The 141184-nt window shown below is 42.0% G+C and overlaps 3 protein-coding genes and 2 pseudogenes across 7 annotated transcripts; 1 reads left to right on the plus strand and 4 right to left on the minus strand.

Annotated features, from left to right (window-relative positions):
• Nucleotides 1–287: 287 nt before the first annotated feature.
• Nucleotides 288–17047, minus strand: LOC139405946 (carboxypeptidase A1-like; annotated as a pseudogene).
• A 2240-nt stretch (nt 17048–19287) lies between these two features.
• On the minus strand, nt 19288–49754 carry LOC139416493 (alpha-1,3-mannosyl-glycoprotein 4-beta-N-acetylglucosaminyltransferase C-like). The gene is made up of 4 exons (XM_071165152.1): nt 49679–49754; nt 20765–20905; nt 20539–20674; nt 19288–20429 (listed from the first exon to the last, which is right to left on the minus strand). The coding sequence occupies exons 2-4, from the start codon at nt 20891–20893 to the stop codon at nt 19288–19290; spliced, it is 1407 nt and encodes a 468-aa protein (XP_071021253.1). The 5' UTR covers nt 20894–20905; nt 49679–49754.
• A 15563-nt stretch (nt 49755–65317) lies between these two features.
• Nucleotides 65318–69178, minus strand: LOC139408370 (BLOC-1-related complex subunit 5-like; annotated as a pseudogene).
• Nucleotides 69179–81729: 12551 nt separating this feature from the next.
• On the plus strand, nt 81730–89677 carry LOC139408355 (aurora kinase B-like). Of its 3 annotated transcripts, XM_071152132.1 has the most exons (9): nt 81730–81819; nt 81985–82023; nt 82275–82359; nt 82485–82533; nt 82660–82848; nt 83421–83559; nt 83837–83985; nt 85720–85894; nt 88960–89677. In XM_071152132.1, exons 1-9 carry the CDS (start codon nt 81796–81798, stop codon nt 89131–89133), a joined length of 1023 nt encoding a protein of 340 aa, XP_071008233.1. In that variant the 5' UTR covers nt 81730–81795; the 3' UTR covers nt 89134–89677. The 3 variants fall into 3 exon arrangements, with proteins under 3 accessions (XP_071008233.1, XP_071008240.1, XP_071008251.1); XM_071152139.1 differs by lacking the exon at nt 81730–81819 and having other exon boundaries at nt 81986–82023; nt 82657–82848; nt 88960–89360; XM_071152150.1 differs by lacking the exon at nt 81730–81819 and having other exon boundaries at nt 81987–82023; nt 82308–82359; nt 82657–82848; nt 88960–89360.
• Nucleotides 89678–97783: 8106 nt separating this feature from the next.
• On the minus strand, nt 97784–138507 carry LOC139408377 (cytoskeleton-associated protein 5-A-like). Of its 3 annotated transcripts, none has more exons than XM_071152184.1 (44): nt 138406–138507; nt 136239–136326; nt 134066–134259; nt 132656–132862; nt 132362–132533; nt 131948–132080; nt 131050–131150; nt 130739–130852; nt 130514–130618; nt 130231–130320; nt 129868–130032; nt 129483–129611; nt 129026–129181; nt 128736–128834; nt 128484–128594; nt 128208–128300; nt 127766–127951; nt 127525–127619; nt 127156–127339; nt 126746–126888; nt 126321–126495; nt 125966–126079; nt 125606–125734; nt 124974–125168; nt 124600–124732; nt 123041–123159; nt 120039–120167; nt 119316–119468; nt 118737–118940; nt 115453–115588; nt 110684–110877; nt 110189–110385; nt 109579–109602; nt 109061–109234; nt 108638–108758; nt 108173–108352; nt 107803–107990; nt 107486–107561; nt 107046–107234; nt 106782–106910; nt 106533–106616; nt 106200–106362; nt 99215–99339; nt 98467–98951 (listed from the first exon to the last, which is right to left on the minus strand). In XM_071152184.1, exons 2-44 carry the CDS (start codon nt 136293–136295, stop codon nt 98700–98702), a joined length of 6117 nt encoding a protein of 2038 aa, XP_071008285.1. In that variant the 5' UTR covers nt 136296–136326; nt 138406–138507; the 3' UTR covers nt 98467–98699. The 3 variants fall into 3 exon arrangements, with proteins under 3 accessions (XP_071008292.1, XP_071008285.1, XP_071008276.1); XM_071152175.1 differs by having other exon boundaries at nt 98467–98954; XM_071152191.1 differs by lacking the exon at nt 109579–109602 and having other exon boundaries at nt 97784–98954.
• Nucleotides 138508–141184: the final 2677 nt, after the last annotated feature.

Consider the following 141184-nt stretch of genomic DNA (forward strand, 5'->3'; position numbering starts at 1 on the left):
ATGCCGTAGCATGAATGTAAATAATATCCCCATAATCTATAACAGACATAAAAGTAGCTTGCACAATTTGTCTTCTATTTGTAGAGGACAAACATGTCCTGTTTCTATAGAGGAAGCCTAGCTTGAATTTTAGCCGTTCACAAAGTTCGTCAATATGCATTTTAAAAGACAATTTATCATCCATATTTGTCAAGTTTCAATGTTTTTTTGCAGCTCATTCCAGTCACTGACTGCAGCAAACTGAAAAAATATGAGCGACCCAAGGATGTGAGAGATTTTAGGAATCTTTAAATGAACAGCTGGGAATAGACGTGGATGGAGATGAAGGACTGGAAGTTGCTATGGTTCTTCACCAGGTTCACCACATTCCTCACCTCCATCTCAGAGTGGGGAGATGGATGTGGTAGAAGTCAGAGTAGGGGTTAGTATTGGTCGCGGGGGGGGTAGGGGGGGGGGGGACGATTCTCCTTCACTGCAGTCGACGTGAGTAAAACATTTAAACGTGTTAACCCTCGCAGGGCTGCAGGCCCAGACGGCATCCCCAGCCGCGCCCTCAGAGCATGCGCAGACCAGCTGGCTGGTGTGTTTACGGACATATTCAATCAATCCTTATCCCAGTCTGCTGTTCCCACATGCTTCAAGAGGGCCACCATTGTTCCTGTTCCCAAGAAAGCTAAGGTAACTGAGCTAAATGACTACCGCCCCGTAGCACTCACTTCCGTCATCATGAAGTGCTTTGAGAGACTAGTCAAGGACCATATCACCTCCACCCGACATGACACCCTAGACCCACTCCAATTTGCTTACCGCCCAAATAGGTCCACAGACGATGCAATCTCAACCACACTGCACACTGCCCTAACCCATCTGGATAAGAGGAATACCTATGTGAGAATGCTGTTCATCGACTACAGCTCAGCATTTAACACCATAGTACCCTCCAAACTCGTCATCAAGCTCGAGACCCTGGGTCTCGACCCCGCCCTGTGCAACTGGGTACTGGACTTCCTGACGGGCCGCCCCCAGGTGGTGAGGGTAGGTAACAACATCTCCACCCCGCTGATCCTCAACACTGGGGCCCCACAAGGGTGCGTTCTGAGCCCTCTCCTGTATTCCCTGTTCACCCACGACTGCGTGGCCACTCACGCCTCCAACTCAATCATCAAGTTTGTGGACGACACTACAGTGGTAGGCTTGATTACCAACAACGACGAGACTGCCTACAGGGAGGAGGTGAGGGCTCTCGGAGTGTGGTGTCAGGAAAATAACCTCACACTCAACGTCAACAAAACTAAGGAGATGATTGTGGACTTCAGGAAACAGCAGAGGGAGCACCCCCATATCCACATCGATGAGCCTCCACATCGAGAGCCTCCTGTCGGGCTGTATCACCGCCTGGTACGGCAACTGCTCCGCCCACAACCGTAAGGCTCTCCAGAGGATAGTGAGGTCTGCACAACGCATCACTGGGGGCAAACTACCTGCCCTCCAGGACACCTACACCACCCGATGTCACAGGAAGGCCATAAAGATCATCAAGGACAACAACCACCCGAGCCACTGCCTGGTCATCCCGCTATCATCCAGAAGGCGAGGTCAGTACAGGTGCATCAAAGCTGGGACCGAGAGACTGAAAAACAGCTTCTATCTCAAGGCCATCAGACTGTTAAACAGCCACCACTAACATTGAGTGGCTGCTGCCAACACACTGACTCAACTCCAGCCACTTTAATAATGGGAATTGGTGGAAATTGATGTAAAATATATCACTAGCCACTTTACAAGTGCTACAACAATGCTACTTAATATAATGTTTACATACCCTACATTATTAATCTCATATGTATATGTATATACTGTACTCTATCATCTACTGCATCTTTATGTAATACATGTATCACTAGCCACTTTAAACTATGCCACTTTGTTTACATACCCTACATTACTCATCTCATATGTATATACTGTACTCGATACCATTTACTGCATCTTGCCTATGCCGTTCTTTACCATCACTCATTCATATATCTTTATGTACATATTCTTTATCCCTTTACACTTGTGTGTATAAGGTAATAGTTTTGGAATTGTTAGGTTAGATTACTCGTTGGTTATTACTGCATTGTCGGAACTAGAAGCACAAGCATTTCACTACAATCGCATTAACATCTGCTAACCATGTGTATGTGACAAGTAAATTTGATTTGATTTATTATGTGTACAACAAGGTATGTCATGCCTAGGAAAGAAAGCATTGTCTCATAAGACTATGCACTTGACTAATGTCATCGTTGGGACAGGAAACTATGAGCTGTGAAATAAATCTATTCCATAGTTAACCTGTAACACCCACCACCAATGCTGGTATGGAACTGTAGCCTTACATGGTTTACAGGTACTGGTGATCAAAATCTCCAAACTGGCATCCCAGTCCCTGTTGGGTTGACACCACGGCACATGGAGCCTGGGTTGAGTCTTACGTCACATACAGTCCTGTGAACCATGAGGGCCAAGGGACAAACTCAACCTTTTACTGGTATGCTAGGTAGCACAATCAGGATTGTCCTCATATCACTCTACAACGAGACACACTGAGGTGACACAGATTAAAGGTCACTCTTTACACTTAATTCTGTAACTCCCACCACAATATACAGTAACTGCGTTATAATGCTTAATGGTATATCTATAGTGGGTACCTACACTGGTGTGGGAGTGGACGTAGCCATCAGGGTTGGTCAGAATCAGCAGGTAGATGTCCGTGGCATTCAGGAGAGAGGTCAGGGAGGCACCAGTGCCACATTTATTTTGTAGAATGTATTAGATAGTATGTTCAATGTTATTTTTTCAATTAGAATACAATAGAAGTCTGAAGTGTTCTCTCACCTTGTTGGCTGTCCACACTCCAGTGGCCTGAGACACCCACTCTCTGGAGTGGATCCCAGAGTCAACCCAGATGGCGGGACGTTTGTTTCCACCAGTGCAGAACGAGAACAGAGAGAGGACAAGTGTTATTATCACAAATGTATCTAACACTACCCATAATATAATAACACTTGTCTTTTCTTTGTTGTAGTTCAGCACTGGTGGAAACAAACTGATAAATAGAAAACGTATGCACACAAACTAATCCGTATGTAGACACCAAACCCATATATTGACAAAAAACACACATGTACTGTACGTGCACTAACAGGTACAATTGTTGTAATTGGTCTAATGTTTCTGTATCTTGAGCGCATACCTGTATATGGGCCTGCCCTCATAGGAAGTTCCAATCTGTACCTTGGTGACAAGATTAGGGTAAGCAGCCACCAGGTCGTCCATCCAGCTGTAGATCTTGAGACACACAGTCAGAACGACAACATCAGATAGTGCAAACATTGTACACTGCTCAAAAAAATAAAGGGAACACTTAAACAACACAATGTAACTCCAAGTCAATCACACTTCTGTGAAATCAAACTGTCCACTTAGGAAGCAACACTGATTGACAATAAATTTCACATGCTGTTGTGCAAATGGAATAGACAACAGGTGGAAATTATAGGCAATTACAAGACACCTCCAATAAAGGAGTGGTTCTGCAGGTGGTGACCACAGACCACTTCTCAGTTCCAATGCTTCCTGGCTGATGTTTTGGTCACTTTTGAATGCTGGCGGTGCTTTCACTCTAGTGGTAGCATGAGACGGAGTCTACAACCCACACAAGTGGCTCAGGTAGTGCAGCTCATCCAGGATGGCACATCACTGCGAGCTGTGACAAGAAGGTTTGCTGTGGCTGTCAGCGTAGTGTCCAGAGCATGGAGGCGCTACCAGGAGACAGGCCAGTACATCAGGAGACGTGGAGGAGGCCGTAGGAGGGCAATAACCCAGCAGCAGGACCGCTACCTCCGCCTTTGTGCAAGGAGGAGCAGGAGGAGCACTGCCAGAGCCCTGCAAAATGACCTCCAGCAGGCCACAAATGTGCATGTGTCTGCTCAAATGGTCAGAAACAGACTCCATGAGGGTGGTATGAGGGCCCGACGTCCACAGGTGGGGGTTGTGCTTACAGCCCAACACCGTGCAGGACGTTTGGCATTTGCCAGAGAACACCAAGATTGGCAAATTCGCCACTGGCGCCCTGTGCTCTTCACAGATGAAAGCAGGTTCACACTGAGCACATGTGACAGAGTCTGGAGACGCCGTGGAGAACGTTCTGCTGCATGCAACATCCTCCAGCATGACCGGTTTGGCGGTGGGTCAGTCATGGTGTGGGGTGGCATTTCTTTGGGGGGCCGCACAGCCCTCCATGTGCTCGCCAGTGGTAGCCTGACTGCCATTAGGTACCGAGATGAGATCCCCAGACCCCTTGTGAGACCATATGCTGGTGCGGTTGGCCCTGGGTTCCTCCTAATGCAAGACAATGCTAGTTGTGGCTGGAGTGTGTCAGCAGTTCCTGCAAGCGGAAGGCATTGATGCTATTGACTGGCCTGCCCGTTTCCCAGTCCTGAATCCAATTGAGCACATCTGGGACATCATGTCTCGCTCCATCCACCAACGCCGCGTTGCACCACAGACTGTCCAGGAGTTGGTGGATGCTTTAGTCCAGGTCTGGGAGGAGTTCCTCAGGAGACCATCTGTCACCTCATCAGGAGCATGCCCAGGCATTGTAGGGAGGTCATACAGGCACGTGGAGGCCACACACACTACTGAGCATCAATTTGACTTGTTTTAAGGACATTACATCAAAGTTGGATCAGCCTGTAGTGTGGTTTTCCACTTTAATTTTGAGTGTGACTCCAAATCCAGACCTCCATGGGTTGATAAATTTGATTTCCATTGATAATTTTTTTGTGATTTTGTTTTCAGCACATTCAGCTATGTAAAGAAAAAAGTATTTAATAAGAATATTTCTTTCATTCAGATCTAGGATGTATTATTTTAGTGTTCCCTTTTTTTTGAGCAGTGTATATGTTATGCAACATACATAAGTATTATATATGATGAACACGGAGTATACGAAACATTTGGAACACCAGCTCTTTCAATGACCTAGACTGACCAGGTGAATCCATGTGAAAGCTATGATCCCTTATTGAGGTCACTTGTTAAATCTACTTCAATCAATGTAGAAAAAGGGGAGGAGACATGGATTTTTAAGTCTTGAGACAAATGAGACATGGATTGTGTATGGGTGCCATTCAAAGGGTGAATTTCCTTTGGACAGGGTAAGGTAGTAGGTGCCAGGAGCTCTGGTTTGAGTGTGTCAAGAACTGCAATGCTGTTGGGTTGTTCATGCTGTTTGATTCAACATGTTGGACATTGAGATATTAAAGACATGATTGATCAGTCGCATAGTATATTAAGGAGTGAAAAAGACGGGGTCTCTGTAGAAAGACAGATAGCTGTGGAATGTGTTGGGTGACAAGAGGAGAGCAACGTGTTGATACAGGGGAGACAGATGGACCTCTGTGGATTAGATGAAGGAGGGGTTGAGGTCAGGAGGTGAGGGCAGATTCTCTTAAGAGGGTAATAAAGGTTTGGTATCCCGTTACCCTCGTTACTCTCTTCCCGTAGAACCATAAAATATAAGGATTGGAGAGAAGGAGGAGTATTTTAAGTAGGATGTATATAACTGTGATGGTGACAAATGTTTTGCTGTCTGAATACAGCTGTACAGAACCTTTTGGGAAGAGTTAAACTTGGTTAAAGCTTCTCTAGTGTCTGTGAGTTATTTACTTAGACAACTAAGAACTGAACAGTGCTCAACAGTTTCCAACTTGACACAACTGTGGGAAGCATTGGAGTCAACATGGGCCAGCATCCCTGTGGGATGCCTTCAACACCTTGCAGAGTCCAAAGCCCCGATGAATTGAGACTGTTCTGAGGGCAAAAGAGGGTGCAACTCAATATTAGGAAGGTGTTCCTATATGTTGTACACTCAGTGTATAACGATAACATGATCCAGTTACTTAACAATATGAAAGCAGATCTAATTAAGTGAAACAATCCTCCATACATCTTACATGCAGCATAAACCTCTTCAGAATGGCATGGCTGCCAATGTTTTTATATTTATTCTCTATAATACCAATTCTCCAAACCGAAGACATTATTTAAAAATGTGGGCTCGGTCGTAAGACTTTACATGGGCAAATACAACTCAGGAAATGAAAAGGAAGTTTTTACATCTTCCTTAAGTCCGAGGGTGGTTTTAACCTTCCCGGACTTGGAATTGTATCAACTCGCAACACAAGGCTCTTACTTGTGACATACACTGAGTGTACTTCATTATGAACACCAGCTCTTTCCGTGACATAGACTGACCAGGTGAATCCAGGTGAGTCCTATGATCTCTTATTGAGGTCACTTGTTAAATCCACTTCAATCAGTGTAGATGAAGGGGAGGAGATGGGTTAAAGAAGGATTTTTAAGCTTTGCAACTCAATATAGAGAATGTGTTCTAAATGTTTTGTACACTGTGTATGGTTAAATGCACTAAGCGTACGTATTGAAGATGTGCATGCTCATCCCCAGAATATTTTCAAGTGATCTATTTTCAAAAGATTAAGCTAAGAACATTAACCTGTCTAGGACTGGGGTTCCGCTCCCAGTCCTAGATAAACATAAATAAACATAGATAAACAAACAGACTATTATACATGGAACTTTAGATAACCTTGGCCATTTGCGGTTATACACGAGTGCTGCCAAATTCAAAACAACAAAAATCTCATAATTAAAATTCCTAAAGCATTTTAAAGATACATTTCTCGTTAATCCAGCCACAGTGTCTGATTTCAAAAAGGATTTACAGCGAAAGCACCACAAACGATTATGTTAGGTCACCACCAAGCCACAGAAAAACATAGCCATTTTTCCAGCCAAAGAGAGGAGTCACAAAAAGCAGAAATAGAGATAAAATTAATCACTAACCTTTGATGATCTTCATCACATGACAGTCATAGGACTTCATGTTACACAATACATGTATGTTTTGTTTGATAAAGTTCATATTTATATAAAAAAGATCTGACTTTACATTGGCGCGTTACATTCAGTAGTTCTAAAACATGCGGTGATTGTGCAGAGAGCCACATCAAATTACAGAAATACTCATAATAAACATTGATAAAGATTATTATACATGGAACTTTAGATAACCTTCTCTTTAATGCAACCGCTGTGTAAGATTTCAAAAAAACTTTACGGAGAGAGCAAACCATGCAATATTCTGAGTACAGCCTTTAGACAACAAAGCAGCCAAAAAGATACCCGCCATATTGGGTAGTCAACATTACTCAGAAGTAGCATTTTAAATATTCACTTACCTTTGATGATCTTCATCAGAATGCACTCCCAGGAATCCCAGTTCCACCATAAATGTTTGATTTGTTCGATAATGTCCATCAGTTATGTCCAAATATCTTCTTTTGTTAGGGCGTTTGGTAAACAAATCCAAAAGCGCGTTCAGGTTGCGCCGAACGTTGGGGCGAAAAGTTCAAAAAGTTCTGTTACAGCCCATAGAAACATGCCAAACTAAGTATGGAATCAATCTTTAGGATGTTTTTAACATAAAACTTAATTTATTGTTCCAACCGGACAATTCCTTTGTCTGTACAAATGAAGTGGAACATTTCACGTGAGCGCCACAGACCGAGGCAGTGGCATTCTGCCAGACCACTCACTCAAAGATCCCTTATGAGCCCCTCCTTTAGAGTATAATCCTCAAAACAGGTTCTAAATACTGTTGACATCTAGTGGGAGCCTTGGGAGGTGAAACATAACTAATATCACCCTGTATTTTCAATGGGGGCTGAATTGAAAAACTACAAATCTCAGATTTCCCGCTTCCTGGTTGGATTTTTTCTCAGGTTTTTGCCTGCCATATGAGTTATGTTATACTCACAGACATCATTCAAACAGTTTTAGACACTTCAGAGTGTTTTCTATCCAAATGTACCAATTATATTAATATTCTACCTTTTACGGCTGAGTAGCAGGCAGCTTCATTTGGGCATGTTTTTCATCCAAGCTACCCAATACTGCCCCCTACCCCAAAGAAGTTAAAGTAAAAATCAACCAATCCTCCAGCATTAACACAACAATCGAAAGGTAAAATGCTTTATCATAAAGAGGGTGGGTCGAGCCCTGAATGTTTATTTCATTATTATTACCTTTATTTAACTAGGCAAGTCAGTTAAGAAGAAATTCTTATTTTCAATGACGGCCAAGGAGCAGTGGGTTAACTGCCTTGTTCAGGGGCAGAACGACAGATTTGAACCTTATCAGATCGGGGATTCCATCTTGCAACCTTTCGGTTACTAGTCCGATGCTCTAACCACTAGGCTACCTTCCGCCCCATTATTGACAGGCTGCTGTGGTATACCAGACCATATACCACGGGTATGACAAAACTTTTATTTTTACTGCACTAATTTTGTTGGTAATCAGTTTATAATAGCAATAAGGCACCTCGGAGGTTTGTGGTATATGGCCAATATACCACAGCTAAGGGGTGTATCCAGGCACTCCACGTTGTGTAGTTCATAAGAACAGCCCATTGCCATGGTATATTGGCCATACCCCACACCCCCTCGGGCCTTATTGCTAAAACTTCTACATGTTGAAAGTGCATGGGCGATGGAGAGAAACAAAATGGTGCAGTTTGAGGCCAATGGGGTGTGAGTATGTGAGTTTGGGCAGATGAGAGTCGTTGTTTGTGTGCTTCTTTCTGTAAGTTGATGTTCGTATGTGTATGTTAAAAAAAAAAAGATTGTTTAAAAAATATATTTTAATGAAAATGTTTAGTGAGGAGATCTTGACAGCATTGTCAATTAGGCTATTCAATTATTTTTTTTATTTTTTTTTACTTTGTCAGAATTACATGGCCAGCATTGAATAGAGGATAATCCTAGCCAATTTTGAACGCTTGAAAGATGGTTTTACAACCGTAGTATGCAGCAGTGGTTTCATCAACTATGCACCCATATCAACTGCGTGTTGGCCATTTGCGGTTATACACAAGTGCTGTTGCGAAGTTTTTTAAGAGAAAAAATAAGAAACCCGCACACTGCTCTTGATAGTATCATTGCTCTTTAATCAGCTTTACAGTAAGAATCGGCCTCAAGGCCTGAAGCTCTGAGGAAAACCTTGAGGCCGGTACGTAAGGCTGATTAAAGAGCAGTGATACTATCAAAAGCAGTGTGCGGGTTTCTTCTTTTATCTCATTTTATTTAACTGTTATCATGCACCTGCAAAAAAAGATATCTCAGATGTGCGAGTGCCTTTTCAAGCTATTTAAGGACATCGGACATGACCATTGACATTAATGCATGCTAATAGCTACTGTAATTGGTCAGTCCAAAATTGTTTTTAATTCTGTCATGGAAATAAATGTACAGTGCATTCGGGAAAGTATTCAGACCCCTTGACTTTCCACATTTTGTTACATTACAGCCCCCCTCATCAATCTACACACAATACCTCACAATTTCCACAAAAACATATATTTTTTTTGCAATTTAATTTTTTTTAAACGGATCACGTTGACATAAGTATTCAGACCCTTTACGCAGTACTTTGTTGAAGGACCTTTGGCAGCGATAACGGCATAGAGTTTTCTTGGGTATGATGCTACATGCTTGTCACACCTGTATTTGGGGAGTATCTCCTATTCTAGTCTCCAGATCCTCTCAATATATGCACTGCTGCATAGATATTTTCATATCTCTCCAGAGATTTTAAATCTGGTTCAAGTCCAGGCTCTTTGCTAGGCCACTCAAGGACATTCAGAGACTTGTCCCAAAGCCACTCCTGCTTTGTCTTGGCTGTGTGCTTATGGTCGCTGTCCTTTAGGAATGTGAACTTTCACCCCAGTCTGAGGTCACAAGCGCAGGTTTCCATCAAGAATCTCTGTACTTTGCTTCGTTCCTCTTTGCCTCGAACCTGACTAGTCTCCCAGTCCCTGCCGCTGAAAAACATCCCCACAGCATGATGCTGCCACCACCATGCTTCACCGTGAGGATGGTGCCAGGTTTTCTCCAGACGTGACATTCAGGCCAAAGAGTTCAATCTTGGTTTCATCAGACCAGAGAATCTTGTTTCTCCATGGTCTGAGAGTCTTAAGGTGCCTTTTGTCAAACTCCAAGCGAGCTGTCATGTGCCTTTTACTGAGGAGTGGCTTCCGTCTGGCCACCCTACCATAGAGGCCTGATTGGTGGAGATCTGCAGAGATGGTTGTCCTTCTGGAAGTTTCTCCCATCTCCACAGGGGAGAGCTCTGTCAGTGTGACCATGGGGTTCTTGGTCACCTCCCAGATGAAGGCCCTTCTCCCCCGATTGCTCAGTTTGGCCGGGCGGCCAGCACTATGAAGTCTTGGTGGTTCCAAACTTCTTCCATTTAAGAATGATGGAGGCCACTGTGTTCTTGGGGACATTCAATGCTGCAGAAATGTGTTTGGTACCCTTCCCCAGATCTGTGCCACGACACAATCCTGTCTCGGATTTCTACGGACAATTCCTTTTGACCTCATGGCTTGGTATTTTGCTCTGACGTGCTCTGTCATCTGTGGGACCTTATATAGACAGGTGTGTGCCTTTTCCAAATCGTGTCCAATCACTTGAATTGACCACCAGGTGGACTCCAATCAAGTTGTAGAAACATCTCAAGGGTGATCATTGGAAACAGGATGCGCCCGAGCTCAATTTGAGTCTCACAGCAAAGGGTCTGAATACTTATGTAAATATGTTTTTTCATTTTTTTTATTTTGAATACATTCGCTAAAACATATACAGACCTGTTTTTGCTTCCTCGTCATGGGGTGTTGTGCGTAGATTGCTGAGGATGTTTTTTATTCAATCAATATTTTTTAAATTAGGCTGTAACGTAACCAAATGTGGAAAAGGGGAAGGGGTCTGAATACTTTCCGAAGGCACTGCATACCGTGTAGTTAAATATCATGGAAAAGAAATGGTGCTTGAATACATACATTCTTTTCCAGTGTAAATCCCCTTGGGACTTGTATGCTTACATATTTACTGATAGGGTAACTTGGGGTCACATTTTACTGGTCCTTCCCTTTCTGTCTTCCCCCCCAGGCAATGTAGCAGAGGCAGTAAAGGCTGCCATCGCTGCTGGCTACAGACCCATCGACAGGGCTTTCTTCAAAACAATATTTTCAGTTCGCGTTTGGTAAAATGGGACAGCAGGTTAGATAAACTAGGACAGCATTGTTATAGGCTTAATTATACCTCAATGACAATTCAATTCACACTTTGTTGTTATGTTGTCATCTTGAGGATGTCAGAATTGTATCATGTGTTGGGCTTATATGGTTATATAGACGGAAATGCAAAAAAGCGGGACATCATATTAACTGGGACAGCTTAATGCTGACATGTTTCTATTTCTCTGATAAGTGAAAATCCTAACTACTGTTACTAAGCCCTTGCAGAGAAACCACATGATCAAAATCACATCACTTCATTGGTGTTCTATCAGAGAGCTGGGCAAATCAAGCTTCAAAGAGGAAGCTCGCCGAGTGAAGCACACGGTATCTATGACATAGCTTTTCTTTTCTGTTTTGATGTTAAGGTTATAAAACTCATGAATAACAACTGTGCCAAACTGTGGTGTAAATGTGAATACTATGTACTGGTGCATCAAAATAAATACAAATGTTTCTAATATGAAGTTTACATTTTGTAAATCACTCATTTTTTGTTGCTGTCTTGCTTTACCAACCATAGCTAGCTGAAGTAGGACAGCATGGAGTAGCTAATGTGGGACAGTCTTTTAGGCTTTTCCAATAGAGGAAAGAAATCCAGTGTACATTAAGGACCCCCTGTACCTAGGTTAGGCAGGGCTCTGGTTCTTATAGTACTATTATCCTATTGTGGTACTAGGTACTATGGTACGATATCATGGTACTATGAGTACAATGGCACCAAACAGAACTATAGTAGGCATACTGTGTGTGTATGCATCTGGGAATTGATAGTGTTTGTCAAATGGTGAATACTGTTATTCCATGGAACCTTTCCGGTGATCTGTAGTCTACATGTGTGTCTCAGATTACATCCCAAATGGCACCCTATTCCATATAGCCTAGGGTGTACTACTGCCTGAGCTGGCCATAAGTAGTGCCTTATAGGGTGCCTGTGCCATTTAGGACACAGCCCCAATCCATGCAGATTGCCTTTCCTGTTTTTCTCTTTCTACCAGCTGTGATGTACCTTCCATGAGAAGTCCCCGGTGAAAGCAGATTGTCAGAAGACCGTGAGCACCTCCAACTGGACCATCTGGACCTCTGCCTCATCCACGGCCCCATGGGTACGAAGGTGCACTCTCTCCCTATAGTCCTCTTGACATGCGCACTGTTCTCAACATGTCTTTGAAGAATCCTTGCCACTTGTATCTTGTAATACTCTTGTAATAAAACACTTGAGCTGAAGATTTGAAATGATGGTGTTTTAGGTTGTTTTGATGAAATAGTTCCATTTAACGCTTACAGTGCCTGCACTGCCTGACTTGCCCGTACAAATGTCTTTGCTCCCATTTATTAAATGACTCACACATTTTGTCAGGCCTCATTTAGAAAAACAATTCCACCCTTTGATGATTAACTGGGGGGGGGGGTGATATGCGCTGATCATCATCACTCAATGATTTATTGTTATGTTGTAGATTAGGGATGAGCTGTTTCCTGTGGACAGTGAGGGGTATCACCCTTTGAACATATCCATGTGGGTGTTCTGCTCACCATATATCTCAGGGTATGGAAGAACTTGTGGATGCAGGGATGGTCAAAGCCATAGGAATCTCTCATTTCAACCGGATCAAACCGAAGCTATTCTGAACAAGCCAGGCCTCAAGCACCAACAACCAGGTGTTCTTTGCCCTCTCTCCCAGCCCAAAATTACCCCTCTGCATATAGAGATCTTTTAGAGCATAATGTAATTGTGTTGAAATGATCTGATGTCCTAGGTTATGGGCAACATTTTCCTCTCGCAAACACACCTGTGTTGTGAGCAAATGCCTGGTAACTTATGGATGAGTGAAGTTGTAATGTGCAGTGTGATTTATTCTATTATTCGGAGTGGCTGTGGATCTGACTTTTCCCTGACCTTTTATTTTGAGCATTTTCCCTCTCATGTGGCCAGAATTCAACAGTGCGCGCCACTAGGCAAAACACACAGGTAGGCTATGCTTCAGTTTGTTAGCACCATCTGCTCTACAATTCGCTCGCTGTACATCATTCAAAACAGCACTGTAGGCTACTTCCAAACAACACTGTATAACTCAAGAAGATCTAATGCATATCCCCATGAAACTGATAAGATTGAGATTAACTTGTTGGTATGCAGAGGCTGCATGAACGTTTCACCAATAAAACTTGAAGAATTATCAGTCACGATTGACATTGAGAAATGTGAAGGGAAGGAGAACACAAAAATGTGTGCTTAGAGTAGAGGTAAAGAAACATATGCTCAGAAGCATTTAGCACTCGGAAAAAAAAGGACCGGGAAATGTCAGATGCACAGCTGCAGCCTATTTTATTTGACTAATGTGGTTGAGTGTTCTTATGACATCATCGGATGTCCCTGTCTGCTCCAGCTTGAGTACAGACACATGGAGGGAAATGTCCTATTGACACACACACCCAGTTATTTGTCACAAATAATTATATTCTTCTAGTAACCTGCTATTATCCCAATAAGTTACTATGGTAACTGTCTGATCCGATGTTCTTGTATTAGGGCCAAACCAGATGAACCCTGTTTATTTGAAGACACAAACATCAAGCCCAGAGGACCATATCTCAGGTAAAGTGGGAGCCATAGTAACAGTTATGGCTTTTAGGTAAATAGAGAGATTTGGTATAGAGTCTATGGACCTTGCTTTGTGTTGTCCCTTAAATTTCCACACTATTAGGTTGGAATAGTACAGTGAAATCATGAAACGTATGATAATGCACTTTTAGTGTAAAAACAATGTTTGGCTGGGTGGGGTTTTTGGGCCACCTGGTGATAAGTTTATTAGGCCAATAAATAACAAAGAGAGTTTGACCTCCTCTCTGCTGATAACAGGTTGTTTTCAGGTTACACATTCCTCACAGTAGGCTCATCCAATTAGGCCCTTCTCTCAGACCACTAAGAAATTATTTGATATTGAGATTAAAAAAAAACATTTCTTACTGGGATCTTACTGTGATTTATATTGAACCTTTATTTAACTAGGCAAACCAGTTAAGGACAAATTCTTATTTACAATGACAGCCTACCGGGGAACAGTGGGTTTATTGCCTTGTTCAGGGGCAGAACAACAGATTTTTACCTTGTTAGCTGCTCTGGGATTCAATCCAGCAACCTTTCGGTTACTGGCCCAACGCTCTAACCAGTAGGCTACCTGCCGCTCCAAAATATGTGTTATTTATATTTACTATTCCCTTATCCAAGCAAATTACTCATTTACTACAGTACCAGTCAAAAGGAGTGTGCAAAGCTGTCATCAAGGCAAAGGGTAAGGCTACTTTGAAGAATCTCAAATATAACATATATTTAGATTTGTTTAACACTTTTTTGGTTACTACATTGTTATTTCATAGTTTAGATGTCTTCACTATTATTCTACAACATAGAAAATAGTAAAAGAAAAACCTTGGTATGTGTAGGTGTGTCCAAACTTTTGACTGGTACTGTAGCTCTTATCAACTTGTAAATTCCAGTGTATGGAAAATTGTGTTATTTCGATTGAACAAAATTAAGTAGATGCTTTTTCCATTTGGAACTGGTAGGTTTGCTAGACCTCAACTCGGGTCAGAATCGGGCCCAAAATGACTACTCACTTGAGGATAATACAGTACTTAAACATTGAATGTTGTGATCCAGGTGGTCAAGTCTTGAGGGGGTAAAGCTGCCATCTAACCCCTTTTCCCCACAATGAAACAACCTTTCTCTGCTAATGAGAAACATAATGTTTGTTATTAATGATTTCAAGTGTTATGTAAATCAATTCATAGAAAATCTATTTGGATAATAATATTTTCTGCTTTGTGTTCAGTACACCCGTCTACTGATAGATTTGTTTTTCCTGGTCATGACTCATCTTCAAATCAAATTTTATTGGTCACATACACATATTTAGCAGATGTTATTGCGGGTGTAGCAAAATCTTGCTGTGGGCCTGAAGCACAGAGACCTGACCAATCGCTTCGGGGATTGCCAATCCACCATGAGCCAGATCATCACTTCCTGTACTGCCTGCATGGCACCGCCTCTATCTGGATGTAACCAGAGTGTCTAAGCCCACCTGCCCTTGGATTTCAAGGACTTCGCAGATACCCAGGTTCTGGTTGACTTCATAGAATTCCTCTGCAACACACCATCTTCCTCTACGCAGACGACACCATTCTGTATACTTCTGGCCCTTCTTTGTACACTGTGTTAACTTCTTTGGGATAGGGGTCAGTATTCGGAATGAGGTCCCCAAAGTTAACTGCCTGTTGCTCAGGCCCAGAAGCTAGGATATGCATATAATTGGTAGCATTGGATAGATACTCTGAACTCTGAAGTTTCTAAAACTGTTAAACTATTGTCTGTGGGTATAACAGAACTGATTTGGCAGACGAAACCCCAAGGACAATCCATCCAGAAAAAGAAAATTCCGCTCACCTCTGATTACAATGGCTGGGAATGGGAATATAAAAGGAAGTTCTCCCAGATTGCAGTTCCTAGGGCTTCCACTAGATGTCAACAGTCTTTAGAAAGCATTTCAGGCTTGTTTTTTTTAAATGGCTCCCATTTTGGCTGTAGTGTTTGTAGTGGGTTCAAGTGAGTACGCGTACTTCATTATTTGTCTCCGGTAATGGTCTATGGTATTCTCCGTCTTAAATTGTATAGTTTATTTACATAATAGGGTACCTGAGGATTGATTAGGAACGTTGTTTGACTTGTTTAGAATAAATTTATAAGTAACTTACGGGATTCATTTTGTATGTATTTTGAGCAAGGGAAACCGGTGGATTACTGAGTCGAGCGCGCCATTGACACGTACTTTTTTGGGATGTAAAAGAAGGACTTTATCGAACAAAAGGACCATTTGTTATGTAGCTGGGACCCTTGGGATTGCAAAAAGATGAAGATCTTCAACGGTAAGTGATTTATTTTATCGCTATTTCTGACTTTCGTGATGCATCTGCTTGGTTGGAAAATGTTTGTGGCGAGCTCTGGCGAGGGCGCGCATTTGGTTATTTTTCTCCGGTATTGAATATACTATTCATCGTCTTAACTTTTAGCGTTTATTAACATATTATGGTACCTGAGGATTGATTAGGAACGTTGTTTGACATGTTTGGACCAAGTTTATTGGTAACGTTTGGGATTCATTTTGTATGCATTTTGAACAAGGGGAAACAGGTGGATTATTGAATGAAGCACGCCAAATAAACTTACTTTTTGGGATATAAAGAAGGATTTTATCGAACAAAAGGACCATTTGTTATGTAACTGGGACCCTTATTTTTGGCCAGGTCGCAAGATCTGAATGAATGAAATGTTCTTATTAAATAATTGTTTCTTTACATAGTTGAATGTGCTGACAACAAAATCACACAAAAATTATCAGTGGAAATCAAATTTATCAACCCATGGAGGTCTGGATTTGGAGTCACACTCAAAATTAAAGTGGAAAACCACACTACAGGCTGATCCAACTTTGATGTAATGTCCTTAAAACAAGTCAAAATGAGGCTCAGCAGTGTGTGTGTGGCCTCCACGTGCCTGTATGACCTCCCTACAACGCCTGGGCATGCTCCTGATGAGGTGGCGGATGGTCTCCTGAGGGATCTCCTCCCAGACCTGGACTAAAGCATCCACCAACTCCTGGACAGTCTGTGGTGCAACGTGGCGTTGGTGGATGGAGCGAGACATGATGTCCCAGATGTGCTCAATTGGATTCAGGTCTGGGGAACGGGCGGGCCAGTCCTTACCTTAGCATCAATCTCTTCCTCTTGCAGGAACTGCTGACACACTCCAGCCACATGAGGTCTAGCATTGTCTTGCATTAGGAGGAACCCAGGGCCAACCACACCAGCATATGGCCTCACAAGGGGTCTGAGGATCTCATCTCGGTACCTAATGGCAGTCAGGCTACCTCTGGCGAACACATGGAGGTCTGTGCGGCCCCCCCAAAGAAATGCCACCCCACACCATGACTGACCCACCGCCAAACCGGTCATGCTGGAGGATGTTGCAGGCAGCCGAACGTTCTCCACGGCGTCTCCAGACTGTCACGTTTGTCACATGTGCTCAGTGTGAACCTGCTTTCATCTGTGAAGAGCACAGGGCGCCAGTGGTGAATTTGCCAATCTTGGTGTTCTCTGGCAAATGCCAAACGTCCTGCACAGTGTTGGGCTGTAAGAACAACCCCCACCTGTGGACGTCGGGCCCTCATACCACCCTCATGGAGTCTGTTTCTGACCGTTTGAGCAGACACATGCACATTTGTGGCCTGCTGAAGGTCATTTTGCAGGGCTCTGGTAGTGCTCCTCCTGCTCCTCCTTGCACAAAGGCGGAGGTAGCGGTCCTGCTGCTGGGTTGTTGCCCTCCTACGGCCTCCTCCACGTCTCCTGATGTACTGGCCTGTCTCCTGGTAGCGCCTCCATGCTCTGGACACTACGCTGACAGACACAGCAAACCTTCTTGCCACATCTCGCATTGATGTGCCATCCTGGATGAGCTGCACTACCTGAGCCACTTGTGTGGGTTGTAGACTCCGTCTCATGCTACCACTAGAGTGAAAGCACCGCCAGCATTCAAAAGTGACCAAAACATCAGCCAGGAAGCATAGGAACTGAGAAGTGGTCTGTGGTCCCCACCTGCAGAACCACTCCTTTATTGGGGGTGTCTTGCTAAATGCCTATAATTTCCACCTGTTGTCTATTCCATTTGCACAGGAGCATGTGAAAATTATTGTCAATCAGTGTTGCTTCCTAAGTGGACAGTTTGATTTCACAGAAGTGTGATTGACTTGGAGTTAAATTGTGTTGTTTAAGTGTTCCCTTTATTTTTTTGAGCAGTGTATATATTTTTTAAATTAGCGGTACAGTGAAGAGTCTTCCTCCACCTTCAATGCAATGGTGGGGATGGCACCTCATGGCGCAGTCATGTTTGTATCTGTACTTTATCCTGGATCTGTAAAGTGACAAGGAGATATTCCAGCAGTGTGGAATTGTTCCCTTACTCACCTCAGACACAGCCATTGCAACGGCCACTGGCCAACTTCCTGGTAAAAGGGCACCTAGATGCCAGCAGGGTGCAAAGGTGATGGAGGGTGAGACATGGATCATTGCAAAGCTGAGGGGAATGGTAGAGTGGACCATGCGGAGAGTCAAAGACCACAAGCTTGTTTGAGACAGTGCTCCCCCTGTACCTCTCAGATACCATGAATCAACTGTTCACTGTGGCATGCCTGCTGGTCAACAACCAACATGAACAACTATCAGCATGGTTCAGGCGGAAATGGTACAGGCGGAAAGGAAGTGAGGGGGGAGTTGGGCATCTTGTTCCGTCTACTCCTCTCTGACCAGATACTGTACTGCTGGAAGTGATTTTGAAAATCCAGCAGGGGGCACTTCTCTCCTCTCACTGCGTAAGCAGAAACCAATGCTGCAGAAATTATGCAGATGTTCGACCAATGTTCAAGTGCTTCGCAAAGTTGTTGCACATTCTGTAGAACTATGTGTCTAAACTCACCTTTCCTGAGAAGATTTCATTTTGTTGGAGGGTCATTCATAGAGAAAAAGTTTAATGTAATTCCAGGAGAACCAAACATCATCCAATTCACTGAAGTAAATACTGTATGTGTAGAGAAGAAAATATCTACCTCATTCCTTTGAGTGTAATGCACTCTATGACAGCTCCTCGGAAGATGGGAAAAAGCAAGTGTTACGTTCTCCACTTGAAAAGTATCACAGTCATCCTTTAACACTTGTCTCTATAGAATTGTTGCTATTTAAGGAAATACATGAGTGTATTTTCTGTAAACCTGTGAAAAACACATATTTGATAACTTATCTTTTAGAAACCCTTTTAGAAACCCAAACACAATTGTCTGCATTTTATTTTATGAAAAACATACAATGCTGACAACCCAATAGTCTAATTGTTTCAGATTCAAAAAAAAAATGTAGGCTACTGTATGCAAAGTATAAAGGAATATAAACCATAAAGCATCCAATATAATCAATATATATAAATGAATACAACACTTTAGTCCAGATAGTATGGGGCCTGTGTGTGCCGACTATGTCGTCCACAGACTTATTTTCCTAATAATCAGCCATTCATTCTGACTGGCAGTCACCACAATACGAACACACTGGATGTCAAAGGCAATCTTGTGGTCCACGTCTTGAACGTCAATGTTGCCATTTTTAAACTCCCCTAACGTGATGTAGGAAGAACACTGCCTTCCTCTCTTTGTCCCCACCAGCTTCTCTCCTACTTCCAGAGCTCCATGGTGCAGGATATCATTCTGACGATCGTCCGTTCCTGTCAAGATTTTGATTTTGCTTATTTTAGTTGATTTGTTAAATACTATGACAAAGAAGTCTCCGGTAGAGGGGGGTTTCCCCCAAAAGTATTCGTCCACACTGCTATAAGCCTTGGTGGCGTCATAGTTTTCAAATACATTAATGTTTGTGTACAGGCTGGCAGGAGGGTTGTCAGGGATATCAATAGAGTCCTCTTCAAAGTCATCATCCTTCAACTTGTTCTCTGCTCCCTTATATGAGGAGTAGTAGCCCATGTGCTGGAACAGAGAGGGCTTGAAGCGGATCACATTTTTCTGGGCCAACAGGCCCCGGAAGTGAATAAGGAGCCAGTCGCAAGGCATCTCCTGGTAGAACATGAGCAGGAAGTGGACCAGGCGCGGCAGGTCTCTTGATTGGTAGAGCTTCCCTATGTAGCCAAGCTTGGAGAATTCCAGCATCACCCAGTAGGAGCCTTCCTTGGAGGTGACCACCTTCTTCAGGGATGTCAGGAAGTTCCTTGAGCAGAGCACATCGTCTTCCAGCATCATGTAAAAATCTGAGAGGTTGGTGCAGAAGTTGAGGAGGAAGGCGTAGTCCACGTTCTGCTTGGAGCGGAAGCGTACCCTGTCCTCTGGGTCGTCATAGTTCCTTTTCAGCCCATCGAGTGATGGGTAGTACTCTTCAGGGGCATGGATCACTAGGAGACGCCCAGCGATGATGTGGTGCGCAAACTTCCTGGAGATGTCCTGCACCAGCTTTTCACACCAGGCCAGGTCAAAGTCTGCCAGGTGAACCACCACCACAATCTCTTTCAGTTCCTCATAACTGGACTGGTCAAAAATGGATTTGATCGTCTCCATGAGGTAATTCCCTTTTTTTCTTTTCACAGATGACAACCCAATGGTTAGATATTCTGTAAACACAAACATTGATATGATTCCAAATGAAATTATTTTTGAACAAATCATTGAGGTTCAGGATAATATGTGTATCTCTACATATCTAAAATAAAAGGTATTTACTTTTCCGGGGCAGTGGATTCCCAGCGAGGTAACGGTATGTGACGTTTATGGTTCCAGAGAAATTTGTGAGGTCTCTAAAGTTGTGAACATATCTCTCAGAGTTTGAAGGATGCATCAGCTGTCTTTTACCCGCCTCCTAAAAAAATGACTATATTGTTACTCAAATGTAAAATACAAATATGATGTCATAGGAAAGAAGATCCAGAGACAGCCAATAATAACCTACCAAGACGTATCCATCCTCCATATACAGGTTGAAGAACAGAAGACATGTGATCAGGACCCCCAGGAAGGGGATGGTGGAGCGTTTACGGAAACACCTCATCTTGTCCAGGGACTTCCACACCAGCCTCATGATGGAGACACACTTCAGGTAGGACAGAAAAGAAAAAGGTTTGAACAAATTATTATCATCATTATCATTCTCTGCTTACGGTGTAGGTAGGCGATATTGATATCAATTCAGTATTGTCGAATGTACATTGTCTGTGTGAGTGCACACATTGTGCAGAACTGCCTGTGCCATGGGTTTGTTGATGTGCTTGTTTGAAGTCAGCAATATGCATATGAAATGTGTATATATATATATAAACTGCACAAGTATGCATACTGTGTGTGTGTGTATGTGTGTGTATGTGTGCGCGCACCTGCATGGCTGTGTGTGATGGGCAGTGAACCATACACATACTTATACGGTGTGTTGCAGAATACGGCCCTCCATCTCCAGCCCTCCCCAGTGAGCCTCTGGTGGAGCGCTAACCTGGGTCAAAGTGCTGAATGCTGAGAAAGGCCTGGGAGAGGCTCGCTCACACAATCACACAACCTCCCGTCTTCATTATTCTCACCACTGATGGAACAGCAAAGCCTTTCATGTTTCTCTCTGACCTTAAAAAGTAAATACCAGATAACAGTCTGGAAACAGTCTGGATCAAAAGCCTTATTGAATAGGAACATATATTTTCCATATATATATATATATATATATATATATAGAGAGAGAGAGAGAGAGAGAGAGAGAGAGAGAGAGAGAGAGAGAGAGAGAGAGAGAGAGAGAGAGAGAGAGAGAGAGAGAGAGAGAGAGAGAGAGAGAGAGAGAGAGAGAGAGAGAGAGAGAGAGAGAGAGAGAGAGATCAGAGAGAGAGAGAGATCAGAGAGAGAGAGAGATCAGAGAGAGAGAGGGATTCTGTAATGTATAAACAGCTCTCTGAGATGAATTTATGCTGACAGGAAGAAATTGATCGTACTCTGCCTATGAAAAACATAATATTGAAGAGGTGAATATATTCCTTACAGACAACTAACTGGCCTCTCTTGCCTCGGAGCGGAAGCTCGTGTTTAGAATTCAGCGTGTGCATGCACACCAGCCGAGCTCCACCTTAGGCTCATTTCCTAACCATTTCCAAGCTTCCTGTAAAAGTACACTGTTGCAGTGAATCCATTTGCAACACAGAATGATAAAAAGCAATTTAATCGTATGTGAAACGGCAGCTCAATGTGGCTAATGAGACGCCAGTTTAATAAGCGGGTATGTTGTACAACAAAGCCATTTGGTAAACAATATTGTTCATTTGTTTGATGATATGCAGACAACATACTGTATGTAGCAGCTGAAGATGCCTGTCTGTTTCTGCATCTGCCAAGTTGTTGTTGCCTTGTCAGACAAATTGTCATGGGTGTCGTTGGAAGTAGACCAAAGTGCAGCGTTGTGAGCGTACATTTTCTTTATTTTTAAAATGTCACCAACAAAACAACTGTGAAGCTTACAGGGCTAAGTGCCACAAACAAAGTTATCTACCCACACTGAAAGGAGGGGAAAAGGGCTACCTAAGTATGATTCCCAATCAGAGACAATGATAGACAGCTGTCCCTGATTGAGAACCATACCCGGCCAACACATAGAAACACAAATCAGAGAAATAAAGGACATAGAATGCCCACCCAAATCACACCCTGACCAAACCAAAAAGAGACATAAAAAAGGCTCTCTAAGGACAGGGCGTGACACAAATTACATGGGATACAGGCAACAGAGCTGAGACTATAAAAAGATTAAGACACAATATTGCATTCAATATGCTCGAAACAAAGAATTAATGTATTCTGTAAACATCATCGATGTTGTTAGATAAGTGGCTATATTTCAGCTACTGTAGGTTATGGTAGTTATTTTTTTATTTTTTTATTTCACCTTTTATCGAAGATGCCAAGACAAGTGTAAAACTCTTAAGTGCTGAGGTCAAGGAGTTGGGTTATCATCAACTTAAACAGCATTGCTTTCAGAAGAAAACAATTCTGCTGTGACTGGACGTTTTCCGACTGTTTACTTATTAATCAAGGAAGAAGGCTGCTAGTTCTCCGAGATATTAATCAAGGAAGAAGGCTGCTAGTTCTCCGAGATATTAATAAAGGAAGAAGGCTGCTAGTTCTCCGAGATATTAATCAAGGAAGAAGGCTGCTAGTTCTCCGAGATATTAATCAAGGAAGAAGGCTGCTAGTTCTCCGACATATTAATCAAGGAAGAAGGCTGCTAGTTCTCCGAGATATTAATCAAGGAAGAAGGCTGCTAGTTCTCCGAGATATTAATCAAGGAAGAAGGCTGCTAGTTCTCCGACATATTAATCAAGGAAGAAGGCTGCTAGTTCTCCGACATATTAATCAAGGAAGAAGGCTGCTAGTTCTCCGACATATTAATCAAGGAAGAAGGCTGCTAGTTCTCCGACATATTAATCAAGGAAGAAGGCTGCTAGTTCTCCGACATATTAATCAAGGAAGAAGGCTGCTAGTTCTCCGAGATATTAATCAAGGAAGAAGGCTGCTAGTTCTCCGACATATTAATCAAGGAAGAAGGCTGCTAGTTCTCCGAGATATTAATCAAGGAAGAAGGCTGCTAGTTCTCCGACATATTAATCAAGGAAGAAGGCTGCTAGTTCTCCGACATATTAATCAAGGAAGAAGGCTGCTAGTTCTCCGACATATAAATCAAGGAAGAAGGCTGCTAGTTCTCCGACATATTAATCAAGGAAGAAGGCTGCTAGTTCTCCGACATATTAATCAAGGAAGAAGGCTGCTAGTTCTCCGACATATTAATCAAGGAAGAAGGCTGCTAGTTCTCCGACATATTAATCAAGGAAGAAGGCTGCTAGTTCTCCGACATATTAATCAAGGAAGAAGGCTGCTAGTTCTCCGACATATTAATCAAGGAAGAAGGCTGCTAGTTCTCCGACATATTAATCAAGGAAGAAGGCTGCTAGTTTTCCGACATATTATCAAGGAAGAAGGCTGCTAGTTCTCCGACATATTAATCAAGGGAGAAGGCTGCTAGTTCTCCGACATACAGTGCCTTGCGAAAGTATTCGGCCCCCTTGAACTTTGCGACCTTTTGCCACATTTCAGGCTTCAAACATAAAGATATAAAACTGTATTTTTTTTGTGAAGAATCAACAACAAGTGGGACACAATCATGAAGTGGAACGACATTTATTGGATATTTCAAACTTTTTTTAACAAATCAAAAACGGAAAAATTGGGCGTGCAAAATTATTCAGCCCCTTTACTTTCAGTGCAGCAAACTCTCTCCAGAAGTTCAGTGAGGATCTCTGAATGATCCAATGTTGACCTAAATGACTAATGATGATAAATACAATCCACCTGTGTGTAATCAAGTCTCCGTATAAATGCACCTGCACTGTGATAGTCTCAGAGGTCCGTTAAAAGCGCAGAGAGCATCATGAAGAACAAGGAACACACCAGGCAGGTCCGAGATATTGTTGTGAAGAAGTTTAAAGCCGGATTAGGATACAAAAAGATTTCCCAAGCTTTAAACATCCCAAGGAGCACTGTGCAAGCGATAATATTGAAATGGAAGGAGTATCAGACCACTGCAAATCTACCAAGACCTGGCCGTCCCTCTAAACTTTCAGCTCATACAAGAAGAAGACTGATCAGAGATGCAGCCAAGAGGCCCATGATCACTCTGGATGAACTGCAGAGATCTACAGCCGAGGTGGGAGACTCTGTCCATAGGACAACAATCAGTCGTATATTGCACAAATCTGGCCTTTATGGAAGTGGCAAGAAGAAAGCCATTTCTTAAAGATATCCATAAAAAGTGTTGTTTAAAGTTTGCCACAAGCCACCTGAGAGACACACCAAACATGTGGAAGAAGGTGCTCTGGTCAGATGAAACCAAAATTGAACTTTTTGGCAACAATGCAAAACGTTATGTTTGGCGTAAAAGCAACACAGCTGAACACACCATCCCCACTGTCAAACATAGTGGTGGCAGCATCATGGTTTGGGCCTGCTTTTCTTCAGCAGGGACAGGGAAGATTGTTAAAATTGATGGGAAGATGGATGGAGCCAAATACAGGACCATTCTGGAAGAAAACCTGATGGAGTCTGCAAAAGACCTGAGACTGGGACGGAGATTTGTCTTCCAACAAGACAATGATCCAAAACATAAAGCAAAATCTACAATGGAATGGTTCAAAAATAAACATATCCAGGTGTTAGAATGGCCAAGTCAAAGTCCAGACCTGAATCCAATCGAGAATCTGTGGAAAGAACTGAAAACTGCTGTTCACAAATGCTCTCCATCCAACCTCACTGAGCTCGAGCTGTTTTGCAAGGAGGAATGGGAAAAAATGTCAGTCTCTCGATGTGCAAAACTGATAGAGACATACCCCAAGCGACTTACAGCTGTAATCGCAGCAAAAGGTGGCGCTACAAAGTATTAACTTAAGGGGGCTCCCAATTTTTCAGTTTTTGATTTGTTAAAAAAGTTTGAAATATCCAATAAATGTCGTTCCACTTCATGAATGTGTCCCACTTGTTGTTGATTCTTCACAAAAAAATACAGTTTTATATCTTTATGTTTGAAGCCTGAAATGTGGCAAAAGGTCGCAAAGTTCAAGGGGGCCAAATACTTTCGCAAGGCACTGTATTAATCAAGGAAGAAGGCTGCTAGTTCTCCGACATATTAATCAAGGAAGAAGGCTGCTAGTTCTCCGACATATTAATCAAGGAAGAAAGCTGCTAGTTCTCCGACATATTAGTCAAGGAAGAAGGCTGCTAGTTCTCCAACAATGGACCCCAGCAGTTATCCCCTTCCTGCTTCTGGACAAGAGGGGCAGACCCCATTAAAGATGCATGGGGACCTGTGAGTTGAGTTTAACGTTCTCAAAGCTCTCTTCAAATATTCATGCCCAACGCTATGTATGCGGTCTTCAGCACATGGAGGTTGAAACACTGAAGACAATGCCAACCCAAGGAGAGAAGAGCTTCACTGCTGTGTTGAACCTCCAGTTTGATCACTAAATCCATCATTTAAAAAAACAAGATATGACAAGTGACAGTTACATTATCTCTGTAGCAATGACAAGTAGCCAATACACAACCCCTCTCTTCAACCAACCCACTCAGCTCCTTGATATAAGAGGGCTTTTATTGGAAGGACGATGACATATACTATCCATAGCCTGTGATATTCGACGTACTGTATGATCATGAAATAGGATCCTACTGTCCACAAGTCACTTATTCACTTAGCTGTGGTTCATCAAAATGTCCACATCTCTCCCCTTTCATCTCACCACATTCTAATGGCAGTGATGCTGAAAGTGGTTACGGTGTCATTGAGTGTCCTCGGTGCTGCTGGCCTGTGACTGTGGTAGCGTCCATTTTGTCACTTTGTTTTATTACCGTCTCAGATTGGAAATGCATGGGCGATTATTTCCTTGTGTTCAGGATGAGTGATGATGGGCACTGAGCCTGGCCTGCTCTTTCTCTACTCTCGTTTGTGTGGGCTGTCAAAGCTCAGCTGGCTGAAGGAGAAATCGATGGTCTGGGTTAGGGGTGTTAGGGGACATGTCATTTTGTGTTATTGTGTCTCGGGGAAAGCTTCCATATGTCACGAATAATAATAGGAATGACTATTGAGATAACAAAGATGATGAAATGCATACTGGTATGAGGAACTGGAAATGAAGCTGAGATTGGCTGGCCAATATGTACAGTACCAGTCAAAAGTTTGGACACACCTATTCATTCCAGGATTTTGCTTTATTTCTACTATTTTCTACATTGTAGAATAATAGTGAAGACATCAAAACTATGAAATAACACATATTGAAACATGTAGTAACCAAAAAAGTGTTAATCAAATAAAAATAGATTTTACATTTGAGATTCTTCAAAGTAGCCACTCTTTGCCTTGTTGACAGCTTTGCACACTCTTGGCATTCTTTCAACCAGCTTCATGAGGTAGTCACCTGAAATGCATTTCAATTAACAGGTGTGCCTTGTTAAATGTTAATTTGTGGAATTTCTTTCCTTAATGCGTTTGAGCCAATCATTTGTGTTGTGACAAGGTAGGGGTGGTATACAGAAGATAGCCCTGTTTGGTAAAAGACCAAGTCCATAATTATGGCGAGAACGGCTCAAATAATCAAAGAGAAATGACAGTCCATCATCACTTTAGACATGAAGGTCAGTCAATCCGGAAAAACCATCAAGCGCGATGATGAAACTGGCTCTCATGAGGACCGCCACAGGAAAGGAAGACCCAGAGTTACCTCGGGTGCAGAGGATAAGTTTATTAGAGTTAACTGCACCTCAGATTGCAGCCCAAATAAATGGTTCCAACTGCTATGTCTTTTTGTTAGACGCAGGGTAGGTGAACGGATTATCTCCGCATGTGTGTTTCCCACCATGAAGCATGGAGAAGGAGGTGTGATGGTGCTTTGCTGGTAACACTGTCTGTGATTTATTTAGAATTGTAGGCACACTTAACCAGCATGGCTACCACAACATTCTGCAGCGATATGCCATCTCATCTGGTTTGCGCATAGTGGGACTATCATTTGTTTTTCAACAGGACAATGACCCAACACACCTCCAGGCTGTGTAAGGGCTATTTGACCAAGAAGGAGAGTAATGGAGTGTTGCATCAGATGACCTGACCAATTGAGATGGTTTGGGATGAGTTTGACCACAGAGTGAAGGAAATGCAGCTAACCAGTGCTCAGCATATGTGGGAACTCCTTCAAGACTGTTGGAAAAGCCTTCCAAGTGAAGCTGGTTGAGATAATGCCAAGAGTGTGCAAAGCTGTGATCAAGGTAAAAATGTAAGAAAAACCCTTGAATTTGTAGGTGTATCTAAACTTTTGACTGGTACTGTATGTATGTTCTGATAATGTTATTCCACCTGAATGTTTCCAGTGCAGCTGTTGATATTTGACAATAGATCAACTGTCAGTTCCTAGGGCTGATCCCTTGACACTTGACATTTTTCTTGACATTATTCTGTAATTTAGATGCTGGTTCTACAACTAGTGGACCAGTGGGAGGGGGGCAGTACACTACACACAACGTATTTGACTGAGGTCACTGTTCAGTCTGGTCCCCAGCGCAGATATAATCAATTCCCTTATTATTGCATTATTATTCCAGTTGCTTGAGACCCTGGGCCATCAGGCTGTGGAATGTGATGATACTTACCCAGCATGTGATGACTTTCAAATCAGCGGCGCTGATGTGTGATTTGGGTGGGCATTCTATGTTCTTTATTTCTATGATTTATATTTCTATGTTTTGGAAGGGTATGGTTCTCAATCAGGGACGGCTGTCTATCATTGTCTCTGATTGGGAATCATACTTAGGCAGCCCTTTTTCCCACCTGTCATTGTGGGAAGTTGACTTGTGTTAGTGGCACTTAGCCCTCGTAAGCTTCACGGTTGTTTATCTTGTTTCTTGTTTTGTTGGCGTCATTCCACAATGAAGGAAAATGTACGCTGCACTTTGGTCCACTTCTTTTGACGGCTGTGACAGGCGCACCAGGGCAGTATTGGGAACTTTCCAACTATTCTGAGTTACATTTCCAATAACGAATGGCCCTTTGTGACAAGTCAACAATGCCCTGAGGGACCACACTTGCCATAGATCGTTCTGGAGACATGACAATGTGGTGTGTTGTTGCACAAATGCCAAGAAGAGAATAGTGATGATATCAGACTGTCAGAAGAAGCAGTTATTTTGATTTCGAATTTATATTACATGTGAGAGAATGGTTGTAGACACACAACGGGAAAGCACGTTAGTAGGTAGGATAGTATTGCGGATTATTACAGACGAATATGGTATTTTGCTAACTCCAGCAGATTTACATTGATGTGAACCCTGACATGTTGAGCAATTTGCCCTGTCCATGTCAAATCTGTATTCACAAGCCTAGCATCACTTCCCTCCCTTACACAATCCAGTAGTCAAATTGTGTTTACAACCCAAAGAGCACCAATACAAAACACTACAGTCTTTCAGGAGTCTTTCAGGAGATAATAGGAGAAGATTGAAAGATGCAATATACAGGCCTCGATTAGATGTTGGTCTCCATAGTGACCGCCGGTGTAACGGTGTGGTAACATCAGAGGGTCCTGCAGGTCTGATCTCAGTGAGGCAAAGGAAAACAATTATAATGACTGATTAGCACAGTTGTATTAACAACTGTTCGCAACAGACAGTGTTGATTAATGACACAGGGGGCTTCGTGACACCAGACACCAACCCTCTAATGGAGCTGTAGTTAGAGGCTGCAGGGCAGCGTTGTAATCTAAACCAACGTGACACTTAGTGGCTCAACTGACATGAGGAGTGAAAATGTCATCTTTCCAGGAAACCTAGGAACAGTCAGAATGACAGGCTGAGGGATGTGAAGGAATGTAATAGCAGACGTGTCTGAGTTGGGTTCAGGATCAGGAGCAGAGTACGTCAGGCAGCTTACATGATCCAGCAGCAGTTATCGGTGACACTCTGTCATCAAAGACGAACACTGATGAAGGTGTGTTATTCCCCCTGGTACTTGTCCTATATCCACATAACTAACAATGTCACAAACACAGCTTGGGTAGAAATAAGTGTGGAAATCCAATCACTGTTCATTCCACAAGGATTACATGCAGGAAGTTCTGCAGTGAATGATGAGGCAAGCTTAAACTTTGCCACAACGACACCGCCAACAACGAACTAAAATGCCACTAAACAGCCGGACTCAACTAACCCGAGTCATTATATTATGGTCGGTGTCACATACCCAGACGAAATTCTCACTAAACAAGAATCCCTCTCTCTTCAACCCAACTGTCTGTTGGGGGCATTGAGGAGGGGCAGAACCTTAATGCAGCCTGATGTCTGTCTAGTTTCCAATCTGCTCCTCTGCAGGCCTGTCTGTCTGGCAGAGTAATGAGAGGCCGGTTCTGCCACCGACATTTCCTCAAAGACTGCTGGATTACAAATTCACTGCAGGCGGTTGGAAGGTCTCTTCCCTGTTCTCACCAAATCCATTCTAATTGTGTTCTTCCGTTCGATAACTTGCACACTGCTCTGCAATTTCAGCTCTTTTGCATTCGTCAACAGGTTACGTGATTAAATACTGTATAAATCTTCTCAAAGATTCACGCACAGTTTCACCCTGTTTAAAACAACAGCACTCGGATGAATAAAAGCATCACCGAAGGTTCAGCTCTGGCACACCTGAGGCCAGACCACAGAAAATGGACCGGGGATGGGGGTCCATTCCCCCGGAAGTAACAACATGTAGACTGTCTAGAACCTGTTTTCTTTTCCCATTTAGAAATCACATCTGAACTGTCTGTGATTCACTAAAGCTGGCACGTAGGAGTTACAGCCCGTGTAGCATTTCCTCCCACATATCTCAGTCGGTAATGACTCCAGAGAATGTGTGCATGAATGCTATGAGTCAGTCGTACATAATTCCAGCTAAGCCAAAGGTGCGATGCTGGAGAGAGGCCAGACAATAAAGCTCAGTCAGGATCAGTAGAGTTGGTCTCCACTGACTCTCTCTGCATTGTCGGATGCTTCGCTCCCTCTTGCCTATGTTAGCAGTGATCATCAAAGGCACTGTCAAGATAATGTGAAACTGGGGCTTCTAGAGACTGCCTGCAACGCTTGACACATTCAAATCAGACAGGCTTATTAATTCTTCAAAAGCCACACGGCTTCCTAAAAAAGTGTAGAAGCTCGGTTGTGTATTCTGACAGGTAAACCTGGGAGCTTGTGTTATGCTTATGGGGTGTGACATCTACATCTTGGGCTCTATTGTAGCAAACCTAACGATGGCGGTAATGGCATATATTGAATTTTAGTCCGTTATATCGTAGTTTGTTAAATTAAATAGCCCAAAATAAACCAAATAAAATGTATGTAGGCCTATCCAATCTTTGCTAAATATGTTGAACATGTTTGCAGTCCACATTGTAAGAAGTCCAATTGCATGGCTTCAATATGGAAATATATTGTTAAACATGGCATTCACACTGATATAGGGGCTAGACCTACTGTAAATTGCATTATGTTAATAAGCAAGATTTAATTCACTATTGACAAGGCTTAAAAAGAGTGAATAATTATATTCAAATTCCAATCAAAACTAAACAACACCTTGTCTCAAATAGGTTATGTCTAAATATAGTTACAGGCACCATAATTGGTCCCAGTGGGCATATAATATTATGGTAGAATATGGAGGTTTTATGCACATCCAAACTTTTCACAGGAGCTGGACAAAGATCTAATGCTGCTTCCTAACTTGATTTTTGAATAAAGCTTTGGTGATTTGTAATATTTATTGCAAAGCAGTCTCACAGGTCAAACCTTTCATTGATATTCTGCATTTGGCAGGACAAAAACAAACAGCCCTTATTGAGAGGTGTGGAGGCTATGCTTGGTTTTTGATTGGTTTTTAATTTGAATAAAAACAAAAAACATATTTTTTTAAGTATAAATAGCTGTGCCGTTCAGAATTGTTATGGTATTTCCTCATAATTTGCATTGATGGAATTTGGAGACCAAAGCTACAGGCTTCTGTAGTGCCGGACCTACCGAGATGATTTATGCGCTCTAGAATGTTTTAATTACGTGTATGCCCAGGCTTTTCTTCTTTTTTCCCCTTTTTTTAACATTTGGATCATGTTAAATATTAGCCACTATCGGTAGCCACCGTCAGTAATTCCCACATACATTTATAATTGTCACTTTAGTGAGTTTTCTCCAATTCGTAGCCTACATTTTGCATCATTCAATTACACTCCGTTTACCTTCCTTTCCTCTGTTACATCCTTGTAGTTGCTCCTGAGGGTTGCTAGCAATAGTAGACCATATTAGGCTAACATTGAGCAATAATTTGGGACATGTAGCCTATTTGAATCATTATGGAACTCAGACCAGACATACAGTGGGGCAAAAAAGTATTTAGTCAGCCACCAATTGTGCAAGTTCTCCCACTTAAAAAGACGAGAGAAGCCTGTAATTTCTTCTTTTGACTCCACCACATGGCGGGTATGGCTTGTTTTGGTGCCTGAGCGCTGTACTCAGATTATTGCATGATGTGCTTTTTCCGTAAAGCTTTTTTGAAATCTGACACAGCGGTTGAATTAAGGAGTCTATCTTTAATTCCATGTATAACACTTGTATTTTCATCAACATTTATGATGAGTATTTCTGTAAATTGATGTGGCTCTCTGCAAAATCACCAGATGTTTTGAAAGCAAAACATTACTTAACATAACGCGCCAATGTAAACTGAGATGTTTAGATATAAATATGAACTTTATTGAACAAAACATACATGTATTGTGTAACATGAAGTCCTATGAGTGTCATCTGATGAAGATCATCAAAGGTTGGTAATTATATCTCTTTCTGCTTTTTGTGACTCCGCTCTTTGGCTGGAAAAATGGCTGTGTTTTTCTGTGATTAGGTGCTGACACTGTGGTGGGATTAACAACAAGTTTATCTTTAAAATGGTGTATAATACTTGTATGTTTAAGGAATTTTAATTATGAGATTTCTGTTGTTTGAATTTGGCGCCCTGCACTTTCACTGGCTGTTGTCAAATCGATCCCGTTAACGGGATTTCAGCTGTAAGAAGTTAATGGTTTGAACAATTGAATATGGCAACTTTTAGAATGAATCAAACTGTATCAAACTTTTTTTATTCAGCAATATATTTTGTGTGTAAGGCTCTCCAAACCTGTTTCTTTATGATTCATAACTACTTTGCTAACCCTAAATGATCTACAAGATGAGAGTATTTTTTACATCTACCAATTGGTACTGAAACAAAAATGAATATACAAATATTTAGATGGTTTTCTTTCATTGATCCCTAATATTCGGAACCTGTTCTCTCTATATATTATATTGAGTCTGTTGGGAAAATTTTAATTAAGCTACACAGTATTTAAAGGAATGGCTTTAGATAAATGTTCTGAAAGCACCCATAAGAAAGGCATACATTTCCTATGTCTGAATCGGGCCCCAAAAGCATAGATGGAAACTAAATGTGTTCTGATGACTGAAGAAGCATCTTCAATGCTCTTAAACAATAACTTCATAATATAATATTCGGAATCCTGTACACTGTTGCGGGTAATACATTACATACAAAAGCTAAGGCTAAGTAGTCAGATCACTCTTATGAGTAACAGAGTAAATTAACTCGTTACTTTTCCAAATTGGGTAATAATATTACCCCTCGATCACACCTACAAATATTATTGCGTTTTGGTACACCAGAAATACATTAATTTCCAATGGAACTCTTGCGTTTACCTTGCAGCATTGCGTGGCAGAGGCAGTTGCAGTGTGTTCTGTGTGGTGCATTCTTGGATTTATGGAACACATGCATCAAATTGCATTCGTAGGCGGTTTGACAGAAATGGTAGCAGAAGGGGAATTTTGAGCTTTTGTTGCACACATATCCAGGTGATGCTGCGTACTATTTTGTGCAATGACACTGTACAGCAGGTGTGTTCGAGGCATTACAGTTTTTATCAATCAACGCGTGGGTTTCTTTCAGAATCATATCTCTACCGGGTGCGTGTTTCCATGATCTGATCTCAACTTGTTTCCTCATTAGCGGAGAAAGGCTAGAAATGTCATGACCGCTTCTGTCCATATACAATGTATAGTGGGCACACCTCTGATCTTTTCCATTGATCACTTCTGTGATAGTAAAGCCCATGGAGCGATTTTCCGTCTAGTGGCAAGTGTGCCCTCTATACATCTCTCGGGGTCCGTGTACGTGTAGTCTATCACCAGAACTGCCGGCTCGAGAGAAAGATTTTGAATGAAAAGATAGGAAATCTGTACATATGTTTGGCTTACAGTACATATGGCTAATTAAGCAGCCCATATGATAGCGCAGCACTTGTAGACGAGCACAGAAGAGCACCGCTACAGATGGAAGGAGAGACTTGTTATCAAACCTTTATCTTCTGCATATTTGAACTATAAGGTGCATTACCACCATCAACTGGACTTGAGTGTGGACGTGAGACAGGGAAGGTCTAAATCCTACCCATTATTTTTGTCTCCCTAAGGAAACAAAATACATAATTAAATCCTGAAGAATTTTTTTTGCAGTTCTCTTGAGCTTGGCTCTTCAAAACCATCACTCATTAAATCTAATAACAATCTCTCACGTTCTCTCCCATATTGCCGGCACTGAAATAGAACGTGTTCCACAGTCTCAATCTCCTCCTGACTGGTACAGTCAGTATCTGGATAACATGTGTGAAATGCTTGATAATGTATGGGATATCAACAGAGAGGTATATTTTCTGGGTGATTTAAATATTGACTGTCTTTCATCAAGCTGCCCACTCAAAAAAAGCTTCAAACTGTAACCAGTGCCTGCAACCAGCTTCAGATTATCAGTCAACCTACCAGGGTAGTTACAAACATCGCAGGAATTAAATCATCAACATGTATTGATCACATCTTTACTAATGCTGCATAAATTAGCTTGAAAGCAGTATCCAGCTCCATTGTATGACATGGTGAGGTTGGACCCAGGCGCAGAGAAGAGACCAGACAAGGAATCAGTGGTTAAGGATAAACTTTGTCTTTGACATTTAGTCTGGCAGTCTTTACCCCAGTCTAGAAGGTGTCCCATGGACCAGGAGAATTGTGGGTTATGTAGTGCTAGCCAGGGGTACCCTAGGATAAGGGAGTTCTCCCCGGGAGCAGTGATCAAAAGAAAACTAATATTCTGAGTGGTTCAGCCCAACCTGCAGTAGAATGGGTTTGGTCTGATATTCCACCCGACCGAAGCCAATGGGCCATCCATTGAGGCCTTGAATCTGCAGAGGAATGGGACATTTCACGCAGTGATCTGAAATTCTCTGGCTAAGTCCTGATCAATTAAATGTTCTGCTGCCCCGGAGTCCACCGAAGGCTTGAATTTTGTGCTGACGTTTGTCCCAGTGGAGGGTTGCAGGTAGTGACAGACGGTGACTGGGTTGCCGGGAGGTAACTGCACAGCTCGTCAGGGTCTCCCCTTGTCCTGGCGAGCCCTGGCGTTTCCCGTCAGCTCTGGGCATGTAACACGGAGATGGCCGAGACTTCCGCAGTAGAGGCAGCAGCCTTCGCTCATGCTCCTGTCATGCTCCTGTGGGCTCAGATGTGTGCATCCCATCTGCTTGGGCTTCGGGGGGCTTTACGTGCTCAGGCAACAGGGATACTGGGGTGGTGTCAAAAAGGCCATGTCTCACGCGTTCTCGGAGGCGATTGTCAATCCTGATTGCCAGCGTTATCAAGGACTCAAGGTCCTCTCCCAGTTCCTGAGAGGCCAGTTCATCCTTGATGGAGTTAGACAAACCCTGGTGGAAAGCGGTGACCAGGGCCTGCATATTCCACCCACTCTCGACGGAAAGGGTGTGGAACTCAATGGAGAAGTCAGCCACTGGTCCGTTTCCTTGGCTGGTGTTGAACAGTCGGTTGGCCGCTTCTCGTCCACCAACTGGGGGGTTGAAGACTCGTCGCAGCTCGGCAGTGAAGGCTAATATGGAGCTGCAGGATGGTGGCTGTTGTCAAAACCCTTGATTGTAAAATGTCATGGTCAAAATATATTGATACAACAGTAGCAAAGATGGGGAGAAGTCTGTCCATAATAAATGGCTAGTCTACCTTCTTAACAGCACTATCAAAAAGGCAGGTCCTACAGGCAGGTCCTAGTTTTGTCGCCCCTGGACTACTGTTCAGTCATGTGGAGAAGTGTCACAAAAAGGGACTTTTTTGATTGCAATTGTCTCAGAACAGGGCAGTACGGCTGGCCCTTGGATGTACACAGAGAGCTAACGTTAATAATTTGTCTCGCCATTTGTCTCTCCTGGCTCAAAGTGGAGGAGAGATTGACTTAATCACTACTTGTGAAGACTCATTTACATAAAGAACTGCCCTAAATGAACATTTATGGTCACAAACCTTCTCTTTAAAGCTGCAAGAAATGTCCCAAATTTCTGTCCGCCAACATGGAGAAATCATGGAAGACAAAGAAAAAAAAACATTTCGGACGCAGAAATAGAACTTTTGCAAAACAAGCCCTACTTTTTGGAGCCCTCAGCAATGGCTTGACAAATAAGAGAAATAAATATTGCTTGGGAGCAGGTTAGAGCTGTGGTAAATTCTTCCTCATCTGCAGAACAGCCTGCTATGCGCAATGGCAGCATAATTGGAGAGACCTCTCTCCCAGACCCTGAAGGAATACCAGACACACCAACTGATGGTAAGTCAAGCTTTATTTTCGCAACCATATTCAGACATGGGGGTGTGTGTGTGTGCGTGTGTGTGTGACAAAATGAATATAACAAAACATGAAATCTTCACAGATGTCGGTGATTTGCCTGACCCCTCAGCCATCCCCAGGCCTACCAGAAGGATGTCCCTCTTTGGCGAAGCGCTTCAGCTGCGCCACATGTTTTGACTGACGCAGTCCTGAAACAACAAGAAGAGATCAACACATCAATTCTTGGACTCAAACAGCAGCCGGGGGATGTATGCAATGGTCTGAGAGAGAGAGAGAGAAATCAATCATTGAAAGAACTTGTTGATTGTGTCAACATGTGAGACAATAAATTCTGGTGCAATGTAAATGTGTTTTCCTTGTCGATTTGATTGCAATATTTGGAAGAAGAGATACCTAAAACAGTAGTATGATATTGACTCTTGTCCTCAGTGCCAGAGCCATAGGTGGTGGGAAACACACCCTGTCAGACATGGGCTCATCGGGTCTGGGTGGATCATTCGGTGGAATGCCATTTTTGATTGCAATGTTGTGGAGCACATTGCAAGCCTTGACAATGTAGCAAACCTAAAAAGGAATTTGCACATTGTGTTACATTCACGTAACGGCATTTGAAGTAATGTCATTTCAGAGGCAAACCTTGCTAGGCTGATATTGCAGTGTCCCAGACAAGCACAGCCAAAGGGATCTTGTGCTTGCTTGTACCAAGTGGAGGGTTTTGTGAGTGGAGTCATCAGCCATGTTTTTAATGGGTAGCCCCGGTCTCCTGCAGTTATGAACACAATTCAGATATTGTTTCCCAGTAGAGGTCTAACATGGCAAATAAAACCTTGCAAATAAAACAAGTCACTTACCAATAAGCCATCCATCCTCAACAGCTCCTTCCTGGAGGTTAAGGCCGACTGAACGGATCTGCACAATGAATGAATCGTGTGTCCCACCTGGCCGTTTGGCCGCTACATTCAACAAAGCCAAATGTGAATCACAGATGACCTGCACATTGCCAGAATGGAAACGTTTTCTGTTGACGAAGTTGAATTTGTTCAATGATGGTGTTTTTATTGTGATGTGGGTGCAGTCACTTGCTCCTGCGACATTGTGAAATCAAGCTATGGTATGGAAATCTCTTTTCACTCTGGCCTGTTGCACAGCAGTGTACGGACACTGTATGTATTGTGGGGGTCAATGAAATAATGCCATGAAGGACTGCAGGTAATATTCGGCTCATGGTTGGTTGTGAAATGCCAGACCGATCCGCAATCTCGCATGGAATGTTCCAGTGGCCAAAAATCCCAGGGTGGAAATGACTTGGGTATGCACTGGGATGGCATTGCTGCATTTCGTCTCCCTTACTCATACTGGAGAGAGTTGGTTGCAGAGATACAATAAAATATGCCTTGGAAAATGAAATATACTAATAAGCCCAGCGTTGCTCTCAGCAAAAAAAATCTGCACGCTCATTGAAAACACGCTCCCTGCAAGATGCAGCAAGTGCCAGAATGCTCCAGCAATGCAAGATTTGCCATTTTGGACAAGTCACAATGCCTCAGTGTTGCCTTTTAATATTATTCAACTGGTTTAACTAAATTGCCTCCAAACGTACATTCCGCTCTCTTTCAGATTTGACTTTATTATTCAATTAGGCTTAAATGGTTTCACGTTTATAAATTCAATAGCACCCTGAGAAAACTTTAAGTAGCTTAAGTGTCTATAAAAGAAACACATGAATAGACTGTGAATGTATTATCTTTTTTCTTTCATGGTTTATGATTTTGTCTAGTATGTCAATCCTTTCTCCATTTGGTGGATGGTATTTCACTAGCAGTTTGACTTTTCTACAGGTGCTGTGCGTAAGCAGGGTCAGAGGTGTGCTAAATTTACACACATTCTCAAGTATCAGTACAAATGAATAAATCCCACACTTTGCTTAGAAATGATCGCACGTATGGTTTACGAACATTTCTGTTCATACGCAACATTGAGAAATGAGGGCCCTGAGTTATATATGCCACACAGCACTTTAACTGTACCCTGTCTCCACATTCCCCATATTCATCTTCTCACCCACATCACGCTGCCACATGCGCAAACCTTTGACAGTTATAGCCACGCAATGGTTTCGGAAACATACATTGCACATAGTAACTCATATACCCAATCCTAACTTTTTCTGGCAGTACCAGATCCTCAAAGTTTAGTAGCACTGACAGGCTATCCACCTTCTTACCATCTCGTGTCATCTGGAGGCGCTTCGCCTCAATAAGAAAGCCTCCCTTCAAGTGGTCCTTTATTTACTTCACGTTGAGAAGTAATACTCCCGTAATAAATCCCTTTACCCAATTCCATCCGGTTTGATCTGGCATGCTACTATCAACCACACGTTTACATACCTGCTTGAGTTTGAGAGCCTATTCATGTTGTTTAGCATCGATACGCAACACTACCAAACTTCCATCACAAAGACTTTAGCAGACACAACATTTTGATGAAAGTAACGCAAAGTGATCTCACTAGTAATATAACGCATTTATTTTGTTCAATGCAATGAGTAGTATGTAATATATTACTTTTCCAAGTAACTCATCCCAACACTGATCTTCTAACTCGTGACATATGGCTAGTGGCTTGTGTGGATATTTTTGTATATGGTGGTTAGACTACCTGTGTTGCTGCTGGCCTGACATATGTGCACCTCCCAACTGAAGAACGAATGGAGTTCGGTAGAGGATGGAGCCCCTCCTCTCTCTTTCTGCCTCTCTCATCAGCCAATCAGACTGAATATTGATGATGATGTAAATGATGCAAGTCTTGTCAAGTGTTAATAAAATGTTATGCTGCTGTGGCAGTACTGTTGATACAGTGAGCTCCAAAAGTATTGGGGACAGGGACAAATTTCTTGTTGTTTTGGCTCTATACTCAAGCACTTTGGATTTGAAATGATACAATGACTACGAGGTTAAAGTGCAGACTGTCAGCATTAATTTGACTGTGTTTTCATCCATATTCATAGCACCCAATGATTACATCAAGCGTGTGACTCTTCAACCTTGTTGGGTACATTTATTCTGTGCCCAATAGAAATTAATGGTGAACAATGTATTGTGTCATTTTGAAGTCACTTTTATTGTAAATAAGAATAGAATATGTTTCTAAACAATTCTACATTAATGTGAATGCTAACATGATTACGGATATAACTGAATGAATCGTGAATAATGATGAGTGAGAAAGTTACAGACGCACAAATGTCATACCCCCAAGACAACCTTTCACCATTACAAAAAATGTTTCACTCATCATTATTCACGATTCATTCAGGATTATCTGTAATCATTATAGCATCCACATTAACGTATAAGTGTTTAGAAAAGTATTATATTCTGCATGACCAAAGATTTTATATAATGGACTTTGGCCAAAACAAAGAGGGAAATGTGGACTAAATTAGATATAAACTGGTTAATGACTTGGCAGAGACTCTTTATCCACATTATCTTTTAAACTCAGCAAAAAAGAAACATCCTCTCTCTGTCAACTGCGTTTATTTTCAGCAAATATTTGTGTGAACATAACAAGATTCAACAACTGAGACATAAACTGAACAAGTTCCACAGACATGAGACTAACAGAAATTGAATACTGTGTCCCTGAACAAAGGGTGGGTTGAAATCAAAAGTAACAGTCAGTATCTGGTGTGGCCACCAGCTGCATTAAGTACTGCAGTGCATCTCCTCATGGACTGCACCAGATTTTCCAGTTCTTGCTGTGAGATGTTACCCCACTCTTCCACCAAGGCACCTGCAAGTTCCTTAACATTTCTCGGGGGAATGGCCCTAGCCCTCACCCTCCGATCCAACAGGTCCCAGACGTGCTCAATGGGATTGAGATCCGGGCTCTTCACTGGCCATGGTAGAACACTGACATTCCTGTCTTGCAGGAGATCACGCAGAGAATGGGCAGTATGGCTGGTGGCATTATCATGCTGGAGGGTCATGTCAGGATGAGCCTGCAGGAAGGGTACCACATGAGGGAGGAGGATGTCTTCCCTGTAACGCACAACGCTGAGATTGCCTGCAATGACATCAAGCTCAGTCTGATGATGCTGTGACACACCGCCATGACGGACTCTCCACCTCAAAATCGATCCCGCTCCAGAGTACAGGCTTTGTTGTAACGCTCATTCCTTCGATGAGAAACGCGAATCCGACCATCACCCCTGGTGAGACAAAACCCGACTCGTCAGTGAAGAGCACTTTTTGCCAGTTCTGTCTGGTCCAGCGACCGTGGGTTTGTGCCCGTTGTTGCCCGTGATGTCTGGTGAGGACCTGCCTTACAACAGGCCTACAAGCCCTCAGTTCAGTCTCTCTCAACCTATTGCGGACAGTCTGCGCACTGTTGGAGAGATTGTGCATTCCTGGTGTAACTCGGGCAGTTGCTGTTGCCATCCTGTACCTGTCCCACAGGTGTGATGTTCGGATGTACCGATCCTGTGCAGGTGTTGTTACACGTGGTCTGCCACTGCGAGGATGATCAGCTGTCCGTCCTGTCACCTTGTAGTGCTGTCTTAGGCATCTCACAGTACGGACATTGCAATTTAATGCCCTGGCAACATCTACAGTCCTCATGCCTCCTTGCAGCATGCCTAAGGCATGTTCATGCAGATGAGCAGGGACCCTGGGCATGTTTCTTTTGGTGTTTTTCAGAGTCAGTAGAAAGGCCTCTTTAGTGTCCTAAGTTTTCATAACTGTGACCTTAATTGCCTACCGTCTGTAAGCTGTTAGTGTTGCCTACCGTCTGTACGCTGTTAGTGTCTTAATAACGACCGTTCCACAGGTGCATGTTCATTACTTGTTTATGTTTCATTGAACAGGCATGGTGTTCATTGTAGTGTTTAAACCCTTCACAACGAAGGTCTGTGAAGTTAATTTGATTTTTACGAATTATCTTTGAAAGACAGGGTCCTGAAAAAGGGACGTTTCTTTTTTTGCTGAGTTTACATACACATCTGGTACATACAGTAGAACATTTCGAACACACACGTCTTACGGTAATAGGCCTATACTTTAGGCTGAAAACACAGTAGGTGCTCAGCCCTATTCTTGAGTTGTTGTTAGTTTCCACAAAGTGATAGGCTACTTCAGATTCCTTGAACAAATTACAGTCTCTGCCACCCATTAGTGAACAGGATTGGCTTGTAACTCTGGATGTCTCTTCTCTACATTTCTATACCTCACAAAGGAATCCTTTTAAAATCTTAATAGGATCTGTGTGTCTTCAAAGCTTACTGAGTGAAACACATGATTGATCAGAGGAGATTGTATTGAAATAAGAGGATTGAAAAATACATCAAGAAGCTCTTACTTTGACAGCTTAACCTTTGTGCCAATATGTTTAACCGGCTAGCCACTCTTTCACAGATGAAAAAGGCATAGATCTGAAAATTGAAATAAAACTAACATTCACGTTAGCCTAAAAGCCACATATACAATATTGTCTGGGATCTATGTACAATGAGTGTACAAAACATTAGGAACACCTTCCTAATGTTGAGTTGCACCCCCTTTGGCCCTCAGAACAGCCTCAGTTCGACTGGCCATGGACTCTACAAGGTGTCGAAAGCGTCCCACAGGGATGCTGGCCCATGTTGATTCCAATGCTTCCAACAGTTGTGTCAAGTTGGCTGGATGTTCTTTGGTTGGTGGACCATTCTTTATACACACAGGAACATTTTGAACATGACAAACCCAGCAGCGTTGCAGTTCTTGACACATTCCAACCGGTGCGCCTTGCAGGTACTACCATACCCCATTCAAAAGCACTTAAATCTTTTGTCTTGCCAATTAAACCTTCTGAATGGTAAGCATACACAATCCATGTCTTAAATGTCTCAATGCTTAAAAATCATTATTTAACCTGTCTCAATCTCTTCATCTATACTGATAACAGCTTCTTGTCACACCTGCTTCCTCTCCCCCTCTCTAGTGCTCGAGAGCAACAGGCTGCCCTTCATTACGCACACCTGTCACCATCATTACACACATCCGCGCTCATTGGACTCACCTGGACCCCTCTATATCTGTCAGTTTCTCAGTTTTGTTTCCCGGGTCAGCATTATTGTCATGATGTTGTTTGGTTCCCTCTGTCCAGACGCTGTTCTTGTTTTGTTTGATGTTCAATCCCTGTACTTGCTTCTCGTCTCCAGCATCGGCCCTTACACTTCTACCCCCAAACTATAAGAATGCTGAACAATTGATCAACCCCCCCCCCCCCATTGTTTTTACACTGCTGCTACTCGCTTTCCCAGTGTGTGAACCCGTGAATCTATCACAGCTCAACCGAGCTGAGTTTTTTTTCATTCCATGGCCATGTGATGACCATTACTCCCATGAAGCCCCCTCATGGTCCTGTCAGTCAATATATCTACAGTGACAGACACTGATTCTGTCTTCTCCCCAATTGAAATAGATATGTCGTTGTCTGCATATTTTTTGCAGAACGCAGACGTTCTAGAACACTTTTCAGCCCTCTGTATTAAACTACTTTCTCTGTTACAATGCCGCCTGCTCCATGTTATCTGACAGAATGCACAACAAACACTGACTTGCCCAGTACTGACTTGCATTGTTCACGAGTCTCTCATCTAGAGTCCAAGTCAAGTCTCAAGTCAATTAATCACGAGTCTAAGTCAAGTCGCAAGTCATTTTCTTTGCGACTTCAGTGCGACTCGAGTCCGACTCTCAGACTCGAGTTTCCATCTCTGGTTTACATATTACAGCATATCAAATATATATGAATATATTTTCTTTAAAATCACTTGCACTTCTAGAGGCCTTAAAACCTCTTAGAGCTCCCCCCCTACTTTGTGCAATTTATCCGCCTGAAGACATACCCAAATCTAACAGCTTGTAGCTCAGGCACAGAACCAAGGATATGCATGTTCTTGGTACCATTTGAAAGAAAACACTCTGAAGTTTGTGGAAATGTGAATTGAATCTAGGAGAATATAACACAATAGATCTGGTTCAGATAAAACAATGAAAAAAAACATGTTTTTTATTTTTATTTTTGTATCATCATCTTTAAAATGAACAAGATAAAACAAACATTCAGATAGGATGATGGGGACAATTTCAGTGAAAATATAAGAGGGCAACAGTACTTGTGCAAAGTTTCAGAATGATAACTTCCAAAATGAGTGTGCTACATGACATTTATCATAAAGTCACCCAGGTGTCCCACACAAGTAGCCCAAATGTACCCAAGTGGCCAAATTGGTGAAGGTATACATTTTGAAACAAATACCCCCCCCCCCCCCAAAACAATTGAGAAAAAAAAGGAAAAAAAATGGGAAAAAAATAATTATTGATTAAAAAGTATATGAAAAAAAAAAAAAAAATATATATATATATATATATACATTTACAAAATAACATGGGTAACTATTTACACACTTTCAATATTTGGAAGACCCTCAGTCCTCTATAAAATCAAATCAATTTATATAGCCCCAGCCTAAAACCCTAAACAGCAAGCAATGCAGGTGTAGAAGCACGGTGGCTAGGAAAAACTCCCTAGAAAGGCAAAAACCTAGGAAGAAACCTAGAGAGGAACCAGGCTATGAGGGGTGGCCAGTCCTCTTCTGGCTGTGCCGGGTGGAGATCACAGTGGTTGTATAGGGTGCAACAGGACAGCACCTCAAGAGTAAAAATGAACCGTTTAGGGTTCCATAGCCGCAGGCAGAACATTTGAAACTGGAACAGCGGCAAGGCCAGGTGGACTGGGGACAGCAAGGAGTCATCATGCCAGGTAGTCCTGACGCATGGTCCTAGGGCTCAGGTCCTCCGAGAGAGAGAAAGAGAGAATTAGAGAGAGCATACTTAAATTCACACAGGACACCAGATAAGACTCCCATTCGGAGTCAGTGTCACTGTGAAAGAAAATGTTCAGTTAGAATAGTTTCACATATGAGCCCTGTATCAACAGGTATAATAAACAGATATATATAGAGAGAGAGTACAGGGAACATAAGGTTGAATACATTATTATGACCTTCTAGATCTACTGTCTCTTTTATATTATGACATTTCAGCTAGATCTACTGTCTCTATTATATTATGACAGACCAGCTAGATCTACTGTCTTTATTATATTACAACAGACCAGCTGTATCTACTGTCTCCATTTCACTTTGGCCATTGTTGTGTGGGCCTGCCCTCCCCTCAACAGCCTCAAATAGGCTATTTCATGTGGGTTGGGGTGGGGCAGCAGACACACGCATCTCACATTTCATGACATTACGTGTTTATATATTGCTTCTAAAATTTACAAAAAATCACAAATAATGTTTTATATTATTAATTTCAAACAAGGGCATTAGCATGATAAGAACTTACCAGTCCAAACGACGTCCTCTCCCGTTCAAAAAATATTCCTCCACAATCGCAAAACGAATCATCCTACAACAATCTCTGTCTCACCTTCCCAATCAATTTATTCTAAAATTGTGTGTACATCTGTATATCTAGACTTAGATTTAGCTTTCCCTGACTTAGTCGCCATAATGATTGATATATAAACAGCTGAATCTGCGCATTTACCAAACAATGCAATGTGTAATATGTGTTTCTCCTTCCGGTATGACACTTCAATAGCGAATTACTCACTTTACGCTGGAGTTTACTACATGGGTTGGGCTTGCAACACATAAACATGGCCTATTGCCGTTTAGCTCAGCTCATTGGCTATCTACCAGGCTAGATTTCAAAACGATCAGTGGTCATTGGGTTAAAATACAGTCAATCAACGAAACAGCGGGCAAATCATTGGTGCACAATGATGTCATGACTTGTTGTCTTCAAATCGGTTTCTTTCAGTCAATACGTCCCGCGAAATGGCCCATCTGGTCTGATTGTGTTACAAACAAACCAGTTGATTGCAGTGAAACCAAACATGACAGGAAAAGTCACGTTCTGTGTGGGTTATTTACCTGGAATGTGTCATCGAAAATGGAATGAGACGGAATTCACGACCCAAGCGGTTCACAGATTCTAGGCTTTCGATACATGTGAGACACTTGTATTTTCATGAATGTTTAATATGACTATTTATGTAGCGATCACCGTATGTTGTGGAATTTCAGCCCGCTAGCGGGTTCCGTGCACGGAGATTAACAAAGGCTTCCAAACCTGCAGTGACTACAGGGTAAAACAGACCAAGGGTTGCTGCCCCTCCAATATGTCCCCTATACACATGTAACTGTTGGGACACTACTACCAAGTCTGGCTGCACAACTGATTGGCACAACCGATTGGCAAATGTACTGCAAATTGAGAAATCATGTGACTAACCTGAATAAAAAGAAGAAGAAACTACACTATGAAACAAAGATAAATTACATAAAGAATGATAGTAAAAAGCTTTGGAGCTCCATCATTCTGTCACAGGTGACAGAGGTGTCACTACAGACATTTGTTTCACCTGTCTTTGTTCTTGTCTCCACCCCCCTCCAGGTGTTGCCAATCTTCCCCATTATCCCCAGTGTATTTATACCTGTGTTCTTTGTTTGTCTGTTGCCAGTTTGTTTTGTTTTGTAAAACCTACCAGCGTTTTTCCCCTTGCGCCTGTCTGTTCTAGTTCCTGTTTTGCCTGCCCCGGCCCTGAGCCTGCCTGCCGTTCTATACCTTGCCCCACCACATTGGATTATTGACCACTGCCTGCTCTGACCCTAAGACTGCCTGCCGTTCTGGACCTTTGCACCCTATCTGGATTACTGACCTCTGCCTGCCCTTAACCTGTCATTTTTCCTGCCCCTGTATTAGTAATACACTTTTGTTACTTCGACACTGTCTGCATCTGGGTCTTACCTGAAACGTGATACATTCATTGAATCAGATGGCTCATTCATCACAAAACCCACTGATATTGCCAACTACTTTAATGGTTTTTTCATTGGCAAGATGTGCAAACTTAGGCCTGACATACCAACAACAAACGTTGACAGTACACATTCAAGTATATCTAACCAAAATATGAAAGACAAGCATTATCTTGGGCTCCCGGATGGCTCAGCGGTTTAAAGCGCCGCATCTCAGTGCTTGAGGTGTCACTACAGACCCTGGTTTGATTCCAGGCTGTCTCACAACTGGCCGTGATTGGGAGTCCCATAGAGTGGCACACAATTAGCCCAGTGTCGTCCGGGTTAGATACAAGGGATGCATGTCGAGATACAATGCCATTTTACAATAAACAAATTGACAACAGACTTTTAGCACACATAGGGAAGGACATTCAACAAGCACAGCAATTACACAAATTACTGATGATTGGCTGAGAGAAATTGATGATAAAAATATTGTGGTGGCTGTTTTGTTAGACTTCAGTGCAGTTTTTTACATTAGCAATCAAAGTCTGCTGCTGGAAAAAAAACATGTGTTATGGCTTTATACCCCCTGCTATATTGTGGATAACAAGTTACCTGTCTAACAGAACACAGATGGTGTTCTTTAATGGAAGCCTATCCAACATAATCCAGGTAGAATCAGGAATTCCCCAGGGCAGCTATCTAGGCCCCTTACTTTTTTCAATCTTTACTAACGACATGCTTTGAGTAAAGCCAGTGTGTCTATGTACACAGATGACTCAACACTATACACATCAGCTTCTACAGCAACTGAAATAACTGCAAAACTTAACAAAGAGTTGCAGTTAGTTTCAGAATGGACCTACATTTTTCTAAAACTAAAAGCATTGTATTTGGGACAAATCATTCACTAAACCCTAAACCTCAACTACATATTGTAATAAATAATGTTGGAGGGACAAAACTGCTTGGCGTAACCCTGGATTTTCAACTGTCATGGTCAAAACATACTGATACAATAGTAGCTAAGATGGGGAGAAGTGTGTCCATAATAATGTGCTGCTCTGCCTTCTTAGCTGTACTATCAACAAGGCAGGTCCTAAAGGACCTAGTTTTGCCGCACCTGGATTACTGTTCAGTCGTGTGGTCAGGTGCCATAAAGAGGGATTTAGACAAATTGCAATTGGCCCCTAACAGGGCAGCACATCTGGCGCTTAGATGTACACAGAGATCTAACATTAATAATGTCAATCGTTCCTGGCTCAAAGTGTAGGAGAGATTGAATTCATCACTACTTTTATTTCTGAGAGGTATTGACATGTTGAACTACTGGCACAAAGCTTGGACACCCATGCAACCCCACAAGACAAGAGGTCTCTTCCCAGTCCAGAACAGACTATGGGAAGCACACAGTACTACATAGAGCTATGATTACATGGAACTCTATTTGACAACAAGTAACTCATGCAAGCAGTAAAATTTTATTTGAAAAACAGATAAAAATACACCTTATGGAATGGTGGGGACTGTGAAGCAACACAAACATAGGCACAGATACATGCATACAAACACACAATAACTATGCACACAGGTACATGTGGATTTTGTGTTGTAAATATGTGGTAGTAGTGGGCACACACTTAATATGTTGTGAAATCTGTTGTGAATGTATTGTAATGTTTTAAAAATATTATAACTGTACTTCCTGGACCCCAGGAAGAGTAGCTGCCTTGGCAGCAGCGAATGGGGATCCATAACAAATACAAAATACAAATACCACTTTAATGGAGAATGTTTTATGTACGAACTGGTCTATGGGGGGGAACTAGTGCATAGCCAGCTGAATAGATTCCCTTTGGACAGTAAGATGACACGACTCAATATCGTCATCTGCCGGCCTTTGGGCTAAGTCAACACTGACTCCTGTTACTGTGCAACGGTATCCCAGATTTTAGGGCTAGATTCAATCAGTTCTGCCTTAACCCGCGATAACCAACAGTTGCATAGCAGTTTCATTGTTTTTATTTAGACGATGTCAGAGGTGTAACTGTGTTGGAGCTATCAAATCGGCAAACGCTCCCGGTGTTATACCTATACTGGAATGTGTATGGCTTAGTGACAACCACAGGAGCAGCTGCTCACCGATTTGACAGCTCTAATGCAGTTACAACCCCGACACAGCCAAAACCCCCGGCTGTGGAGATGTCGGCTACCGCCGGTTAACACTTCATCTGATTGAATCTAGGCCTTAATAAGTGTGTAGTCTATGGTGAGACTAATAGACAGGGATCAATAAAAGAGATAAGCTCCATTTACACTCAGGGTAGCCGTTGATGACTATCCAGCAGTCTGGCCAAAATACATAAAAATAGCCCCAGGGACGTCCTTTACCAAAACAAATGGCACCCTATTCCATATTAAGTGCACTACATTTGACCGGGACTGGTGAAAAATAGCACACTATATAGGGAATAGGGTGCCATTTGAGTCGCACACCAAGACTGAAGAGCAGAGGTTTCACTGTCTGAAGGTAACTCCAATCTGCAATAAAAGTACTTTAACATTTTAAGGGGTCCATTAATTATTGTCGAGCACCAGAGAGAGCCGTATATAAAGATGGCTCTGGCTGAGGTCCAAATGGCACCCTATTCCCTATATAGTGCACTACAGACACCAGTCATATGTAAGGCGCAATCCATTCTGAGGAACTCCCAGCATCCCTTGTTTGATGAATTTATGTTGTTTCCCCCAGGGCGCAGCCACAGTACACACTCCCCAAGTTTAAAATGGCTCAAAACTCTCCTTCATGCCAGCTGCTATCAGCTTTCTCAATAAGCTGAAGGACTACTGTTAGTTGTGGACATATTGCTGTATTTATTGTTTTGGGGTATATTTATTTGTCTGTGTTCAATGTGTTTTTACTATGTGCTGCAAAATGGATTGCCCCATGGGTTAATAAAGACTCTACACTAGTCTACTCTACACTACACTACACTACTCTGCTCTACTCTAGTCTACTTTACTTTTGACCAGGGCCGATACGTCCCCCGTCAAAAGTAGTGCACTATATAGGGAATAGGGTACGATTTGGGATGCAGACTCTGTCTAGCACTCGGGTTTGACAGGTGAAGTGGGTCATAAAGGGAACCAACATCAATAGCAACTGGTTTGGCAAGTTACAACATGATGTGTTTAGTGGAAGCCGCTCAAATCAGTTCCGTCTGACAGGGAGAAGAGCCCATCTTCTAGGACACAACATATGATACCATTAGATGATGCTATTATAGGTCAAAGTCACAGCCAGACAAACACCCTGACTGACAGAGAGCAGACCAGTAGTACCCCATCTCATTATAAACTGTGAGGGGGAGCAAGTTATCCCCACATCACTGAGAGGAAGGGGATTTGAGTCACCAGGCAAAGCCATGATAAATCCTGGGATATACAGCCATTTTCAGGACAAAGGAGCTGCAAGTCTCAGTGAGAGAAGATTTGGTTTTTACAATGGAACAGTAGTTCAATATTTAATGCAGCCAACACATACTTGTGCATAAAATACTATACCTATGAGATAATTTTACATTACAGCACAGAATAAAATGGTAATAACATGGTAATTGTATAGTAATAAGTGATAGTTACTCAAAAAGAAAGAAAGCCCATGAAGCGACAGGCACACTCACCTGCCTGCTGTCTGTGTGAATGTGAAGGAGTTCTGGCGATGCTCTGTGCTGCACGTTGCCACCAGTCTAAATTATCTCCGTGACTCACACAAGAGCAGATCATTAGCTCTGAAAAAAGTTCCGTAAACACTAATTATAATGGCAGTCGTCTGGTGAGGCTATCTCTGTCTGTCTCCATCTCGCTCTCTTTGATCTCAGTCTCTCTTTTCCAGCCCTCTTACTCTCTTCCCCTCTGCCTGCCTCACTCCCCCGCTCTGACTCTCCTCACCAAGGTGTCACTGTGTCTGCACATACACTGCTTCTCATTTGTTGTCAGTTTTTCCCTCTCCTGACTCTCCTCCCCTTTCCAGACGTTTGGTCTTAAAGTGACAACACATTGTAATGCATCCCTCAGCCTCAACTCGGTGGCTCGAGATACCCATCTGTCAGTTAGACTGAGAGATTTAAACCAATCCAAAAAATACGGCCTAAGAGCATACTAAGGTCATAAGAGGCAATCAGCAGTTGTTACATCCATTCATGGACTTAATGATTCATTAAATGGATGATGTGTACCCATTTATTCTTGAAGAATATAACCTGTAAATGCCTCACGAGCTTAGCTTAACTGTCGTATCCCATCAGAACCCAAGATATAAGCCTCGATACATGGTTAAAACTATAATTTTTATATCATGAATGGTCAGTCCTTGCATCCATAGCTCTGTCTATGAATTTCTCTAAGCCCATTCCTCAACTTTTTACTGAAACAGTGGCGGGGAAGATGCTTTGTTATTGTGACAACTGCTGATTGGCCCTTTAAGGCTGCAATCCTATTACCGGGATGATATGACAACAGCCACTGAAAGTGCAGGGCGCCAAATTCAAAACAACAGAAATCTCATAATTAAAATTCCTTAAACATACATGTGTCTTATATCGTTTTAAAAGTATTCTTGTTGTTAATCGCACCACAGTGTACGATTTCAAATAGGATTTACGGCGAAAGAACCACAAACGATTAAGTTAGGTCAGCACCTAGTGACAATAAAACACAGCCATTTTTCCAGCCAAAGAGAGGAGTCACAAAAACCACAAATAGAGATAAAATGAATCACTAACCTTTGATGATCTTCATCAGATGACACTCATAGGACTTCATGTTACAGAATACATTTATGTTTTGTTTGATAAAGTTCATATTTATATTAAAAAATCGGAGTTAACATTGGCACGTTACATTCACTAGTTCCAAAAACATCCAGTGATTTTGCCAGCAGAGTCAAAAAAGTATACTTTGTCTGCACTCTGCAGCAATGTCACCCTCCTCTACAGTAGCAAACAAGCTCCAAACAATTCCCATCTCTGATTTTTAGAGACAGTCTGCTCTGTAGTTAATCTGAAGTTAAGTTGTAGTTAAATTGGTTAAACTGGGGCTCTATATGTACTGTACTTTGGAAGTGAGCTTGGCTAAATTAATGAATATTAATAAAAATGTATGTTGTGATATCAAGTGCTCTTCCAAGGATAGCTTCTCCCTTATCTTTCACCAACAACGTCATATGGTAAAGCATGGTGGAGGAGAGGAACACTGACAATAAAAGATGGCTTGGCCAACAAACATGAAACGACTATTAAAAAATCGGTACTTCACTGACCTGTGAAGTGCCTTATTATGAGGGTCATATATGATTTTGACAATTCTTACAATACATTTATTACAGCATCATAATGCATTACACATGCAGCCTAAGCAAAGCCCTACCAAACACATTGATTTGATTGCTTGACAACACTGAGTGAACCTTAGCCTTCTCTGCAAACAGGTGGTAGATTATAGGTATAGAGGGTCAGACATTAAAAAGTTGGAGGTATCGGAGAGATTACAAATGCCTCAACTTCTCCACGACACCTGCCTCTTGTTCCTGGAATATATTAGTAATTCCTGGAATGTATTATTCATTCCTGGAATGCATGAATAATTCCTGGAATGCATGAATAATTCCTCAGTCAGACACAAGCAGTCTGACAACCTCGAGTCAACCCAATCATTCTCATAGTGTGGGGAGATGTAAACTAATTTACACGCCATTTTCTCTGCCTGAAAGTTTTGCATACCAGCGTGTACAGCAATGTGATAACCATGGCCACTATCAAATGACGGGTAAGAGTCACTCCTAGACGAAAATTGCCATGTAGAGAATCAGAGAACAGCTTCAGAGGGCACCCAGGTTGACAGAACAGATTGACAGGTCCTTAAATCTTACTGGCAGAATCATGCAGCATTGTAGGGCCATTCAACTTTTCAGAAAGAGACAAGTTTGTCAGACGAAATGTTTAAAAAATCGTCCTGCTTCATCCATGTTTCATGAACTGAAATTAAAGTTCCCCGAAATGCACAAGCTTATTTCTCTCAAATGTTGTGCACAAATTTGTTTACATCCCTGTTAGTGAGCATTTTATCCTTTGTCAAGATAATCCATCCACCTGACAGGTGTAAACAAATTTGAAGCTGATTAAACAGCATTATCATTACACAGGTGCACCTTGTGCTGGGGACAATAAAAGGCCACTCTAAAATGTGAAGTTTTGTCACACAACATAATGCCACCGATGTCTCAAGTTCTGAGGGAGCTAGCAATTGCCATTCTGACTGCAGGAATATCCGCCAGAGCTGCTGCCAGGGAATTTAATGTTAATTTCTCTACCATAAGCCACCAATTGTATTTATATCTGTAATAATGCCCTTTTGTGGGTAAAAACTCATGCTGATTGACTGGGACTGGCTCCCCAGTGGGTCACCTTGACTCCCAAGTGTGTGGGCCACCCATGGTTGATGGCTGCACTCCTACCCAGTCATGTGAAATACATAGATTAGGGCCTAATGAATTTATTTAAATTTACTGATTTCCTTATATGCACTGTAATGTACACAAAGTCAAGGTTATGCTTCGCTGATGCTAATTACTGTCTGTTTGCATGCTCTGTGATTACATGCTTGGCTTGACAGGCATCAATGTTATCATTTAGTGAGGTTCGTCAAAGGTGAATGTGCGTGTGTGTGTGTGTGTGCGCCCGCGCGCAATTTATTGAGAGCAAAGGACTTCTTCTTTCATAGGTTGTCACTCAAATCAGCCTGCCAACCTGCCATGTAGGCTCAGGCTGGCTATCCCCGTGGGGTTGGAAGAGTCTGAATTTTTAATATCCTCTAATTTGAGATGTTGTGGGAAATCCCAGTTTCACTGAAAATTCGATGAAACAGTGTGGCACCCAGATTCAGATTTCACCCAAGTGGAACAAGAAGGGCAGACAGGGAAGAGCAGATGCTAAAGAGAAAGAGAAGGCATGAGCTGCGTGATCCTCTCAACTGTTATCGCACAGATCAGATGCCCTCAGTGTGGGGGGTCTGATTCACAGAAATACGGTGAAATATACAATACATAGCACTGATGAGCTAAAACAGTGAGAGTGAATGGGGCACCATCCCAAATCACCGCAAAGGAAGTGGCAGCAAACCAAGTCGTTAAGCAACACAAGCACCTTGGGACTTGATTGTGTGTGTAATAGGAAAGCATACAATTTCCTTTTCTTTAACCTCATTTCGAAGACAAAACAACACTGCCAAAACTAAATGACTTGGCTTGGCTTTAGCTTATTTAGTAGGAATATGTACATTCAATTCAGAGCATGGCTGAACCATCTAGTTGTAGATGTTTGAGGTTTAGCTCAAAAAGGTTACTTGAGGCACTATTCAATCAGAACCCCTTACCCAGTTTCAGCTGTTTTCAATTATGCAATATCTGTCTGTTGCATAATTCCATTAATTATTTATTCCATTCAAATGCAGATTATTACTCAGTTGTATTATTTAAATAGGTGTATTACTTAGTTTTAGGAGCAGCATTTCCCTCTTAAACAACCATTCATGGTCGATGCAAGTTCACATCGTGTTGGTTTGAACACGATGTCAACTTGCATCGACCCATGAGTAGCTGTTTAAGAGGGAAATGCTGCTCCTAAAACTAAGTAATACAACTATATAAATCATAAAACTGAGTAATAATCTGCATTTGAAATAATAGGCTTTGTTCAATAGAGCACGCTCCAACTGCAAGTGCTTCAACGTCATTATGGTCGCATTACATTAAGTTGTTCCTCCTACCCATATTTTGGGTGTTGTTCTCACTGATGTATTCAAGTCCATCTAAATCCAATTGCTGTGTTAATAATGAATAATAAGGGCAGAGCCCAGTGACAAGTTAATTCTGAAGTGGGGTCAGTAGACGCTCACAACTTCAACTTATGTTATTACAGGGTCAGAATAACCTATATATCAAGACAACCATGACAATCACGTCTGACAGGATGGGCTGCTATTGGCAATACAAAACATATTTTTGTTGTAATACATTGTCTTTTTCATCTATTACTATGGCATATAAAAAAAAGTAGAGCTTGGCCTACCATGTGCATGGTTTTGGAAAAATGTTATACTAAAGTAGGCTATTCTATATGTTCTGGTCTTAATAAAACTGACTCAATATTGTCCTGCATTATGTTCAAAATCAAGTAAAAAAAGGTAGACTTTTATTTATCAAAACTACTCCGTATCACAAGAAGACTTCAGGGGCATTACAGTATTTGAACATCAGAGATGACTGACCTCCAGTAGAAAAACTCCTGGGGGCTTGACTGACTCCGTTGTCTTGGTGAATAACACAAAGAGACTCTGCCAGACATGAGTCCTGTCATGTGGAGCTTTTTCCACTCTCCTCCTACAGTAAAGTGATAGTTCATGCACTGAATTCAGCCTAACATGACCTTCACAGAAAAGAGCAGTGGTGTAGTGGAGTTTATCGTCTCCACCTCATGTTGAGATTCAAAGTTCAGACCACTTTAAACGTGCAGCTACAGCTTCACACTTTTCTAGTCCAATATGGGTTTTTTCTTAACCCATCATTTATACAATTTGTTCGAAAGGGGCTGTTCCGGCAGGCTGGCACACTCCCTGACCTCACGGCGGGTAGCCTAGTGTTTAGAGAATTGGGCCAGTAACCGGAACTGACAAGGTAAAAATCTGTCAATCTGCCTCTGAGCAAGGCAGTTAACCCACTGTTCTCCGAGTGCTGAAGACGTGGATGTTTATTATGGCCAGCCCCCTGGACCTCTCTGATTCAGAGGGGTTGGGTTAAATGCGGAAGACACATTTCAGTTGAATACATTGTTGGACAACTGACTAGGTATCCCCCTTTCCCTAACTAGCTTCTCAAATCACATCCCTCTCTTAACAAAAACATGGAAACTTCATACATACAGTGGGTATACTTTCCAAGTTACAGTATTTCCTTTATAAAATGTTTAATGATATTAGTGTTCTATAGATCGCCTCTGACCATTCCCCACGTTCTATGTTAGAAATATTGAACGTGTTAGTTTCAGCGGGAAAAAGTCAGTTGAAACAAAGCACATTCCTTTGGTGAATCTTGAGAGCGCATGCCTGAATCTTCTCACTTGATTTACAACATGGCGTGAGTTGCTAACCCCCACTAGTTATTTCCTTCCCCCTCTAGGGTGAGAGGGTGTCTGATTGAAGTTATTCATTGCAAACCTGATCTGACCTATTTGGATTCTCGTGGACAGTCATGACAATGTCTTGGGTGTATGATATTTGTGACATGGTGACATGCTAGTAGAAATTAGGTAAAATGGATTTCAGTTTCCCTGCATTAAAATCACCAGCCACTAGGAGCGTCACCTCTGGATGAGCATGTTCTTGTTTGCTTATGGCCCTATACAGCTGGTTGAGTGTGGTCTTAGCTCCAGCACCAGTTTATGGTGGTAAATAGACAGCTACAAAAAATATATATGAAAACTCTCTTGGTAAATAGTATGATCTACAGTTTATCATGAGGTATTCTAACTCTGGTGAGCAGAACCATGAATAGTCCTTAATATTAGAGATGGTGCACAATCTGTTGATAACAAAGACACACCTCTTCTCCCTAACCTTACCCAATGCTGCCGTACAGTCTTGACGATGCATTGAAAAACCAGCTAGATGTATATTTTCAATGTTCTTGTTCAGCCACGACTCTGAGAAACATAGGATATTACAGTTCTTCAGGTCCCGTTGATAGGATAATCTCAAACAGACCTTGTCCAGTTTCCTCTCCAGGGATTGTACGTTCACCAGTACAATGGCGGGTAGAGACTGATTATTTATTTGCCAACGTAGTTTTGTCAGGGTCAAGATATATAACCTTTGAGTTAATAAAGCCGGAAACAAACTTGGTATCTTTTTTGCTTTCTTGAGTAAGTCAGCCCCAAAATGCAGGTGTTTCAGTCTAGCTCAATGCTTTCTGTGGTGGTGGGGCAGCCAGTAGAAAATACGGAGCGTAGCGGTTGGTAATGTTCTCTAGTTGCGCTGTGATTGGCTCAGTGTTCTGTCACTCATGGGGACACTACGTCACCGCCAAATCTAAATAATTTAAGCCCCTTGGGTGCTGCCATAGGGTTACACTAGAGGTTACCATCCAAGAATGCTCAAGGTCATTGGCCACATATAAAATTACATCAAATCATGTTATATTTACAGCAGCTTTGATTGGACTGATGTCAACATCACGCTTTCAAAATCTTAGCTTCCAAGCGAGCAGTCATCATCATGAATCAAGTCGACAATCTACTGGCAAATCCTTTTTAATCCATGTCATATGAAGAGAAATAATGAAGAAAAATTATAGATAAAACGTATTGGTGCTCAACGGCCATTGGACATAAACATTACACAACATTGAGTGGTTTGGAAGGAATCTGTGGCTAACTGCAAGCATTGCAAGGCAATCACTAGCCTGCTATTCAGTGGAGTGGGTGTGTGGTCCCAAGTCTGGGTTTAAGAGTCTCTTTTCCAAGCTTAAAAGGATAAACATTCAACATTGGCCATGGTGTCAATACAGCATTCTGCCTCGCTCAAAACAACTGGGAGCTCTGAATTGGGAAATCTGATTTCAGTGAGTTCAAGACAACTGGGAACTCAGGAAAAAACTAGATCCGACTGGGGAAAATACATTTTGAACGGTCATCCAACTTGGAATTGCAAGTCGGGAAATCTGGCCTCTTTCTAGAGCTCCGACCTGAAGATTACTGACGTCATCATGAGTCGACCTTGTTTTTTTTCCAGAGTTCCCAGTTGTCTTGAAAGCACAATAAATCCAGAGAATGCCAGACTTTGATGACAAAGTTTGATGAGAAAATTTGCCCACAAAAAGGATCGCCGCACCACCTTCCTGTTCAAGTGAGAACAGCACAAGGTGAGTCCAAAAATGTATTGTATGCTGCTGCATAAACAATGTAATATGCCAGGGAGATATGTACACTGTAGCTAAGAAAGTAATACTAAGTGTTAGTAGCCCATGTGCCTCGCCCTGATAATTTAGTCCCGTTTCCCCTCCTAAATTCGCCTACTGTTCTGACTTGGTGGTGCACGTGTAGCCTGTTTTAGAGAAATGTAATCGAATATTGTAAGAGCTTTCATTGTCTGATTATATGACCCCTTTATTATCATATGGTTCTGACTTGGTGTAAAAACTACTGTCAAAACGGCCCATGTTCTGAATTCTGTCGCTGTACATTTCAAAAGTGCTGAATAAGTAGTTATATTGACTACGTCCATCCTAGCTCGCTCATTAATGTCTTAATCAAAATTACACATTGTCTCTTATCCACTCGCCGTCCCCTTATACCATAGTTTGTACATCTCAATTGTCATTAGAAACCACTTTGTTTAAACAAGTCAGCCATATCAGCAATGTTTTTTTTAAAAGGCAGTAAATGAGGCTGAATGAACTGTTTCGCTGCCAGACAAGGCTCCGCTGATAGCCAAGTGTAGCAGTGGTAAGGTGTTGGGACTGCTGTTGGGACTCTGCTGAAGGGACAGCTTTATGTAGGCCCTAATAGTGTGTGGGCACCGTTTGTCACTGTTATAGTGCAATTAATGTATTGTTTAGTGTTGTGTATTTTTTTTTGCCCCACCAAGATTTACATGCTAATATTGCCACTGGTCAGGGTGCCCGCACGTCCGCCTCTCTTACACCGTCTTTTCCTTTTCCTAACAATTTAGACAAAAAGTTAGACGGTATGACATCTTGGTCTACTTCTCTGCTTTTCAAATCTGAAATAATAACAGAAATATCCATTACGGATCTAACAATATGGCTGTTTTAGTTACCGCATCAACAACATTTACTGTAACTTTTTTCGCAAACAGCTCCCGTTTTGACCACTACCCCAACAAGTTAGACAAAAAAAGTTAGAGGGTATGACATCTTCCTCTACTTCTCTGCCATTCATATGTTTGTGGAACCAACATTTTCACTTCAGATCAGTACAGCTGTTTTAGTAACTGCATTCCCACATTTTCCACAAACTTGTTACAAACAACTGCCATTTTTTGCCACTAACCCAACAAGTCAGACAAAGACATAGAGGTTATGAAATCTTCCCCTACTTTTCTGCTTGTCAAATTAGGAATAACGTTTACCAATCTGTAGATGGAGCTGTTTTAGTAACCCATCAACTGCTCTCTTTCTTGATGCAGTAAATCGTGTCAGAAGCTAGCAGATTAATTATTTACCAACAGCTGTTAATTCCAATAAAACTACATCACGTTTTGAAGTTAACTTTCCTTGCTTTGTCTAACACTATCATGCATCTGGCTCAGAGTGCAGTATTTAGTTCATATTAAAAGCACAAATTTACTGCATGTAACCATGCTTCTCACACTTGCTTTAGCCAAAAGGGAGCAGTGTTGCCAAGGCTACTGTTACCTAGCAACGCTTGACTCACAGGTATGAATGTCTTCATAGCTCTTCAAATTCCCATGATTTGTCATTCTTTTTCAGACCAAACAGCTAGTGCTAAGATTTAGACTACCTTCCCGGTCTGGATGATCTGGAATGAGAAAGATAAGATTTCTAATGCTTACTAGCTTCGTCCTCCTTTTCCAGGATCATGCTCCGTGCTCTAAATACCTTAACTGTCTCTAAAGAGAAGGGTGGGCTGTACCCCACTGATTGGATAGAGCGGATTAGGAATAGCTTCTACCAATAAAAACGTTTTGGCTGTTTGTTGAAGTTGAGTGACAAAACGTGGCTAGCTAACATCTACTAACAGCTCTCTGCGTCATCATTGAGCAGCCCAAACAAAGCAATTCTCAGGTCTAACCATGCCACGTGTGTATCAAGCCATTTTTGTGACAGTGCTTCCTCTTATTTGACAGTCTTATTCTCCAACTGAAACCCAAACAGTCGATAGGCCTACTACGGGCACAGTTGTCTGATGTTTCATTCCTCTTCTAGAAATGAATTGCAACCCAATACATAAGACAGAACATGAAGGTACAGCCTGTTCAGAGAAACATTGAATACTTATCCATTCTGAAATTATAATCATATAACCACAAGGTAGTTTATTTAGAATGCTTCTCTACACCTGCAGAGTTTTCAGGCAGCTAATAGCTCTGCTCATTAGTATGCACCTAGTCCAGCCTCAGAGAAAGAATCAGGATTCGGTACTTTACAGCAGGACATTTCAACAGATGAGAATCTCCTCCCACTCATAGTCCTAGCTATGGATCGATTCGGAATACAGAAACAAAAAAGAAAAGTATAAAAACTGTCCCTTTTGATTTATATTCAAATGAGCAGTAGGCCTATGTGTGGAAATTGGATATCTCAGAAATGAATTTCCTGATGGCAAATTGTATTGGATCATCTTGCTGTATTAATATCCAGGCTATGAGGATCATCAGGCTAGGCCTATTCTTCATTTCACAGTACAAAGGTAGGTTGAATAGAACCCTCCAACCACAAAGGAGCTCTGCACAAGAATTAACATTAGCTCTCTGTCTGTGTGCAGACTGACTCACATTTCCATTCCAGTTTCCATGTTCAAACAATTCCCCCTAAGCAATTTTGGGGATTTCGTCCTTGTTCATTTACATGTGAAAGGCGATCATATTTCAAGTCCCAACATTAGAATTCAAAAGGCGCCATACATTGAAAGTTACAGAGGCGAGGGAGAGAACTTTTCTCCACAATGCTAATGAAGTATTTAAGCTAAGATTGAAATTCAATGGCCACATCCTCACTGAATAAGTGAAAACTAAAATGATTGGCACCCTCCCGATAAAGATGAGCTAAAAAATACTTTAAAATAAATCATACAGATTCTGCACTATATTGTATGAAAATATACACAGTACCAGTCAATAGTTTGGACACACCTACTCATTCCAAGGTTTTTCTTTATTTTTTAAAAACAATTTTCTACATTGTAGAATAATAGTGAAGACATGAAAACTGTGAAATAACCAGTGGTGTAAAGTACTTCACTAAAAATACTTTAAAGTACTACTATAGTAGTTTTTGGGGGGTATCTGTACTTTACTTAACTTTTATTTCACTACATTCCTAAAGATTTTTTTTTACTTTTTACTCCATATATTTTCCATGACACCCAAAAGTACTTACATTTTGACAGGAAAATGGTCCAATTCACACAACTATCAAGAAAACATCCCTGGTCATCCCTACTGCCTCTGATCTGGTGGACTCACTAAACACATGCTTTGTTTGGAAATTAATGTCAGGGTGTTGTAGTGTACCCCTGGTTATCCGTAAATAGAAAGAAAAAAAAACAAGATAGTTGTGATGTCTGGTATGACTTTTGAGTACTTTTTCCACCACTGGAAATAACACATATGGAATCATGTATTAAACAACAAAGGCTTAAACAAAGAAAAACATTTGTATATTTTTTGTGAGACGCAAAGTAGGTAAACAGAGGATCTCCGCATGTGTGGTTCCCTGTTGGAAAAGCATTCCAGGTGAAGCTGGTTGAGAGAATGCCAAGAGTGTGCAAAGCAAAGGGTGGCTACTTTGGCAAAGGGTGGCTACTTTGAAGAATTTAAATATATTTTGATTTGTTTAACACTTTTTTGGTAACTACGTGATTCCATATGTGTTATTTCATAGTTCTGATGTCTTCACCATTATTCCAAAGGGTGGCTACTTTGAAGAATTTAAATATATTTTGATTTGTTTAACACTTTTTTGGTAACTACGTGATTCCATGTGTTATTTCATAGTTCTGATGTCTTCACCATTATTCCACAATGTAGAAAATAGTAAAAAGAAAAGAAAAAATCCTGGAATGAGTAGGTGTGTCCAATCTTTTGACTGGTACTGTATATATTATTTTATACTAATACAATGGCTCAGAGAAAGAGATATTGTTTAAAGCGGCACTCAGCACTTGAAACAATAGCAAAGCGTTCTCCCCACCACTGTTTATTCTTCAAGAATCAATGGGTACATATTGTTAGTTTATAAGTCCAAACATGGATTTAGCAACTACTGATTGCCCCTTTAACAAGTAATAATAGTACAAATTATTGACACCCCTGTTTTCAATATACCTGCAAAAATGATTGGCACCCGTTTTCAATACTCCTGCAGCCTCCCCTTGCGAGGATAACGACACAGCCTTTTCCTAAAATGTTTTATGAGATTGGAAAACACATTGTGAGGGATTTGAACCCATTCCTTCAAACAGAATCTTTCCAGATCCTTGATATCCTTCATCTTTGCTTATGGACTGTCCTCTTCATTTCAAACGACAGTCCGGCCATTGCAATTTATGGCCATTGAAATTAATTTATTTTGTGGTCAATTAAACATCTCTTTGTGAATTTTCATGTATGCTTTGGGTTATTGTCTTGCTGGAAGATCCATTTGCAGCCAAGTTTCAGCCTCCTGGCAGAGGCAACCACATTTTTGGCAAAAATGTTCAGGTACTTGGTAAAGTTCATGATGCTGTTGACCTTAAAAGGACCAATATCTGTTTTTATCTCCATACCAAAAAAATTCTGAGTACCTTACTGTGAAATGTTCAATTAAAATTGTCAAAAATAAATAAAAATAACTTCTTAGCAAAGAGCGATTTCTCAAGCAAAGAGTTTTGCTAGGACTGTCTGGGAATGGCCTGAGTGGGGAGCAGAACAATTAAAACTAGCTGTTATTGGCAGAGAACTTTGGAACTCACTTTCTTATTGTTTTACTACTGGTGATATCATATCACCAGGCAAGCCAAAACTCCTTCCCACTAAAAGAGGCTGATATTTCAGGCAGTTTGTTCAAACAGCTCTTACAATAAAATCACATTTTTGACCTCACTGGGCCTTAAACAACAACAGTGGAAGCAAAATAGCCTCATGACATCAAAGATCCACCATCATATTTTGCAGTCAGTACAAGGTAGCTGATGCCTCCATTTTATTTACTCCAAAATGTAAATAAACCTCTTTGGCCATGCAGGCCTGGTTCCACAAGGGGGCAAAGGGGGGCTTAGCCCCCTCAGTTGAACTTGTGCCCCTTCAGTTGTCATTTTATGTCCCTATATGAAAATATCAAAAGAATTCAAAGGATACGTATCTCCTCTGCGCTGTCAGGCCAATGGACAGTGTGTAGGGTGGCTATGGAAAGCAAATGAGGTGGTTAGGTATGGCTCCGTTGGGTTTCCATAAAAATAATGAAAGAAACACTTCTCATCTGTGATAGGATAAGTGAATAACGTGATACGATTCTGTGTTGCACATATTTGGATTTAGAAGGGCGGGATCAAGTTTACTGATCAAGTTTGCTGCTTCACTCAACTCTGCCTCACACCCCACCACTGAGCTAGCTGTAGAACGTGTTAGTGTTATTAGCCTTAGCCTATTTAGCTAGCTCGAACCAGCTAATCTGCCATGATGGTTATCAGAAATAGGCTTCGCTAAAGTAACAAAACAAAGCCAAAAAGAGGAAAGCAATGAGCAGCAGGAGCATCAAACCATGAGGCCGACATCAAGCCCAGCAGCGATGATGCTGACGGGCTCCAGCTAGCGCCAAGAGCAGAGCCTACCCACCCTTCCACAAGCTCTGCCAGGATAATGGCTCTACAGCCCTCTCCACCTCCAACTGTTCCTGACGAGGAGCCAGCCCAGGTTAGCTAGAATCTTACCCTAGCTGCAGGTTCTGTCCAAAAACATTCATTTAATAGCAACTGGTTCATAGAAGAGTGGGTGGAAAATTTGGTTACTGCAGAATTCAATATAGTTCCAATGCAGGAATCCAAATGATGCCCCTGGGTATAGCTACATATCGGTATGTTTCATCATAGAAATATAATGATCAAAAAATGTAAATGCAACAATTTCAATGATTTTAATTAGTCAATTGAAGGAAATTAATTAATTAGGCCCTAATCTATGGATTTCACAGCCATGGTTGGGCCTGGGAGGGCATAGGCTCACCCACTGGGGAGCCCACTGGGGAGCCAGGCCCAGCAAATCAGAATTAGTTTTCCCCCACAAAAATGGCTTTATTACAGACATAAATACTTCTCCTTCATCATCTGTCCAGGTGGCTGGTCTCCAACGATTGCGCAAGTGAAGAAGCCGGATGTGGAGGTCCTGGGCTGACGTGGTTACACGTTGACTGTGGTTGTGGTTTGTACCTCAAACCATAATGAAAGAGAACGTGTGCTGCGGCCATGGGGTCTATATATAGGGGTGGACCCCATCCGTGACACAGGTGTACACAAGAGTAAATCTGCAAATCCTCACCTTGGATGTATCCCTCCGCCGTGGAGTGATACCAATATATTGGAGTGATCCAACATAGTGAAACATAACTGCACACTTTAGAGTGGCCTATTATTGTCCCCAGCATATTGTGTACCTGTGTAATGATCATGCTGTTTAATAAGCTTATTGATATGCCACATGTCAGGAGGATGGATTATCTTGGCAAAGGAGACATGTTCACTAACAGGGATGTAACCCAAGTTGTGCACAAAAGTTGAGAGAAATAAGATTTTTGTGCATTTGGAAAAATTCTAGGATCTTTTATTTCAGCTCGTGAAACATGGGACGAACACTTTACATGTTGCGTTTATATTTTTGTTCACTATAGATACGTCCTATTATGTTTTTTTTGTGGATGTAAATGAAACTGTACTTATTGGAAACATGTTTATGGTAGGCTGGCATTGCGTAATTGATTACGTGGATGATCCGAATTTGATCCGTGTTGCTGTACTCGTGTACCATGGTTTTTCATGTTTGAAGCAGGCCTATAGGCCTATTTGTTTGACAAGACAACTGCATGGCTGCATCTCACTATAGAAGCCTGTTTTGGTTATTTTTATATTTTTACTGCGTTTGTTTACTGTTATTGTAACGAGTTTAAATACAGATTGTATCATGCCACTGGCTGCTTTGTTCTGTTCATTCATTTGTTTCTTATTCACAGTTGTCGGTATTCTAAACCAAACTGCTATTCAGTATTTTGGTTTGCATGCATTAATTACTAGGCTTCACTGTATTCACATAGTGTTATTCAACTATTATAAAAAACCTATCTTGTGCCCTATATTCATTACCAACACAGCCTTGCTTTAATGTGTAGGGCGCTGTTCATTGCTGATACAACAGAGCGCAGATAGCCTATTGATTTCGCACCAATAATCCCAAACTCACAACAAAATCCACAATTTTTTTAATATATTTTTTATTGAAAACAAAACTCTCAGTCTCCGGACTTGAACCCTATTGAAAATCTGTTGTTTGAATTGAAGAGGGAAGTCCATAAGAGCAGATGAAGCATATCAAGGATCTGGAACAATTCTTTATGGAGGAAAGGTTTAAGATCTCTCCCAATGTGTTCTTCAGTCTCGTAAAAAAAATTGACAAAAAGGCTCAGTGCCGTTATCCTCGCAAGGGGAGGGTGCTAGAGTACTGACAAAATCTCCTTCTCCGAGCAATTTATCAAGGGTGCCAATAAATTTGGACCTGACTCTGTGATAACACCCAATGTCAATATCCTATAACCAAACATCACATCAAATTGAGAGGGTAAGTATCTAAACAGCACAGTATAAGCACCTTTATACATTTTGCAAGAAATTCAAATGATTCAAATTCCTTTCCTAAATACACATCTTTGTTATGTAAACCATTTGAAACTCAGAGAAACCAAAATATTCAAGCATCTAACACTCATACCTTTAACAAAATTCAAGCAGATTACTATCGATGGTTTGAAGTGATATCCATAGATTATCTTCCACAAAGCTGTAGCTATGAGTAGGCCTAATTTGCACAATATGCCAAATTTTAAACTACTAGGTTTCTCACATGCTGCACAGTGCAACACAGAATCTATAGGTCTGTTGCTAGAGCTGAATAATAAGCTAAAGCTTATTAGCTAATAAGTTAGTTCCTTTTATGGGAGTCTTCTGAGCTCATCTTTGACCATTATCACTTCTAGAGATGAAGTCATTTTTGGAAGTCATTTTGTCGCCACACTTCGTGTGGTGTCTTCAAAGTACCAGTAGTCCAAGAAGGTTCCCTTCAGTGCATCATCATGTAAACTTCTATTTTGCAGTCTTCCAATTCAGTGACTAAAGATTGTTAACATTCACTGACATGTTAAATCCCAGTGTGGGGTGCAGCTGTCCCTGTACCCCACTGCTTCTGCTGGATGGGGTGGGAAGTGTTTATGGCTTATGGTGAGGGGCTGAGCTAAATGTCCAGGCCTGGTGGGATGGTGAGTTGTGGATGTGACGGGTTCAGGGTGGCTTGGGGAGCTGGTGGGGCAGCATTCTTTCTTTTGCTCACTCCCTCCCTCTCTCTTTCTCTAAACGGTTCAATAAAGAGCTTTCAGAAGTCTCTCTGGAGTGGTGATTGGCAGGGGCATGGGAGGTAAGACTAGAGGTCCATGACAGTGAGTGTATCAGCGTACCCCGGCAATGCTGCTGCTGCTACTATTACTTGGCTGCAGCGTCCCCCTCCGGCCTCATGCTGAAGGGCTCCAGGCATTCGGGCTCCAGGCATTCGCTCTCCGGCAGCAGGTTGTTGAGCCTCTCCATCAGAGGGATGGTCTGGTCGATGCCCATCTGGATACGCCGCAAGATCATGGACATCTCGTTCACCTTCTGGATCTGCTCAGTGTACTTGGCATAGCGCTTCTGAAGGTCCTGCAATGATGCTGAACAAAGTCTCCACCGATATGTCCATCTGAGAGGAAGAGTGAGGAAAGAATATGCCTTTCTGGCTGTGGTACACAAGTGACAAACGTTGTGGTGATATAGTCTAAAGTGCCTTCCTCTCCTCCTTTCCTACATCTGTGAGTTCAGTGCAGATGAAGGAAACGAGACAAGGAGAGGAGGCCACTTTTGTCTATCTATAGGGATGCAGACAGTTAATTACGGCATTAGTTACCTCTTTGATCCCCTTGACCAGGGCGTTCTGGTCGAAGGCCACGGCCTCAGAACACTGGTGTAGGTGGTCCTGGTAGCGGATGCACAGCTGCAGCACCTGGGCATAGTCCAGCCGCTCCAGACACACATTGCTGGGGGATGCCTGGCCACTCAGCACACCTAGAGACATGGACAGACTGACCCTCAAAACACTGGACATTATCAGTCTTTCTTTAGACTTCATGGTCATAAAGGAATGTCTAGACCTATTCATACTTTTACACATTCTCACAATATGATTTTCCTTGACTATTATGTAGCGTATTCAAACTTGAGTCTAGTTTCTTCTCCGAATCTATGCAATACTGTAGAGGCTGAGCTTGAGGTTGAGCTTACCTTTCAACAATGGCTGAAAAGTTGGGATTTCCCGAAGCTTGATGACATCAGGGTCATTGTGGATGTTGCGCAATGACAATGTCCCATGGGCCACCACCACAATGTCATCCATTTTAGCCTTCTGCTTTGCTGGTGAGGGCACAACTGCAACAACAAAGCAATACATTTAAAAAATTCCCAACTATAAGTAATACAAATCAAATAAAGTATTTGTCACATGCTCCGAATACAACAAGTACCGTGAAATGCTTACTTACGAACCCTTTCCCAACAATGCTAAGTTAAAAAGAATAATTTGCAAATAAAAAAAACGGAAATAGTAACACAATAAAATAACAATTAACGGAGTTAATTAAAATTGAAATCAAATGATCCTCCATCATTAAGACAGTGGATGAATCAAATACATTATTATTTAAAATATTGAAAAAATGTTGGCTACAGAGAGAAACAAAAGAGTACAATTTGTGTTGCAAGCACTGGAGATATCCAAAAGATGAAAAAAGGACAGGGATGTTATTGTGAGACGGACGGGATGGGTATGGATACGGTGTGAGCATGTGGGTCTAGTCAAGTGTGATGTCATTAATGTTTGTTGAAATTTATGTACGTCTGAGTTGGTGTTTTTTGTATTTTTTTCTTTATGTTGAAGGTTGCGCATTAAGTCCCAGTCAACGTCATGTCTATTTAGTGGATCTGTTTGTGGAATGTTAAATTGTCTTTGTACACCGAGTGTACAAAACATTAGGAACACTTGCTCTTTCCTTGACAGACTGACCAGGTGAAAGCTATGATCCCTTATTGATTTCACCTGCTAAATCCACTTCAATCAGTCTAGATGAAGGGGAGGAGACCGCTTAAAGAATCCTTTTTAAGCCATGAGACAATTGAGACATTCATTGTGTGTGCCGTTCAGTGGGTGAACAGGCAAGACAAAAGATTTGTGCCTTTGAATGGGGTATGGTAACAGGTGCTAGTTTCACTCAATAGTTTCCCGTGTGAATCAAGAATGGTCCACCACTCAAAGGACATCCAGCCAATTTGACACAACCGTAGGAAGCATTGGAGTCAACATGTGCCAGCGTCCCTGTGGAACGCTTTCGACACCTTGTAGAGTTCATGCCCAGATGAATTGAGGGTGTTCTGAGGGCAGAAAGTGGTGCAACTCAATACTAGGAAGGTGTTCCTAATGTTTTATATACTCAGTGCATATGTATATTTGTGTATTGTCTAAAATCCAAAATAAATGACAGAAAAAATACATTTAAAAAACAAGGCTATATACAAGGAGTACAGTCAACGTGCAGGGGCATGAGGTAGTTGAGGTAGAATGTACATGTAGTACATGTGGAGTAAAAGTGACTAGGCAATAAGGATAGATAATAAAACAGAGTAGCAGAGTGTAAAATAGTGTATACAGTGTGAGTGTGTTTGTGTGGTGTCAATATGCATGTGAGGCTGGCTAGCCATGTGATTAACTAGAGGACCGAATGGCGCAGCGGTCTAAGGCACTGCGTCGCAGTGCTAAAGGCGTCACTACAGACCCGTGTTTGATCCCGAGCTGTATCACAACCGGCCGTGATTGGCAGTACCATAGGGCAATGCACAATTGGCCCAGGATCGTCTGGGTTAGGAGAGTGTTTGGCCAGGGTAGGCAGTCATTGTAAATATCAATTTGTTCGTAACTGACTTGCCTAGTTACATTTTTTAAATGTACTGTTCAGCAGTCTCATGGCTTGGGGGTCGAAGCCTTTTGGTCCCAGACTTGGCGCTCCGGTCCAAACACACCAACACAGTTGTGAAGAGGGCTCGACAATGCCCTCTTCCCCCTCAGGAGGCTGAAAATATTTGGCAGGGGCCCTCAGATTTGGTACCACAGTACCACTTGCTGTACGGTAGCAGAGAGAACAGTCTATGACTTGGGTGGCTGGAGTCTTTTGACCATTTGTAGGGCCTTCCTCTGACACTGCCTGGTATAGAGGTCCTGGATGCCAGGGAGCTCAGCTCCTGTGATGCATTGGGCCATATGCACTACCCTCTGTAGTGCCTTGCGGTCAGATGCTAAGCAGTTGCCATACCAAGTGGTGCTGCAGGCAGTCAAGATGCACACTACTTTGAGGATCTGAGTTGACATGCCAAATCTTTTCAGCCTCCTGAAGGGGAAGAGGCATTGTCGTGCCCTCTTCTTGACTGTGTTTGGACCATGATAGGTCCTTAATGTGGACACAGAGAAACTTAAACCTCTCGACCCTCTCCACGACTGCCCCGTTGATGTGAATTAAGGTGTAGCCCACGATCAGCTCCCTTGTCTCCTTTTGTAATTGTTTTATGTTGAAAGATTGCTAACTAGAGAGCTCCTAAACAATGACCTATGACTATGGGCTCTGGTCAAACGTAATGGTCTATATAGCAAAATAGGGTCATTTGGGACACATAATATGAAACACTGTCGTTTTGTATTTGACATCCTGCAACCACCATTTTTTTCAGTATCCTATGTGTAAAAGAGGGCAAGGAATAATGTAGGGCAGGAACTTTGCGAGTCACCTACTAGACTGACAATGCGTGTCCTCCCTTACCCGAGGTGCTGTAGTCAGAGTGCTTGTGCTCAGAATCACCACTTTGCTCGGCCCCCATCGTGTCGGTTATCCTATGGCTTCAATTCACCACCTCAGGAGACCTAAACCCAAACAGTTAAGTTATCAAGCTAACGTTAGCTGTACCACGCAAACAGACGGTTGAATGATAAACAAGCTCCGCTAGCTAACTTAGCTAGCACATCTCTTAGCTTAGTTTGCTTTTTCTTGCTCTATTAGACCGCGTCTGTTCGATTTCTATGAGATCTTTTACCGTCATGATTCTGTCATGATTTAGCAAAACGATATTTAACTTAAGTAAATGATGCTAACAAACTTTAACGACAGCTAGCGTTTCCCGAGCTAGCTACTTCTGTAAACAAATGTTCTCTGCTTCACTAGTAGTCTGCCAGCAGCACAAACGATGTTTCTTCTGTGGGTTTTATGGCGGACCCAAAAATGTGTATTGCCGCCACCATCTGGACGGGTTGAAACCAAAACAAGGTAAAAATAAAATCCATACGTGATAGGGACACTAAAATAATCAGAAAAAATAACTCCCACTTTTCCCAATTGTCCATATCTCCCTTCTCAAGAGGGTGACACGGCTTTTGACAATATTCCATGTAACTCCGTCGCGAAAAAGCTTTCAGCCCCAGGAACCGCTCCACCGATTCCACAATGATTTCTATCTTCCTGGACCTTCTCTCCACCTTGGCAGTGCCATTTATCACCATAGCTAGAAAAGGCCAACAAGTTCACCTTCCCAACCTTTAAAATGTCAGGATCCTGCTGGTGAAAAGCAACCCCTGCAGCCTGCAGTAAAGGCCTATCCACCACCATTGCCTCTTCAAGTGAACCATTCAAACCCTCAACCCTTTTAACAGTTGCTGCATATGATATGCTCTGGATAGCCCTGACTTTGTCCACCTCATTCTCTGTCATCCATGTTGGGGAATCAAAACACGTAGCTTCATGGTTCCCACCACAATTGCAAAATGTCACATTTTCCCCACTTTTAAAACACATTACATGATATTTTCCACAACTTGGACATCTCCTTTCTACAAACACTTGAAACGTGACCAACAACTTTACAATGATCACAATGCATTGGTCTTGGGATAAATGCTCTGACTGTAGTTTATATACCCCAACTGCACTTGAGTAGAGAGACTCCATATCAAAAAACAAATGAACAGATACTCTTCACGTTTTCACCATTCACCACACGATTCATTCGACGTGCATCAATCCTCCAGAAATATTTTTAATCGACTTCCGACGAGACACCAGATATAACCCCCTTGAGGGGCGCCCTGTTCCAAGGAGACGCACACGACTCATCAAATCGAGGGAGACGCAACGCACGTTCCTTCTGTTCCGCAGAAGCAGAAAACAATCCAAACATGACAGCCTTCACTTTACCCAGCACGCTCTCCCTCTTCTTTGGTTGGGTTTTATCAGCGGTTGGCATTCAACGTTTTGGTGCCTGCCAACCCCGTTGCTCTTTAAAAAGATAACAAAATATTTGAGACTATATCTAATGACGTTCTACTCAATATACTTTTAAAACCAATTTCCTGTGTACCCTTCTCCCTCATACTATATCTCAGCCTCTCTCTTTCCCTCTGATACTGCTTACACTGTAGCAATGCAGTACATGCTCCATGGTCTGTTTCCTGGCAATAATCACACTTTCCTGTTGGATGCTTTCCTATCACATTTAAGGTCTTATTTAATTGGCTGTGTCCCACCCTTCATTTTGTAAAAATACCCTCTCTTCTGTCCCTTCCTACCGCCCTCCCCGACTTTCCTCTGGACTTTAAATAAATGCCTGCCCTTAGTACCTCTACTCCAGCCATCTCTGTCCATATCAGGCTTTTCGCCTCTGCCTTGCTCATTGAAACTATATACTATATAACAATATCAACATCGCCACTACTAAGTGGTTGTTTAGCCAGTACATCAACTGCCTCGTTCCCCTCCACCAGCACTCTCTCCACCAGTTTGGATATCTCAAATGTTTTTTTCAAGATTGGTAATCTGCTCAACTGCTGCTCACTAACAAACCGTACTCCTATTAGATACGGAGGGGCATTCTCTTCACTGTACACTACTTTGCTCCATTTTCCATTATTTTGGACAATACTCAAATTCTCCTTGATTCTACCGCCATTTAGATTCAGAATCCTCTTCATCGTCCGCTTCCGCCATCTTTTTCCTTTCACCGGGAAACACAACTCAGCTTCCCACAAATGAAATAATACCATTTTAAGACTGGTATGTTGAGAATATTGGGCTGTAGAGAGAACTTTTCTACCTGTCTAAACTAAACTGGGGTTGAAAGTACTCAGTAGGTTCTCTACTAACCAAATGTGTGTATTTTTGGAGGGGGAGTGTGTCGTACATACCCAGCAACACTTTGTTCACCAACATCTCCATAGTCCCCAATGCAATACACTGTACATGGGACACATTTTGGCTTGCAGACAGAAAACGTTACAACCTTTCTCAGCTAAAGTAGGATGGGAAATACTCAGGATGGTCTCCCGAGTGGCGCAGCGGTCTAAGGCACTGCATCTCAGTGCTAGAGGCATCACTACAGACCCCGGTTTGATTCCAGGCTGTATCACAACCGGCCGTGATTGAGAGTACCATAGAGCGGTGCACAATTGCGCCAGCGTCATCCGGGTTAGGGTTTGGCCAGGGTAGGCCGTCATTGTAAATAAGAATTTGTTCTTAACTGACTTGCCTAGTTAACAAAGGTGACATTTTTAAAACAAATATGTGTGTAGTTTTGGGGGGGGACTGTGGCGCACATATCCAGCAACAAAGCTTTAAATGGCTGGGTACTATCCATGGTCCTGAAATAAATACACAGTCATAAAAAAAGAAACACAAAAGCTAACCTTTTAAAAAAAAATCAAAAACAAAATCAAATTTAAAATGTAATGAAAATTAACCAGCCCATTTGGACACGGTATAATCACACTTTCTGAACAGCCACAGAGAAAATTATTCACAAGTTGTAGGCCGATATATGCTTCTTATCTATCAAGGTTTGCAGTATACAGTAAAGCAGGGGTGTCAAAGTCAAATGGACGGAGGGCCAAATAAAAAAATCAGCTACAAGACGAGGGCCGGACTGTTCGAATGTTCATTGAAAAATTTTTAAATGACGCATATAGTCTAGTGAACCTAATTGAACCTACTGAAAACCTAACAAATATATTACAATATGATCAGATAAATAAAGCAATATTTTCTTATGGCTCTGTCAGTAATCTTTAATTTTCAACAGACACAAAAGACAAATTTCCTTTATATAAATATCCCCATAACATGAACATTAAATGAAAGAAACCGGTATTCAAGGCACCATCAGTAGACTATATTTTCTATTTTAGCAAAAGTGGGCTAAATTTACTTCAAAGAAAAAACAATAATAGCAATTTTCTATCATCCACTCAACTGAAATATTTTTAAAATATAATTGGATTGAAATACAAAAAAATAAAGTGCAAAAATCTATTAATCAAAAACAACACTTTGTTTAAGGAGAAGTAACATGCAGTGAAAACAAATATTAAATTTTAACTTTTAAACTTGAACTGAGTAAAAACTCTAAATATGTGATTGCACAGTAATGTTCACTTGTTTGAGGTTGAGGGTGATACTTGGTGGTGTCCCATCTTTTCCACAAGTTCATCAATGTTCGGGGTAAGGCTCTGAGCTGAAGAAATCCTCAGAATTGAGTGGAGGTGTTCAGCAGTAAGTCGACTTCTGTGTGATGTTTTGTTCAGGTTCATCAAAGAAAACAGTTGTTCACACAGGTATGTGCTGCCAAACATAGACAACGTTTGAGCAGCCTGGATGCGCAGCTGGGGCATTGTGCCGGGGAGGAAACGGGCGAACTCCGCAGCACCCACTGCCGCATATTTTGCCCTCAGTGCATCATTGCATTGGAGGTCAATCAACTCCATTTGGAGGTTTGGTGGTGAGCTTTCCACGTCAACAGCAAATGGGTTACCGAGCAGTTCCAACCTGCTTTTTTGTGCTTCAAAGTCAGCAAATCGGCGTCGAAAGTCAGCGGCAAGCATACCTATTTTATCAGCCAACTGTGTGCTCGGGAACGCACTGGTAGAGAGCTTCTCTTTCATGGTCTGGCAGCTGGGAAAGTGGCTCAAATTTTCTTTCCGCATCTGCGTCTCCCACAGAGTCAGTTTGGTTTTAAATGCCTTCACTGTACTGTACATATCAGAGATGACACGATCCCGACCCTGCAGCTGCAAGTTTATTGCATTCAGATGACTCGTAATGTCACACAGAAAAGCCATTTCACACAGAAACATTTCGTCTCGGAGTTGTGTTGTGTCTTTCCCTTTGCTGTCCAAGAACAGACAAATCTCCTCACGAAGCTCGAAACATCTTTGAAGCACCTTTCCCTGGCTTAGCCATCGCACCTCTGTGTGATAAGGCAAATCACCATGCTCCGTTTCTAACTCCGTCAGAAATGCCTTGAACTGGCGGTGATTCAAACCTTTGGCTCTGATAAAGTTAACTGTGCGCGTGATGATGCTCATTACATGCTCCATTTTCAAGGCTTTACCGCACAACGCTTCCTGGTGTATGATACAATGATAAGCTGTCAGCTCACCTGTCGCGTTTTCCTCTTGCATCTTTTCCCGTATCTTCGCCACCAGTCCGCTCCTGTGTCCACACATCGCAGGTGCTCCGTCGGTTGTCAAACCCACGAGTTTTTCCCAAGGCAGCTCCATCTCATTTACACATCTTGACACCTCTTCATACAAATCATGCCCCGTAGTTGTGCCATGCATAGGACGTAAAGCCAAAAACTCCTCTGTCACGCTTAGGTTGGAGTCCACTCCGCGGATGAAAATTGACAACTGGGCAATGTCAGAAATGTCGGTGCTCTCATCCACAGCCAAGGAATATGCAATAAAATCTTTTCCCTTTTTCACAAGCTGCTCTTTTAGATTGATGGACAACTGGTCTACTCTCTCGGCAATGGTGTTTCTGCTCAGACTCACATTTAAAAAGAGTTGCCTTTTTTCTGGGCAAACTTCGTCACAAACTTTAATCATGCAGTTTTTGATGAAATCCCCCTCCGTAAATGGCCGGGCTGATTTAGCGATCTCTTCTGCCAAAATAAAACTGGCCTTGACAGCAGCCTGGCCTTGTGATTTGGCTTTTTTGAACAGAGCCTGTCGAGATTTGAGGCCTCGTTTTAATTCCTCTGCCTTTTGTAGCCTTTGTTCCATGTCCATATTCTTGTTTTTGTCCGCGTGTTTCGTTTCATAATGTCGTCTCAGATTATACTCTTTCAGTACCGCCACACTTTCTCCACACAGAAGACACACAGGTTTTCCAGCTACCTTCGTGAACATATACTCCGACTCCCACCTTGTTTGAAACCCCCGGTTCTCAGTATCCACCTTCCGTTTTGCCATTTTTGATGGGTATCTGAAAGTTAATTTTACTGTGATGCTGACGACTGCTGTGCCAATAAATATTGAAATGAAGCAGCCTACTGCTCGGTGCGTCACCTTTGCATTGTGGGAAATGTAGTATTGGTGCGTGTAAAAGATCTGCGGGCTGCCGGCTTGCTGCGGGCCGGTTCTAATAATAAATCAAGATCATCCCAGGGGCCGTAAAAAACCTTCTTGCGGGCCGGATGTGGCCCGCGGGCCTTGACTCTGACATATGTGCAGTAAAGGCATAGGCCTAGTTACCTAGTTTCAAAGAATAATAACAGAGACAAGATTATTTACAAGCTATATTGTCATGATTTATCAATCAAGGTCAGCCAAGACACTTTTGTAGGGTTAGAAATGGCTTACAATAGGCAACAAAGCTACAAGGCTAACAGTACACAGCGTAATCAAGCTTTCAGAGCAATAATGGAGAACATTATTTACAAGTTATAGGCCTCTGTGTTGCTTTTCCATCAAGGTTAGCAGTATACTGTAAAGTCATATTAACCAAGTTTTCAAAACCAATAACAGAGACAAGATTGAAAGATAATAAACACGTCTCTGTATTATCTACCATGGTCAGCAAAGGCATTTTCTGTAGAGTTTCAAATGTATTATTGCATAGTATGTTTCTCTCTGATCACTCATATAAAACCTACTCTCGCATGCCATTGTGACAAAGCGTATTCACATTGCCCTCCAATAAGACTGCTTTAGTGAATAAGCACACAAACTTACCTCAACTACTACCATCTGACTGTTTTCTAAAATGAGGGCACCAATGAGAAAATTCATAGTTTAGTGTCACATCCACCACAAATCCATTAATTGCCAGATTCGTTCATGCCAGGTATTTCTTAAGTGGAAGTAGTGTATCCTTTAATTCTCTTTCATACGGACTTAAGGAATCCATAATTGTTAGATTTAATCTAGAACTGTCCAATGTGACTAAGTTCACAGGAACAATCACATGCTCTCAACCCCATCAATTGTGCACCCGTTCCAGGCACATTTGGCATGACCTCTGTTTTGTCACAGCAGACTCTGTAATTCCTGACTCGCAAAAGACGCAGGAGATGTTAACACAAATTGTTCATTCAGATGTGACTTCAAAAGAGCATTATACCCGTCAATTATTCGGTCACTGAACCACTTGTCGTCATTGCTTAATATGTTATAATCATCTTAAGTAAGTGAAGATGGAAGAGTTTTGGTTGTCTTTAGAATTTGAAGTTTAGACCCAGATGAGTCATTCTTTGTGCATTTTTCAGAGCACAGATGGCTTTTGTCTTTCTGAAGAAAATGTAGCACATTTTCACAGTATTTATTTTCGTATGATACCATATAGAACACAGCTTGATTCAATAATTATTGGACCTTCTCTAAGGTAAAGCCCACACTTGATTTTGATACTTGAGGGCAGTCGATATAAACAGAGCTTGCTATGTCGTGTGTACAATTTGACAAATAGGTAATTGTTTGAAAATTCTAAAATACTAAATAATTCTTAGAGGTGTATGTAATACTGTATATGTAGGATAGTTTCAAGCTCTTGGGTAAACAGCTGTCTACCTTCACAAGTAATATCTCTGGAGCATGAAAGACATTAAAGCTTGACCTCTGAAAGTTGTTAGCATTATTACATGTTTTACTAATCTTGTTTTCTTGAGATGCGTGCAGTGAAAATAATGATTAATGGCTCTTTCTGAAATATCACTTGGTTCAAATATGATTTTTTTTACCCTGGCTATACATGGCTTTTTGCTTTGGCTGCTATTTTGACAGCATGAACTATGATTGTGGAGGAGATCATTGGCTAAGAAATTTGTAGGTAGCATTTCCTTCACAGAAGATTCTAGAAGGTCACACATCGCTGTTTTGAAGCCTCTGTTGAAGCAAAGGTTCTGTAGCCTGTCCTGTTTTCACTGCATCCAACTGTGAAACGACTTTGCTGATTTGGACTCCTGATGTTTGTTCTAAGTAAACTTTTGTGACATTCTTTGAAAGTAGATGTTTTCTTCCGAAATGTCAAAACAGGAAAGGCTTTAACCTCAAGATGATTGGGGAAATAGTAACATGTCGGAATAACATCAATATCGTAATCTGGCTCACAGGGATGTACTTGCTCACTGATATCAGAGATTCTGTGAAGTCCCATTTTTGGCAGGCCAAGCAATTGACCTGATGCATTTTTGGGACACGTCAAGGCTGGCCCCTTTGGGCTGATTTAAATGTTACCATCACCATTAGGGTAATCTAGGTCGTTAACAGGTATGCCAGTCCATCATTGTTTACATTGTGTCTTTGTTTACATTTTATTTCACACTGAAGGTAAACACGGTAAGCAAAAAAAAAAGTGTTAAATTGTTTTGTCTTTACAACTGATATTCAACACATATGGAGGGGGCGGAGTGAAGAGCCAGCAGCAAGCCTTACGACACAGTCCCCTTCCAAAACTACACATATTTGGTGGAAAAAGTTACTCTCAACAAGCCAATATATATCCCATGTACAGTCTATTAAAGCGTATTACATTGGGCGCTATGGGGGGGGGGGGAGAACAAAGTGCTGCTGGATATGTACGACACAGTCTCCTTCCAAAACTAACCATATTTGGTTGGTAGAGAACCTACTGAGTTTTTCCCACCCCACTTTAGCTGAGACAGGTAGAACAGTTCTCTCTACAAGCCAATATGTATCCCATATACATACCGTGTATTGCATTGCAGTGAATGAAGTGTGTGGAGTAAGGAGTCACCAGTACTCTGTATTAAACACGTTGCCTAACACAAGAGACCCATTTAAGTATTGAGAAATTCCCAAAACATATTTGTATTTTCTTTTAAAAGTGAATTTCTTTAAATATAGCCGACCCAATAGCTTTCAACATACCAGTATTGGTGTAAACTTTCCAAATAAATGCTGGTATAAATAATACAATATTAGATATAAAATACGTCAAATTATGCATTGCTGTGGAAAACAGTTGTGCTAGAACAAATATTCCCACAGTTCAGCATGTCTATTTCTCTTATTTAAAAAATAAAAAGCAAATGCGGAAGTGCAACGTCAGCGGATGCGGTTGATTGAGACGCATCAAATGCAAAACAAAACTGATATCTCTCATTAAATTCACAGATTTTTTACTGGGATTGTTCCTTTTAATAATTTTACTGTGAATGGTTTTTCTATGCTGGTCAAACATCTTCTTCTTCAATTGCATTTTGGCGGTCCGCAAACATTAATTAGACAGAAAAGCAGAGAGGAATAGGGGAAGAGGTTTTACTCCACCCAAAATCTGTCCACGAAAATAAGACCACGAAGTGAGGAATATTTGTATGGAGGACAACGAGAGTGTCATTTGGTCATTTGGTCCTGTAGCTTAGCATCTGCGTCATGACCACTTCCTTATTGAGCGAGTCACTGGTACTTCCTGCTTTAGTTTTTGCTTGTAAGCAGGAATCAGAATTATGGTCAGATTTGCCAAAAGGGAGAGGGAGAGTTTTGTACGAGTCTCTTTGTGTGGAGTAAAAGTGGTCTAGTGGTTTTTTTCTTCACATTTAACATGCTGGTAGAAATGAGGTAAAATGGATTTAAGTTTCCCTGCATTAAGGTCCCCGGCCACTAGGAGCGCGGCCTCTGAATGAGCATTTTCTTCTTGGCTTATGACCTTATACAGGTCTTTGAGTGCCGTCTTAGTGCCAGCATCGGTTTGTGGTGGTTAATAGATAGTTACGAAAAATATAGAGGAAAACTCTCAACCTCAGGCGAGCAAAAACACCAGCTGTTATTTACAAATAGACCCAGACCGCCACCCCTTGTCTTACCGGAGGCAGCTGTTCTATCTTGTCGATGGACCGAAAACCCAGCCAGCTGTATCTTATCCATGTCGTTGTTCAGCCACGACTTGGTGAAACACAAGATATTACCGTTTTTAATGTCCCGTTGGTAGGATAGTCTTGATGGGAGCTCATCAATTTTGTTATCCAATGATTGATGTATTATAATAATTGATTATGCTTATGTTGTATTAATAGAAGGGGAAGGTCTATAAGATTCCTCCCCCAATACATTTATAGGATCCTGGACTAATATATATATATATATATGCATTATAAGGTTTAATATTGTTCCACAGTTATTTTCTAGTCTCTGCTTCTTATAAGAAATGGTCTGAGAGATGTGTGAGTTATTGCAGTCAAAACAGATTGTCTGTGAGAAAGCGCCTCAAGGCTGAAAGAGATTCATTGACTCTAGAGGTCGACCGATTAATCGTAATGGCCGATTAATTAGGGCCGATTTCAAGTTTTCATAACAATCGGTAATCGTCATTTTTGGAGACCGATCAAGGCCAATTGCATTGCACTCCACGAGGAGACTGCGTGGCAGGCTGACTACCTATTATGTGCGTGCCGCAAGGATGCAGTGCCTGTTAATTTATCATTGAATCACAGCCTACTTCGCCAAACGGGTGATTTAACAAGTGCATTCGCGAAAAAAGCACTGGCATTGCACCAATGTGTACCTAACCATAAATATCAACGCCTTTCTTAAAATCAATACACAAGTATATATTTTTAAACTTGCATATTTAGTTAATATTGCCTGATAACCTGAGTTTCTTTTAACTAGGGAAATTGTGTCACTTCTCTTGCGTTCTGTGCAACAGAGTCAGGGTATATGAGGCAGTTTGGACCGCCTGGCTCGTTGAGAACTGTGTGAATACTATTTATTCCTAACAAAGACAGCCAACTTCGCGAAACGGGGGATGATTTAACAAATGCGCATTTGCGAAAAAAGCACAATCGTTGCACAAATGTACCTGCATATTTAGTTAAAATAAATTCATGTTAGCAGGCAATATTAAACTAGGAAAATTAAATCACTTATCTTGCGTTCATTGCACGCAGTCAGAGAATATGCGACAGTTTGGGCCGCCTGGCTCGTTGCGAACGAATTTTCCAGAATTTTACATAATTATGACATAACATTGAAGGTTGTGTAATGTAACAGCAATATTTAGACTTATGGACGTTAGATAAAATACGGAACGGTTCCGTATTTCACTGAAAGAATAAACGTTTTGGTTTCGGAATTATAGCTTCCATGTTTGACCATATTAATGACCTAAGGCTCGTATTTCTGTGTGTAATTAAGTCTATGATTTGATAGAGCAGTCTGACTGAGCGGTGGTAGGCAGCAGCAGGCTCGTGAGCATTCATTCAAACAGCACTTCACTGCGTTTGCCAGCAGCTCTTCGCAATGCTTCAGGCATTGCGCTGTTTATGACTTCAAGCCTATCAACTCCCGAGATTAGGCTGGCAATACTAAAGTACCCATTAGAACTTCCAATAGTCAAAGGTGTATGAAATACAAATGGTATAGAGAGAAATAGTCCTATAATAACTACAACCTAAAACTTCTTACCTGGGAATATTGAAGACTCAAGTTAAAAGGAACCACCAGCTTTCATATGTTCTCATTTTCTGAGCAAGGAACTTAAATGTTAGCTTTTTTACATGGCACATATTGCACTTTTACTTTCTTCTCCAACACTTTGTTTTTGCATTATTTAAACCAAATTGAACATGTTTCATTATTTATTTGAGACTAAATTGATTTTATTGATGTATTATATTAAGTTAAAATCAAAGTGTACAATGTTCATTCAATATTGCTGTAATTGTCATTATTACAAATATTTATATAAAAATCAGCTGATTAATTGGTATCAGCTTTTTTTGGTCCTCCAATAATAATATCGGTATCGGCGTTGAAAAATCATAATCGGTCGACTTCTAATAGACACAGAACCCTGCAGGGGAGTGAAAGAGATACGAAACTAGTCAGACATACCACTATAAAGCAACTTGGGGAGTGGGAAATTACTGCTGAGTCCTTAGAAAACACTGGAAACATCGTCTCTGCTGCAAGTTTGTATAACTGTATATGCATGTGATTGGTCTCATGAGTAGAAGGTGTTGACATAGGCAGTTACATCACTAGGGGTTGACTGCAAGCACATTAAAGCAACTTGGACCCTTTCCTATTTTGCAGAACTTACTCGGAAACATGCATGCTATGTTCTCATTGTCAACTTCTGTCTGCAATTGCATTAATAAAGGTTTTTGAGTGATTTACTTAAAGATATTGTCTGATTGCTGATTTTACCAATAAGCAAATTATTGACAAGGAACAAGGAACCTACCCCAACATTTGCATGTTGGCTAATAGGATTGATGGTAGAGGGGGATTACTCACTCGCCGTCGGATCCTTACAAGGCACCCGAACTCCGTCCCCGATATCTCCATCTCTTCTTCATGTGAATGACGGGGATTTGGGCCTTGCGTCCGACTCGTTAAATAAAAAATCTTTGTCCAGTACGAGGTGAGTAATCGCTGCCCTGATATCCAGAAGCTCTTTTCGGTCATAAGAGACTGTGGCAGAAACATTACATACAAAGTAAGTTACAAATAACGTAAAAAAACACACACAATGGCACAATTGGTTAGGAGCCAGTAAAACGGCACCCATCTCTTCCGGCGCCATCATCAGGACTCATCATGGATATAACCTATTTTAGCATGAACATTGCCATTGAGGGCTTCCACCATTTTAAAGTCGTCAACTGGGTGGGGATTCCTATAAGTTGGGAGCAAGCAGTCAATGAAGAAGAAAATTTATTACTTTCAATGGTGCTGCCCATGCTGTCACAGGCGCGATAATGGCAAAGATTTGTCCCCTATACATCTCTTTCACAGGAGGTTGGTGGCACCTTAAGGGAGGACAGGTTTGTGGTAATAGCTGGAGAGGAATTTGTGGAATGGTATCAAATAATGGCTGGAACGGAGCTAATGGAATGGAACGCATTTGTTCAATGCCATTCCATTTACTCCGTTCCAGCCATTATAATGAGCCATCCTCCCCTCAGCGCCTCCACTGATCTTTATGCCCGTTGTACACACACATATCTGCTATTTTATTGTCTAGAAAGGTCCCACCTGATCTTGTTTCCTCCCGCCTGCATTCTATATTGAAGAACATGTATTTCCATTGTTAGAGCGGTCACTCGAATTTCTTGTCAACATAGTCTTTGAGAAAACGCAGTCCGATAGGAAGTAAAACGGAAGCGCGTCACCACTGAGCTTCTTCTTCTTCAGTGGGGTTCAACGACGGTTGGCATCCAATGTTAATGGTGCACTACTGCCACCAATTGGACGGGTTACTGCTGATCTGACCAATCGACAAGGAGTTATACATTTGGTAGCCAATCACACACGACAACACAGTGTCTTTAAAACATTGGCGGTCGAAGCAGACGACAGTGTAACGTTTGCTTTCAGAATTATCGTAATAACGTTTTGCTTTATGTCACATACATCAATGATGCAGGTATGAGTTTAATTGTTCATTTATCAAGGTTCTTCCCACATTGCTGTTGTCTCTAGCTAATAGCTAGCTATCCAGCGTTGTTTGAGAATGGCGTTGGATAGCTAAAATTAGCTCAATTGTGGAGCTAACTTGAAGTACTTGATAAACTATTAAATCTCTTTGCAGAATAAGGAGAATTGTGATCCTAAAGGGCTACACAGACCGGTAGGTTTTGCTACAAATATGTTTTTTCTATTTTTGCTTCCATCTGAAATTTGAGCGCGTTGTGTCTAACGTTAACGTAACTAGCAAATAATGTTGGCTAGTTAACGCTACTGTCCGTTTTAGCTGTCTAGCTAGTTAGCTACCATTTGAATGAATGTATTACATTCAAATGACAATTCAGAACGTTGTACCAGTACTGGGAAGTTGGAGGCAATTGGGTTTAATCTAGGATATTTTTTTCTATACGATAGATTGCAACTCCAATGGTTTCTTTGGGTCCTCAGCGAGTTCAGATGCCCTCTGCACCAGACGCTACAGACAAAAAAGCAATTACAGGTACATTTCTGTAGCTACTATGTTTGCCTGCGGTGTTTCTATAACTTTTCAGATGCCACATCACACCACCTCAATATAATACACCACCACTTCTGTTGCAAAATTCTGTATCCCTATATCCTTAGGTCCTGGGAGAGAGCTTGCCACGTCTTCATCCAGTGCAGCTCTAGCAAAGTAAATATTCTATCAAACAATACACCACCTGACACTAACTGTGTTTAGTCTAAAATACCAATTTTCTTATGTAAAATATTTGTACATTCAAGTTGTGGCTTAGCAACTTCTGTTTCTTTTAAGCAGGAAATTCACCATCAATGACTTTGACATTGGGCGGCCACTCGGAAAAGGCAAGTTTGGGAACGTTTACCTGGCCCGGGATAAGAAGCTGGACTTCATCGTGGCGCTGAAGGTGCTCTTCAAGTCTCAGATGGAGAAAGAGGGCGTGGAGCACCAGCTCAGGAGGGAGATTGAGATTCAGTCCCACCTTAGGTCAATAGTTTTGATTTAGACTTTTATTCAATTTTTAAAGGGGTGGTTTCTGAGTCACAGATTGAAACATAATACTGGAATGAAATGTATTTTCAATGGATATTTTGTGGAAAACCAGCCCTTTTGAATGTAGTAGTATGGGTTGATATTGCCTTACTATTGTGTTTCTGCAGGCAATGTTGTGGCATGTTGATTACCACCAACATTATGTCTGGAACAATACCAGTATTGTGATTCTCGTTAGTATTGTGGCAAGGAAACAACACAAGAAGGGGATTTCACTTCTTTGGGAAAACAGCCCTGATGTTGGAAACAAACATCATTATGTTGTCATCCAGAGTCAAATTTATTTTCCAAGCTACAGCACACTATTTTACATGTGTGGTCTGCTTTGTGTTTTCATTTTTGCCATGGAAGAAAAAAAGCGCGTCCAAGCCCTAACCAATATCATGCAATGTACTTAATTTGGTTCACTTTTGAAACTGACCATAAATTCCTTTAGTTCATTGTGTTAATTGTTCCGATTATGGGAAAACTGAGATTAAATCCTTGCTCTCTCCGCCCTCCTTTAGACACCCCAACATCCTGCACTTCTACAACTACTTTCATGACCGCACCAGGGTCTTCCTAATCCTGGAGTACGCGCCGCGGGGGGAGATGTACAAAGAGCTGCAGAAATGTGGTCGCTTTGATGACCAGCGCACTGCTACAGTAAGACAGGGATCAGTGTTGCGGGCTATTTATAATTCATCTATTCTTACTAATCCTTTGTTTTATTTCACTCTGTATTTGCCCAAGAACCCCTCCAATCATAACATTTTGTAACTGAAAGGTGTTTTTTGGTTTATAGATGCTAAAATAATTAACTTGATATGAATATTCCTACAGTGGACTAGTTTTCGCAGGTAGATTCATGAGGCTGACATGACTTTCTTAGCATTTTAAATCCATTGTAATAGTCAAATATGTGTCAAATGTTCTTTGTCAGTACATGGAGGAGTTGTCTGATGCGCTGCTGTACTGCCATGAGAGAAAGGTGATCCATCGGGACATCAAGCCTGAGAACCTGCTGCTGGGATTCCGGGGAGAGCTGAAGATAGCAGACTTTGGCTGGTCTGTCCACGCACCATCCCTAAGGTGAGGGAACCCTGAACAGAACCCTCTCCAGCCTAATATGTTTGCCTTCACAGCATTTACTTTTGGTACAATGTGTGTTTTATGTTGTAGGCAGATTGCTCAGAATTGCTAATCGACAAATCACCTTGTGTTCCAAATACCTACTCATTATGTGATCAAGCGACTAGTGATGTGATTCTTAGCCTCGTCTTGCTCAAACGGATCCCAGCAAAAAACTGAATGTGACCGCACTCAATATGGCTGTCCCCGACAAATCTTGGTCGACTGAAAGTCGTCTGTTCTTCCGACCAATTGATTTGCCACTTTTAAAATGTGTATTTTTCTATAGACAAACTATGTTTGTAATAAAAATCAACTAAACTAAGCAATAACAAAAAGTCCTCTCACTGTCAACTGTTTATTTTCAGCAAACTTAACGTGTAAATATTTCTATGAACAGATTCAACAACAGACAAACTGAACAAGTTCCACAGACATGCGACTAACATAAATGGAATAATGTGTCCCTGAACAAGGGGGGTCAAAATAAAAAATAAGTCAGTATCTGTTGTGGCCACCAGTTGCATTAAGTACTGCAGCGCATCTCCTCATGGACTGCACCAGATTTGCCAGTTCGTGCTGTGAGATGTTACCCCACTCTTCCTCCAAGGCACCTGCAAGTTCCCGGACATTTCTGTGGGGATTGTCTTCCCTGTAAAGCACAGCATTGAGATTGCCTGCAATGACGACAAGCTCAGTCCGATGATGCTGTGACACACCGCCCCAGACCATGACGGACCCTCCACCTCCAAATTGATCCTGCTCCAGAGTACAGGCATCTGTGTAACGCTCATTCCTTCCTTCGACGATAAACGCGAATCCGACACAACCACAACCATGACTTGACTTATCAGTGAAGAGCACTTTTTACCAGTCCTGTCTGGTCCAGCGACGGTGGGTTTGTGCCCATAGGTGACGTTGTTGCCGGTGATGTCTGGTGAGGACCTGCCTTACAACAGGCCTACAAGCCCTCAGTCCAGCCTCTCTCATCCTATTGTGGTGATCCCATCCTGATGGGGGGATTGTGCGTTCCTGATGTAACTAGGGCAGTTGCCTCGCAGGGTCTGCCACTGCGAGGACGATCAGCTGTCCTTCCTGTCTCCCTGTAGCACTGTCTTAGGCGTCTCATAGTACGGACATTTCAATGTATTTCCCTGGCCACATCTGCCGTCTTCATGCCTCCTTGCAGCATACCAAATGCACGTTCACGCAGATGAGCAGGGACCCTGGGCATCTTTCCTTTTGGTGTTTTTCAGATTCAGTAGAAAGGCCTCTTTATAGTGTCCTAAGTTTTCATAACTGTGACCTTAATTTCCTACTATCTGTTAGTGTCTTAACAACCTTTCCACAGATGCATGTTTATGGTTCATTGAACAAGCATGGGAAACGGTGTTTAAACCCTTTAAAATGAAGATCTGAAGTTATTTGAATTTAAGAATTGTTTGAAAGATGGGGTCCTGAAAAAGGGGCCCCCCCTATTTATTTTTTAATTTTTTGTTGAGTTTATATATTTGCTACTGCCCGATGACAAATCTTCCTCCACCAACATCAAATAATTAGGGCCAGCCTTTGTATTCAGTCATTAATTCACTGAGACATGTTTTTCCTTCCTCTTCATCTTGACAGTCTATTTTGTACATATGGGTCAGTCTATAAACCCTATCACTTATGTAATTTGTTGACTTGCCCCTCTAGGCGCCATACAATGTGTGGAACACTGGACTACCTGCCCCCAGAGATGATTGAGGGAAAGCCCCACGATGAGAAGGTGGACTTGTGGTGCATCGGGGTGCTCTGCTACGAGTGCCTAGTTGGCAACCCCCCCTTTGAAACCGCCAGCAACTCTGAAACGTACAAGCGCATCACAAAGGTTTGCATTTTTAGATGGTCGTTAACTTGTTGGCAGAGGCTGCGGATCGGACTTTTCCGGACCCCTCTTCCTAACAGCTAAAGATCCCGACGCTTCTGTGCATGTGCGAGATTCTCTACTTTGCACACAATCTCTGCTCTACTGTCAAGAACCTGCCATCACATTTCTCACTGTCAATCGTGAATGCTAATTTACGTTTTATGTGACTAGTCCATGCAGCATCTGCATACCAACCATTTGATCTTAATCAATTTCGTGGGGATATATATGCATTTAGATCTTGAGTTAGTGTTTTTGAAGTAGCCTACAGGGTTTTGACTGATGTGCAGCGAGCAGCCTGTTCTCTACAAGTAGAGCAGAGACTGCGTAAAGAATCATGCACAGAAGCTTCAGGGCCTTTAGTGGTCTAAATCACTATGACCATATATTTTTCATTAACAAAAAATATAGTTTTTACTGCTGTTTGACACTAGTGGACCAAAAATAGACATGGATGATATTAATCAATTAACTAAATGCAGTGGGTGAACAGAAATCTAAATCAAATCCATATTTAGTGTGACCACCCGTTGCCTTCAAAACAGCACAAATTCTTCTAGGTACACTCGCACAAATTCAGGGATTTTGTAGGCATACTGTCAGGCGTATGATTTAAACAATTATACCAAACCGTTGCTAATGATCATCAATTCAATATGTAGGTTGAAACACGATCATTAACAGAAACGGCTGTGTAGGAGGAATAAAACTGGTTGAGGAACAGCCAAACTCTGCTACACCACGACAAGACTGAGCCCAGCAACAAGACAAAAGGTAGTTATCAGCAAGGTCTCACCCGGGCAGAAATGAAGGCAGACGAGGCTTTCTAGATGTGATGTCCAAGCTCTTTTGAAGAAGCACAAAGGAAACAGGCAACGTTGAGGGCCGTAGACACAGTGGTCGGCCAAGGAAACTTACTGCAGCAGATGAGATGCTTACTTACCTTCGCAATCGGAAGATGTCCAGCAGTGCCATCAGCTCAGAATTGACAGAAAACCGTGGGACCCTGGTACACCCATCTACTGTCCAGAGAAGTCTGGTCAGAAGTGGCCTTCGTGGAAGACATGTGGCCAAAAAGCCATACCTCCAATGTGGAAACGAGGCCAATTGACTCAACTATGCACGAAAACACAGGCATGGGGATGCAGAAAAATGTCAACAGGTGCTCTTGCCTGATGAGTCCATTTGAAACCATTCAGCAAATAAACTGCCTTCTGCTACAGCCAAAGGGCTGGACAGCGGTACACAAATGAGTGTCTGCAGGTAACAGTGACTCATGGTGGAGGCTCTTTGCAAGTTTGGGGCTGCATTTCTGTTTACATACACCTTAGCCAAATACATTTAAACTCAGTTTTTCACAGTTCCTGACATTTTAATCCTAGTAAAACTCCCCTGTCCTAGGTCAGTTAGGATCACCACTTTATTTTAAGACAAATGTCAGAATAAGTGATTTTATTTCAGCTTTCTTATTTCTTAATCACATTCCCAGTGGGTCAGATGTTTTAAATGCACTCAATTAGTATTTAGTAGCATTGCCTTTAAATTGTTTCACTTGGGTCAAACGTTTCGAGTAGCCTTCCACAAGCTTCCCACAATAAGTTGGGTAAATTTTGGCCCATTCCTCCTGACAGAGCTGGTGTAACTTGAGTCAGTTTTGTAGACCTTGCTCGCAAACGCTTTTTCAGTTCTGCCCACAAATCGTCTATGGGATTGAGGTCAGGGCTTTGTGGTGGCCACTCCAATATCTTAAATTTGTTGTCCTTAAGCCATTTTGCCACAACTTTGGAAGTATGCTTGGTGTCATTGTCCATTTGGAAGACCCATTTGCGACCAAGCTTTGACTTCCTGACTGTCTCGACGTTGCTTCAAAATATCCACATAATTTTTGTGCCTCGTGATGCCATCTATTTTGAAGTGCACCAGTCCCTCCTGCAGCAAAGCACCCCCACCACATGATGCTGCCACCCCCCATGCTTCACAGTTGGGATGGTGTTCTTCAGCTTGCAAGCATCCCTCCATTTTCCTCCAAACATAACGATGGTCATTATGGCCAAACAATTCTATTTTTGTTTCATCAGACCAGAGGATATTTCACCAGAAAGTATGATCTTTGTCCCCATGTGCAGTTGCAAACCGTAGTCTGGCTTTTTTTATGGTGGTTTTGAAGCATTGGTTTCTTCCTTGCTGAGCGGCTTGGCTGATTTCTTTTGATTTTCCCATGATGTCAAGCAAAGATGCAGAGTTTGAAGGTAGGCCTTGAAATACATCCACAGGTACACCTCCAATTGACTCAAATTATGCCAATTAGCCTAACAGAAGCTTCTAAAGCCATGACAACATTTCTGGGTAATTCTCCAAGCTCTTTAAAGGCAGTCAACTTAGTGTATGTAATCTTCTGACCCACTGGAATTGTGGTACAGTGAATTATTAGAAGTGAAATAATGTCTGTAAACAATTGTTGGAAAAATGACTTGTCATGCACAAAGTAGATGTCCTAACCGTCTTTCCAAAACTATAGTTTCTTAACAAGAAATGTGTGGAATGGTTGAAAAACCTAATATTAATGATGCCAATTTAAAGTGTATGTAAACTTCCGACTTCAACTGTATGTATGAAAGATATTTGATGGTACAATGATTCCTACACTAGCAATTTAGCAACCACAAAATGACAGCAATTTCCACTAGGGGAAACAGCCACATAGTCAGAACAGCTTTCCCAGTTTGACAACCGATACCTTGAGAGAAATCAATAGCCGAATATCACCACCAGTTACAACACTGTAAGTTATACTATGAAACACCATCATTCCACTGTTAGTGCCAGAGATTGACATTTTCTGAAATTACAATGCAAAAATTCCACAACAAAAAATGTGTAGCACCTTTTTTAAGTATCTGCTATATAGAAAATGCTTTCATGCAACCTAGTTGTAATTTATTCAGAGAATGATTGATCAATTCATCCAGTAACCAATGCATAGGTATGAACATTGATTAAGGACATCTCCTCCCTCAATGTCTCAGGTGGACCTGCAGTTCCCCAAAGTGGTGTCCGACGGGGCTAGGGACCTGATCTCTAAGCTGCTCCGCCACAGCCCCTCCAAGCGGCTGCCGCTGCGGAATGTAATTGACCACCCATGGGTGAAAAACAACTCACGGCGGGTCCTACCTCCTGCCTTTCCTCTCAAGAAACCCTAACGTCAGTTGTTCCAGCCTGTTACAAACTGCAAAGAAACCCTAAAAGCACCAAAGAGACAAATCTATTCACGGTTCCAGTCTGCCTTCTACCTGAGTGGGGGACTATGGTGATATGTTTTGTTTCTTTTTTTTCCTTCTCCACTTAAGGGTTTCACACTTTTTTTTGTTACCTGGGCAATCTTCATCCACAGGGTTTAGAGTGGTCTTTTAACTTCTAATTTCTCTGATTTCTAAGATCTGAGAGGTGTGTGGGGGGGGGGAGAACCTGAACTAGATTACTGTCATTTTATATTTCAATTTACCCCAAGAACAGGTTAAGGCTGCTCTCTACTGGTAGAAATTAGGAAGGCCATTGAGAATAAGGATGATTGCTTTTATAATTCTTAAATGGATTTCAAGAAGAGGATGTCTGTCTACTAACTAAAGTCTTTTCAGTTTTTGTACAGCATGTGTATATAACGGCATCTACAAGCAAAGTTTATGTATCTGAAATTTCCTTGTGCAACTGTTTTGAAATAAAAATCATCCCAACTGTGAGGGAACCTTAAACTCTCCTGCCTGATGTTTGCACCACAAATAAATACCTTGAAGTCAGTGTTTGAGATGGTGCAAAAGTGTTGCAAGGATTAATTGAAGTTATGCAATTTTACCTGCCAAAATGCATATCTTACCACCTTGGAAAGGCTGGTCATGGATCACATCAACAGCATCCTCCCGGATACCCTAGACCCACTCCAACTCGCATACCGCTCCAACAGATCCAAAGATGAATCAATCAAACTGCCCTTTCCCACCTGGACAAAAGGAACACCTATGTGAGAACCTCCCTCTGCAACTGGGTCCTGGACTTCCTGACGGGACATATTACGTCAATTACCTCGACACCGGTGCCTCTTTTCGCACCAAGTACGTTCATCTCTAGGAGAAAGAACCCATCTCCTTCCTGAGCGGTATGACAGCTGCGTGGTCCCATGGTGTTTATACTTGCATACTATTGTTTGTTCAGATGAATGTGGGACATTCAGGCGTTTTGGAAATTGCTCCCAAGGATGAACCAGACTTGTGGAGGTCTACAATTATTTTTCTGATGGCTTGGCTGAGTTCTTTTGATTTTTTCCCATGATGTCAAGCAAAGATGCACAGAGTTTGAAGGTAGGCCTTAAAATACATCCACAGGTACACCAATTGACTCAAATTATGCCAATTAGCCTAACAGAAGCTTCTAATGCCATGACACCATTTCTGGGGAATTTTCCAAGCTGTTTAAAGGCAGTCAACTTAGTCTATGTAATCTTCTGACCCACTAAATATTACGTCAATTACCTCGACACCGGTGCCCCCTGTATATATAGCCCCGTTATTTTACTTAATTACTTCTATTTTTTACATATTTGGGGTATTTAACTGCATTGTTGGATAAGGGCTTGTAAATTAAGCATTTCACTGTAAGGTCTACTACACCTGTTGCATACGATTAGATTTTTTTAATAGTGAACGGGAGCATTACATTGCAGTTTTTCAAAGCACCCATACATATTGCGGACAAGTTTGTACCGGTGTGCAGATCAGTAGATTGACTGCAGTTTGTAGGAGGGTCGAGGAACCCCAGGATTTTGTGGGTCATGTTAGCAATAAACAATGAAGCGCAGCTCTGTCACTGCTTCCAATAAGCCTGTGGCCACTAATCGAGAAAACGCGAAAATTTCACCGAGCATCTGTGATTGGACTTGATTTCATGACTGACAGTGGCGAGGTGGCCAGTCCATCGCTGATCAAGAAGTATTTTAAGTTTTTCCCCAGTGTACTGTGCCGCCACCATGGGCTTCCTAAATGTATTATACACGCACTGAAAAAGTCCTCTCTCTCTCAGTTCCTCAGACATAGCGTGCACCACAACCAAATGCAGACCTTCAACCAGGCGTTACAAAAGGCCTGCTTTCTCCCACTTAAAATGAGGCTCAGGTAAATGTCAAGACAAGCCTGCGCTGGCTCCTTCCTCCAACACCAACGTCGTCAGGGGCTGGGGTAACGAAGGTGCAGGTGCTGGTTGTGATGTTACCCTCGTGCTTAGCCAACTAGCTATAATTATTCAGTGCGTCAGTACCACAACTTAAAGAAGCTAGCTGTCTGCAAAAGTGACCTTTTCTCTCCTCTGTGAGGGGGGAAAAAACTGTTTGACCCCGTCCTGGGATCCAATGAGCTTCCTAAATAAGGTAAGGAAGGCAATACCGAATGATTGCATGGCTAGGTGCCCAATCAGAATGCCTTTTGGGATTTGAACCACTACATTTTACATTATTACATCACCCTTTCTCCCCACTCTTCAGATCATGAGCACACACCGGCATATAGCCTTTGTCCCGGTCTGCGCTACTGGCAAGCCCATTGGCCACCAGGCATGGTAATTAATATACCAATTGTTATGTTTATGGTAAACAAAACTGGGGGTGGGCACAAATTATAGCTGGGGATCCATACCTGGCTTTGCCACCCCGTAGAGCCGAAAATCTCTCCCCTGCCAGAACCCCCCCTTCGCGTGAACGCGTACACGCACTCAATTCTTCATCATGCAGTTTCCGGTTTGGCTATTTGTTTCAAGTGTATTAGTCTATAAATACATCTCTTTGCCAAAATTCGTCATCTCTCCCATGTCCTATTCGACTAGTAGTTGTCCTGAAATGTTTATTGCTTGCCTACATTTTACTCCCTCTATGTTTAATATAACACACATACATTAGTTATTCATTTCGGTTGCCTATCCTGATGTGAAGTTTGTTCTATAGAAAGTATTTGACTCTGATGTGTACCACAGAAAGTATTTGACTCTGATGTGTGCCACAGAAAGCATTTGAATCTGGACACAAAATTAAGGATATTAGAAGGGGGGATTTTGGCAAAGCTATTTTCTTGCCTGACGAAATCCCCTCCTATCTGAAACATTTTGGTAGCTCATGTTGACCAGTAGTGTGTGCCACAGAAATGATTTGACTCTAGCCACAAAATGGAGTAAATTAGAATGGGGGGAGGGGATGATTTCGGCAAGGCTATTTTCTTGCCTGCTGAAATCCCCCCTTCTCTCTTCTCTTGGTACTGCTACAGAAAGCAAAAGTAGAGTATAAAGAAACATAAACACTAATTTTAGAAACATATTGTAATGTTTAAGATAATAAAGACAATACACAAATATTATCACACAGTAACATAAAAACATCACAGGAAGTTAAGTTAGTTAATAAACATTTAAATAGGGAATACACATTTTGATCTTTGCACAATAAGATATAAAATGACAAATCAAATATAAAAAGACAAATAACAAACAAATACTGGAAAGCTGCAACAGCTCGACTGAACATTTAGTCCACTTTTTATGGAAAGATTTCAGGTGATGCCGTCGCCTGGAACTCAAGCCTAACCTAGTCCTGACAGGCAGCGCAGACGTAATCCTCCAATTATGGGATGGTTTTCATACAGGACTGGTGGAACCATCGTGGGCAGAGTGGTCACAACCACTCTGAAATGTATGATGAAAAATGTTAAGATATTTTAAACATTGAATACATTTTCTTGAATTACAATTATTTCATTATCAGACAAAGCAGATAATACTACCTCTAGAAATATTACTGCTTATACAAATTCGTACTTGTAAAAATGTGCCTTTAGAAGTGAACAAGCAATTACCCAGTTAGTGTTTTCCTCATTATTGTCCACATCCCCACAGAAGTGGCACAGTTGGCTCAGGTCATCTAGCAAAACATAATGTCAAGTAGTCTATTCATCTTTACATGTATTTTTCAGAGCAAACAGGGAACAAGGGAATAGTATAGGTTTCTAGTAACACAATTATTTAAATACATGTGTTTTAGTGGCCATCTAGTCAGAAGTTGGATCAAAGATAACCTTGAAAGATCCATATAAATGTGTTTTTTTTATCTACAATTATATTAAATTAGAAATTGAACATACCAGTGTTTTGGAGGAGAGTGACTGTTATTTCTTTTTTCATGATGTTAACATCTTTGTTTGAAAAGACAATCGACTCCTCCTTCAGAACACATTCAGCAAACTGGGGAAAAATTTGATGGGCATTTCAGTCTTCCCCAACAAAATTATGTTACACTTAAGATTCTAATTTGCAAGTATACAACACAGCTATAATATGATTTGACAGTTCTGTTTTGCCTTTTAGTCAGTATACTTTCAGTAGGTTAATTATGCATTACTTATACTCTCATTCTTACTTTCAAGGCAAAGACCCCACAAGAAGTAACATCTTGTTTCCATGGGTGAGGAAGGGTACCACACACCCATCTGGAGATATTACCCCCCTTCTCTCTCTCAGGAATGATCTGAACATCTATGTTAATAAAAGTACAGCATTTAACACTTTATTGATTACAATATGCATGGAGAGATTAATAACAGTATAGCATTCCAAATACTTTATTGATTCCATTGTAAAAAATAATATTAAAAGCAGTTTTTACCTTGTCACCCCCTGGCATCCTTTTATCTTTCTGGCACTTTCCTCCATTGGGTCCAGGAACATAGCCCTCTTTTGGGATGGCAGCACAACCTTTCAAGTTTAGACAGACAGACACACACACATCACATACACATATTACATTCACACATATTACACACACAAATATACACATGTGGCACACACACATTTTACACACGTGTATGTGTTCACATGTATATTCCTTATTACAGTGGGGCAAAAAAGTATTTAGTCAGCCACCAATTGTGCAAGTTCCCCCACTTAAAAAGATGTGAGAGTCCTGTAATTTTCATCACAGGTACACTTCAACTATGACAGACAAAATGAGAGAGAAAAAATCCAGAAAATCACATTGTAGGATTTTTAATGAATTTATTTGCAAATTATGGTGGAAAATAAGTATTTGGTCACCTACAAACAAGCAAGATTTCTGGCTCTCACAGAACTGTAACCTCTTCTTTAAGAGACTCCTCTGTCCTCCACTTGTTACCTGTATTAATGGCACCTGTTTGAACTTGTTATCAGTATAAAAGACACCTGTCCACAACCTCAAACAGTCACACTCCAAACTCCACTATGGCCAAGACCAAAGAGCTGTCAAAGGACACCAGAAACAAAATTGAAGACCTGCACCAGGCCGGGAAGACTGAATCTGCAATAGGTAAGCAGCTTGGTTTGAAGAAATCAACTGTGGGAGCAATTATTAGGAAATGGAAGACATACAAGACCACTGATAATCTCCCTCGATCTGGGGCTCCACGCAAGATCTCACCCCTAGGGGGACCTAGTGAATGACCTGCAGAGAGCTGGGACCAAAGTAACAAAGCCTACCATCAGTAACACACTACGTAACACACTACCGCCAGGGACTCAAATCCTGCAGTGCCAGACGTGTCCCCCTGCTTAAGCCAGTGCATGTCCAGGCCCGTCTGAACTTTGCTAGAGAGCATTTGGGTGATCCAGAAGAAGATTGGGAGAATGCAATATGGCCAGATGAAACAAAAATATAACTTTTTGGTAAAAACTCAACTCGCCGTGTTTGGAGGACAAAGAATGCTGAGTTGCATCCAAAGAACACCATACATACTGTGAAGCATGGGGGTGGAAACATCATGCTTTGGGGCTGTTTTTCTGCAAAGGGACCAGGACGACTGATCCGTGTAAAGGAAAGAATGAATGGGGCCATGTATCGTGAGATTTTGAGTGAAAACCTCCTTCCATCAGCAAGGGCATTGAAGATGAAACGTGGCTGGGTCTTTCAGCATGACAATGATCCCAAACACACCGCCCGGGCAATGAAGGAGTGGCTTCGTAAGAAGCATTTCAAGGTCCTGGAGTGGCCTAGACAGTCTCCAGATCTGAACCCCATAGAACATCTTTGGAGGGAGTTGAAAGTCTGTGTTGCCCAGCAACAGCCCCAAAACATCACTGCTCTAGAGGAGATCGGCATGGAGGAATGGGCCAAAATACCAGCAACCGTGTGTGAAAACCTTGTGAAGACTTACAGAAAACATTTGACCTCTGTCATTGCCAACAAAGGGTATATAACAAAGTATTGAGATAAACTTTTGTTTTTGACCAAATACTTATTTTCCACCATAATTTGCAAATAAATTCATAAAAAATCCTACAATGTGATTTTCTGGATTTTTTCCCCTCATTTTGTCTGTCATAGTTGAAGTGTACCTATGATGAAAATTACAGGCCTCTCTCATCTTTTTAAGTGTGAGAACTTGCACAATTGGTGGCTGACTAAATACTTTTTTTGGCCCACTGTATGTACGTATTTCTTAATTCTTAGTACTGCCTTAGAGGCTCTTACCGTCACAGTCCGGTGGTTGTGTTCATTGATGATGCCAATAATGTACTTGTACATCATTGGATCAATCTGAATTTTAAAAGAGCAGGTGATTGAGCTCAAAATCTGTCAAATATAACATATAATATATAATATTATGAGAATAATCCAACCAACCTTAAGTTTTGATTTCTTGCTCCCCCAAATGCCAGTCATTTCAAAGGTGTCAATGTAGAAAGCTTGCTCGGTTGACTGCCTGTTAAAATTCCACACCAGATGGAACATGTAGGCATTGATGGTCTGACAAAAAAAGAAAGACAATGAAGGTAAATCTGACACAAGTTATTCTTAGAATGTGATTTTGTTTATAACATCGTAGTTGATGAACTCAACCGCTGCTGTCTGTTAAATATGTTATAACATCAGTCTACAGATGCTACAGTTGCTTATACATCTGTATTGTCCCGTTCATCCTTTCTACCAATCCATTAATCTGGGGATGGTACGGTGAGCAGAGACTTCTTCGGTTTGCCCGTCTTGCAGACATTTTTTGTTGATCTTTTATTATTAAAGGGGAAAAAAACTTTTAGAAAGCTGAAGACATTTAAATAAATATTAAAATTGAGTAACACAGTTACTATTTACTTCATTGACGCACTCCTTCACTTGGTCTGTGAGTATACGTTTGGGTGCCTCAAACTGACAGAAAAATGTGATTATGCAGTCTGTGACCTCCTTAGCAGACTTTGTGTGGGTTGGTTATGCCTGTGGCCATTTAGTGAGGTAGTCAATCATAACACAGATATACTAGTGTCCGCTGTCTGTCTGTGTCAGTTTGCCGATATGGTCCATTCCAAGTAGTTCAAATGGCTGCGTGACCTTGAGGAAACATTGACCACACTTTACATTAAGTGTGTATTAGCTATGCTGTAGGTATATATCAACACCTGTAGTAACAACATTTTAGATTGAATTGCTATGTAATTAACCTATCTGTTATGTTAGAGTCACCTACATCACACGCGCTAAGACATAAACTTAAACGCACCATTTTATGTGTGGATTAATTGTCGGAGTAGAGGATTTTGTGCATACAGGATACTCGGGACTCCTGAGTGGCGAAGCGGTCTAACAGGCTGACTGCGTCGCGAGCGTTGCAAAATACATTTTTAAATCTATATTATTCAATAATTGCACCCACACTGCTCGCGCGCGCCAACGAGCGTCTGTGTTGCCAAGGGATAAAATAGAAGTAAATTCTATTTGTGACCCAGATCGTGCTGCAAGTCCTGCCTCTCCCATCTCCTCATTGGTTTATAGAAGCAGATACCCACGTTCCATCTCCTCATTGGTTATACCCAACTGAAAGACGAACGAGGTCAGTGGCGGTAATGCACCTAATTTATGAAAGGTGCCAATCGCAATATAAAGTCAAGAGAAGGAAAAAGCCTAGAAGAAGGAGAGATGACTAGAAACGATTCGATTGACCATTTTATGTCGGAGTAGAGGACCTTGTGCATTTCAGGTAAAATAACTCAATGTTTATATCCCAGGGCAAATTAGCTAGCAACAGCAAGCTAGCTAAATAGGACAAATTAGCTAGCAACTGCAAACTAGCTAGCTCGATTGCCATAAATGGTTAATGCTTTTCGACCTGTCCACAAATTAATATAATTGGTTCAGAGTTTGTTTTTATATTTCAACCTGCCGTGTCGTGATGTGGGTGTGGGGGGACAAAATCAATTTGCGTAGCAAGAGATAGAAATCAATCCTAATTCAGGCAACTGACTGTATGCAATATTCAATCAGTGAGCAGAACAGTTTACATGACTCTTCATAGCTTTCTGTTTGGAAATCAGACCCAGTTGTCATGTCAGCACAGCTGTAAGTACTGCTGCAAACCACAACAAAAAAGACATGCCGAGGGGCCAGGCTTCCAGTCTGGAAACACGTTTTCTACGCTTGTAAGCTTAAAGATAAGACAGAAATCTGTGGAAAGCTTGATATACTGCCATTAAATGTTCAATTTGATCAATGTTTTCCTGCATGTGTATGCCACATCTTCCATTATCCATTGGCCTTTTTAGAATATTGTATGGAATAGAAAAATAGCTTGTCAGATGTCTAAAATGTTGTCATTTCTGCACTTCATCATCTTGAGACACTACCGCAGATTGTATATTTATGTACACAAATGCAATTTATGTATATTTGCCTTTATTGTAACTTATGAACCAATGAGCTGAAGTTCTGAAATGCGTTAATATAAATGTATATTACTCAACATGTGGTGCAGTGATGTGTTCAATCGAGCAAGAATAAAATGCAAAACGTATACACATTAGGTAGTTTGTTAAAAAAAAAAAAACTTTATTGCCATTTCACTATCGATTATACACTTAAAACCTATAAGAGCAACAATTTAAGACTACTTCCATTTGAATTAAATACAAAAACAATGCATCAGAATTATCGACATTCTGCTACAGTACGCAAGATGGGAGTATTATTAAACCAATGACTTAAACGTATTTTAGTAATGCAAACTTTATTACAAAAACAATTACTTCATGCCATGCTCCTTGCTTTACTTCGAGAACAGAATCAATCCTTCAAGTTTTACAAGTCTTAACTTCATAGATGGAAAAGCAAAATAGCAAGTTTAGCAAACAGTCGTATGAACTGACAGGGCCTGAAAACAGGGTCGGGGTCAATTCCAGAAGTAAACTGACATTCCAATTCCTACTCAGATTTTCCTAAATGCTTCTCTATGAGGAAACATTTGTTTTTTTTTGTTTACTTCCAGAAATAACTGAATTAAAATGGAATTGACCCCAACCCTGCTTGGAGGCCCAGAGAAGAGACATGTCATGGTTTGACTATGAAATTCAAAACCTTAAAAAAAAAAAAAGCTAGATTAAGTAACACATATTACAGCATTCTGCACATGGAAACTGTACACTGTAACCCTAACTTGACACTTAAAAGCATTGAGTGGTTAGCATCCATGAGTATATACACACACAATTGTGCCACGATACTCAACAAAAAAATTGTCCACTTACAGAATATTATACAATGAGACAGGTGCTTTTTCAATTTACACAGAAGAGGGGGTTACCCAGAAAAAGAAAGCCAGGATAAGAGCAGGGTTTTGGGGTGGGTAAAGCCAAGGCTGGGTGGGTATCAGGTCGAGGGTGGGGGCTGGCTAACACATTGGATAGACTGGGTATAGAGATGAGCTTGGGGGTCAGGGGTCGTTTATTGGCGGTTGCTCTTTATCCGTTCCAGCCTCTTCTTGAGGTCGTCGAGGTTGGCGGAGGGGGACGAGCATCGAGTGGGGCTGTGGGAGTGGGACTGCTCCTGCTGGAAGTGGGACTCGCGGGACTCTTTGAGCTGAGACAGTTTGCTTTGGAGCATGTCTGTGGAGGAGGCCACCGAGGGCTTGGACAGAAGGGACGCGATGGGACGCATCGGTCCACTGTCCCCCTCCTCCTGCTGCAACAGCTGAGCCTGCTATTAGGATGGAGATGAGAGAGGAGGGAGCGAGAGAAGAGAAAATGAGGGACGGGAAAGAGAAGGGAGGGGAAAGCGGGAAGGGAGTGTAAATTTAAAGTAAGCAAGCCAAGAAACGATGCTACATCACTGTGGGTATGACAACCTATAATATAATGGGGACACTCATTAATACAGCAAGTATTCAATTCCTACATCATCATAATATGAATATGAAATTGTAACCCGAGTGGCACCAATGTGATCGACATTAAACTAACCCTGGAGTTGTTCTCCAGTCCTTGTCTCTGTCTCAGAATCTTCAGTCTCTCGTAGTACACTGCAGGTTTCATCTCCTCTCCGTTCAGAGGCACTGAGCCAGAATCTAGGCCATGTTGGGGAATCACTGGAACAGAGAAACATTTAACTTCAACAGAACTCGTCACAGCAACTTTAAAGTTTGCCACAAGCCACCTGGGAGACACACCAAACATGTGGAAGAAGGTGCCCTGGTCAGATTAAACCAAAATTGAACTTTTTGGCAACAATGCAAAACGTTGTGTTTGGCGTAAAAGCAACACAGCTCATCACACTGAACACACCATCCCCACTGTCAAACATGGTGGTGGCAGCATCATGATTTGGGCCTGCTTTTCTTCAGCAGGGACAGGGAAGATGGTTAAAATTGATGGGAAGATGGATGGAGCCAAATACAGGACCATTCTGGAAGAAAACCTGATGGAGTCTGCAAAAGACCTGAGACTGGGACGGAGATTTGTCTTCCAACAAGACAATGATCCAAAACATAAAGCAAAATCTACAATGGAATGGTTCAATAATAAACATATCCAGGTGTTAGAATGGCCAAGTCAAAGTCCAGACCTGAATCCAATCGAGAATCTGTGGAAAGAACTGAAAACTGCTGTTCACAAATGCTCTCCATCCAACCTCACTGAGCTCGAGCTGTTTTGCAAGGAGGAATGGGAAAAAATTTCAGTCTCTCGATGTGCAAAACTGATAGAGACATACCCCAAGCGACTTACAGCTGTAATCGCAGCAAAAGGTGGCGCTACAAAGTATTAACTTAAGGGGGCTGAATAATTTTGCACGCCCAATTTTTCAGTTTTTGATTTGTTAAAAAAGTTTGAAATATCCAATAAATGTCGTTCCACTTCATGATTGTGTCCCACTTGTTGTTGATTCTTCTCAAAAAAATACAGTTTTATATCTTTATGTTTGAAGCCTGAAATGTGGCAAAAGGTCGCAAAGTTCAAGGGGGCCGAATACTTTCGCAAGGCACTGTAGTTTGCCCCCGGTGATGCTCACCCTGCGGAGAGCCTTGCGGTTGAGGGCGGTGCAGTTGCCGTACCAGGCTGTGATACAGCCCGACAGCATGCTCTCGATTGTGCATCTGTAAAAGTTTGTAAGGGTTTTGGGTGACAAGCCAAATTCCTTCAGCCTCCTGAGGTTGAAGAGGCGCTGCTGCGCCTTCTTCACCACACTGTCTGTGTGGATGGACCATTTCAGTTTGTCTGTTGTGTACGCCCAGGAGCTTAAGACTTTCACCTTCTCCACTGCTGTCCCTTCGATGTGGATGCTCTCTCTGCTCTTTCCTGAAGTCCACGGTCATCTCCTTTGTTTTGTTGACGTTGAGTGAAAGTTTGTTTTCCTGACACCACACTCCGAGTGCTCACCTCCTCCCGGTAGGCTGTGTCGTCTGCACACCTGATGATTGAGTTGCATGGCCACGCAGTTGTGGGTAAACAGGGAGTACAGGAGAGGGCTGAGCACAGTCTTGTGGGGTCCCAGTGTTGAGGGTCAGCGAAGTGGAGATGTTTCCTACCTTCACCACCTGGGGGTGGCCCGTCAGAAAGTCCAGGACTCAGTTGCACAAGGTGGGGTTGGAGGGTACTATGTTGTTGAATGCTGAGCTGTAGTCAATGAACAACATTCTTATAGGTATTATTTTTGTCCAGATAGGATAGGGCAGTATGCAGTGTGATGGCGATTATGTCGTCTGTGGACCTGTTGGGGCGGTGGGAATAAATATATCTGAATGACAGTATGAGGACTGGTCTTAATAAATCAATCAGATTTTTATGGTAATGTAAGGATTATTTTGCTCTTCACTCGCAGTCAGTAGCCTAGGCCTCCGCCTGACCGATCAGGTTGTACAGCGCCATATTTTCCTAACAGAAACCCTTGATTAAAATTGCTTTAGCCGTGATTGAAAAATTAATCAATGCTCCCTTTGTCATTTAGTTTTATAACTAAAATGCTTGACTGCATTTAAAGACATGGATGACTTGTATGCTGTTTGATGACGTGCCCAAATTCATTGATTGATGTACTGTATATTTCAGTAGGCCTTTATGCCAATGAGTAAGTTACACTAAAACAGCTACAGTAACAAATGCATTTTTGTTTTCTTGGAATAGAAACACGTTGTATAGTGCCATATCTTCCAACGGAAACCCTTAGGCCCACCGGCTACAGTAAGAAATGCATTTTTGTTTTTTTGGAAATAGAAAAACCATAATATTCATCAATTTAATTAAGCTACATTTTAAATTGAATAAAAGCCCTTTAGATATTCATTTAGAATCCTCTAAATTGAATTATATCTACAAGGACATTTTCTTGATCTGCCAGTATTTTCATTTAGAGATTCCGGTAAACTCTGATGTTTCCTTTTATGTATCCTACCAACTATTATTGGATTATTCCCCATGGCAACCAACAAAATGTATTTCTTAGTTAGTTTGGCTTTTGTGGAGATCAGACCGTTTTAATTTGCAGGGATTTGTGCTTTTTTGACCAAATGTAAGTCAGAACAAATACTTATTTCACTTTCATAATATTCCTGTTGCTATTGTTATATGTAAATACAAGAAATGTGCATGTAGTGGGTTAACTTCACCAGTTCTCGTACAATTGTGTGATTAGCCTACCAGTTGGTCAAACTCTAATGTTAATTCTCTTGAGAGGAATTATGGTATGTTATTTCTCTTGTCAATTGTGTATAGAGATTGTTGACATTAGTGTTTAATGTAATATTGTTTATTTGATTTACATTGTAGTAATGTTCCATTTCTTTTATTCGGTTTCTCTCTGTACACAGACCACATGTATACTCATACTTCATCATTAAACACCTAGACTGGGCTTCTGTGTCTGTCATCACTATTTGACCAGAGTGCAGTCCGGTATCTGTTTACTCCCAGTGGCCTATCCACACATTAGAGAGCACCAGACTGCGTTTTAATAACATACAGTGGCAAGAAAAAGTAACTCAAATCGGGTTGAGGTCAGGACTCTGACTGGGTCACTCCAGAAGGCGTATTTTCTTCTGTTGAACCATTCCATCGTTGATTTACTTCTGTATTTTGAGTCGTTGTCCTATTGCATCACCAAACTTCTGTTGAGCTTCAATTGGCGGACAGATAGCTTAACATTCTCCTGCAAAATGTCTTGATAAACTCTGTAGATGATAGCAAGCTGTTCAGGCCCTGAGGCAGAAAAGCAGCCCCAAACCATGATGCTCCCTCCACTATACTTTACAGTTGGGATGAGGTTTTGATGTGGGTGTGCTGTGCCTTTTTTTCTCCACACATAGGGTTGTGTTCCTGTGTTGAGTTCCAATGGGTTTTTTTGGACAGCAGTGGCTTCTTCCGTGGTGTCCTCCCATGAACAACATTCTTGTTTAGTGTTTACGTATCATAGACTTGTCAACAGAGATGTTAGCATGTTCCAGAGATTTCTGTAAGGCTTTAGCTGACACTCTAGGATTCTTCTTAACCTCATTGAGCATTCGGCACTCTTGCAGTCATCTTTGCAAGACGGCCATTCCTAGGGAGAGTAGCAACAGTGCTGAACTTTCTCCATTTATAGACAATTTGTCAAGGCTTTTAGAGATACTCTTTTGTTTGAGGCATGGTTCACATCAGGCAGTGCTTCTTGTGATTGCAAACTCAAATTTTGTGAGTTTTTTTTTTATAGGGCATGGCAGCTCTAAACAACATATCCAATCTCAAACACTATGTTTGTCTATTGCTCGTGACTTAGATGAAGATCAGATCACATTTCATGATCAATTTATGCAGAATTCCAGGTAATTCCAAAGGGTTCACATACTTTTTTTTGCCACTAACTTATTTTGAACAAAAGCCAGGATTGAGAAAGTCACTCAGCCCTATTCTGTTCCTGCTTCTGTTGCCTATTCTCATTGTCCTGTTGGTTTTGTCAGACTACACAGTAGCCTAATAAACATATACATTTTAAAACCCCCCAAAAATAATAATCAAATTCAATACAGTTCCCGGTTTACAGTAGTGATGGACAGCAGGAGGCATTTTGAAAACATGTTGTTTTCAAACACAAGTGTAGCAGGTTGTAAACTCTGCAAACAACGTTTCCACTCCGAGAATGAGAATGGTAAATGACTAATTAATACATTCATTCATTCATTCATTCAAGACATTGGAATTTGAAAGAAGCCATCTACCTATGATGGGCTATTAGCAGGACAATAGGAAAGGAGGGTAGGGGGAGCATTGTATTTAAAGACACTGCACATTAGCCTTATAAATCTGCATTTTTAAATAGTAAAAAAATACATATTTCTACCACAGTAGATGCTGTGTTTCTGGTTGCTGGCCAATATTAAAAACGGTCAAATGCATTCGTGAATTCAATTGCTTTAGCTGACATGTTGCAGTTTATTAATCGTTTAATTATTTAAAGGCTCCTTTCTCTTCTCTGTGCTAGTTTGTTTAAGAATACAAAAGAAGCATCCCACCCTTGATGGACTATCAGCAGGACAATAGACTCTTGCTGAGTTTAGGGACTTTAAATGTATTCATGGGTGTTTGCGAGGCATGTCATTCCTCTCACACTTTTGCATAGCCCACCACATGCACTGTTTTCGAACCACATCTGGATGGATCCATAACGAATTACTATGGGAATAAACATCACTGAATAACATAAAATATTGGAATAAAGTAGGCTAACGATGGCAACAAATTGTTGCTTACCGAAACTCCCAAAGTCATCCAATTGTTATAGTGGGATTTGAAGCAATAGCCTACCCGCATGTTGTCAACTATTTCAGCACTGTTTTGTGCTGCTCTGAGACAAGCATGGTCTTGATAAATCAATGAGATTTTTATTTTCACTGAATCTCAATTTGGGTATTGGTTAGCCTACAATTAGGGTGTGGACAGTTAGGATTATTTTGATCTTCACTCGCAGTCACTTAGTAGCCTAGGCCTACTCCCGACTGGTCACGTTGTACAGCGGCATATTTTCCAAATATTAAAACAGTCAAATGCATTTCTGAAATCAATCGCTTTAGCCGACATTCATTTTTTAAATATTCAAGGCTCCCTTTGTTATTTCATTTTATAACTAAAATGCTTGAATACATTTAAAATACATTTAAAGACATGCACAAATGAATGAATGATTGATATACTGTATATTGAAGTAGGCCTGTATTCCAATAAGTAAGTTATGCAAAAACCGCTACAGTAAATAGGACTATTAAGTCTACAGCTCCATGTCATTTCAATAACTTAACTTCTCAAAGATGCTTCCTGGTGGTCAAACTAGCATTAATGGCAACAATGGCTAAAACTTATATAACGTGCCATAGAATTCTGCGGCACCACGCAAGCTGCGCTGCAGTATGACGCAACTTTTAAAGGAAGAACCACTGTAGGTGTCCAAACTTTTGACTGGTACTGTAAGTATTCAGACCATTACTCAGTACTTTGTTGAAGCACCTTTGGCAGCGATTACAGCCTCGGGTCTTCTTGGGTATGACGCTACAAGCTTGGCACATCTGTATTTGGAGAGTTTCTCCCATTCTTCTCTGCAGGTCCTCTCAAGCTCTGTCAGGTTGGATGTGGAGTGTCGCTGCACAGCTATTTCCAGGTCTCTCCAGAGATGTTAAATTGGGTTCAAGTCCGGGCTCTGGCTGGGCCACACAAAGACATTCATAGACTTGTCCCGAAGCCACTCCTGCGTTGTCTTCGCTGTGTGCTTAGGGTCGTTGTCCTGTTGGAAAGTAAACCTTCACCCCAGTCTGAGGTCCTGAGCTCAGTCTCCCAGTCCCTGCCGCTGAAAAACATTCCCACAGCATGATGCTGCCACCACCATGCTTCACCGTAGTGATGGTGCCAGGTTTCCTCCATATGTGACTCTTGGCATTCAGGCCAAAGAGTTCAATCTTGGTTTCATCAGACGAGAAAATCTTGTTTCTCATGATCTGAGAGTCCTTTTTAGGTGCCTTTTGGCAAACTCCAAGCTGTCATGTGCTTTTTTACCAAGGAGTGGCTTCAGTCTGGTCACTACCAAAAAAGCCTGATTGGTGAAGTGCTGCAGAGATGGGAGAACCTGCCAAAAGGATAACCATCTCCACAGACCAACTCTGGACTTCTGTCAGAGTGACCATTGGGTTCTTGGTCACCTTCTCCCCCTATTGCTCAGTTTGGCCGGGCGACCAGCTCTAGGAAGAGTCTTGGTGACTACACACTTCTTCCATTTAAGAATGATGGAGGCCACTGTGTTCTTGGGGACCTTCAATGCTGCAGAAATATTTTGGTACCCTTTCCCAGATCTGTGCCTCAACACAATCCTGTCTTTGAGCACATGGCTTGGTTTTTGATTTGACATGCACTGTCAATTGTGGGACCTTATGTAGACAGGTGTGTGCCTTTCCAAATCATGTCCAATCAATTGAATTTACCACTGGTGGACTCTAATCAAGTTGTAGAAACGTCAAGGATGATCAATGGAAACAGGATGCACCTGAGCTCAATTTTGAGTCTCATCGTAAAGTGTCTGAATACTTACGTAAATAAGGCATTGCTGTATTTATTTTTTATAAACGTGCATAAATGTCTAAAAATTATGGCGTATTGTGTGTAGATTGATGAGGAACATTATTTAATCAATTTTAGAATAAGGCTGTAACGTAACAAAATGTGGAAAAGGGGAAGGGGTCTGAATACTTTCCGAATGCACTGTACATACAGTAGTTATGTACAATAGTAATTCAAACAATACTAACACAGCTTATACCAAAGCACTAGAGCTGATGTCAGGATTGCATTTCCTATTACTCTGCTACAGATTTGTACAATCTCTGGGTTAGACACATGGTAGACAGTCATATCAGATAAAATATTACAAGGCATAGAACAAAACTTGACATTTAAACTTTTGAGTGGAATTTCCCTTTAATTGTTCAGGGTTTAGTACCTGTGCTAGAAGGCTGGATCCTGCCTTTGCCCTCTCTCTCAGACTCGATCATGCGGAGGCCTCTCTCCACGTAGCTCTGAAAGAACTGAGACGTGTTCCTCAGGAAGGGCTCCAGGTCAGCATCGGAGTACTTCTGCTTATACTCATACAGCTCCGTCAGGCCCTGGGGGAAACAACAAACAGTTAACTCACTCACAATTCTGGATTGGTACTGTACATTAGTTTAGCCAGTCACTGAGAACACCATCTTTTACGACCTTAACAAGAGGGTGCACACCGTAAAATTAAGGTATGACTACATGAACGACCAAGGAAATAAAGAAAAATAATCACCTCTTTTGTGTTTTCCTTGGAGCCAATCTTCTTGAATATCTCAGAGAGGATATCGCTCACTTTAGCTTTCGACATCCTGTCATCCTGGAAGCGTCAAGAACACATTAGGCTATTATGGAAGTGGACTCACGTTGCACTACAGACATGTTTGTAAAAACTTTGTGTTATCCACAACTATTTTAAAAGCAGTGTATTCACTTGAATGACGTTAAATAAATCAAGTAATTAGAGGTTGGGTTAACAACGCACCTGGCCTTTCTCTGTGCCCCGGTCAGACTTCATGCCAGAGAAGTTTCCAGAGTGTTTGACCACTCGTCTCAGGTGGGCCTCCAGCTCAGAATCATTCTTGTTCTCTATCATGGACATGTGGTCCAGGATCTAGACACGGCAAAGCAACAGGGTCAAAACAACAACAGCCTAGTAGCCTCACTATGGTCTACTTAAATCAAAACCACAGACAACAATCACTCAACTATTGGATGTGAATAAACTTTGGGTATGTATAGTAAGTACCTTGGCTCCAGTGAGTTTACACAGTGTGTGCAGCAGTGTCTTGAGTGTCCTGTGGGGCACGTCAGACTTCAGCTGCTTCAGCTTCTCCTTGGGGAACACCTTCATAAAGTTGTGGACATCCAACAGGATGCGGTCCAGGTTGATGCTGTTGATGGTCTCCGGCAGGAACCGGATCATACGCCACAGGCACTACAGAGACAGCGAGAACCAGAGGGTTAAATATATTACATTTCAAATTTGTTCATTGAGCCTCAAAATAATTATTCATAATGATTTGGATTGGAAATAGGTCATCATTTGTTTTAGGAGCTAAAAATAAAAAAAAAGGTAAAATGTCCAAAAGAACAGGGAATACACATTTGACTAGCTCATGTGCAAACACCATACATATCATGCATAGACAAAAGTAAACACTCCCATAACAAATGAAATAGCAATACCTTCATGACCAGTTCAGAGAACATAGGAGACCCTGATGAGGTGGTAAGGCTGTCCTGTAGCAGTACTAGAAGAGCACTGGGGGAAGAGAAAAAGACAGACAGAAAATACTAGATACACTATTCTGGAAATGCCTTTAGCTGTATCACCCTTAACCAGGGTGCATTCTACTGCTCAGAGGTTCTCTGAAGTACACGAGCCATCATCGCTAACATTTCTCAGGACAAGGCATTTCGAGTAATGTTAGTTTAATGTGCACTGTCCCAGTAAAACTAAATGTAATTAAAAAAAAATAAAAGTCAATGTTCTGAGTTCTGACCTGAGGATGTTGGTCTGGTCAGACTTCTCCAGTACTCTGACCACCAGCAGGTTGACGGAGCGAATGAGCTGCTGTCCGTCCTCGATGTCCTCCACCCGGGCATCCAGCATCAGGGTGATCAGACCGTGCATCAGGTCCTTTAGAACCCCCATAGATGCCTCTCGCGCCAGGCTCTCCATAGAGAACAACTGCAGTACACAGGTGACACACAAACACAGCTGTGGCACAGATGTTCACACCAGTCCACTACGCCTACTCGGGTGTGGTTTTAGATGTTAAAACAAAACCTCTTTAGAGAGACTGAGCCGACTCTTTGAAACAACAGACCAGTATCACCCCTTAGTGGTGTGAATGTGTAGTCGCTACTCACCGAGAGCATGTTGCCGATGATACAGCTGTAGAGCTTGAAGATGTCCTTCTTGTCGAGGCGGTCGTCGGCCATGTGTGTGTTGTAGATGAGGCGCAGCTGCATGAAGGTGGCGATGAGGAACTGGTCGATATGACCTGACATGGCCTCCGCCTTGTCCTCCTGCCTCAACACCTCATCAATCTTGGGGGAAGGGGAGAGACAGAGGTTAATACGCACAGAGACACTGTCCACTGCTTGCGCTCTTCTCGTTTCTAACTAAAGCAGAGTACTGCAGGTAGATAGGTCGAAGTTCGATGTTCCCTAGTCTCCCATTTCCAGACTCCCAAGTACCCTTCACTCAACTATTGGAAGACGGCAATCGAGGTTTGATGTTCCCTAACCTATTTTTCAATAAAAGACTACGTACAGGAGAGCCTGCTATTGCACCATGGTGTTCCTGAGCCTATACTACAGTGATGTACCAACCTGTGCCAGCGCCTGGATGCTGGTGTTAATGTCTCCACTGGCCACCTGGGAGATGACAAAGTTGATGGTGGAAGCCGTGCTGTTGTGAAGATCATCAAAGTGGGGCGAGACAGAACGGATCCTGGGGAAACACACACAACTAATTACATAACCACTCACTGTCATTAGTCTTGGGATGCCACAAGTCTCTTGGATCTTAGAAATTCAAAAAATAACTTCTACAGTAGATCAATGCACATCCCTCCCAGCCAGTTGGTATAATGCTCGGACAGTTTAACCCTGTATCCATACTTTAAAGATCATCCCTCTACTGTTCATCCCAACGCTATTTCAGAACTACTGTGAAAAAGGCTGAAATGGAAGTTGGTCTAAGACTTGGGACAAGTCGGTATGAAGTTTGGCTCCGTTCAAACAGACACTCACTTGGGCTCTGGCATCATGATGGGCTCCAGCAGTTCGTCCAGTTTGTGCTGGACCAGGTCGGGCAGCTCACTGACCCGTGTGTGGTCGTTCTCAATCATGTCCAGGTCCAGCTGAAACTCCTTGGGGATGGACGGGTGCGAGTGTTCCCGTACAGCGTTCTGAGCCCGCGCTTGGCTGGGGGAGAACAGAAGAGGATCATTCAGAACAAATGTCATCGAAACCAACACAGACAGACAGGTCGGGGTCACACATCTCCGTTCCAATATACCCGCACCGGCATACTATTTGGAATGGCTGTGGAATACATTGCTTCACCCTAAGTGGTTTGCTAGTATGGAAGGTTGCCATTAACACAGGACGACAAGGAAGGGGGGGGGGGACACACACACCAACTGAACTATTTAGTTTAGACTGGTGAGTGTTACGTTTAGATTCATCTACATTACATCCCCATTCTGAGTGCTTCTGGAGGAGAGCAGAGTGCACACTGTGTCTGGGAGAGGCACGGCGGTACTCACATCCTATAAGTGCGATACATTATTCTGTCCATGGAGAGCAGAGCAGCGATAAGAGAAGAGCAATTATAAAGGAGAAGAGAGGCTCAGGATTAAGAGACCACACACACACACACACCATGCAATGAAACCAAACAGAAAAGGAGAAGGAAAGAACATGCAAATACTCTTTTCACACCCTCGTGCCAACCCAAACCGTGCAAACCAATTTCCCGATTTTAAAAAATGATCATCTCACTGTGCCGGCTCAGATATTTTTTCTTTCAAATTGTTGTTCAAGCACGTATGATGGATGCGAAACCTGGCCAGCGCAGTAGAGCTCGGAATGGTTCAGCTCATCTCGTCAGTGTGAAAAGAGTAAAAGACGGACATTGAGGTCCGTATAAAAAGGCATAAAAGAGGCCTTATCCTTACGAGGGTTTTGTAGGTAAGGTCTTAAGACATGGACAGAATGTTTTTGCCATGAATGTGAGTAAAGTACAGCGGCACTTGTAACTGCTCGATCACCAGACTAAAGTTAAAAAACCCATAGATCCGTTAGAATAGAGAGCCATGCTTTGGTAGGTAGGTAGTTGAGGAGGCACTAGGTCAGGGATTTTGACCCATCCCATACTTGAGCTTGTTGGGCACATCCTCCTGAGGTTGCTGAGCAGGCTTCCTCATGAAGGTAGCGTTGGGGTTGGAGGGGTGCTCTCTCTGGGGCCTCTCCCTCTCTGCAGCCTGTTTGGCGGGTTGTGGGGCTGCTGCAGGGGTCTTCTTAGCAAAGCGCTTGACCCTCTCCTCTAACATACTCATCTCCTTCTCGGACAGCTGCAGAAGAAAGACCGACAGGGTGTTTGAGATAAACACCGGAGATGACATCTCCAGAGGTGTATACTCCAAAGCAAGATACTAAGTTAGCCAACTTTAAGAAACATTCACATTTTCTGGTTCGTTAATAAAGTGAATGTTGACTACGGGTTGTTGGTTGAAACAGTCCATGGCCATTTCAAGCACATTTAAAAAAATATATATTAATTTATGAACATTTAAAAAAGTTTGCTGGCTAACTCATTGATCCTGCTTTGTGACATAACCTCTATTGCAGTATATTGTAGTAGTATCTTACATTGCCAATGAGTTTGTAGACTTGGTCCCCACAGACATTGTACACAGCCAACACTGTGTTGAGGGCAGCGTTGCGTACTGAATTGTCCCTGTCTCCGATGTGAACAGCGATCTCTTTCATGGATTTGGCCGGTGTTGGCTGACAGACGTTCATTCCATAGTTCTCTATCAGGCAGCCCAGCTCCTCAAGACATTCTAGGGGAATACAGGGAGAGAATGGTTAGTTCGTGCCACAACGCGGAGATACAAATAAGGATATTGAAGCACAGGAAGTTCACACTCAAGAGAAGGTTCTTACGCTCCGCTCCCCCTGCTTACTGTTGCTTGGCGATATTAATATTCACGTGGACTCACACTAAAAACTTGTCTCAGACTTCATTGGTGTTCTATTTCAATATTACCCAACATGTACATTTTTCCACTCATCAAGGGACACCTCGTCTGCTCTTTTGGCCTCAACCTAAATCATATTTCCCCCTCCCTGTTCTCACTCTGACAACAAGATCCTTAATTTCTCTCTTCCCGCATACTCACCCCACAACACTGACAAGCGCCTCATCTCCTTTCGCAACAAAGCTGTCAATCCCCTCCAACGCTCTGATGCCATTTGCTCTGCCCCTTGACCATGCCCACCAATTCACCTGATGAACTAGCTGCCAAATTCAACACTGTTCGGTTTTCCTCAACTCTCTGGCCTGTCTCCAAACTAAACTCTGCAATTCATTCCTTCAGTTTGACAAGGACAAGTTCACCAAAATATACTCATCACGGACTGATCAATCTCCCTCAGCTGCCCCTCCCAGTCAACCACCACCCCTGAAACCCGGCTCTATGAATTCGCCCCCCCATTGACCATCCCTTTATCTGTCATCCAAGACTACAACTTGCACCCTGGATCCTCTCCCCATTGTTCTCATCAAAGCCTGCCTGCATGCTCTCTGTCCATATATCACACACAACGTCAACAGGAACTGTCCCCTCCAGCTACAAAACAACTGCAGTCACCCCCCATAACTTCCACCCCATTTCCAACCTCTCCTTCCTTGCCAAGGAATGGACTGTTGCCTCCAAATTACAAACCCACCTGCTATGACAACAACATATTCGAGCCCCTTCAGTCTGGTTTCCTCCCCTCCACAGTAATGAAACTGCGCTCGAAGTTGTCAATGACCTCCTCACCTATGCTGATTCCCTCTACATCCTTATTCTCCTTGACCGGAGGGCCACTTTTGACACAGCGAGCCATCAGATCCTCCTCATCCGGCATGAGGGTCTGGGTGTTGAGGACTCTGCACTCTCCTGGCTACACTCATACCTCACAAATCGGACCCCCTACATCTGCCTCAATGGCCACACCTCAGACTAAGCCGCAGTTACACAGGCTGTCCCCCAATGCTCTGTACTGGGTCCCTTACTCATAATCTACATCCTCCCCCTTTGGTCAGATCCTCAGGTCACTTCAACCGAGACTCACACTGCTATGCCGATGACACCCAGATCTACCGCAGTGCTAAAACGCTACTCCTCATTAGGTACCAAATCCACCCTACCAAAGCTCGCAACTTTACCGTTCACCATTGACGACAACTGTCTCTTCCTTGGCATCACCCTGGATTCCACTCTCTCCTTTTACCACCACTAGAGACAGACGGTCAAATCCTCTTCCCACCTCGCAACATCAGGTCGTCGAGCCCTGCCACTGAAACCCTCATACATGCATTCATCTCCTCCAGTCTTGACTACTGCAACTCACTACTCAAGCTCCCTCCATTAAGCTCCAAATGGTTCAAAACTCTGCAGCCCGACTCCTCACGCACACAAAGTCCTGGCAGCACACCCCTCGTGTCCTCCGTGAACTCCACAGGTTCCCTGTCTCCCAGCACATTGACTACAAGATCCTGCTTCTGACCTACAAAGCCCTTCACCACCTGGACCCTCCCGTACCTCTCAGACCTTCTCCCCTACCAACCCACACGCTCACTCCATTCTACCATAGCAGGCCACCTTGTCATCCCCAGGTCGAAGCTCCAGAGCTTCGGTGACAGGGCCTTCTCAAGGACTCTCAGATCATGAGAAACAAGATACTCTGGTCTGATGAAACAAAATTGAACTCTTTGGTCTGAATGCCAAGCATCACATCTGGAGGAAACCTGAAGCATCATGCTGTGGGGATGTTTTTCAGCGGCAGGGACTGGGAGACTAGTCAGGATTGAGGGAAATATGAATGAAGCAAAGTACTGAAATGTCCTTGATGAAAACCTGCTCCAGAGTGCTCAGGATCTCAGACTGGGGCGAAGGTTCACCTTCCAACAGGACAGCGACCCTAAGCACACAGTCAAGACAACGCAGGAGTGGCTTCGGGACGAGTCTCTGAATGTCCTTGAGCGGCCCAGCCAGAGCCCAGACTTGAACCCTTAAAATAGTTGTGCAGCGACGCTCCCCATCCAACCAGACAGAGCTTGAGAGGATCTGCAGAGAAGAATGGGAGATACTCCCCAAATACAGGTGTGCTAAGCTTGAAGTCATACTCAAGACTTAAGGCTGTAATCTCTGCCAAAGGTGCTTCAACAAAGTACTGAGGAAAGGGTCTGAATACTTACGTAAATGTATATTTCAGTTTAATTATTTAATACATTTGCGTAACAAAATGTGGAAAAACTCAAGGAGTCTGAATACTTTCCGAATGCACTGTATGTGCCTTATGTAATTATGACAGGGGGGGGGGGGGGGGGGGGGGGGTTGAGAAGACAAGACATTGTGCCACCTTACACTGCAGAATAAATATTCCGATATGCACTACCATTCAAAAGTTGTTTGGGGGTAAATTTTTTGAAAGAAAAGCACATTTTTGGTCTATTAAAATTGGACCAAATTGATCAGAAATACAGTGTTGTGAAATACAGTGTAGATATTGTTAATGATGTAAATGACTACTGTAGCTGGAAATGGCTGATTTTAAAGGATTCTCAACATCGGCGTACAAAGGCCCATTATCAGCAACCACCACTCCAGTGTTCCAATGGCACATTGTGTTAGCTAATCCAAGTGTATAATTTAAAAAAAGGCTAATTTATCATTAGAAAACCCTTTTGCAATTATGTTAGCACAGCTGAAAACTGTTGTTCTGATTAAAGAAGCAATAAAACTGGCCTTCTTTAGACTAATTGAGTATTTGGAGCATCAGCATTTGTGGGTTCGATTACAGGCTCAAAATGGCCAGAAACAAAGGACTTCCTTCTGAAACTCGTCAGTCTATTCGTGTTCTGAGAAATGAAGGCTATTCCATGCAATAAATTGTCAAGAAACTGAAGATCTCATACAACGCTGTGTACTACTCCCTTCACAGATCAGCGCAAACTGGCGCTAACCAAAGTAGAAAGAGGAGTGGGAGGCCCCGGTGCTCAACTGAACAAGAGGACAAGTACATTTCAGTGTCTAGTTTGAGAAACAGATGCCTCACGAGTCCTCAACTGGCAGCTTCATTAAATAGTACCCGCAAAACACCCGTCTCAACGTCAACAGTGAACAGGCGACTCCGGAATGCTGGCCTTCTAGGCAGAGTTACAAAGAAAAAGCTCAGACTGGCCAATAAAAAGAAAAGATTAAGATGGGCAAAGGAACACAGACACTGGACAGAGGAAGATTGGGAAAAAAAGTGTTAAAGATACATCTGTCCAAGTTTGAGGTGTTTGGATCACAAAGAACAACATTTGTGAGAAGCAGAAAAAATTAAAAGATGCTAGAGTGCTTGACACCATCTGTCAAGCATGGCGGAGGCAATGTGATGGTCTGGGGGTGCTTTGGTGGTGGTAAAGTGGGAGATTTGTACAAGGTAAACGGGATCTTGAAGAAGAAAGGCTCTCACTCCAAATTGCAATGCCATGCCCCGTGGACGGCGCTTAATCGGAGCCAATTTCCTCCTACAACAGCACAATGACCCAAAGCACAGCTCCAAACTATGCAAGAACAATTTAAGGAAGACGCAGTCAGCTGGTATTCTGTCTATAATAAAGTGGCCAGCAGTCACCGGATCTCAACCCTATTTAGCTGTTCTGGGAGCAGCTTGACCGTATGGTACGTAAGAAGTGCCCATCAAGGCAATCCTACTTGTGGGAGGTGCTTCAGGAAGCATGGGGTGAAATCTCTTCAGATTGATAACTAGAATGCCAAAGGTCTGCAAGGTTGTAATTGCTGCAAATGGACGATTCTTTGACGAAAGCAAAGTTTGAAAGACAATTATTATCTCAATTAAAAAATGTATAACCTTGTCAATATCTTGACTATATTCCTATTCATTTTGCAACACATTTCATGCATGTTTTCATGGAAAACAAGGACATTTCTAAGTGACCCCAAACTTTTGAACGGTAGTGTACATTTCCTGAGTCAAAATTCAGCCTTACGCTTTCAATAAAACAATGAATTTGTCACAGTTAGCAGATTTGTGAATCATGCATTCACTGACAACGGAGCGGAGTGAAGCCTGCATCTAGCAACGCCACAAGTGACATGACCCGTTTTTGCAGCCTTCTCAGTTCTGCACTCCAGAGAAAGAGAGGGCAAACTCAACTGAACTAGTTTCAATGAATGGAATCACTTGTGAGTTTCTGGATTTTGGGTAAATTTCTCTTTTAAAATAAACTTTGGGTCGTTGAAAAATGACTATATAAGTCCCATGTATTAGTATTATTACAATGAACATAAGATTTGACAATGCAATAAATGATATTGTCTCGTTCTTTATTCTAGCCTTGGTCCACTTGGTCTTACCAGCTCTTTGTTTGGAGTTCTTGGACTTGGTCCCGTCCATGAGGAAAGGGAAGACTTTGCTTGCAGGGTAGACCTTACACAGCATGGTGAGGATGGCACGCACGTCTTTACGCACCACATCCTTTGATTCCCCAACCTGTCAGGTGAAAAGAGGATGTTAAAACAATGGTTAGTCACACAAACAATAGCTTCTAATAAAAACAAAGACCACACCACATGGAGAAAGTGTGTGGTGGTCCCAGACCTAGGTTCAAATAGTATTTGAAATATTTGGAATGTTTGCTTAAGTCTACTCTGAGTGCCAGATAGGTGGTATTCAAAATTTGGGACTTTCCTCCATCGCCAAGGGAGCTCAATCAAGCAGAGTTTAAGTATTTGAAAGACATCAGACATAATTTTAACACTGCTAGGGGTGGTGGAAGAGGTGACTTATGTTGAGGTAGGGGATGAAGGATAAAGTGACTTAGTTTGAGGATGAGGTAGGAGATGGAGGTGACTTACTTTTTTGTATACAGTGGGGCAAAAAAGTATTTAGTCAGCCACCAATTGTGCAAGTTCTCCCACTTAAAAAGATGAGAGAGGCCTGTAATTTTCATCATAGGTACACTTCAACTATGACAGACAAAATGAGAAAACAAAATCCTGAAAATCACATTGTAGGATTTTTTATGAATTTATTTGCAAATGATGGTGGAAAATAAGTATTTGGTCAATAACAAAAATTTATCTCAATACTTTGTTATATACCCTTTGTTGGCAATGACAGAGGTCAAACGTTTTCTGTAAGTCTTCACAAGGTTTTCACACACTGTTGCTGGTATTTTGGCCCATTCCTCCATGCAGATCTCCTCTAGAGCAGTGATGTTTTGGGGCTGTTGCTGGGCAACACGGACTTTCAACTCCCTCCAAAGATTTTCTATGGGGTTGAGATCTGGAGACTGGCTAGGCCACTCCAGGACCTTGAAATGCTTCTTACGAAGCCACTCCTTCGTTGCCCGGGCGGTGTGTTTGGGATCATTGTCATGCTGAAAGACCCAGCCACGTTTCATCTTCAATGCCCTTGCTGATGGAAGGAGGTTTTCACTCAAAATCTCACGATACATGGCCCCATTCATTCTTTCCTTTACACGGATCAGTCGTCCTGGTCCCTTTGCAGAAAAACAGCCCCAAAGCATCATGTTTCCACCCCCATGCTTCACAGTAGGTATGGTGTTCTTTGGATGCAACTCAGCATTCTTTGTCCTCCTAACACAACGAGTTGGGTTTACCAAAAAGTTCTATTTTGGTTTCATCTGACCATATAACATTCTCCCAATCTTCTTCAGGATCATCCAAATGCTCTCTAGCAAAGTTCAGACGAGCCTGGACATGTACTGGCTTATGCAGGGGGACACGTCTGGCACTGCAGGATTTGAGTCCCAGGCGGCGTAGTGTGTTACTGATGGTATGCTTTGTTACTTTGGTCCCAGCTCTCTGCAGGTCATTCACTAGGTCCCCCTGTGTGGTCCTGGGATTTTTTGACCCCACAGGGTGAGATCTTGCGTGGAGCCCCAGATCGAGGGAGATTATCAGTGGTCTTGTATGTCTTCCATTTCCTAATAATTGCTCCCACAGTTGATTTATTCAAACCAAGCTGCTTACCTATTGCAGATTCAGTCTTCCCAGCCTGGTGCAGGTCTACAATTTTGTTTCTGGTGTCCTTTGACAGCTCTTTGGTCTTGGCCATAGTGGAGTTTGTAGTGTGACTGTTTGAGGTTGTGGACAGGTGTCTTTTATACTGATAACAAGTTCAAACAGGTGCCATTAATACAGGTAACGAGTGGAGGACAGAGGAGCCTCTTAAAGAAGTTACAGGTCTGTGAGAGCCAGACATCTTGCTTGTTTGTAGGTGACCAAATACTTATTTTCCTCATTTTGTCTGTCATAGTTGAAGTGTACCTATGATGAAAATTACAGGCCTCTCATCTTTTTTTTCTGGGAGAACTTGCACAATTGGTGGCTGACTAAATACTTTTTTCCCCCACTGTATATATATAGTGTATGTGGACACCACTTCAAATTTGTGGTTTCGGCTATTTCAGGCACACCTGTTGCTGACATGCATATAAAATCGAGCACACATCCATGCAGTATCCATAGACACACTTTGGCAGTAGAATGTCCTTACTGAAGAGTTCAGTGACTTTCAACGTGGCTCTGTCATAGGATGCCACCTTTCCAACAAGTTAGTTCATCATATTTCTGCCTTGGTCAACTCTAAGTGCTCTTATTGTGAAGTGTAAACATCTAGGAGCAACAACAGCTCAACCGCGAAGCGGTAGGCCACACAAGCTCACAGAACTGGACCAACAAGGGATGAAGTGTGTAAAATGTGTGTCCTCGATTGCAACACTCACTAACGAGTTCCAAACTGCCTCTGGAAGCAACACTCACTAACGAGTTCCAAACTGCCTCTGGAAGCAACGCCAGCACAAGAACTGTTCGTTGGGAGCTTCATGAAAAGAGTTTCCATGGCCGAGCAGTCGCACACAAGCCTAAGATCACCATGTGTAATGCCAAGCGTCGGCTGGAGGGGTGTAAAGCTTGGAGAAGTGGAAACGCTATCCTAGAAATGATGTATCACGTTTCACCATCTGGCAGTCCGACGGACGAATCTAGGTTTGGTAGATGCCAGGAGAACGCTACCTGCCCCAATGCGTAGTGTCGACTGTCAAGTTTGGTGGAGAAGGAATAATGGTCTGGGGCTGTTTTTCATGGTGCGAGCAAGGCCCCTTACTCCAGTGAAGGGAAATCTTAATGCTACAGCATACAATGACATCCTAGACGATTCTGTATTTCCAACTTTGTGGCAACAGTTTGGGAAAGGACCATGCCTGTTTCAGCATGACAATTCCCCAGTGCACAAAGCGAGGTCCATACAGAAATGGTTTGTCGAGATCGATGTGGAAGAACTTGACTGGCCTGCACAGAGCCCTGACCTCAACCCCATCAAACACCTTTGGGATGAATTAGAACGCTGACTGCGAGCCAGGCCTAATTGCCCAACATCGGTGCCCGACCTCACTAATGCTCGTGACTAAATGGAAGCAAGTCCCCGCAGCAATGTTCCAACATCTAGTGGGAAGCCTTCAAAGAAGAGTGGAGGTTGTTATAGCAGCAAAGGGAGGACCAACTCCATATTGATGGCCATTATTTTGGAATGGCATGTTCGATGAGCAGGTGTCCACATACCTTTGGCAATGTAGTGTACTTTGAGGACGAGGTAGGGGACGGAGGTGACTTACTTTGAGTATGAGGTAGGGGATGAAGGAGGAAGCCTCGTATTCGTTGAGGTGGTAGTTCTCTCTGCTCAGTGTGGGGAAGAGCAGCTTGAGGTACTCCAGAACCTTCATCAACACAGTGCTGTTGGTCTCAAAGAAACGCAGTGTGAACCACTTCAGGATCAGGTCCAAGCAGCTGACTGTGCCCTCAAGCTCATCCTCCATTCGCTAATGAGTGGAAACATAACATCGTAGTCAGTCAAGTAAACAAACGCCCTTACGTTTCAAAGAAACACTAAATGGTTTTAGTCTAAAATAAACATGTATATAATAGGCGGAATCTACCACACCGCCTTGGCTGATTTGTGAAGGTGCTGGAGGCAAAAAGGCAATACTGGAGAAACAGGATACTTTTTCCTGTTACTCCAGTCTACAATAAACTAAAAATAAGATTATATATTTGAATCCTTTTCACTCTTCAGAGTATAGTTCTCTATTGCAAAAAATATATATAATCTCAATAACACAAGCCTGTATGAATAAGAAAGAGCCCTTGGTGAGTCTATCATAAATGTGTTTTGCTGTCTCCTGCGGGGTTCTTACCTCTCCCATGACCCCAATAGCCTTGACCTGGCGTTGGAAGTCAGAAGCGTGGAAGAGTTCGTCCTGGAGCCATCTGGCGAAGCAGGTGGACATCTGAGTCTTCAACTGGTCCACATACTCATCTCGAGGGGTGTTGAAATTCCATTTCAACACCTGCATCACAAGTGAGATGATTATTCAAGCACTATATCAGCGTTATTTGCTCACATACCACTTTAGGTATCCCAAAAATAATAATCGTTGCTGAAACAAAAAATGTATTATGCCAATTAGAGTTTCCGCAAATTTACTCGGTTTAACTGACTCGCCAGGTTAACCAAAGGATAAAATAAAACAATATTTCTTCCTCAGCAAACAGTCTCATCTTGGACATCCAAAATGACAAAAAAAAAATTAAAAAAAATAAAAAATAAAAATAAAAAAAACTGACAGGGAGCAGATGAAACGCATGACATGACTCATTTTGATACTGTTACTTGATCAACCTTGAGTTTCCTTCAACACTGCACAACCTCCCCTGACAACAAAGAGACAGCCACTTTTATCAAAGTGAAAAGCTGCAAGGTGACAAACTGAATAGCTAAAAAGGTGAAGTGACTTCTCTGTAGCTCAGTTGGTAGAGCATGGAGTTTGCCACGCCAAGATATAGGTTTGATTGCCGGGACCACCCATAAATGAAATGCATGCATGATTAAGTCGCTTATATTATTATATATTACTTGCCTTCAGCCCTTTTTCCTCCTTTATCCTCTGTTCCTTGCCGTTGGGTAACAGAATAAAGATAACACCAGACCTGTCCTCCTCATCCTTGGCAGTGGCCTTAGTGACCGGGGCCTTCTTACCAAGCACACCCTGACGACGGGACAGAGGAGAGAAATGGGGAGGTTTACAAGACAGCACAGAGACATTATCAGAACAAGATACAAAGCTACAGGTAACTGCCAAAATAAAGGAAACACCAACATAAAGTTTCTTAATAGGGCGTTGGACCACCACAAGCCAGAACAGCTTCAATGCACATTGGTACAGGCTCTACAAGTGTCTGGAACTCTATTGGAGGGATGCGACTCAATTTTTCCACAATCAATTCCATCATTCGGTGTTTTGTTGATGGTAGTTTCAGGCGCCGCTCCAGAATCTCTCATAAGTGTTCATTTGGGTTGATATCTGGTGACTGAGACGTCCATGGCATATGGTTTACATCGTTTTCATGCTCATCAAATGATTCAGTGACAACTTGTGCCCTGTGGATGGCGGCATTGTCATCCTATGGGTGCATAGCCACGGTAACCAAAATAATGGCCTGCCCAGCATTTTTGTACATGACCTTAAGCATAATGGGATGTTAATGGCTTAATTATCTAAGGAACCACACCTGAGTGGAAGCACTTGCTTGCATTTACTCAAGTGTTTCCATCATTTTGGCAATTTCCTGTATATAAACGCTAGAGATCTATATTGCGCTCAGAATATGTGGTAGAGAAACGGGGAGGTTTAAAAAGACAGTTCGGAAACATAAGACATAAAAGCAATACACAAAAGTTGTAAAACTCATTTATAGCATGGTCATACAAAGACAGAAAGGTTTAAAAGACTACATTATAAACCTGTGTTTATAATGTAAAGAACTCGGATTTCAGCCTGTAAATGAGAATAAGTCAAGGGGTATGAGAAGCTAGACAAAATATTACTGCAAGATAATACGAAATATAAAAGCAAAAACATACATCAGTTCGATATTGTGTTCAGCCTCACACAGTGTGTGTGTGGGTGTGCGTTAATACCCACAAAACATGCTTAAAAAAAAAAAAAACAACAACATAGTTTTAGAGACAGACACACGTGCAGTGTCTCAACAACAGCCGGTTCAAGGCTCAGTCCACCCAGTTAGTAATTCCCGAGTCACATATAAGCAACACAGTGGTGGTCGACTCCAACCATGTACCTGCTGGCTGCTAGGCTTCCCCTTTGTAAGTCTTTTAGGACTACTGACACTATCTTTATCCGAGCTCGCAACAGATTCCTGGGGGGTGTTCTATTAAATGCAGAATGAAATATCCAGTTCACAGAGAGAAAAGCTGGCACATAGTAGTAGCTTGGTGTGCCAAGTGCCAAATGAGATTGTCATGAAAAATCTAATTCGGTACAGTGGCAGGTAAGATTCCCAGGGACTGGAGCCGAGCATTATCGGTCTATACACAGAGCCTTCAAAAAGCATTTACACCCCTTTACTTTTTCTACATTTTGTTGCGTTACAGCTTGAATTTAAAAATTGAGATGGTTTGTCACTGGCCTACACACAATACCCCATAATGTCAAAGCGGAATTATGTTTTTAGAAAATTTTACAAATTCATTTAAAAAAAGCTGAAATGTCTTGAGTCAATAAGTATTCAACCCCTTTGTTATGGCAAACCTAATTAAGTTCAGGAGTAAACATGTGCTTAACAAGTCACATAATAAGTTGCATGGACTCACTGTGTGCAATAATAGTGTTTTTGAATGACTGCCTCATCTCTGTACCCCACTCACAATTATATGCAAGGTCCCTCAGTCGCACAGTGAATTTCAAACACAGATTCAACCACAAAGACCTGGGAGGTTTTCCAATGCCTAGCAAATAATGGCATTGTTAGATGGGTAAAAATAAAAAAGCAGACATTGAATATCTCTTTGAGCATGGTGAAGTTGTTAATTACACTTTGGATGGTGTATCAATATGCCCAGTCACTACAAAGATACAGGCGTCCTTCCTAACTCAGTTGCCGGAGAGGAAGGAAACCGCTCAGGGATTTCACCATGAGGCCAATGGTGACATTGAAACAGTTACAGATATTTGTATTGGCTGTGATAGGAGAAAACTGAGGATGGATCAACAGCATTGTAGTTACTCCACAATACCAAGTGCAAAGCAATTCACTTTTTGTCATGTTTGGGGCAAATCCAATACTCTCCATATTTTCAAGCAGAGTGGTGGCTGCATCATGTTATGGGTATGCTTGTAATCCTTAAGGACTGGGGAGTTTTTCAGGATAAAAAAAAAGAAACGGAATGGAGCTAAGCACAGGAAATATCGTAGAGGAAAACTTGTTTCATTCTGCTTTCCACTAGACACTGGGAGATGAACTCACCATTCATCAGGACAATAACCTAAAACACAAGGCCAAAGCTACACCGGAGTTGCTTAGCAAGATGACAGTGAATGTTCCCGAGTGGCTGAGTTACTGTTTGACTTAAATCTACAGCAAGACCTGAAAATGGTTGTCTAGCAATGATCAAAAACCAATTTGACAGAACTTGAAAAATTAAAAAAATATATATTTAAAAAAAATGGGCAAATGTTGTACAATCCAAGCGTGGAAAGTTCTTAAACTTAACCAGAAAGACTCTCAGCTGTCATTGCTGCCAAAGGTGCTTCTACAAAGTATTGACTCAGGCATGTGAACACTTAAGTAAATTAGATACCTTTATTTCACTTTCAATACATTTGCTAACATTTCTAAAAACATGTTTTCACTTTGTCATTATGGGGCATTGCATGTAGAGGAGTGAGAAAAAAAAATCAAATATATTTTGAATTCAGGCTGTAACAACAAAATGTGGAATAAGTCAAGGGGTATGAATACTTTCTGACGGCCCTGTATATCTGGAACAATGCATCAAATGTATGTTTTAATTGTACACGGTGCCAGACAAATAAACACTTAAGATGAATAAACTGCATACCTTTTTAGCAGCTCCAGGCTTAACCACTTTCTTAATCTTAGTTTCGGGCTCTGGCTCGTCGTCATCATCATCATCATCATAGTCATCAATAACAGGTTTAGGTTTAGCTTTAGACAAAGCTGCACAACACCAACAACAGAGTGGTTAGGAAGTTCTGGGATGAACAATACTCTTATTATAGAAGACATTTTTATATAGATTTACAGACAAAGTCGACATTTTACAAAACAGGCTACCTGTTCAAGGGAGCTAGAGAAATGTTTGCTTGCTCAAGATGATGGGTTGAGAATATGAAATATACTTATTCATGTCACTGAGGGAGTGCTGAGGTTTAGAGGGTCTACACCAGAAGTGAATGGTTATAGGAGGAAGGTATATAGTGTGTGCAATTAAGCTTGGAATGTGTTGAGTGCAGGGAAGCGATTACATGTGGCAGGCATTGATAAGGGGAGAGAGTCATGGATTAGTGATTGAGGGGTGGGTTGAGGTCAGGTCACCTTAAGGGAGAAATAAAAGTTTATGGCCCATATCACTAGTGTCCTGCCTAGCAGTAAAGAACGATGTTTGTACAGATAGGTAGGAGGAGACTCAGCCTATGAGGATACGTTAAATATCTGTGCTTGTGTGAAAATGTTTGTCTAATGCAACTGTATTGATCCTCTGGACAGAATAAACTTGGTTTCATAGTGTCCGTAGAGTTTTTTACTCTGAGAATTAGAACCTAACAAAGATAAGACAATTGGAAAAGATATAGCCACATGAAAAGGCGCATACTCCCCTATTTAGGACTTCCCTAAATAGGGGAGCCCTATTGAACCTGGTCAAAAATAATGCGTATTTAATTAGGTAATAGGGTGCCATTTGGGATGCACCCTGTGTTCTGCACACTCATAGTTCTACAGCTGCACCATCGAGAGCATCCTGAATGGTTGCATCACCGCCTGTTACGGCATCGGACAGTAAGGCGCTACAGAGTGTAGTGCGCACGGTCCAGTACATCACTGGGACCAAGCTTCCTGCCATCCAGGACCTATATAATAGGCGATATCAGGCCCCCCCAAAAATGGTTAAAGACTCCAGTAACCCAAGTCATAGACTTATCTCTGCTACCGCATGGCAAGCGGTACCGGAGTGCCAAATCTACGTTCAAAAGGCTCCTTATCAGCTTCTACCGTGCTGTATGATCAAATCGTATGTCACATGCATCGAATACAACAGGTGTAGTAGACCTTACTGTGAAATGCTTACTTACAAGCCCTTAAACAATGCAGAGTTAAGAAAATACCAAAGTAACTAATGTAATAAAAAGTAACACAAAATAACAATAACGAGGCTATATACACAGAGTGTACTGGTACCAAGTCAAAGTGCGGGGGTACAGGGGGGGGGTTCAATGTAAATAGTCCGGGTGACCATTTGACTCATTGTTCAGCAGTCTTACGGCTTAGAAGACTGCTGAACAATTAATCAAACGGGAGCGACCATTTGTGTATTCGGCGCATGTGACAAGTACAATTTGATCACCCATCATTCAGACAGTAACTGAGAAGCAAACCAACCTGACTTTGCAGCAGGGGCACCGCCGCTGACAGACTTGGCTGCGCCAGCTTTGCCAGGAGGTGGAGCGAGCTTGGCTGGCATCACTGCCCGGGCCTTCTCCAGCAGGGCAGACACAGGCTCCTTGGAGGCGGGCTGCAGGGAGAGTGGGACACACAGAGTCACGACAGAACAATAAAAGCCCATTGGCTTCCGAAAAATTGCGTCATTCTAACACGACAGCGTAGCCACGAACCGGACGTAAGACAATGTTCTCTAGCCTGGGAATCCAGCTCCATTTCACTTTCTTTCACTCCACTATCAAGTAGTCATTCAGTCATCTTTTATATCTTTACATTTAGCCTGTCCAAGTCATCTCCTCCGTGGCAGGGCGTACCTTGAGTTTGCCAGTGGCCTTTAACATCTTCTCGTAGCCCAGGTGCATCATAAAGATGGGCAGGGCGTCCTGGGCCTTCTTCCTCACATCTCCGTTGCGGTCCTCCAGACAGGAGTACAGGTAGGGCACACACAGCATCAGGTCAGAGGGCACCGTACGCATGGCGGGGAGCTTCTCTGCCAGCCAGCCCAGCACCTGGGGGGCGGAGGGGCATGTTATAGGGGTCTTTCTCAAGCAAATGCATTTATAAAGCCCTTTTTACGTCAGCAGATGTCACAAAGTCCTTATACAGAGACACAGCCTAAAAACCCAAACAGCAAGCAATGCAGAAGCACAGTGGCTAGGGAAAAACTCCCTAGAAAGGCAGGAACCTAGGAAGAAACCTAGAGGAACCAGGCTCTAAGGGGTGGCCAGTCCTCTTCTGGCTGTGCCGGGGGGAGATTCTAAACGTACATGGCCATCAAACATGGTTGGGAGGTATTACGCATCCCATTCCAGATGCCCCCAATGTTTCAACCTTGTGCTCAGATTCCACACAATACCAGCACCTAACCACATCCTTATTACGTATTACTGCCAGCTACAAGAGGCAGGCTTTAAGAGAGGTTTGAAGAGATGGGCTGTGTTTGTACCTCCTGCCTAAGGAAGGGGTTCTCTCTCTTGAGCTCTTCAGACAGGTCCTCTCCCTCCAGCCAGTCCTTCATGCCGGTCTGTTCTACCCAGGCCTGCAGGGTTGTCATGGCAGCAGCACGCACGTTGGTCTACAGGGGAGAGGGGGATACAGAGTCAGTCAACACCAATTATTCACTCAATACAATACTGAGTGACAACTGATACTGAGAACAACAAATAGTCACTCAGTCTATCACTTGTACGAGATTGTTATGCTCATCATGTGTGTACAATTCGTACAGTATAATATTCTCTATCACACTAATCATAATAACTACCTATGCCTTTGTGCATGCATGTCAGAGTATGATAGTCTTTACCTTGCCGTCTCCCAGTACAGTGATGATGGGCATGCCCAGGTTCTTGACATGTTGCTTCAGAGCTGGGCCCATCGCTACGGCGATCTGCTGAAGAATGGTCAGGGTTTGCTGGACCTGGGGAGAGAAGAGATACTTTGGGGTCAGAAAAAGCTACAATAATCATATAACATTCTACTATCAGACAGAAGTAAAAAAATATACTTTAGACTTAACATACAAGAGTGCCTGGCAAAATGTTTGAAGACTTTGTCGTAAAATAACTGCCTTTAAAACAATCCACTTCTTCATCAAGCTTTATATTGAATTTGAAACTGAAAAAAAAAAGCTGACCGGTAGCTCCCAGCACACTTCTTACCAGGATCTTGTTGGAGTCGTTGAGGCGTCCCTTCAGTGCCATGGGTAGCTCTCCGATGCTGGGCTGGATAAACTTGGCCTCAGAGATGACCGCTGCCACCTCGTCCAGACCCTCCTTACGAATCTTCCAATTCTTGTCACCTACCTTATCCACCATGTCTTGCGTGATCTTATCACTGCACAGGAGACGGAAGAATGGAGTGGATTAATGAGGTGGAATGACTAAACCATTAAAAACATAGAGCGGAAAAAACCTCATCTAAATAGTCAAAGTAGCACTGAGTTCTTCACACTACTGAGCTGAACAGAGCCAAACCGATCTAAGCAGTAATGAGCTGGCCTGATTACGCATCCATCATAGTTGCTGAAAATACGGAACAGCAGAGACAAGGTAGTGTGAAAAAGGGTATGAGCGTAAAGTCAAACCTGATGTCGGTTCTAGGTAGCAGATCCATGACGTCAGGTGCTCCTCCCCCATCCTCCTCCTGCTCGTCTGCCTCCTCTCCATCCTCCTCCGCTCCTCCTTTCCTGGCTCCTCTGAACGCAGTTGGAGGAGACTGGCCTTGCATCTGAAGCAGCAATCTCATCAGCCCCATTGAAAATATATACATGTACATACAATATATACATTTCCTATATGCCTTCTTGACAATCTTATGTAGAGCGAACAGATAGCAGATGAAATCAACCTGTAGCTAGCGATTTCAAAAGAGAGCCAGAGAGGCCATTCATTAGAAAATACAAATACACAATTGTATACATACTACACATATTAGATACGGCCATATTGCCAGGTTCTTCAAAATCAACCTATTCCTCACCCATGTTTTTCTTACCTTTTCAAACTCATCGTCTATCTGTTTCAGCAGGGCAGGTTTCTCATCCTCGAAGAACATGCGCAGAGGAGCTCCCATGTACAGGTACATGACTCCTAGGAGGGTGATGGCTGCGGTCCGCACCGCAGGGTTGGTCGCTCCCAACGCCGTCTTGACGTTGTTAATGAAACCCTTCACATTGATGCTGCAGGGGATAAACATGCACATTATCATACATATTTAGAACCAGTTATAAAGCATTATACTGGCAGACTTGTGTTACCACAATGGTTGCGTGAATTAGAACATCTTATCATAGGACACAGAATGCTTTGATATGGTCATTGGTGAATGAATACACCGACAATAAATGGGAAGTAAGACACTTACCCAGCAAATCCAAATTCCTTCATGGCATTAGCCAACCAGTTGAGGGTTTCAGCTTGATTTTTAGGATTCTTCTGTGCAAAAACCATGGAAACCACCTGAGGGATGAAGAACGCTCGTGAACAACTGATATTTCTTACCTGTGTTCTTTTTTTTTTATTTATTCAAAGACACGGGAGGAAAAAAATGGAATAGCAGAACCACAGTGTCAATTAGAAATGTAGTCAGAAAGACAACAACAGACCTGTTCAGCCGTCCAGGGTAGGGAGCAGGCTTCAGCAGTAGCAGTCAGGCCCTCCTTGGCTTTGCCGCCACACTTCACATCTCCTATTTTATCCACCAGGCCGTCCAACACCACGAAGGCTGACGTCTTGGAGAATGATCCCTTCTGGGCTATCAGACCCACAATGTGAAGCTTCATCTGCATCACCTGAACCATGACCAAACCCAAGAACCAAAAGTCAGTTGTGACGACAGAGCAAGGTGGATCCATCTAGTGAAAATAGTTTTTTATTTTACATAATCCACAATAATGACGCTGAGGCGCTGGACAAATATAAGGTCCAATGCAAAGGTCTAAGCCGTAAAAAAAAAAAACCTCAGGTGATTAATCAACATTTATATCTATGCATCCATTTTAGCTCTTGTTGTTGCGGTAAGTGTTTTAAAACTTTGGTATGATGTACCTGGAAGTTGGTCTCTTTCCAGCCTGGTTTCTTGGCAAGCATCCTAACCAGAGCCTGGCAAGGCATCTCACTCTTGTCCATCTGCTCCACAGCCTGATGACAATCACATGACAAGAATTTAACATAAAAGTACCTAACTCCACTAATGAATCTATTTACAAGGTTCGCAATACGAGCAAGACCACAGAATTAAATAGAACACAAACGGGTTCCATTTAATGACATACGAGTAAGACAATACTAAAGAAGTCAGATTATACAGTCAAAACTAGTCACCTTCTGAAACTCCTCCATGCTGGCCAGTCTCTCCTTCCAGTTAGCAGAGTCCAGCAGCTGCATGCAGGAGGCAGGGAGCACTGTGGCGGACCTCTCCTCACACACCTCAATCTAGTGGACACAAACAGAAGGGAGATGAATGAGTTCACTGCACGAAAAACTGTTTCGCTCATTCAAATCAGACCCATAAAGCATGAGTATTCCTACGGTTAAAACGCTGCACATAGCAGTCCTCTTAAACAGTCGACTCACTGATATCTCGGTCTCTACAAATTCCTTCGTTTCAGGACATTTCTTTCCTTTCGCACTCGGAGCGGAGGCAGGTTTCCCTTTCTTAGGAGGTCCACCCAACTGCAAAATAACAAACACAAATACTCATTTTTAGTAGTTTCTTTACATACGCCTACAATGATTACAGTTTGTCATCGGGGACAGTGCAGCGAGCCTGGTGAATAAGACTGACAGCCTGGGCTTCACCTCGTCTCAGGCGGAAGTGGCTTTAATATGCATTTTAACTGCCAAATCAATTAAATCAATCAAACCTTAGCTGCTGGGGCCTTCTTGGGCGGTCCAGAGGATCTAGCTGGAGCCACAGCAGGCGGTGCTGCCTTTGCAGCAGGTGCCTTCTTCTCTGCCCCAACACCACCACCTCCACCTTTCTTTCCAGGCAGCTCCACTTTATCGGCACTTTCTTTAATCTGTTCATTTAGAGATGGATGGTCATTTCATTTCATTTGTTGTCTACTCTTCCAAATGGGTCAACTTTAAAGGATACAATCTCATTTACTCATAATAATAAAACCCTGTATCCGATAAAGAACTCATCTACATTGGCATTAGTTCACCTTTAGTTTCAAGGGGTAAACTAGTTTTACACAGGATACACAATATAACATGGCACACAAGATCGACTGATACCAACGATAAGGTCATGCTGTATATTGACGATAGACTAACACACTGATATTAATGATAAGATATACTGATAGCAATCCTCACCTTGTCAAGCTTGAGTTTGTCCAGATCAGCCAGGAATGGGTTGACAGCCTTCTCCCCCACCACCTTCATGGCTGTCCCCAAAGCTTCATACGCAGCGTCTCTCACCTCTGGGGCCGAATCATTCACTTGCTGAGAGGGTTAATCAAGAGATGGGGTAGTAGGAGTATAATTCCACACGCATTCACAAAATGGCGGACAAAACATTATCACTTGTGAACACAGAGGGACGTTTTCCCCAGGCACAGATTAAGCCTAGTCCTGGACTAAAAAGTACTTTCAATCCAGATTCTCAACTAAGCATGCTTTTTAGTCCAGAACTAGGCTTAATCTGTGTCTGGGAAACCAGCCTGTTGCCCATTTATGAATATGAAATGTTTTCGGGAACCTTGAGAAATGCAGGACAGAAAGCTTTGAGCATGCTCTTTGGCAACGTGGCTTGGGTGCAGTGGCGGAAGCTTCTGGCCAGGAACAGAGAGGCCTGCTGTTTGATGGAAGGGTTCTTGTTGTCCATCACACCCAACACATCCTCACTGATATTCTGGAGATTTGTCTGCAAAACAATAAGAAGACATGGAAAATATTATGTAAGGCCCAGAAAATATAGGCAGTCCCTTGACCAAGTCAAACGGAAAAGAAAATCTCAAAACAGTACCGACATTCCAGATCTCACAAAATCAGCTTGATATGAATCACATAGCAACAAAGCCCAAACTATTACAAGTGAATCCACATAGTACAGTTCACTCACAGTAAGGAAGATTGCATCAATAGCCTCTTGCAAGGCCTGGACCACTTGGGGTTTCTTCTCTTTAAACTTTTCTAAAATTGTTGGCACCACCTTGAAACACAGAGCATAATATAAGCACAGTGTTTCTGGCACAGTAAATCAGGATGTACAAGGACATGTTGCCACTGCTCCCTACTGTTAACCCACTCAGCTTGTTCATGCATCAGCTCCCACATTCACTGCTCTTGGCTTAGCATAACTGTTGTGAACACAATTCTATACCACTGCCTTGAAGGTAACTTACATGTCCTGCGTACGTTCCAAACTTCTTCCGAAGCCCAGCTGCTAGTCCAGCCACACATTTGGCAGCTAGGGTCACCAACATAACATTTGCATCTTTACCAATAACCTGGGAAACAAGAAATCGCTCTTTTCAGGACGTTTATCATTGTCCTACTTCCTGGAGACACATTCCATTACCCGGTATCCCCATTAGTGGTGTTCCCGTGAAGCATAAATGTTACAGTACCTTTCTTAGTGCTCTGACTAAGTCACCAAAGTCCCCATTCTCCAATTTAGGGTTTTTAGCCAAGGTCTCCACTGCTTCCAGGGCCTCTTTCCTCTCCTGCCATTTTTTGGCCTCCTAAGGACAGATATGATGATAGATGGTTTGTGTCTCATGACATGGATTCCACACAATACAAGAAACACATAATAGCTTAACTTTTGCTTTCAAAAAATATTACTACACATGTTTAGCAATATATTAATTCAATAGATCCACTTAAGGACTTTTTAGTTTAAGGGTCATGTCCCTTAAACAGTGGTGCCCAAACGTACAATTTTGTCGTAGAAGTCTTTAGGTAGTTTCGAGAGGATCTCCACTGCTTCCAGCAGCTCGTAAGGATCTACCTGAGGTGCAGGTTCATCGTCCTTATCTCCTGAAAGAGAGAGTTTACAGTGTTAGACCTTCAATTTGATAATGTAGGCCAGCCTACACATCTCATCATCAACATGATTATAGAAAACGTTTGGACACACCTACTCATTCAAGGGTTTTTCTTTATTTTTTACTATTTTCTACATTGTAGAATATTAGTGAAGACATCAAAACTATGAAATAACATAACCAGCTTCATGACCTGGAATGCATTTCAACTAACAGGTGTGCCTTCTTAAAAGTTCATTTGTGGAATTTCCCTTTTCTTTCCCTCCTAATGCGTTTGAGCTAATCCCTTGTGTTGCGACAAGGTAACACTTAACACTTTTTTGGTTACTACATGATTCCATGTGTGTTATTTCATAGTTTTGATGACTTCACCATTATTCTAGAATGTAGAAAATAATAAAATAATGAAAAAACCTTGTGTCCATACTTTTGACTGGTACTGTATGCTTGAGACTTTGTGATGACGACGCTTCAGCAAAGGTTTTTCACAAGACCAGTTTCCATCAACAAGATCACATGGAACATTTACATACATCTTCCACAAAGACAAAGCGTTGCGCAAATTCTCTCAAAAAAAAGCCATTGACGTGAAACAATTGATCTTCAAATGGAATTAAACTGCTGAGGATAAGCCTAGTCACAGATCTGTTGGTGCTATCTTGTCAACAACTCCTTAAGGAGTTCCATAAGACAGCGCAAAGACTGGCATCCAGGCTAGGGGGTAAAAAAGAGGTAAAGTGCCTTAAAATGTGAACTTCAAAACTATAGGCTAAATCCGATAAAGTATACCATCTGCCTCGTCTCCTCCAGCTGCCTGCTGCTGTTCAAACTTGGCCTTGAGGGCCTGCTGTGAGCGGAGGAAGCGACTCTGTTTGGGGGCTGCAGTCGGCAGCTTCACCCACTCTTCCTCCAGTTCCTTCAACTGTGAAAGAAAGAAGAGGAAAGACCGCTGTTAGACATCCCATTCATCAGTTGTTCCGGCATTTACGGAGACCCATGTTGCATTTGAGCAAAAGCAAACTCTGGCTGCATCTCAATTGGTATTTTGAAGATTCCATGCATCAATCCTATTATTGAAGAAGGTCCAAAGTCCCTCCCCTCAGACCTACTTATCCTATGTGTTTTGAGAAGGATGTAAGAAATCGAGGAAAGATGAACTGAGAAAGAGCCTCTGTATCGACGTTTTCAGAAGCCTCATCTCACCTGAACAGAGTTGATGCCCTGGAGAGGAGGTCGAAGAGCATCCCGGATCCATTTATAGATCTCTACTGCTAGTAGTTTGGCCTCATCTCGAACTGCCTTTTCTCGCGACTCAAACTGTTTGGGCAAAACTTTCACCACTGGCTTCAGAGTAATAATTTTGGAGCCAAACTCACTGGAAATGAAGAAAAAAAAGTGCTACATTTCAGGATTTAGCCCTATGTAATGACATAATAGCTATGGTAAAAACAAAAGTGGCTGAATTAATTGGTTGGAGAAATCTTTAGGAAAACTCACCTAAGTGCTTTCCTTAAAGTTTCAATACAGGTGACAACAATCTTGGGGTTTTTGTTATCGAGGCCTTTGATGAGCTCGTCCTGAACCACCTCAGCCCTCTCAATCTCCATGTACATGAGGCAGATGTCTGAGCCCAGCTCTTTGGCACGAGCTTTAGGCTGGTTGAACACTTTACTGACCACTCCCGACACCACCTCTCCTGATGTTCTGGAACACATGCAAAACACTTAAGCCGAAACCACACAGAAAGACACCGTCAAACTTTCCGTGCGAGAGTAGATTATCAATTCACAGACACTGCGTAGCGTATACCAACTTAATTGTCATTAAGAGTCCATAATAAACAGTTGAATGATATGTTTGCTACGTAGCCCTTACGAATTATTGTTGCGTGTTCCTTTTGACTCACCTTATATGTCCTACGGGAGCCATTGTACCTGCCTTCTGTTATGTTAGCTCACAAACGTGAAGAGAGTTATAGCTAATTCAACCTAGCCGTTTATAAAGAATTTCGCTAGTCTCGTTCTTTCCACATAATAGTATTCTCTCTTGAACGGAGTTCCCCAGACGTAGGCTATATGCCTGTGCTCGAAATCAACAAAGGCAGGCATAAAGTTATTGTTTTCAAATATGTATTATTGGCACTGGCAGCTACACAAACACTAAATAGATGCGTTTTAACTATACATGTCACAACTACAGACATGACAATGCAAACAGTCTATTTTCTAGCTTTTTATCCGCTCACTTTACCAGCATGGCTTCGTATAGACACGAGGAAAATAGACTTGCTTTCCAACTTGAAACGCATAACGCCGTTGATGCTCGCGGCCGTCTTCTCTCATTCACTACCGGGCAGTCTAATTCCAGCATGTTCACACAAATATAGGTTTTGATATATCTTGTACAACGTGTAAATATCAACCTACACTAATCACCACATAGTAGACAGGTGGAATCTTGAAGTGTCAACTCTGAGATAGACTCAAAGTCCCTACTAGTCATTCAATAGTGTAATCATTGCTTGATAGGCTGCACACAATATACAGCTCTGATGTCAGACTGGCTCTCTCCATAAATAAATATCAGGCAGGCTTAAAATGTATCCTGACGGCGTTGCAGCTCACTGGAGCTTCCACAACTAGCCCAGTTTCACACAGAGAGCAGCACTTAAAACAGACAAAGCTTTCATTGGGAGATGTAGATGTATTAATCCATCTAATTACAATGAGTCTCTTGTATTATAATTGTATGCATTCACCTAACCTGTTAGCCAAGGCTATGAGTTAGGCCTTTTCATTACTTATTTTCATCTAGCCTAAAGATCTAAGCAATGAGTTACTATTACATCTTCTTGTATTTACAAAGTTCAGTTTGTGTCGTCAGATGAAATCTAGGTCTAATACTTACTTGCCAGCCACATGAGCATTCTCGATGTAGGCAAGTGCTGCCTCAAGGCCCTTAAGCTGGGCCACTGCGTTTGAGTCGGTCACAAACTTCTTAAGCAGGCCCAGGTATTTGCCCCATTCTGGGCTCTTCTCGTCCTCTATCCTCTTGAAGAGCTTCAGTGCTTCTTCATAGCCATTTAGTCTGGCTTTCCATACCTTGGTTGGGATGAAGCAGGAGAATAGTGAGCCTTGTGATGAGAGGGAGTCAAGGTACATTTTAGTTCATAACTAAGGGATTTGATGTGACCCAGATTCTAGTTGTACAGCCAGAGTAAGAAACAAATGTATAATGGGCCATCTATTGATGTTACATACAGAGGGCAGTTGTTTGGCCTAGCATATCCTCCATTGTGATTGAAGCAGTCAGTGAGTGTAAATAATTTGAGAGAGACTGAAGACAGGGATCAGAAACTTTAAAATCATAAGCTTCACTGCATGTTAGGCTATCCTTTTGGAAAATCCATTGAGCAGTCTTCAGTCTAGCTCTTTGCTGTGGGAAACGTAGTCCAAATGAGCCGTTTTTGTGGGGGAAACGGTGTTCAAGAAAAGCTGCTCCTTAAATGAGCTTAACAGTGTTTTTCACAAGTACACAGAGTAACCACCAAAGAGAAACATTTGCCAGCCAGGGACCCCCGGGCCAGTAGTGCAAAATGATTGAATTGGCTACTTTATCGAGTTTACCTCCCAGATCGGAAAAATGTATTGCGTAGAAAGACATGACAATTTAAATGACTGAAAATGTATGAATTCAGTGCATTGGTAATAGTTCTGGATTTTGTCTAGGTCTATATGATAAGGGCTATTTTCTAAGTATAAGAATATGAAACATTTCATATTTAACCTGTATTCGAGATTAGTCTTATTTAGTTTTACTGCAAAATATGCATTGCCACGTTTCTTTTTCAAATGATATATTTTATTAGAATAGAAAAATTAAGTAAATAGCCCACATTATCTTGAAAAATAAATGGAAAGGGTTCAATGGAAAACATCAAAGGCTTACGTCAGTCTTAAGTATTATACTCAACACAAAATAAAAAACTCAACAGGTTTCATACGCACAAAAAATATTTTTGCTAAAAACGTCAATACATTCGTTACATTGTTGAATTCCGTTTTAATGCCCAGATTCCGTAAGGGACCTAATGATCATATTTGGACCAGAATGAGGCTCTCCACAACCTATTGTTCCTGCAGTGATGATTCTTCATCGAATGCTTATATTATTTATCTGCAGATAATCATCAAAAAACCTTGGCCTACCCGTCCCCATGCAAATTAGGGAGCCAAATGAATGGCTCTCTCACCTATGCGATAGGCTACACTGACTGATGAGACCAGAGTCACTCACTTTGGAGTCACTGTCTGGCAAGCCCGGACATCCTAGGAAAGGAAAACCTTTGGTTTACTTGTCCCAATGCGATACCATGTACATAACCACGCTGCATGATTTATGAATGGCAAAGGGATATAGGACATCGACTTTATTCAGTCGGTTCGACACCTTTTATAACAAGTCAACACTTGCTTTTCAGTTGTCCAATAAAGCACAGTGAATGACTCTGCGTCGCTGGCTATGTGAAAGACGCGAAAGAAAATGCATTGTCGCAGGAAATAATAATTAGGCCAAGTGGATTTCGACTCATTGTTACAACTTACATGACATGGGCTGTACAAACCCACGAGCATCATGCTCTCTCCCTCCTCCATGTAAAGAAATTCAACTGCAACCAACCACAGCGCACACAAATTATACCGGGGATGGGACAGACGGCGCTTCCGTCGTCGCTCGCTTTGTGTATAATAGGCGCCTATCCTATCAATAGATTGCTAGAAACTGCATGTCATTCATTCTAGCGGGAGAGGGCTCGAGGGACTAGCCAATTTAAACTTTTAAATGAAAAGTAGCCTTGTTAATAGGAAGTGGAAAAGGTAACCGGCTGAAAAGGAGTCCGTAACCGGCTGATTAGCCGACGGCTGGCACTAATGGAAAACACTGGCAGGGTGTGCAGGGTGTGCTATTGGATAACATTTTCTGAAACAAAACCACAGCTGCTGAAACACATCCAGCAAGGATTCAACACTGTGGAAAGTCAGGTTTGTCTTCAGTGTGTGTGTGTGTAAGGGGTAATCACCTTGTGTTCACACTTCTGGTCGATGGGCAACTTCATCCACTCACTGTCATCACCCATGATGACCTCTGTTTTCACCTTACAAATTCAACTGTAACAACAATATCAAAACAAAGTGGGAGTCACCAGTTTTCTATCCATTCCCAGAACATCCAGTTGGAATGAGTGCTGGTATGTCAATAGTACAGTCATAACATACAATGCCTTCAGGAAGTAGTCATACCCCTTGACTTATTACACATTTTGTTGTTAAAAGCCTGAATTCAAATATTACTGCACACTGAGTGAGTACGTGCACATTTTTGCTCCTGAACTTATTTAGGCTTACCATAACAAAGGGGTTGAATACTTAAGACATTTCAGCTTTTCATTTGTAAAAATGTCAAAAAACATATGGTCTATTGTGTGTAGACCAGTGACAAAATCTCAATTTTAAGTTCAGGCTGTAAGAACAAAATGGGGAAAAAGTCAAGGGGTGTGAATACTTTATGAAGGCACTGTACATTTCTGATTAAATTAAATGTGTATTTCACTTCCTTTCATCCAATACACATAACCTACTATGCATGCATCAAAATATTGAGAAGATCATTCCAATAGTGAATTTAGAAAACAACATGGCACTCACAAAAGCATCAGTGTGAGATGCTCTGGCCTGCACCAATAACACTCATGTGTGGAGAGTGCCTACATAATTCAGTTAAACAATTCGCTTGTCGAATGCACTGTGGGTGGAGAACTGAAGACAAAACTTGCCGTTACAATATAGCCAGCTAGTTAAGTAGTTAAAAACGTCCGTACTAGGTGCTACAGCTCTATTTGAACGGACAAGCATGTCATTCCCTCCTAATGCCGGTCAGATTTCATATTGACCAATGCACGTTGGGGTAAACGGCTTTCAGAAATGACATTTACGGGTACCACTATCATGTCATGTGTAACGGTATTCCTCAACATGTTAGCTATCCATCTATCTAGCTAGGCAAATTAACTACTTGCAAATAGCTGAGCGATATGTAAAGATTTGCCAAAAAGCATGGCAACAGACTCTGGCAAGCTACATCAAGTACATTACTGGGGGCTGTGTTCCCACCCATCCAGAACAGCTACTTGAAACGGTGCCTGAGGAAGTCCTGCAGCATAATCAAAAGGACCCCACACCCTAGTTCACTCCCTTACCGTCTGGCAGACGCATCTGAGCATGAGGTCTGATACCAACAGGCTCAGAGACAGTTTATATCTACAAGCCATCAAGCTGCTGGACTGACCACCTGCACCACACCTTAGCACACACCCACACAATGTAAATACTTGGCCCAATTCCCCCCTTTCGTCTAGCGTTAGCTTAAATATTGTACTACAAATGGTGCCTTCCTGTATTATACTAAAATGTATATTCTACTTCCATTCACTTGTTCCTATTGTTATATTGTTTTATATTTGATTGTTGTTGCATTGTCGAAAGGGAGCATGCAAGTACGAATTTCGTTGTATCCTGTACATACGACCAAATACAACTTCAAACGTATGTGTGACTGGCTGGGACGAGTTCAGTATCTTGGCTGGGCAGAATTAACTAGCGAGCTACATTACAACCTAACGTTAGGTTGCTAGTTACAGTAACATGATGAACACTGCTGGCAGAGCCCCGCTCATATTTCGAGAGAAAAAAAAACTGTTTGTTATGAAACTAGATTTGGTTGGAATCAAATAACGATACAAATGTGTGGCACACGTCTTAAACGTCAACGCAGTCAGCTTGCTATGTTAAGCTAAAACTGATGCCGTTGCAAGCGGCAGCAGACAGCGTCAAGCTAACGTGGCTAGTAACCGTAACGTTAGCTAGTAACTGCTTGCTGGACCTGTCAACACCACCAAAACCCAACAACCACGTTAACTATTTAGAACGATGCTTTCTCACCAACCGGTGTAACGTGGAGCAAATATAGAAGTTACGACATTGCATTAAGCTGGCATGTGTACAAAATAAGACTTGTCTAACGTTACCTGACATTTAAAAAAAACAGCTATTTCATCTCCACCACAGCCAGGCCCAGACAACGCAGCAGTAAGCGAAATGAATGAGGTCTGTCTGAGTGAACATCTAATCGCGAACTCTCATTTCATTAGCTAGCTAAGAAGCAATGAATAGTGGCTTTTTAAAAATTACCTGTGGTCTTTCTGTTAGGCAAAATGGTGTTAGCTATTTTGATGGAGCCGATATTCGATCATTACTTTCTCCAGTCCAAGCTTTGAAAACGCCTCCAAGGGCGGGGAACCAGAGGGAGGGTCATAACTAGAGTAACGTACCACAGCCACAAACGGCTAAACCCCGCCTTTTTCTACAATTCTCTTCGTTCAAATCTGAACCCTAACCTTAACCCTAACCTTAACCACACTGCTAACATTATGCCCAAACCTTAAATTAAGCAGTCCCCCTAGGTAAGTGTCAATCAAAATATATTGACTTTTAGACCTCAACAATACATATTGTATTGCCAATATGGCAAAAGCCATATCTGCACATGGCATATGGAATGAAAACATGTGTGAGCCCTGAAATTGTAAAGTTATAGAGTCAGCATGAGCATGGTCTCAACTCTCTTCTGTCTATTTCATCGCCAGTGTTTCCCCTTACTGTCCCTACCTGCCCTTAGGTCAGCTTGATGCTCTACTGTCTCCAGTCCTCCTCCCCTGCCCCTTCCTTCCTTTTCTCTGCCTGCCTCCTGTTGCTTGCCCTGGCTTGCTCCAGCCTTAATCTTTGTCACGTGATGCCCTCTTTCTGGGGCTATACCTGACACAGGACATACTGCCTTGTCTTCACAATTTGGATTATTGTTTGACCTGGTTGGCCTACACTATTTATTCTATTCGTGTTAAAGGGATACTTCATGACTTTGGAAATGCATGCTAGCAGTTACCATAGACCTCCAGACATTGCGCTAACGCTAGTTAGCATTTACGCTAACTCTAGTTAGCAACTTCTTTCAAACTGAACCTAAAATGGTACAGTATCCACAAATTCATCTGACTCTGGGGAAGTAGATAAAGGGCTTCATTACCAAAATAGTATCCCTTTAATGTATTTGACTAGGGATAGATACAATAAAAACATTTACACACTGAATAACAGTCAGATACCTTGCACCATCACACTTTAGGTTGAACTCATTTCCAGTGGTGTGCAGGAAGTAATATTCTAGTGATTATGCTATTTCCAAGGATGATGACATTCTGAGTTCTTGTAGAATTCTGTGACAAATTAATTTAAATGTAGAAAGTATTACAGTACATAAAGTTGAGGATTCCACTGATTTATTTATACAGCATAGACTAGAATATATTCCTATGGTATACACAGTAACAATATGCTGTAAACTTGTAACATCAAATTTTAGTTTGTGTACTTGCATATTGGCGTATGTATCAATGAAAACATGGAGAGGACAATGATTTCCATGACAGGACAATGGCTTACCTTGCTTTCATCTTCTGATCTTTCCTCATTGTATAATTTTTAAAGACATGGAATATAATAAATGTTGCATGTTGTCAGAACAACAGAACCAAATGAATGGATGAATTAGTGGAAACAGCATACTGTACTCATCAAGTTCAGGGTTTTCAGACACACTGGAGCCAAGGGAGGTAGTTGGATGCCCTGAAGAGAGATCGATTGCCTTATAAAATGTAATATATGTACAGTACCAGTCAAAAGTTTGGACACACCTACTCATTCAAGGGTTTTTCTTGATTTTTGCTATTTTCTATATTATAGAATAATAGTGAATACATCAAAACTATTAAATAACACATATGGAATCATGTAGTAACCAAAAAAGTGTTAAACAAATCTAAATACATATTTTATATTTTACACTCTTCAAAGTAGCTTTGCACACTCTTGACATTCTCTCAACCAGCTTCATGAGGTAGTCAGTCACCTTGAATGCTTTTCAAACCGTCTTGAAGGAGTTCCCAGATATGCTGAGCACTTGTTTGCTGCTTTTCCTTCACTTTGCAGTCCAACTCATTCAAAACCATCTCAATTGGGTTGAGGTTGGGTGATTGTGGAGGCCAGGTCATCTGATGCAGCACTCCATCACTCTCCTTCTTGGTCAAATAGTCCTTACAAGCCTAGAGGTGTGTTTTTGGTCATTGTCCTGTTGAAAAACAAATGATTGTCCAACTAAGCGCAAACCAGATGGTCGCTGCAGAATTCTGTGGTAGCCATGCTGGTTAAGTGTGCCTTGGATTCTAAATAAATCACTGACAGTGTTGGAACCGAACATGCAGAGATCATCCGTTCACCTACTCTGCGTCTCACAAAGACCCAGCGGTTGGAACAAAAAATCTCAAATATGTACTCATCATACCAAGGGACAGATTTCTACCAGTCTAATGTCCATTGCTCGTGTTTCTTGGGCCAAGCAAGTCTCTTCTTCTTATTGGCGTCCTTTAGTAGTGGTTTCTTTGCAGCAATTCGACCATGAAGATTCACTCAGTCTCCTCTGAACAGTTGATATTGAGATCAAATCAAATCAATAACATTTTATTGGTCACATACACGTGTTTAGCAGATGCTTCTGTTACTTTAAATCTGTGAAGCATTTATTTGGGCTGCAATTTCTGAGGTGCAGTTAACACTAATGAACTTATCCTCTGCAGCAGAGGTAACTCCTGTGGCGGTCCTCATGAGAGCCAGTTTCATCATAGTGCTTGATATTTTTTTCAACTGCACTTGAAGAAACTTTCAAAGTTCTTGGAATTTCCCGCATTGACTGACCTTCATGTCTTATAGTAATGATGGACTGTCGTTTTTCTTTGATTATTTGAGCTGTTTTTGCCACAATATGGACTTGGTCTTTTACCAAATAGGGCTATCATCTGTATACCACCCCTACTATATCTTGTCACAACAGAACTGATTGGCTCAAATGCATTAAGAA

The sequence above is a fragment of the Oncorhynchus clarkii genome, chromosome 1 (genome assembly GCF_045791955.1).
Source record: "Oncorhynchus clarkii lewisi isolate Uvic-CL-2024 chromosome 1, UVic_Ocla_1.0, whole genome shotgun sequence".
NCBI classification, from domain to species: domain Eukaryota; kingdom Metazoa; phylum Chordata; class Actinopteri; order Salmoniformes; family Salmonidae; genus Oncorhynchus; species Oncorhynchus clarkii.

What these genes read in the sequence shown, in the direction of transcription:
- LOC139408355 (XM_071152132.1), top strand. Translation starts at nt 81,796, where the DNA reads ATGTCACATACATCAATGATGCAG. An exon ending in CTAAAGGGCTACACAGACCG is followed by an intron (nt 82,024 to 82,274) that starts GTAGGTTTTGCT and finishes TCTATACGATAG; the next exon opens with ATTGCAACTCCAATGGTTTC. An exon ending in TCCAGTGCAGCTCTAGCAAA is followed by an intron (nt 82,534 to 82,659) that starts GTAAATATTCTA and finishes TCTTTTAAGCAG; the next exon opens with GAAATTCACCATCAATGACT.
- LOC139408377 (XM_071152175.1), bottom strand. Translation starts at nt 136,295, where the DNA reads ATGGGTGATGACAGTGAGTGGATGAAGTTGCCCATCGACCAGAAGTGT. An exon ending in GTAAACTCACTGGAGCCAAG is followed by an intron (nt 106,911 to 107,045) that starts GTACTTACTATA and finishes TGCCGTGTCTAG; the next exon opens with ATCCTGGACCACATGTCCAT. An exon ending in CCAAGGAAAACACAAAAGAG is followed by an intron (nt 106,363 to 106,532) that starts GTGATTATTTTT and finishes TGTTTCCCCCAG; the next exon opens with GGCCTGACGGAGCTGTATGA.
- LOC139416493 (XM_071165152.1), bottom strand. Translation starts at nt 20,893, where the DNA reads ATGAGGCTGGTGTGGAAGTCCCTGGACAAGATGAGGTGTTTCCGTAAA. An exon ending in TGGAGGATGGATACGTCTTG is followed by an intron (nt 20,675 to 20,764) that starts GTAGGTTATTAT and finishes TCATTTTTTTAG; the next exon opens with GAGGCGGGTAAAAGACAGCT. An exon ending in GAATCCACTGCCCCGGAAAA is followed by an intron (nt 20,430 to 20,538) that starts GTAAATACCTTT and finishes TTGTGTTTACAG; the next exon opens with AATATCTAACCATTGGGTTG.